A 125,993-nucleotide genomic window follows, 5' to 3' on the forward strand; every position below is an offset into this window, starting at 1 on the left:
TTTTGAACCAAACGTTGTAGTTGTTGGATGCCGTTTTATATTTGCTGAGCATTAAACCTGTGGATTGATTCGTTTCTTATGACTGTGCCGTGTACAGTATCTCTCTTGAGCAAGGCAGCATAGATTATACTGGCTGTGCCAGGTGATTATTAAGAACAGTAATGGCGGCCATTAACCAATATTTTCCTACTGTGCCTGAGTCTGCCTCATGGCAGGGTAGAAAGAAAACAAGTGTTTACATTAATTGTAGGACTTCGTGAGAGTATTTAAGGCACGTAGCTCTATATTTGACCAAACTTTCAAACTGGCACTCATTCGGGCTGTTACCCTTGGACTATTTCTGGATGACCTCTGACCTTTCAGAACACAACTTTGATAAATGGCATGCTAGCTAGGAAGTTCGCAACCCAATAGTGAACTGGCATGACAATATTGCAAAGTTGTACATATTTTTGTCACATTCCGCAATCTTCTTCTGTTAAAGCTTCTATTTTTACCTTTTCACATGTTGTTCTATTTGCACATGAGGATGTTGTGCACTTCTAATCTGTATACAAGCAGGAGTAGATCAACATTCATTCTCGCTGTCTGGGTGTTACTTCATTCTAAGCCCTGCTAATATGAAAACATTTTAAGAACATGATAAGACCATTAGCCAACAAAAAGAACATGCTAATTCCACTAAAACAGGCTATGAAGTGAGTCTCTAACCTCTAGCTGTGCTTCACCACCTTCCTTGATACGCAACATATTTCAAAAGAGTTCCAATAACCAATATAATCGCACAGCCTGATTTCAGACAAAATCAGGCTCGTTTCCGCTTCTGAAAAACCTCATTTTCAAACACATAAACGCTGTCCAACATGGTTACCGTGCGATTGACCTTTAAAGGGAACGGGAGATGGCATTTTGATTGGTTCATTACATGTTAAGTAAGAGATTCCATCCACCCAGATGGACGATCATTAACGAACTTGACCTGGACGTGTCCTCTGTGGATCTCACACTGTTGACTATCAAAACAGGCGTGCACTTTCCGCTAATATGATACAGAAGGGAGCTTATCAGTACAGGAAAAGCACACACATCCTTTTTAAAGAAAAGCAAAACCAGTGAGTTATTTACCCACCTTCCTCCTGATGCCCTCATTAGAGAGAGGTCAGTGTTGTCTGTTATCCACTGTGTTGCTGGGTGGGCGTCAAGCGAAGGGCAATGTTACATTTCCCCACAGGACCAGAAGGCATTTCAATAATAAAATAATATGGCAGTGTTCCTCTTCCACGTCAAGGGCTGAATGTGAAATAGGGACGTCACGCGTCTCTTAGACATCAGCGTATCCTAAAGAAAAAGAAGTAAAGCTTAGCATGCTATAGACACAAACAGGGAGGGACTTTGGCGGTGAAGGTTACGGGTTATTAAGATGATATTGAAGAGGATGACTGGGGAAGCGGATGCCCTTCATCAGTCACTATCTATTATTTCCCCGATCTCTCCCTCTGTTCTGTGAGCCACGAAGCCTATGGAGCCCTTTTGTGTGAACTCTCTAATTAGGAAGACCTTGACATCCATCGTTCCTCTTCATTTTGGTGGGAAAAATATTTCATTGATTTCCCCCTCCCTCTGCAGCAATCGAAGGCGGGCGGAGCTCCGAGGGGCTCTGCTTGGGATTAGACTCTGCGGGGGGTTTTTGGGAGGCTTGCGAGGTGCTGTGTGTGTGCATGTGAGTGGAGATAAGAGATGATGTCACTCCTCATAACCTTCTACCCCTTCTCACCCTCTGAAAGAGCTGTGCGCTGAAGGAACCCACACGGTGCTCCGGCTCCCACCGTTGACTCTGCACAGGCTCTGCAGGGGGTCCGTCTTCGCTGGTCCTCGGACAAACGTTTGTTTATGAGCACTTGTTTGCCTTATCTTCCGTGGGAGCATCGTGTTTGCCCGTTCAACCAAAACCAACTGGTTTTCTCCTCTCCACAGTACAAAACTGTTTACATTTTCAGTCATTTCCCGACAGCAGCCTGTTAGCACGTTCACTGTTCGCTGTTGTTTCCCCACAGGACTAATCACCTGTTTCTCTCCCGCCAACTTCCTCCTGTCACTCCAGACCACAGCTAAATTACGCTTTACCCCTGCAGGTGCCGACATCCCTCTGAAATGATTATTCCTACCACACAGAAGATTGCTTTTGGTAATTATATGTACCGTAATTAAATTTGATGAACTCCTCCGAGACATAAAATCTCATTTGACCCAGGTGCTGCATTTCTTTCTCTGTTCACAAAAAGAGGAAGGGGGAAAAAAAGGCAAGCTAATCTTGTGTATCTTGCAAGTTTAATCTTGCGCCAACGACTTATCAAATCAAAGCATTATTTTTGTATTTAGGGACAAAGAAGAATCAGACACGTACCAAAAAAAAGGATAATTTGCAGTTTAGTACTGTTGGGTTTTAAAGCTTGAAAGAGAAAATTATCAGCCTACCTAGCGCTTTGAGATATTCTCATCACAGGCACCAGATAAAGTAATTAAGTTTGTGTTTTGGACATTAATGTGAGCTCTGTAGAGCAAATCGTAGGAGATACGTTCTCAAACTGTAACTTGCGAACTACCCCCGCTCCAGTACAGTATTTTCAAGACTTCTACCAGATGTGGGCAACATCTTTACCATCAAGGCCCATTTGAATTTTCTGATACAAGAAATGTCCTCCAGACATTTTGAAAAAAAAAAAGCCGTGCCGAGAGCCCTTCAATCTTTCCCGCTGCGTCAATCACTGACAGTCTAAAAGAGTCTTTTCTGTCATTTATTAGTTTCTCTTGATTGAAATCAATTATTTCAAGTTCAGCAAACCAGTTCGCTTTGCTTTCCCGTTCTCCGGCAGCCTCCCGGAATGGGAACGTGTCAGAAGGATCTGGGGAAAGCAGATTACTGAGGACCGGGACTGCGACAAATACAGAACATAAACTCTGTCCGAGTGCATTTGTCCTTGCAATTCATCTGCTTTATTGTGTTTCCTCAAGACTTTACAACAGTGACACAGCGCCACAAATTCTCCACAATGACTACACACTCACACACACACTTTTTTTCCCTCGCTCTCATGGCCGTGGCAGTCAGCATTTATTACTTTGGTTGGTCGTGCTTGGCGGGAATACAGTTTAACATCCAAAGTTGCAAATCCACAATCAAATTATGAGGAGAGGAGGTAAGGAAATGTTGAGGGCTCACTGATCCAGTGCCGTTTCTGCGCCTCCATCTTTGTCCCGTGACCCAAGTTCACTGCTCTCCTCTCCTGTCTTTCACTTGGTATTCAATGCAAGTTTTCCACACCCACACTCTGATCTGTACTGCTGGATGGATTGCTATCCCCCCCACTCCTCCTCCGAATCTCCCCGGCTCTCTGCTGGAGTTCCCTGCTGCGCACCAATCCCTTTTCTCGCAGGTGATTGCACAGGGAATATTGATTAAGGTGAAGATTTGCTGCTGAGAAGTCACTTTTCAAACTTCCTGTGACTTCAAATGTGAAATAAAGTGAGCCGACTTTCCCGTCAGCGATAAACACCCTGTTACGGATGAGGGATACTTTAAAGAGAGCGCGCTCTGTTCTGATCCGTCGCGTCACCATCTCTTTGGAATTTCGTCAGCCCGGATGGGTCTGTCTGATTCGGCTCCTCTCACAAACACGTTGGCTTTTACATCTGATGGGTTTGGGAATGAAGGCTGGAGTCTTCTGCCTCTCAAACGGCTCTGATTGAAGTGATAAACGGGTCTAATTGGGAAAATCGTGTGAGAGCGAGAACCAGTCCTGATGGCCATTACATCTCTTTGGCCGTCTGAGGCGCTCTAAAGGGACGGCCTTCTCTTAGATCGCATCGATGGATCGGGATCGCTGCCAGAGTTTCAGACAGAGCCCGAGTGGCGGCGGCCTTACACGTGCAAAAACCCTGGCTGCGACACTTTGAGAGTACAGAAGGAATTCATGACTGGGCGTTCAAGTTTCGTTGTAGTCACCAGAGGGTCTGGAAGGATTCTTAGTAGCTCCGTTTGTCAGCTAAGCTAAAGTAGAGTCTTATGCAAAACAAAGAAGATTGGGAAATTTAAAGTGATAGTTGGTGGAAATGGTGGGAATGTATACATCGAATAATGGCCTCTGCACAAATCAGTTTGTAGGCAATGCTTGATCACTTAGTTCACATCGGTGCACATATTCGAATATGGAGGATCCGACCACTGAGGCTTTTTCTTCGTGGGGGAAAATATTGTCTTATCAACTGATGTGAGGCTGGATATTACTGTTTTAATGATTTAGACCGACGCTACGCTCAGACTCATCCTTCTATCGCCGAGTCACCTCATTAACTACGTCATTACGGTGAAACATAGCTTTCGCTGAGCTGCGAACATCGAATCTGTGAAACTCTTGCTTGTTTATTTTCCTGTTTGTAGGAGTCTAGAGGGAGGGGTAGAGTCGGCCAGGGTGTCAGAACGTCGACAGTGTTGCTGTGGATGCCTTTCTTGGCACTTTTTTGGGTACTTTAAGTCAGGGTTTATTAGCGGCTGATGGTTTATAACACCCAGCTAGCCAGCTTGTGAATAAAGACACTGATTATTCCATTAGCTGTTCTGAAAATGCACGAGATATCACAACTAGCTTCGCCCTTTTTCCTGATGCATCTTTAATGGAAACGGAATTAGCGTCCACTGAATCGCAGACCGTGAAGTGACCGACTTTCCCAAGGCGTTTATTGAGTGCATTTTAGTACAATAGTTCTCAGAAAGTTACAGTTTACAAACTCTTGACACGTACATCACAATTTACAAGTGATAGCTATACAGAACTGAAAGAAAACAGGCGGGAGTAATTACACTGCTCAGCGACGTACCTGTGTGCATGGAAATGTCTCTACGCACAACTGTGTTGACAAACACACCTTCTCTCTCTCTCTCACACACACACACGCACACTCACACACACCAACGAAGTATGACGTGCACTCATTGGTTGGAAGGCTGCAAAGGTCCCGTTTCACCTCATCGTCCCTCCTCCTGGCCGTGCCTGACGCCACATTAAGAACCGTGTGAATGCTAAACGTGCACAGGAGCCCGTGCCTGAAAAAAAGGAGAAACAGAAGCGAGTCAGGCCATCGCCGGGTGAACAAGGCTTCCGACATCCGTGCGCGCCGGTCCCGAGGACCGTTGGTCACTTCGCTCGACAGTTACGGCACCGTGAAACATTTCATGAGCTCGGTTCTGGAGTTCTGGAGTGCTTTAAAAGGCTCCCATACGAGAGCGGTGAGATGATTCTCCATTCGTCATTAGACAGTGTCATTACAGTCAGATATTTGGGAAGACAAACAGCGTAAATGGAATAAAAAATGTACACTGTAGCATAATGAATATTTTCCATTATCTCATTCACAGGCTCTCAGTTTGAAAAGCAAATACATGCAAGCGAGCTGAATGGACGACTAATGCATTTAAATTGAATCACTGGCTTCAGTGAAAAGGATTATATTCAGGAATACTTGGTAAATCAATGACCTGAAGAATTGAAAAGAAAATTGATTCTGTCCGTGATGCAAACCCGCCGCACGCGAGTTGATGGCGCCTGATTCATTTCCCTGCGCTAACTTTCTGTCCATCCTATAAGCAGCTCTTCCTATGTGACTATACCTCGGGGGGCGTAATATGTCTTTTGTTCTTCTTTTAACTGCAGGCCTCATTTTCAAATGTGTTTTTTTCCACACACCCCCTCCACCCCCCCGTGGCTGAACAGATGCCTGTCTGGTGGGGGAACCAGCAGGTGGGCACCTCTGTTTGGGTCAACTGGAGCAGGGAGCCAACCATCTCTCGGTCTGGCTGCGGTCTGGACCGGCGTGTCCCCCCGCCAGTCCCTGCCCAGAACAGCCTGGTTTCACCAGCGATAAACGAGCTGGAGGCCTTCCAGTTGGGAGGGGGGCGGAGGAGGGGCAAGGAAAAGTGAGACAGAGGATGAGCTGAAGGGGTGAGTCCACTTAATAATCTGCTAATGGGCCTGCCATCAATTTCTAATTTTGGACGCGAGGTGCTTAAAGCCGTCGTCACTCATGTCTCCTCAAAGACAGCCAAAAGGGATCTGAGCGGGGTCACATCTACCGCACCGAACCGCTACAACAATAGCTCGCGCTAATTGACTGTGAACTAAGAGAGTCCGTCGGGGGAACAGCACCACCGGAAAGTTGAATTCTGCTAGCGTTTAGTTTTAGAGGCCACAGTAGTAAATATGGGGTGACCAGACAGAAGAAAACAATCACAACCAACGTTGGGCCGTTTCCACAGCAACGCTCAAAACACTTACAATCCTAATAAATAGAAATAAATGTTAGAATGTGTGAAATCTTATACAAAAAAAAGTCTCTTGCAGTTTTCTCACAGATGCAGATAGATTAATGCAAATGAATGTTAGCTTGTGCGCACGTTTTCAAATGTGACCTTGTGAAAAAAAAAAGGATTTTCCTGTATTAAAATGAAACCGATATCGTATACTGCAAGCGTGTCCTTGGACGTTCATCCTTTCTGGGTGGGTGAAATGCGCTGGTTCTTACCGCGCATGTGAGCCAGCCGAGGCGCGGGCTTTCTCTCCCCTCTGGATGGCGCTGATGACTCCCGGCAATTTACCAACAAAAACAAAATAATGATAAAAAAAACAACACGCAAACAAAAAATAAAGTAAAAAAAACAAACATGTCTGTACAAGTTAAGTGCTCACCAGCAATGACAGCATGTGTACACCCACATTAAACATTAGTATTTCATCATTAACTCCTACTTATTTAACAATATGGGCTCTTTGTCCAGAAGGTCTCGGACTGCTGTCCAAAGCTAACCGGGGCACAACGCAAATCTACATTTTGTGTCCATCACAATTAGTTCGACAAACAGGTCGTTGCCAAAAATGCAAGCAGAGAGCGCTGTACATACATCATACATGATCACCTTCAATATGAAGGTTTAGTAGAGATATAATCATAGTTAGCAAGAGATAAACATATTTCAATTCTCTGAATCTGAGTGGGGCTGGGTACCACGTCCTTTGGCAAGGCCTTGCACCCGAGGTTCCACAGGTAGCGGCAAAGTTCAAATACTGGAGGGCGGAATCTCGCAGTGGTGATCGGACAAACGCGCACACTGAATGTTTACAGACAAAAATAGAACTAGCTCTGAAGTTTGACCTGTCCCGGTGCAACTCGCTCTAAAAGAACAACCGTGACATGTGACGTAAAAGGTAAAGATGGTGCTCTTCTGTACATCCCTGTATGGTTCACGCTCTTGGGTACTCCTACTGGTAAGCTGCTTTTTTTTTTCTCTCTCTCCTCATGAGACTTATTTCTGGCCGGGTCAAGGCATCTTCAGCGAACACAATGACGACGGTAAAATCACAGGTCACACGTTGTTTTCTAAAAGTTGTTTTCACAAAGTTGTTTTCACACCTTCGTTTGAAGTTTCTAGCTCAGGTAATACATAGGTACAGTGGATGGCGGGAGATTCCCTGTATTGCCGCCTGCCGCTTTGGCTCAAAAGAGATTGAAGCAGGCCGACGGCGGCGGTGAGATTTTCGTCTGAAACAGTATCAAAGTCCTGGACCCTGAACTCCTGATGTGGGATGGCATGAGGTGTGAAAGCTGATAGCTACGCGGTGGTGTAGACCCTGGTCTCCTGGTGTCATGTCAGTGGATCAGATTAAGACGATAGTCTCGATTCTGGCGCGTTCCGTCGAATCGGGGGTCATTCGAAGGCTCCCGTTGTTGTTGATGGTCCTGCGAATGCTGCCCGTTCCGTGGCACAGCGCCCCCTGCAGTCATGCCATGGTCGTGGGCGACTGGCTCATCTGCACCCTCATGGACTGGATGTTGCTTAGGATCTTCTTCTGGTGGCCTGCGAGGGTCACTCCTATTCTCAGCAAGTCTCTGGGGGAGGCGGAATTGAATTAGGATTAGATATTTTGGAAACAAAAGCTTTCCGTCGTACTAATGAAACGGATCGTTTCGGTTGGGAGCCGTTACACCCGGGCAAACATCCATCATGTCATCATTTCGTAGCTAACATCACATGAAAGCCCAATTTCAGACTGGAGTACTGTCAGTGGTCCGCAGAACACAAAAATTCATGAAATTAATTTCTCTCACTTGAGAGAAGACTTATTGCGCACGCTGCTTCGCCTTGCAAAGAGACTGCATTAATGCCACCTAGCCCCGAGCATACATTTTTAATAAAAAGTTATTTGATATTTTCCCATAAATTCGTACACCGAGCAGCATTGTAAACGAAAATAAATGAAGTGCAATATGTGTGACTACTCGTGCTACAAGTGCTGTCATGGCCTGTGTGCTTAACGGTTCCAGATTAGCAATAGCAGTGGAGGGAAAAAGAGAGCATTTTCAAACATTTTACACAGCAGTTTTAAATTATACTACATATGTTTTTGTGCTTGAAGAGCAGCGATAGGGGGAGAAAAAGTATATAAAGAACGGGGGACATTTTCGAGGGGCACACACACGAGTTTAGATTTGACTTGATTCATTGGGGCCACTTGGGCTAAAAATACCTACACCTGATATTAAGTCACTTTATATAGCACGCAAGTACCCATCAAGTGCTGCATGGTTTAGGAGCCTTTTATTTCTGACAAGCAGGAGAACTCACTCTGAGGTCATCTGAGCCACCAGCTGCAGGGAGGTGAAGCCTGAGTTGAGGAAGTTGTCTCGGTACTGGCTCATCTTGATGGCGCCGAGCCAGTCCTCGACAGAGCTGAAGGTGTTGAAGTCAGGTATGGATCTGTCCAACAGTGGCTGCGAAGGCCTGGAGGGGGGAGCGGAGCGGAGGGTCAGGAGCTGTATGTGTGTGTTGGGGGAAGGGGGGTGGGATTTGATGCAATGTTAAGCAAGGAACACTGAAGCAGCAGGGGAGAAGGAAGCTACGTGTTGGCGTGGGTGTGTGAAACGCTGCGAAGTGGAGAAGGAGAGAATTTAGGAAAAGATTTGAAGGTGCGCGTGTTTACGTGGTATGAATACCAGCTTTTAAAGGGCTGTGGCTATGCTAGTAAAGCACGCTTTCTAATTAGAGAAACTGACGTCAGGAAAGACCTTGCAGAAAATGTTTGTCGGGCTGCACAACCAACTCCCCCCCCAAAAAAAATAAAAAACAAGTTCACCTTTCTGGATGGCAGCAAGTCAGAGCACTCAGCCAAACCCAGTGGCCTTCAGGACAAACGAGCCCCAGCTACTGAGCCAAAGCTCTGAAATTGGAATCGAAAAAATCACCGGACGAATCCGAACCTCCCGTTTCTCCATCCGTCCTCTCTGAATTTGGCCGCACTTGAGAGGATCTTTGAGGGTCAGCGGGATGGGGGGGGGGGGGGATCCTAAACGGAGGTGTGCAATGCTGGCGACCCGCCAAGGTTCAAAGATAATGATGGCCAATGTTGCCTCTAATCAAAAGTGTAGTGTGCAAATATTATGAATATATATGTAAATGAGATGTTTGCAAAGGGTGAATGGGAAAGTCATACGCAGGGGAAACACACCCGGGGTAGAAAGTTCAGGTTTGATGCAATCAACTGTAATAAATTCATGTTTATTTATTGAGGATAAAGTAAGAATGCACATTAGGATTCTGTGTATAAACGTTGGAATGTGTATGTTCATGTACTCATTGGTGAATTTACTCACACTGATGGGATGTTGGCTACGGCTTTGAGGCTGGTAGGGTTCCGGATCATCTTGTCCAGGGTGCTAACGATGTCGGCAAAGCGGGGTCGCACATTGCGGTCCTTCTGCCAGCAATCCAGCATTAACTGGTGTAGAGTACTGGGGCAATCCATGGGTGGAGGCAGACGGTAGTCCTGCTCGATTGCGTTTATCACCTAGAAATGAAGTAGAGGAAGCACCTTTTTTATAAGTGGGACGAAGAAGTGTGGTTGATGATCTCATTAACCACCGATCCTTAAACGGCTGACACTCTTGTCTCGTCCATCCAGCTCAGTGTCGGGGAGAAAAAACACGCGCAGAGTCACTCAAAAGACGTTAGCATTCAGGCTCTCGCGCCCGACGTGTCGATTTTATCCGGCCACATGTCACTCACCGAGGACAGGGCGAGGGAAGCAGACGGACTGCAGAGAGAATCCGCCGGGGGATGGATGGATCTCATATAATCAGCGGTGTGATGTACAGCCACTTGACATATGGCTACACAAACCCTGCCAGCGGTGCTTAGAGAGGAGCTTTGACATTTCGGACTTGTTACACAGACTAGACAGAAGTTTGGACAGAAAGTACGATGTTGTAATAACAATCGAGACTGGAGATTACCCGCCCTACAAAGATTTCACCTGCACAGTATCGCAACATCTTACTTCTCCCAGGATGTATGTAATCTCCCCTTCCAAACACAACCTTGTGAGATAAGGATTCTATACGGGCCGCAAACGATGCTATTACTGGAAAGTTCGTACTTGGACTCCCTCCACGTATGGAGAGCTGAAACTCAGCAAAAAATTGAGAAGCAGTGCATATGGAGGGGCGCTTGTGTGTTTGTGGACTGAACAGCCAGACGCGTCGAGCGGTGCCAGTGCTCTTCTGCGCATTTGTCCCACCAGGGAGTGTTTGCTGCTGGCCCGCTGAGGCAACATCTGCTGGGTTGGACGGTCCTCATGGAGAGCGGTCCACAGAGGCCTGATGGTTGGCTAGTTGGTCCACAAAGAAAAAGAGCTTGGGGAGAGAGACCTCACGGTGCGGGATGACATCCAAAGGTTGTCTGTGCCTGTGTTGCTGCTTGTGTGATTGCGCTCGAATCCGTGGACCTCGTCCAATCGGACACGGGGAACAAAGCGCAGCTCTCGGCAATCATTCCCTGCTCTCAAAAGCCAGCCAGGAAGGAAAAAGGGGACGTGCGAGTCTGTTTCCATTATAAGTCTGCTTTCAAAGTCAGAGTCAAGGACATCTTTAGTAATGATGGTGTGAGATGAAAACTGATAAAAATATGATTTATTACAGCGTCACCTCTTATGGGATAGGTGAGTCCAGATTGCCTATCTACGGGGTGAAAAGACAGGTTAACGGTGTCTGGCAGAAATGGCCACCCGACTGCAGCGGAGATCAAAACATTGCCTTTTTAATGACATGCCAGATGAAAAGGTTCCCGTTTCGATCTTCCTTATACAGCCCAAAAAAATCCTGCTCGAATAAGTGGAAAAAAAGTTCATCTCGGGGGTAAAAGCACCCTGATCTACCCATCAGTCACACTTTTGTTATCTGATCCTTATTCCCAGTCAGGGTCATGGGGGCCCCGGAGTCTTTCCCAGCAGGAAAACACACGAGACAGGCCACTAGTCCATCACAGGACACACACACCCGTCATTCACACCTAATAAGAGTCTCTGGACAACCTAATGTTCATATTTTTAGACAAGGGAATCCCAAGACGTGAAGGAAAAACATGCAAACTCAACATAAAAAGACACTGAGAGGGAATTATACCCAGAGGATTGCTGACCACTGCATAACTGGGCAGCGAACCAACACCTACACACTCAATGGTTTTCATATACACTTACGTCCTGGTTGGACATGTCCCAGTAAGGCCGTTCTCCAAACGACATCACTTCCCACATGACAATGCCGTAGCTCCACACATCGCTGGCCGAGGTGAACTTCCTGTAAGCGATGGCCTCAGGCGCCGTCCACCTCACTGGAATCTTCCCACCCTGAGGGAGGCAGAAAAAGACAAATGAGTCAAAAAGAAATACGTGTCCAGGTGTCGTGTTTAGTTCAGTTTAATGTGACCATCCCCGATTCATCCCTCTCTGCTTTCATTTTCCAAATAAATCTAATGGCGACCGGTTTAAACGATGGGAACGGGCTTTATTCACATCTCTGTTTTGCAAAATCTCGAGTCTTTTTCTGTCTGTCAGACACGATAACCCTCTATTCCACCAAGTGTATCAATCCAGCAGGGGGGCACGTTCGTCCGACGCTGCCCGTGTCACAGCGGTACCTCCCAACACCGTCTGCCCTTCACACGTCCACCAATATCACATTTACCGTCTCCCTTCCCCTCGGCTTTGTTTGAATAAAGTAAGATGGAGTCGAGGCTTGTGCTTGTAGGTGAACATGTCTACCTGTAATTGGGCTAGCTGGGCCTCAGGCATGCGGTGCAAATTGACAGCTGTTTGTTCCAGATTCCAAACGCGGCCACACAGAGACACAGCTGCGAGCACGTGAAGACGCTAATGCGTGGAGGATCTGTCTTACATATCAATGAGGTGAGTTAGGAACTGCGTTTAAATGCAAAAAAGCTAAGCCCGAGGGGACGTTCGGGTGGCGATCTTTAATATCCGACCCCAAATGGACGCAAACCAAGACGACGGACATCGAAGCAATTAGGCATAAACTATTAGTGTGTTTGCGCGTGACAGAGAAGATGAAGACCCAGAGAAGATGGGATCAATGGATAAAAGGAGTCTTTTGAAGCCCCAGCGATGTCTGTGAGCGGCTAGCATCAGAGGCTTGTTCGTAAGCAGATCGCTCTCACTCCTCAACTCAGACTCTGACTTCATCTTTTTGCCCTTTCCTTTGTCTGAAAGCCAGAAGATCCGTGCAGTTAAATCGTCACGCAAACTGCGAGCACAACGTCCTTATTTTGTTTGCATTGACACGCAGTCAGTGGAAAATATCTTCTTTACTGTGACGTCAGACCCATTGAACGTGTTCGGAGACATCCTCAGCAGCGCTAGAAAAGCACCTCGAATATTTCTGTAATAACGTTTCCAAGGCGGGTGACACAGCTATGCATTCCCTTAGTAATTACTGCTGTGGGCCAGGAACGGCTCTGCCAAAATCCCACTCTAATAACGTGAGAGGCCGCTCACGCATATCAGGAAGAAAGAAACACATAATAGGAACAGTCCTTTTTTTATTTGAGGTGAAAGATTGTAAACAAGGGGACATGATTTGAGCGTAGCAGACATGCTGACAGGAATTAAAACAGCCTGAGCGTCGGCACACGAGAGCAGAGAAAGGAGTTTGTTGAAAGAAAATTGAAAAAAAAATTGCCTTAAAGTGACATTTTGCCTCCTGAGAACACAATTTCTACCATTTGACAGTATATTTGTGAACGAGCCGTGTTGTTGGACAGATGCAGGCCTTAACTAGCAAACGCTAATGATATCAAGTGACGCATCGGGAAAGTCCTTTGATAGATTAAAGCAAAAGCCAAGCATAAAAAGGCAGTTTTGTCCCTTCTGCTGTTCCTCTCTGTGATGGATAACTGCTGGTTTGATGAAAAAAAAGACCCCAGAAGTTGACATAAAGGTACTGAAAGGACCTGTAATACACATTAAAAAGACCATATGTTGTTCATACCCTAGCATCGGGCAGATAAAGAACACATCCAACCGTGGTTCTTCTACAGAATTCCCATTGCTTTGAAAATTACAGCGTGACTGCTTCCACCTGGCTGCGTGCGTCCGTGACAGGTTGTGACCAGTTGTGACAGTTAAAGCAAAGATGAAGGGTACCACCAGGGAGGGACGTTGGTGTCTTCCTGTGACAGACAACTCTAAAGGATGACGGATAAACACGTAGGAGCCATCTAACGCGCGTCGGACTGGTCTCCGCTACGGTGTCTGGGCCCAGTAATGCGCTTACATCGAGACAAAGCACACACCGGTGATATGAAACACCTGTCACGTTTTCACCCAGGCGCGAACTTTGGATCTACCAGTGATCCGACTACTTTCAAGCAGGCTGTCACAGAAAAAAATGAGTCATATCTAAAGCAAATGTACCTGTCAGACACTGCTAACATGCCGCTAAGTCCCCAGAAACCCTTTCTAATTGAATAAAACCATTTCATGTTGTTTTTACTTGGCTTTGTTCGCCACTCAGAAGCTTTTTAGAGATACCAAATAACTGTTCTCCTCTGCCTGAATGACAAATATGCAGATCTCCCTGTCCCTCACCACCCCCCACCCTTTTTCTCTCCTTGAGTCCTCCAACTTCAGTAATCCGTTTCCAAACAATGCGCAGTCAAATGGACTTGAGCACATTTACTTAGGCTGGAAAAGAGTGCTCCATCAACATCCTTCTAATGAAATCCTGAGAGCAGCGATCTGCCCTGGATGTCTGCCCAAACAGAAGGAGAAAGGGAGGAATGGAGAGATGGGAGGAGACGTTGGGGGGGGTGGGTGGTGACAGAGAGGTTTGTTTCTCAGGCACCCATGGGAATGTCAAGGGAAGAGAAAGACATAAGACTTTCAAAAGTAAGGGTCAAATCTCCTGGCAGAGGAATTCTGGGAATTTGGTTCGGAGCAGGGAACTTTTTGCAGACATCTAGAATTCCTAATAGCTTCGTGATCGCTTCTGAAATGATTTGTTTCACAACAGAAGCATGTGTTTGAGTGTGAGCAAAATTAACTATCCAGCAAGCCGGAGCTGAAATATTCAGCTAAAGAACAAAACTCTTGCCTTTCTCCACCCCTGGATGAGTCGCCCGTTCATCACAAGGCCCTATATGAGCGATTATGCATATTATGTACTCGGTACCTTGCACAAGGGTACCTCGGCAGTACTCTTAAGGTGTTCTGGCACCTTACCCTACTAGCAGAACACCTTTCATGTTTTGTCTGCTCGAGGGCTTGAACCAAGAACCCTTTGCATCTGAGGCCAGTTCCTAACAGAGTGAGCTACCACCGCAAAATAGAGCTTTAAAACGACTCCTAATCCTACGCTCAACACCTAGCTTCATCAGTCAGGAACGGCAATGATGTTTAAATAGCCTGAAAAGTGAAGCCTTTAGAGGCTGTTTTGCTAAATTTGTCACTGTGTTCCTTGTAATTCCATTTGTTCTTCCATCATTTTAGTCCTGGAGTGTCTGTTTTCTTTAAAAAAAAAAAAGACAAACCGAGTGTCAGTAGGTGAAGGACAAAATCAATTAAATGCAGTAGTTAAAAATAAAATGAGTCTGGTCGAGGCTGTTCAACATGGTAGTGAGGTTGTTTTTTGTAAATTAGGGCAACATAAATAACACTGATTTTCCTCTCAATCTTTGCCATTAGAGGCAGGATTTAAAAGTCAATCGTTCCCTAATTAAAATTTAGAGAACGTGAATTAGGCCTCCGCTCACAGAGATCATCACTGTGGCACAAAAATGCTGATTTTTCTTTACCCACACAGAAACACTTGGAAAGATATTTGCTAAAATCTCAACATGAAAACATTCTTTTATCTTTTCATCTTGGCTGGCCACCGAAGCTTTCAGGTGAGTTTAAAAGAAATTCTCTCTTTTGATGGATGAAATTAAACCCAGAAATAACAAAACACTTAAGGATAATCATAAACTCTGCTGCTCTATTCTAAATCAGTTTTCTTTAAAAGTAGCAAGAATTGAATTTCTTCTGGTGCGGTGAATGTTGGGGCATCTTAGGACACAAACACATTCCCCTTGTTTGCTTTAGTTGATTCTTTATAAAGCACCACTTATGGTTCGCTCAGAGTCTCTGTCGCTTTTTGGAGATTGTAAATATTTTAGGACAAGCTGAATAGACAAGTCCCCCCTTCCAAAAAGAGGTGCATGGGCCTGCGTCCAGCGGGAGAAAAAGGGAGATGCAAATATAAACCCGGCAAACAGAAACAGCTGCAAAGTCCACAGAGCGCGAGCAGCGGCGCGGAGCCGAGAGCGCCTCTCCGAGGTCGCAGCCATTTGATGGATGGGCTTTGTTGCCGGCTCTGTGTGACCTCGCCTTTCAACCCCTCTCAGCCTCAATGACACAAACATGCAAGTGCACGGAAAAGGCCACGGAGTGGGGAACGTGCGTGCGTATAAACGGCCACGCGGCACAAACGCACACCTGACAACATATGGCACAAACACCGTGATGTATGAGGTAACCGTCACTCGGCTTGCAGAGATGTGACAGCTTTTTCGTATCGTTGGACAGCAAAAACCTGGACACCCCCCACCGCCCAAACTACTGCCCCCGTTGGCAGAACCCTCGCAAAAGGGCGAGGCTGACAGGTGACGCTGTTCTACTCTATGTCTTTTACTTTGACTGGACCAGAGTTCTTCACTTTTAGCTAACCTACAGCTCACCTGAGTGTGGTTTGAGCCATCATTCATGGCAGGTCGCTGATCATGAGCTTCTCCTCACATGTGACCACACCAATCAATACGAATCTGCTAAAGCTCTGCCTCCGCTGATGCCCAAACCCTCTCTGGGGTCTTTAAAATAATTAGCGAACGTCACCTCAGTGTGACCAATGGAGTTTTAACATTGTCTGTTAATCTGTCTAATTAATCACGGCTTTGGTGAACGGCGAGCGGCGAGGGACGACAGCCCCCGTCTGTGTCAGACCTCCTCGACACGGGTCCAAAGTGAACCCACATCCAGGGGTTAACGCAATTATCAGCAGGTCTTCCCGACCATACATTCGGCATCACACCGCCGGCGCAGTAATTGGTGTGCCTGGAACTGCGGGGAAAAATTAGAAAAGCAGTCGAGGAAAAAGAGGTGATTAATTTGCTCGAGGAGGAGGTCGATGGCAATGTAAATCACCGCACGTCAGCACAATTTAATTTCCCTGATTCCCTCGACCTCGTCTGCCACGCCAGCCTTGCTCGCTGATTGGGTAACGCCAGGTCGTAGCTAACAAAAAAAAGCCACGAAGGGAAGGTCGCGGCGCAGAGCTTAATTAGAGCAGAGAACCCCGCGTGGGTCCTGTGGACGTCCAGCTCCCAGCTGAGGTCCCCTAAATGGATGTCCCCTAAATGCAGTGGGGTTAAAAATCAGATGATGTAGCTACGTCACCTGGGTGGCGAGAGGCAGCGTCAATTACCGTATTTTCACGACTATAAGGCGCACCTAAAACACTGAGATTTTCTCAAAAATCGATGGTGCGCCTTATAACATGGTTCGCCTTGTGTGTGGACTGAGTTCCAAAATCTGCTGTGCGCCTTTGGTGGGTGCACTACGGTAAACGCTCCGCCAATCGATTAGCGGCACACCTACGCGTAAAGACCCCCTAAAATGGCGCCGGTCAAGCGAGACGCGTATGAATGAGGCTTACTTTAAACTGCAGGCCATCGAATATGCGGCTGAAAATGGCAATCGAGCGATCTGTTTTCGCTTTATGAGGAGGCGGCATCTCTCCATAGGCACGAGGACAACTGTTGCGCAGTGGCTGCCCGCGGATTACCAGGAGAGAGCGGCCATCTTCCCTAACCCTAACCAGGAGAGGGCGGCCATCTTCCCTAACCCTAACCAGGAGAGGGAGGCCGTCTTCCGCGACAAGATAACCGCGCCCAGCCACATCACCAACATGGATGAGATCCCTCCGACTTTTAACATCCCTTTGATCCACAAAGTGGAGAAAAGGGGACCAGCACGGTGGCGATACGCACAACAGGGCACGAGAAGTCGGCATTCACCGTGGTTTTTGGCTGCCACTGAAACGGACAGAGCGCTGGATGACAGAAGGCGAACACTCCTTCACAAAGACTATGAGGCAGCGGCGGGCAAGTTATGCCACCATATGCGGGTGGATTGTAGACGCATGGGCTATGATACCGTCTTCATGTATTGGAAGAGCTTTCACAAAAGTCGGCATCAACGCTGAACCGGAACCGGTCGGTGAGTCTGATTCAGATGATTAAGAAGAGGAATTCGGGATGTTGGACATTGAAATAGCGCAGCTGTTTAATTCAGATACAGAAGATGTAAACTTTGATGGTTTTGTGGTGGAAGAATGAATATTTTGTTCAATAAATGTGTCGAAACTCACCGTTTTACTTCCGTTGTAATTTTTTACTGTATGTTTCAGCATGCGCCTAATAATACAGTGCGCCTTAGTATGTTTTAAATACAGAAATAGCACCCATAACTGCACCTTTTAATACAGTGCGCCTTATGGTCGTGAAAATACGGTATCTCGTAAAAGAACCTCCTTGGGTTGAGGCTTGGAGCACGGCGCTCCATCGACACCCCCTCAGATAAAGCCCTCAAGGATCCTTTGTTTGCATTAAACAGCATCAAAATACTGAGCTCAATCTATAACCTAATCCCCGCGCACACAACAAAGGTGCTGCTCCACTTTGTACAGTAAACTCTAATCAGCCAGGTCCGACCACAGAGGTCAAACGTGCAAAGCAAAGCCGCGGCGCTCCCGGGGGCGCCATCTTCCTACCGTCGCTTTCCAGCGGCAGATTTCTGCATGTTTTGTTTCTTCGGCCATATTTAGATCAAAACGTGTTTATTTTAAGAAGTGTCTCTTCATACCTGAGGAGCAGTCGGCCCATTTCAAAGCACGCCTTTGATCTTTTCTATTGAAATACCGCCCGTGCCCATTCCAAAATAAGACGCCTTATACGGTGCACACTTTTTTTTTTTACAGTGTAATATATTTGCCTTATGTTTGCAGTGCAAATACAGGGACAAAAGTGAAAAGTTGGGATATTTCGTGATCAGTTCCTATCCAGTTTCCTAAATGTAACAAATTAAAACCATCTAAATGCGTGACACAGAGCCTGAAGGCAACATTACTCATTACACATCAGCGTCGACAAGCTAATTAACACAGAAGTCTCGAAGTGGAGTCAATGATGTGATACTAGACACGTACACGGGCCTGGACGCAGCCGCCCACGCTGACCTTAAAACACGAGCGTGCATGCTTCTGCATTTACGAGTCAACGCTTAAGGCTTTGACACAGATGCAACAAAGAAAAAAAAAGACGCGCCAGGAGTCGTAATAACCAACGTGAGTGTTTGTAGGAGTGTGAAGAGTGTGTTTTGAATTAGCGAGCGGATAGGCAGGAGATGAACTAACGGCGGCTGCTAATAATTACAGATCTGTAGTGTGGAGGAGTTAATGAGGAGCCAAAGCCTCCCATGATGCCCCGGCTATAATGAATGAGGAGTGACTGAGAAGCGGGAAAGGGAGCGAGGACGGGGGTGGAGGGGCTGGTGGCGCGGATGGTGGAAGCTGTCAGCGCGAGAGGCTGCGGTGCCCTTTGGTTCGCTCTGCACTCCGGGCTTGTCAGCGAGAGAGAGGAGCCTTCCCAGAGGAGGCACGTCTTCACGCTAATGAAGCCGTGACAGACCTCCGGCCCGTGACACGCCGAGCGGAGGAACAGAGGACAAACGAGGAAGGGAGGAGACGAGAAAGGGCGAAATTCTGGAGAGGGCCAAAGGTCCTTCAGAGGGATCGAGGCAGAACCGGACCGGCACGGGCCTAATGCTGATGGCAACGGTTCTGAACGGACAAACGGCGGACGCCAACAGGGAACGCGTCTGGAATAGTTGCGGTACTCACCAGAGAGCTGGTGTAGCTGGGATCAGACGTGTCCTCCTGCAGGTAGCGGGACAGACCAAAGTCAGACACTTTGCACACCAAGTTGCTGTTGACCAGGATGTTCCGGGCCGCCAGGTCGCGGTGGACGTAGTTCATTTCAGAGAGGTATTTCATCCCGGCCGAGATGCCGCGCATCATCCCCACCAACTGGATCACCGTGAACTGGCCGTCATTTTGCTGGGGGGGGGGGAGAAATTCTTTGTCAGAGCTCACGGCTGAAGGACACAGAGGGTGCTGATGTTGCTTTTATACCAAACAGAAATCTCTAAATAATCCAATGTTTGTTTTATTTAGTGTTTACTTTTCTGATAATCTGTGTATTACAAACACACAGGGATTCTGAAAGGTCCTGACCCTTTTTCTGGGTAATTTCGGTGGAAACGCAGTTTTTCCAAAATACCAGGTAAATGAAAAAATCCTGTTTGTCTGGCTCCAAATTGATATGCATGTGCTCCTTTCTGACATAAACCTACTGGTCGAGCATTAAAAGAAGAAGAGTTTTGTCATCATTTAAATGTCTTTCCTGTCGAGCTGACCAGAGGATCTCCTGATTTCCGCGTGACTAAAATAGACCAAAGGATGTTGTCCTTCCTTCTTTGTTACAAGCCTGAAGCCCCTGAAACAGATAAGACCACCGGAATACTTTCATCAGGCTGTAAAACCTGCTGGCTCCACCGCCACGTTCCACTGTTTAACCATCTCTGAAGTTTCTGTCTGTCTGAAGAACAATCAGGCACGATTCACATGTTGTCTCCTCCGTCTCTGTCTCCTCTGTCTCTGTCCCCTGCTTCAAAGACCTTTAGTATACCGGTAGTCTTATTGACAGTAGATCCCAACACAACTGCTGAGTGGGACAAAACTGTGCTCTTTGGTTTATTTCTATTAAAGAAAGTATGAAGTCTGTACATCAGGGAGGCTTTAAGTTCTGACTAGATTATGACCTTTATTTATCATCAATCGCTTACAAAGCCTCTCCTCTCCTCTCCCCCTCATCTCCCTCTCCCCTCCTTCTCCTCTCCTCTCCTCCCCCTCCTCCACCTCCCCCCTCCCCCTCCCTTCCTCTCCTCTCCTCCCCTCCTCCCCTCTCCTCTTCTCCCTTCCTCTCCTCTTCTCCCCTCCTCTCCTCTTTTCCCCTCCTCCCCTCTCCTCTTCTCCCCTCCTCTCCCCTCCTCTCCCCTCCTCCACCTCCCCCTTCCACCTCCCCTCCCTCCCCTCCCTCTCCTCTTCTCCCCTCCTCTCCTCTCCCCTCCTCCCCACTCTTCTCCCCTCCTCTCCCCCTCATCTCCTCTCCTCTCCCCTCCCCTCCCCCCCTCCCCTCCTCCCCCTCTCTCTTCTCCCCTCCTCTCCTCCTCTCCCCTCCTCCCCCTACCCCTCCCTTCCTCTCCTCTCCTCCCCCCCTCCCCCTCCACCTCCTTCCTCTCCTCCTCTCCTCCTCTCCCCCTCCTCCTCTCCTCCCCCTCTCTCTCCCCTCCTCTCCTCTCCTCTCTCCCCCCCTCTCTTCTCTTCTCGCTTTCTCTCCTCCTCTCTCCTCCTCCCCTCTCCTCTCCTCTCCTCTCCCCTCCCCTCCCCTCCTCCCCTCTCTTCTTCCACTCCTCTCCTCTCCCCTTCTCCCCCCTCCACCCTCCTCCTCCCTTCCTCTCCTCTCTCCTCTCCTCTCCTCCCCCTCCCTTCCTCTCCTCTTCTCCCCTCCTCCCCCTCTCTCTCTCCCCCTCCCCTCCTCTCCTCTCCCTCCATCTCCTCTCCTCTCCTCCTCCCTCCCCTCCCCTCCTCTTTCTCTCTCTCTTCCCTCCTCTTCTCGCTTCCTCTTCCTCTCCTCCTCTCCCCTTCCTCTCTCTCCTCTCCTCTCCCCTCCCCCGTCCTCTCCTCCCGCTCCTCCCCTCATCCTCCTTCCTCTCCCCTCCTCCTCCCTCCCCTCCCTCGGTCCTCCTCTCCTCTTCTCTCCTCTCCTCTCCTCCCTCCCCTCCCCTCCTCTCCTCCCTCCTCCTCTCCTCTCCTCTCCTCTCTCCTCTCCTCTCCTCTCCCCTCCTACGCTCCCCTCCTCCCTCCCCCCTCCTCTCCTCCCATCCTCTCCTCTCCTCTCCTCTCCTCTCCTCTCCTCTCCTCTCTCTCTCCTCTCCTCCCCTACTTCCTCTCCCCTCCCCTTCATTTTCCATCCACAGTAGCATCAGTGACACGCGGGATTACTTTTCCTTTCCTTACAGGGAATGTCCAAAGGGAAAGCATGGCCGTATTAGATGAGTGAAATGGATTCCCAAAGACAATCCTTTTCATTGTTAGCTACACTGTTCCATTTGGACATACAGGCATCCGTCTCTTTAACTTTCATACATTATGGCCCCCCACCCGATGTGAATGCTCTGCAGAAAGCGCTTTGAACCCCTGGAACACACTAACAAATAACAGGGTGAGGGAGATCGATGGAAACACAAGTCGGATGTGGCGGTTAGCAAAGCCCTCTTCAAAGAGGGCCTTTAAACCCACCCTAGATCAAAGTGGAATAGAATACCAATCCCTGAGACTGAAAGGAGAAATAAAGCGAGTTGAATATTGATTAAGCTGTATGTCTGCTCAATCCTCTCCATAAAAGAGGGAGTGAAAAGTCCATTATTAGCTCCAGGCATAAATAGAGAAATTAACGGCTTATATGGTCGGCTAATGGGAAATTTCAAATTAAGAACCGTGTTCACTGTCATGAAACATATTCTCTGTTGGTACAGGATAGGTTAAGGAGTCTCCTTCTAATTTGCAACTGCACTTGATAGCCTGGATTCTTTCTGAAGTTATTCCACAATTAATTCTTGAATTAGCTTCACATTTCCATAACGTATGCTTTCTATTTTTTCCTACTTTCTACTGCTCACTGCAACCTTTTTGGGTTCACTCACCCTGAGGAAGGAATCCAGGGCGCCATTCTCCATGAACTCCGTCACAATCATGACCGGACGGCTCTTGGTGACCACGCCCTCCAGACGGATGATGTTCGGGTGGTCGAACTGGCCCATGATAGATGCCTCGGACAGGAAGTCCCTCCTCTGCTTCTCCACGTAGCCCGACTTAAGGGTTTTGATGGCGACGTATATCTCTCTCTTGCCGGGCAGCTTTAGGCGGCCCTTGTACACCTCCCCGAACTCACCTTGAAGTAGACGGAGCAGCAAAAACAGTCAGAAACGATATTTCTGTGGCTGAAAATGGCCAAAAAAGCTCGTCCGACCTGCTGTATGTGTTATATTCCAAGAAAGCAAATCTCTTGACATTTGCTGGAGCTTTGCCTCCTTTGCCAGGATTTACTCAACCCCGCTAATGCACAATGGTACGTCCCAGTGTCATTTAGCCTAACGCGCTTGAACCAGTTATTATACTGTAATGGGAAGAGTGGTTCCTGCTTCATTTTTGCCATTTTTAACAATGGCTACCCACCAGTTTACCTGTTTCCCATGTAAACTAAAAGGGACGACGGCGAGCAGGAAGAAGGGTTTCAGTAATGGGATCCAAAAACAGAAGAAGCACTGGGAATATGCCGTGAAGCTCGAGCTATTTCTAATGCCATTGTGTCCCAGGGTAGCTGGCCTATATGCTGCTGAAGCACTTGACATGGGCCCCTGACGCGTTCCCATCGAGTGCAGCTGCCAAGGAGGTCGCGTTACGACCTTGAACACTTTCAGTAGGACGTTGTTAGCATGCGAACACATCCAAACAATGAATTGAAAGTGTGAAAATTGGGAAAAACAGTGTCAGACTTTTCGATACCTGCGCCGATGACCTCCTCGATCTTTACAGTTGAGACGTCGATCTCCTTGGCGAACTCTCGCACAGCCTCGTTGGGATCCTCGTAGGTAAAGGGATCTATGTAGATCTTCATCCCCGGGGAGCCTGAGAAGTGGGTCGGGCAGCCCAGTGGGGAGGAGCAGTTAGACATGTCGGCTCTCAGAGAGAGTTCTAGAACAACCAGAGTGCTAAATGAGCTTTCCAGTAAAAGAGTTCTACCTCTTGCCTAAACTTCTCCCGCTCACGACGGACGGATGCAATCGTGATCGAGTAGGAACCTAAATCACAGTGTGACGCGGCATTACTCACAATCAGCACAGGCTCCTAACAATGGGTAACGATGATGCCGCCGTTTGCCTTACGGCGCGCCTCGGAGATGAGCAAACGCGCTACGGTATGTAAACGGGGGTTAGCGAATGTTTGATGTGCACAAGCGGATGACTAAAGCAAAAGAGAAGGCGAATAAGGCAACAAAATTCTGGTGTGATTCAATTCTTATGTGGCAGGAAGGCCCACAAAGAGAGAAAAGAAGCGATAGGGCGATGGCATTTGGAAAGAGAGCATTCAGATTTATCTCTTTTTTTTCACTTATACCGGCAGTTTCTGCTCCCTGATAATGGCGGAAACAATTTCCCTGCAGCCTCTTCCTATACGCGCTCACAAAGAGATAAAAACCGCAGCACCATCACCCGGCTTTTCATGTTGTTCTGAAATAGGTGAACTCAGTCGCCCCCAAAACTGATGACAGACTTTCTGTTCCTACAGGCTGCGTGGAGACGGAAATACCTAGCTGGCGCCCAAACCGCCATCTGCAGTGACGGAGGAGGGCCACCTTTGGTAACGGCGCTGTTCAGCCGAAACCTTGGCGGCCATGATTTGAATAAACCCGTCTCCATCAAGTCAATTTGTGCACGCGCATTTGCATAAGCCACAATTAGAGAGAGAAGGTTCTCCAGAGACGGGGGAAAGATAAGGTCTGGTTTTGGACGGATCAAAGAGCCTCACCTCATTCTTGACTAGAAGCTGAGTCTAGTTACCGCACTAATTGCCTTGAACTCTGCCTGCAAGGCTATAATTGCTCATGAGAGATTCTATACAGATTGCAAGTTAATCCATCAGAGGGTTTACGGCTCTGCATTCCACAGAGTCATCCTGTTTACAAGCGTCACCAGGCCGCTCGCGGCTGGAGGATAAACCTTTGCGGGAAGCCTAAAAAACCATAAATGATGAGCACATACCGAGGTCCAGTCTGTGGCCTACTTACTGATTCACAGGCCATAATTATCTTTCATGAATGATTAAAAATGAATATAGCTTGTCTCTCTCCAACAGTTAGCCTCAACTAAATGTAAGCATCTTTTTTAAACACTTAGCAGACACAACCCAACAGTATGGCAGCTACAGTCGCACCCAGGCGTCTATCATTCAATTATCATACGGTCCCTGGAGCAGGACTTGGTTGCTGTGATAACTAAGACAGTTAGGGCAGCAGAGTGATAAAGTACAGTTCAAAATGTTGCACTTACAACAATGTCTAGCATTTAGCCTGATGTCTGTCTCCCGAATGGCCCTAATGCATCCACAAATTAATTGCGCAGCAATAATGGCTTCACTAACATGCTACTAGCTTCAGCTGGTCAATGTATATAGAATTTACGGCGTGTCCAAAGACCAACCCTCAGTGTCAGAAGAATACCTTCAACTTCAGCAAATGATGTCGGATATAATTAAAACATTATGTTTTTATTTCTTGTCATTATTATTATTATCCACAAAATAGTGCCATGTGGCTTATTAGCATATCAAAGCTATGAATTAAAGAATTCAGTCAATCTACTGAACTTCACTGTTGACCCAATGCTAGCAGCATACAGAGCTAACAGGCTGTTATGCTTATGGAAACATGGACTTCAAGGTTTAGCGCTATCACAGCAGTTGGATTTCCAGTCGAATCAACCCTCAGTTCCGCTGACGTACAGGCAACGTGCCTCTTGACATCTGTCACGTCAGGTGGGCCTAAAATGTAGAGACGTCCCCGATGTGTGTGGCAACAGCTGGAGCAGTTGGCAGCTAGCTGTGGGCAATGCCAGCATTACATATTTGGGAATTGTGCAAAAACAATTGGCACAGCGGCGCTGTTTAATTGTCATGTTGAATATTGTAATTAGAAAAGTGTCACTCAAATTTGGAGAGAAAAGGAGACAACAATGAACCACAAGGTGGGGGGGGGGGTTCTTTTGAAGAGTCTTGCTAACAGCTGAGGAAATAAACCTGAAGAGCAATCAATTGGGCTTTGATTGTTTGTGTGTTTTCTCCACTCATCTTTATTCTGTTTGCTTTTTCCTGCTGTGACAAAATAGATTCCTCTGCCCACAGAAGTGCTAATTTAGTCCATTTATCAGATTTATTTCGAATCATATATGCGTGTGGCGGCACAAAATACGAGCTTTTTTTTTATAAACATCTGCTCGTGTCTCGTTGAGGTTTTGATTCAATTTGACAGAATATTTCGCTGCACTTCACTCCAAAAGTGGCTCATTGTCGACTTTCCGCAGCTATCTCACAGGGTTGTTGTCTTTTGTTGTTGTTGCCCCCCCCCCACAACCGGTCAGATTTTAAAAGAAGAAAATAAATCAGAGAATGGGTATACGTGCACCGACGCATGCACAGGTGCTGGGGAGAAACAATGGTGCGTTCCTTCTCATATCTCACACATATTCCGTTTCACTTGAACAATCTGACAATGATCGGAATTTTGGGGGAAACGGAACGTGATCTGAAGGCAAAAACAATTTACGACGTTGCACATATGAAGAAATCCGATGTCCTGGTGGGCAGTCGCAAAAACCCTCTTTCATTTTTTATTTTTTTATAAAAGACATTCAGATGTTTGTACCCCTGCAAATTGCACGTTATATCCTTCAAAATAAGACAAGGCGAGAAATAGGCAGTTTTTCAATTAAATAAACCTTCAGTGCTGAAAAATAAAGCTTAAAAACAATCCGAATGCAAAGGTAAGCAGCCGAAAAGGTGCAGGTGTGTGCAGCAGAGACTCACCTCTTCCTGTGCTGTAATGCTGCAGCTTGTCGCTGTACACTGCCTCTTTGCTGTACGCTCTTTTCCTGAGGGAGGCATGAATATTGAGAGAAGACAGGATGAAAGGGAGCGTAAACGAGGCCTTATTACCGCGCTTCTCTGTATGGTCGGTAAAAGTGACGCGGCTGAAATTGAATCAGTTGCACAGGGTTAGCGGTGGCAAATGAAGTTTATGAAAATGAGCTGATTTTTAATTAGACCTTGATAGGATCTCGCTGCTTTTCATCTGTCTCCTCTGCCGCGGCATCAAAAGAGCGCCAACGGTTTGATGAGCACTTTACTTGCTCAAAGTTGCGCACAACACCGCATGAAGGGGGGCAAAAAAATATCTGACTTTCATACATCTGAAGCCGGGCGAGGCCGGAACGTGACAGCACGACAAACTGATGCAGAAGTAAATTGGTTTTACTTAAGCGAGCTGGGAGGGCGAGGAAGGAACTGGAGGAAGTGTGTGCGGGGTTTGATATTCCAGATTAAAAATAATAACTTTCCTTATCAGAACTGACAAAATTCTTCGGAAGAGATTACGCCACGGAGCGGATTTGTGACCGGCGTGTTTCGATGTCGGCACAATCTTTTCTTTGAAATCTGCCGAAAGAGAAGATGGGAAATGAGGTGGTTACCTGCTGCAGATGATGGAGATGGCGACGAGGGAGACGATGAAGACGACCCCCGCTGCCGCCGAGCCCGCGATCAGGGGCAGCTGCTCCCTCAGCTCGGACTTGAAATCGTCTGCGGGTGAGAAGAACGAAAGATGGGCAGATCAGGAAGGGCTCGGGCCGACCCCGAGGTGCAGGCGTGGAGATAGAAGAGCGGGAGGAGATGTCCCGACGGAAAAAAAGGATCTGCTGTCCCGTGACTGACTGACAGGCTGAGTTTGATAAACCAGAGGACAGAAACATCTCTGCGGTGCCTGTCAGGAACAAATGGATCCTGTGTTTTCCATATGGGGCTGAGGTAGTTGCTAGCTCACAGGGAAAGCCTAAATGTGGGGGAAGGAATGCAGCATCACTCATCTCCCTCTGCGCCCGTCTCCACCCGACTCGCCATCCTCCGAGCGGTGCGGGATTTAGCGTGCTGCAGTCAAATCAGCATCTTCCAAATCCAGTCCCCCCCCGACATAGAACGGGCCTTTAGGATTAGCGCGATAACGAGCGAAGGGATGCATCTTCTGCGCGGCGGCGGAGTGTCGATACAGCGAGAAGTTCAGAGCGGCAGGACGCCGCCCAAACTTTAGCCTCGACGGAATACGCTTGAAGGAAACGGAGGGAAGGATGCTCCGGATTTTCAGGCTCGCAGGAAGTTCTGTTCTCCGATGACGCGAATTAGCTTTGAGACATCCGCAGAGGTGCTCGTCTTCACCCAAAAGCCAGAAATCAGTGTACTTCCTGTGTTAAACGGGGGTGGGGGGGGGGGGGGGGGGGGTTATTACAATCAGTTTGTTCTGTGGGCCCGGCCTGAGGCATCGCACCCGCTCCTCTGATGAGCCAATCACCCTTCATCACTCCCTCTGGGTGTGGAGGTGACGGAAGGACATATCGTGGAGGTTTATTAAAATATGCTGACAAGAGGATAAATGGGATCACTTGCATTGAAGCCCAACAGGAAGTGGGGGGGGGGGGGGGGGGGGGGGGGGGGGGGGTGGAGTTGGGAAACAGGTAGAGGCGCAGGGGACCGGACGCTGGCGTCGCTGTCAGCAGTTCTCCGGCGTCTGCTGCTAATTGTCTTGACCGATGTCCCTCTGTGGCGCCCAGCCAACGGACGGCCCGCTAACAGCCGCGGCGACCGCGGAGAGCGGGCCCGCGTCTGACACCGGGTTCATTTGGCATTGTGAAGGGAAGCATGGGGGAAGGCGGCGGGGGAGGGGACGACGGCGCCGCTACATCTGTTCTGCCCAGGTAAACAGGCGCCGCCGTCGCCTTCGTCTTCATTAATATCCTCCCCGGCTTCCCTCCCTCCAGATCATCGCCGCCTCATTCATCGTTATCATCTTCATTAACGCGATACGTTGCGGAAATGTCACCGCTGTCTTTGCTACGTGAAGAACAAAGAGCGCCCAGCTCTCGCGAACCTCCTCCGACAGGAAATAGTCCCTTTAAAGGAGAATTTCCGGTCCTGATCAATTCCTTCAGACCCGCACGTGAGGAATGACACGTTTTACAATCTCAGCTAAAGATGGATGATGTTTTACCACCTCTTCCCGCCTGTTTCAGAGATGGACCTCGACAAACCACCCGGATCTACTTTTCCTCAGGGTAGAGGTGTGCTGCAGGATATATGTCCTTGTTGGAGTCCAGGTAAGTATTTATTCCCACTGGAATTCCAAGATGTGTTGCACAAAAGCGGCTGATGCCCATCAGTGAGGGAACAATGAGGAGTGATCAATATTCCATTTCGGACTCAGTGGAAGAGCACTAAACTATTATCACCACCTGCAAAGACAGTAAATACGTGCAGCGTGGAGAAGTGACATGGCCGCTCTCGAGAGCATGGCTTAGCGCTTTCATGCTAATAAACAGTAATTCCACAGCCTCGCTGGAGAAACAGGTGTCGCAGCTGCTCTTCAACCCCCTCCACCATGGCAGAAGGGAAGAAGAACATTTTTTTCCCCATCTACTACTAATCACAGCTATGAATTCTGGGATAGCGCTCCAGCAACAGAAGGGCTGGGTGAAAAAAAAACAACAGAAACAATTAGCTTAGCATTCTGGTTCATTATTCGGGCAAAAAAAAAAAGATGCTTGGCTTTTGATATACGTTCAAAGCCCCCCCCCCCCCCTTCTCACGCACCCACTCAGAGCTGTGAAATGAATTTAACTGTGGAAATACAGCAGAAGTGCGATCAAATGTCATTGTCCCTTCATTCACTCACCACCTCGAAATAATGCAATGACAACAAGCAACAGTGTGTGTGTTTGTGTGTGTGTGTGTGTGTGCGCGCGTCTGTGGGAGCGAGAGAGACAGAGTGCCTTCTCTCCTGGCTCGGCCATCCTTACCATCTGTGAGAGTTTGGAAGCACATCTTGCTGCTGTATTTGCCAAAGCCGGCGACGGTCCGTGCCCGCACCTGCACCACGTACACGGTCCCCGGCCGGAGGCCCTCCACGCGCGCCGTGTTGGTCTGGCTTCGCAGGACGGTGGAGTTAATCTCCTCGTGGTCCTGGACGAAACAGCGAGCACAGGGAGTCGTTTCGATGTGAATATCATTAAATATGTCTGTTAACATCCCACTAAAACGTTGTTGTTTCCTCAATCTTGCATGGACACACGCAGACATTATATGACAGCATAACTAGATGCACAGTTCTGTCTAAAGGAACCGGCCTCGGAATCCTGCTGGGTCTGTTGGGGAAACGGCTCCAGTGAAGTTTGGGGGCATCGCTGGTGGTATCGGCGCGGGTGATCAGTAATTATTTAGGCCTGTCACTTTTCCATAAATCAGACCGAAAAATGACAGCCAGAAAAGAAAACTGCACCTACACTCCACCCACCACTGCAAGCTGCTGATAGCCAGAGACAGACATGCTGGGGAGCGAGAGAGAGAGAGAGAGAGAGAGAGTGGAGAGGAGAGAGTGGAGGGAGAGAGGAATGAGAGAGTGGAGAGGAGAGAGAGGAGGAGAGGGAGAGAGAGAGAGAGAGATGGAGAGAGTGGAGAGAGGAGAGAGAGAGTGGAGAGGAGAGAGAGAGAGGAGGCAGAGGGAGAGAGAGAGGGGGAGAGAGAGAGAGTGGAGAGGAGAGAGGAATGAGAGAGTGGAGAGGAGAGAGAGAGGAGGCAGAGGGAGAGAGAGAGGGGAGAGAGAGAGAGGAGGAGAGAGAGAGAGAGTGGAGGGAGAGAGAGAGGAGAGAGTGGAGGGAGAGAGAGAGAAGAGAGAGAGGAGAGAGAGAGAGTGGAGGAGAGAGAGAGTGGAGGGAGAGAGAGAGTGGAGAGAGAGAGAGAGAGTGGAGGGAGAGAGAGGGCAAATGGGCAACTTTTTCAACCTGGAATGCATCCATATTTGACTGGGAAAATATGGACAGAAAGTCTTGAAATCCAGGCAGCAGCCAGGAAAAAAGAACTGAGACAAAGAGGAAGAAGGCGAGGGGGAAAGGAGGGAGGAGAAAGATGGCAGGAAGCGATAAGAAACTGGAGGCAGAAGCAGCCCACGTTGAAATCATTACCCGGGCTGATTGGCGTAATTGAATCATTCCGGCTGCTCTGTCACTGAGCAGACGCAGTAAACACGGCTATGGAATCGGCCCTCACCCCCACCCCCCCAAAACCCACACATAATGATGTGTGCAGTCGCATTAGCCCTTATTGGACAGTCCGGACTTGATGAAGACAAATGTTTGGGCTCGGAACGAGAGAGACAAACCTTTCGCTCCATCTCTGACGGGAGAGAGATGCAGATTAACGGATGGCCGGATGGAACCGCTTTAAATTTGGTCGTGGCTCAGACGTTTGGATGTTAGCTTATATTATCTGGCATCAACGGCAGCGCGCTGCACAAAATGACCGAGTAAAGATAAACCGGCAGGCAGACGCCGGGGTTGTGGCGGCATGGAAACCACGTGATGAGGGTCTTCTCGGAGACACGCCTCCATCTGTTGAGCCTGCACGAGGGACAGGTGAGCCTACAGATGGTCAACCACCTGAGGGGGGAGCGTCCTCTTGAGGCGCGCCAGCTCGAAATGCTCCTTTCCCCGCTGCCAGTCAAATGGGGATTATGGCACGTAGACCTGCGCTCGCGCGCGGACGTGCACGCACACATCTGCCACGCGGCGTTTGGCGCTTGAGTCAGCCACCAGCCAGTAAAGGACCCTGCCAGGAGGGACTTTCAGCCACGAGAGGTCCTTCCCTGCTGCCAGTCAAATGGGGATTAGGAGGACCCCACCCCAGCTCTCTAAATAAAGACAGCGTCGCAGGAGGGGTGGCAGATGGCGTGGCAGCCAATCAAATGTGCTGCCAGGGGTGACATACAGGCAGCACTGCCGAGGGGGGGGGACATTGTCCAATAAACTGACACCATTGATTCTTACTGACTGTTATACTAAAATCTTAAAATGCTTTTTATTTGATTGCGCATGGATGTGTGTGTGTGTGTGTGTGTGTGTGTGTGGTGTGTGTGTGGCTGGAGTTTTGATTAACTGTCTGTTTTTCCACCCGACCTGGACAGCATGTTCACCTGGCATAAGGACAGATACTCTGACTTACCATGTGTACACACACACACACACACACACACACACACACGCGCACGCACAGACACAAACACATGCATGTTGCTAACATACATCCTTGTACTTTCCTAGACATGATACCATATCCAGGTCCTTAGCTAGACCCAGTTCTAACCTGAACCTTAAAACCAGGTCTTAATCCTTAAATAGTCCCTTGAAGTTGTGGGGACCAGCCAAAATAAACGCACTTCACAAAAATCTCGCTTTGCGAGTAGAATGACTATTTTAGCACTCAATTTGTGGCAAGAACAAGAACACACATGCGGATATCTGAGGCGGGGGTGTTTAAGAGCAGAAGCAGTCCAATATTGTGTTTGAAAAGTGAAAATGAAAGGAAGAAATCTCTCCCATTAATTCAAAATTAATGTACTGCCTAAAGAAAAGGAAAAAAAGGAGACGAAAAACAAGCACCAGAGAAAAATGATAATGATATGGTTAAAAAAAGGAGACGATTATTTATTATTAAGTACAAACAGGAACTTTTATCATGAGTGAAATTAGTGTCTTGTTAATGCAAAGCATTGGAGGAGCGATGCAAATAAAAGATGATGCCATCGCTCCCTATCAACAACAGGAACACCAGGAAGAGGAATTCTTTTCTGAATCTACAAAGCTACCTGCTGTGCAGACAGCAGTGGGGAGAAAATCGACAGAAACTTGGAAAAGTGCGATGTTTTTTGGGTGGGTAGTTCATTGCAGGCAGCTCTTTTTTTTGTGTTCGCACAAACTCTTTGAAAGCATTCTATTAACAGCCAGACTAGCGAGGCGGCTGTGGGGGAGCCGAGGGAGCGCCGCGCCGCGGTTCCCGCTCTTCTCGGCTCCTGTTAAAATCCCAAACTGGTCTGTGCGACACCTGCGGGTGTCTGGAGCAGGTAGACGAGCAATTGTTAATTGTGTGGAAACTACAGAGGGACAAAAGTGCAGATGGCGGCGAGTGCGGGTCGCTAACATTCACTGTTGTGTTTGTTTCAATAACTGGCGGAGTCATTGGCATGCTGCTGCAGCAACCCTGAGCTGCTGCTGACACCCCCCCCCCCCCCCCCCCCCCACACGCACCCTCACACACCAGAGAGAGCTGCTGGCTGCTGGGCTTGGGCCCTAATGGAAAGCTGAGCTCTCATTCCGCCCTCCCAAAAACTTCAGGCAACCAAGGGGGTGTGAAAAGTCGAAGTGAAATCGAGGGAGCGGGAGCATGAGATTCACCTTTTTCCCCCTCTGCCAAACCTTTAATTTATTTCATCTCTCCCACCAATTTGCAGAGTCCCGAGACCACTTACTCCGTAATGAGAAAGTGGGCTGTGGGGGTGGGGGGAGAGGGGGGTGAGGCCTGTTGAGAAAACAGCCTTCAGCAACCTGTCAAGCTTTGCTCTTTGTCAGCCATTACTGCCCCACTTCTGCCTGGCATTTGATTTTTAGGAATCTGGAGAAACATTCTTAATGATGCCATCCACTTGGTCCGCTCTCTTGTTAGCGGTCGTTTAGCGGAAGTGGAAGGTCAGAGGTCATGCCTCCCCTTTCTCCACTTCAGTCAACCAGTACTGTGTGAAATATAGCTTTGGAGATACACTAAGGCCCATATCTTAAATGCACTCCCGTGGATTAGGGGGAGATTTTTTCCTGAGCCTCTCGAAATAACACTCAGTGTGGAGGGTGATGGGGGGGATGCTGAAGAAGGACCAACCGGCCGTCCCCCACGTGCGGAGACAATGAACTCCGGAGCCGTCACAGGGCGACACCGAAGATTAATGCAGGTGTAAAAACCATAGTGAGGCTTTTTTTATGATAGTATTATGAAGCCCACAGTGAGCGGTACCCAGAAGTGTGCCGAGCACGGTGTGTGGCTGAGAGTGTGTGTGACGCTGATCCATCTATAAGTGCCTATAGGTCTAGAAAGCCATCATTTAAAATCATGGCTGATTGGAACTTCCCGATTTCCTGAACTTCTGAGGTGTTCAGGGACTCAGGCGTTCAGGGACTCAGAGGAGAGCCTGGCAGCACTGACAACTGAGCAACGGAATTTCAGTCACTAAATGTTTGCTACGGGGTACAAGTGGCACAATTTCAGCTCATTGCCTCTTCCTTTTGGGTAGTTAGATTTTTGCCAGCAGAGAAATGAGCAATTTAATGTAATTACAAACACACACACACACACACACACACACACACATTAAAGCGCGGCAATGCTTGGACATGAGAGAAATCCTCTTATGCGGATCTTTTTCTGCAGAGGTTGGTGCAAGAAAACAGTAAATATCCTTCTTGGGTTTAAAATATGGAGTGCCAAAGGAAGACCACCAGTTTGGAAACCTCATCTCTGCAGCCCAGTGTGTCACAAAGCAATTACTCTGACTCACCTTTTGTGTCTCACACACACACACACACACACACACACACACACACACACATTAAAGCGCGGCAATGCTTGGACATGAGAGAAATCCTCTTATGCGGATCTTTTTCTGCAGAGGTTGGTGCAAGAAAACAGTAAATATCCTTCTTGGGTTTAAAATATGGAGTGCCAAAGGAAGACCACCAGTTTGGAAACCTCATCTCTGCAGCCCAGTGTGTCACAAAGCAATTACTCTGACTCACCTTTTGTGTCTCACACACACACACACACACACACACACTAAAACGGAGCCACATTTTCCAGGAAAACAAGAACCGTTTGGAGGGCTATGAAGGGACATTAAAAACGGAGCTTAACGGCGCCTAAATTGCGCTGATGCAATTAGCAATGTTGTCTTAAATCGCTAATTTGCGATTATGTTGTGCAGTGCTCATCTGTTCGCACGAGGACACGCTACATAAACATCAAAAGGATTCGCTTTCATTGATATTCATGAGCTATTATTAATGTTACTTACACAACACTAAGCTGTCTGGCAGATGAGATTTCTCAGGCCTGGCAACAAATTTAATTTTATGACCTATGGGATGCCAGGAGGGGAAACAGCCACTGAGTAGCTAACTCCAAACATCATTTCAGAGCTGCAGTTTTTTGGGGTTTTGTTTTTTCATCCCGGGAAGAAGATATTGCAGGTGTATTTTCAGGGTAGAGCAGCTCCATTTATATCTGATTTGCCAAAACAAAATTGTTGCTGCAGCGTTTTGGGAATGAAATTAAACTCTTCCAAGGGTGATCACGGCCGACTAAGACCTAACACACATATTAAGGAAAAGTTAGTTTTTTTTAAAGTAACTATTCAGGGATTTCAAGCCAGAAATGCTAAATGCTAAACTGACAAACAGTTATTGAGCGTCAATTGGTGATTTTTCCACGAAGCGAGAGCTGGGCAGAAAAACCCTCAATGGATTAAAACAGGAAAATGAGAAGGGAAAAATGGACAGGAGCATTATAGATTTTCTTTTGTTTTGGTTGGAAGGCGCAACATGGATGAAGGTGGGCCTGGCAAAAGTCTTAGAGGACGAGCATGACCAACAATGCCATACTTATCGATCACCTTTAAGAGGACAAACAAAAAGATAGAATCGAGGTATCATTATGTCCCAGGCCTTGGAAGGAAAAAAAAAAAGGGAAAAGCTTGCGGGTCAATACTGGAGCAGCGCAAGTGCCGTGGGGTAGAGCTGGCAACTTAATAAAGCAGATGTATTGTGTGTGAGGAGACAGGTCGATGTGACTCCCCCCAGATGCAATGCATTTTCACAGCGGGATGGGCTGCAGCACTGTGCAGAGCGAGCTCAGACCAGAGGTCAGCCTATTCATTTCATCAGCAGCAGAAGCCAAAGAACAGTGGGAGAGAGGGAGTGAACACAGTGGAGAACAAATTATCATCCCAGGGGACTCTGCCCACAAGATATCCAGGAAAGCTTAGATGTTTTTAAGGGCAGGGGGGCCTCTAAATATCATTTGGTCGCAACAGAATACACCTATTATCCTGAAAACGTGGATGCTGCCGCATGTAGGCGTGGAGAACCTGCCACTGCCGTGGCATTATTAGACGATGCAGATGTTGCTGGTCTTACCTTCTCGTAGTAGCGCAGCTCGTAGTCGAGGATGATGCCGTTGGGCTGCTCTGGCTGCGGCCATGATAGGGTGAAGCTGTTCATGGTGGAACTGATCTGGTGCATGATGGGAACGATGGAGGGAGCTGTAGAGCAGATAAGAAACGATGCAACTGTGTCAGAGGCGAACGATGAAAGAGGTTGTTTTCAAACTCAGAATGGTGCAGCGACGGCAACTAACTAACAGGCTAACGCCCATTAGCTGCCACTTGATAAAAGGGAACAAAAATCTACAGTGTCGTCCGAGCTGGTGCGCTCAGTCACTAGGTCACCTGACCAGGAGAGCGACCAATCACTGCTGCACACAGCCAAAATTTGCTCCTGCAGGACCAACATTCTGCACATGCTGGATCCAGAAATTTGCTTCCGTGCTGCACAGTTCCAAGATTTGCGAGCATGGACTTCACGTCAGCATAGCTAGGACCAGGACACCACAACTCTATGTCGTTTTCATCAGCGTAGTTCCTAACACAAGGTGCAACAGTCAACCCTTTATCCAGTTCTCCAACCTAGTAGTAAGTCACTACTGATTAAGCTGGTGGTTAAAAGAGTGTGTGCTGCATCCGTCCAGAAGCAACTTGACGGAAAAAGAAAAACCGACTGTGATAAGATGTGGTCTCGCAATACGCAGCAACATGAGCAATATTTGCATGGGCTCATTTACATCACTGCCCCCGGCAACATCCACAGCACATGATGTCATGGTGAGCAATTACTAAACTGTGGTGGATGAAATCTAATAAAACTGCCAATATCCGATGTCAAAAACATGTCAGCGGGGAGAGTAAAAGTACCTCCAGAGTGGTCGTCTTCCTCTTCAAACACCGGGACAGTAAACCAAGTGCAATCTGAATACTAATATCTGTCTTCTCGTATGACTGTACCAGAGCAGATTTGCTCCACCCGGAAAAGGGGGTTCTTATATTCACGTCACACACTGCAGAATTTCTTTAACTTCCCATCCGAACTGCAGTTTCTGCTGCCCTGTTTGTTGTAAACGAATTACTGTTGCAGGCAGAGATTAGAAAAATGAAGGAGCCGCCGTGTTGGACTGGAACGGCGCTCTGCCAAAAACTGTTAGAGCAGGAAATACGAAAACTCCAGTGGAAGAGGCTCACAGATGCAGAGCGCACCTTTGCTCGTCTCAGAGCTTCCCGAGTCTGTTTTTCATCTCATCTCTGCCTTACTGATTCTGAAGGCGGGGGAGTTAGCAATACACTTAGATTAGCAGCAGATTAGTTTAAAGGGATGGTGTTAATGTCATAAATGGATTGAATCCAGAAGCATTCATTACAAACCGTAGGCAGACTTTTCCCGCCAAAAATAGCGATTTCAGAGCTTTTATGTGCAAGTGAAGCACATTGATGCCGCGTGAATGTGCGCCGCCCGCTGTGTGGTCACAAACTCCTCTGAAATGCTCAGATGAGCCCAGTTTCAGAACGGCCCGGACGACCTTAATCTTCAGACAAATTTGTGAACATACAAGTGAGTCTGATTGAGAAGCTAATTTCACTTGAAAAGCTTGCTGCTTGTATCCAGCTCCATCCCCACGCCTGGGGGCACAAGTGGTGCCCCTGAAAGAGCCTGTCATCTACATTTCCATCCTCTTGGCGCTCCCGCCGTCAGGGTTCGGGCACCGCTCCCCCGGCTTCACCAATGGCTCCTTTAAAAGGCGGTAAAAGACATCCCCTCTCAACTTAATGACCCTTCCCTCTGACCTCTGAAAGGTTGTTCCATTTCTCGACCTCCTCTCCACAGAACAGGGAGGACTCACTCTGGTCACTTTAAAGTGGATGAAATATCTTCCACGAAGCACCCGGTGCCGGCTCACCAGAAAAATTCCAGCCAATGAATGAGTTGTGTTGACACTGTTGGTGTGAATGGATTCTCTTCCCTCTGTCTCCCTCCCCACCGTTCCCATACTCCTTCCAGAGCGTGAGCGCTAAGCTTCACCTCGCTGCACTTCAGCCTCTTTGCCTCTCAGGCTGGTTCACGCTCCACTGACCAGGGGGGCTGCCTGGCCTGCATTATCAATTACTGGCCACAGGCACACGCTGTTCCTGACAGACCCGGGGGAGAGGCACTCTGCAGAGAAATTCCACCACTGGAAAAGAAAAAAGGAGAGGCGCGAGAAGGAGCTGCGGTTTTACATCCTCCACCTCAGAATCCATCGCAGCGTCTTGATGGATTCCTCCGATTATTCATATTGCAGGTGTTGGATCGCAAACTTCCGTAGGAATTCTCGCTACTTTCCCTGGAGGGGAACTTTTCCCACCGGAGGGTGCGTTCGCCGCTCTCCGGTGTGTCTGGGTGGATCCTCTGAGCCCACATGTGAAGGGCTTGTCAGAGACAATGTGCCGCGCCTGCACGAGGGTTAAGTTCAGCCCAATGAAGCGCCGCTGTCCCCTCCAACCACGTCCCCCCTGCTGTCACCCTGGGACGGCGATGCTGACAGTGATTGGTGAGTCTGTCCTGTGCTCCTCTCTCCTCCCTCCATCCCTTGTCTCCTGTGCTCCACTTTTATCTGGGCCCTCCACTTGCTGCCCCTGGCTTTTAATGCAGAGCTCAGCTCACCATTAATCAAAGTCAAAGCCTCCCAGTGTCTGGATGACACGGTGGGACGGAGGGAGGGACGGAGGCGGGGGGGAGGGGGAGTTGGAGCGGGTGAGAAAACCCAAGAGATTGTTCGGAATGAGCCAGTGAAAGAATGAAAAGCTTCTTTACCTTTGGGTGATTAATCTGCTGTGGAATACAGATGAGCCGGAGCGTCGTCTTTACACATCAGCCACACATGTGAGGCTCTGTGTTGATTTTTGCTACTCCACCGAGTCCGGAATTTTCACTGAGCACATCCAACAGGCTTGGGCCGCATCTTGAAACAGCTGTAATTTATTACTCCGCTTCCATAAAGTTGGGGAACATTATCGGCCTGTAGGGAAATATTTTAATTTTGATTTTCCTGCAGCTGAGATCCTGTAGCCGCCCAGTGAATACCAAAGTGTGGTAAAAACCCCTCTAAATGCTCCGTTTTTTATTCAAGTTTTGTGCATTTTTTGGCATAAAGCAAAGTAACAGTTCTTTACTTTAGAGGTCATCACCAGGACAATAGTAGCTAAAGCTTAAAAAGCTAGCTGCAAACTTTGTTTGGGTGTTTTAGTGAAAGTCCAGTTCCAGAAAATCTTGAGGATGGAAAAGATCCAAGCATGATCTGGTTCTCTCATGGGTTGTCCTCCCAGATGCTGGTGCTCCAGTGGACCGTGCCGGCTCCTAATGGGGGATCTCAGTGTCTCAGATGAGGGCAGCAGCCCCCAGTCACGAGTCGTGAGCTGTCAAAGGCGTAGGTTTAACCGGAACCCCCCCCATTATCAGCGGCTCACATTGCCGAGCTAGCCACGAACATATGGTAATTGGCCCTCTCTTAAAGATCATACAGAGGATCAGTTCGGCACCGTGGATCTCAGTCAAGGAACCGCGATGGGCTTTGTAATATAAATGGAGGTTTTCTGAACCAAAGTTCTGCTCCACAGAGGAGCCACTTCACATCCAGGAAAACAGCAGAACTCATAAGCCAACTCTCAAATTCTCAAGTGCGATGTTTTATTTGTTCTCATCCTGAGTGCAAGGAATGAAAAAGCAAGGCAGCGTCTAAAATGATGAGAGTGTTGGACACTCATGCGCAGAGCCGGCGGTGCAAGCCAAGAATGGAAACCCCCCCGACACCAAACAGCGAGGCAAACTGAAGAAGACATAATGAGCAGTGTCTTGAATTCCCTCCACAGGCATATTTACCTAACGTTCTAATCTGATTCTAGAACCCTGCAGAGCACACATCTCTTTGATTCATCCGGTTGTTTGGATGCGGCTCCGGCACATTTGCGTCTTAGCGTGCCGAGTGTATCCTGCTTGGACGGACGTGCCCATAGAAGGCTGGGAATGGCGGTGTTTGCATTTCTGTGGGAACGGTTCTCCAAACAGAACGTCTGAGGAGAGGAGACTGGTTTGTAGATACGCTCGGCAGTCTGTGATCACAGGGACTGCTGGCACACATCAGGGTCAAGAGGGCTGACGTTGGCCAACATTAGGTGAGGCGGACTTTACGTGCACGGGTGACCTAAGTTTGTGTTTGTGGCTGTTAATTCGGTTGATGCATCGAGTCGTCTCTTGCACTTAAACGGCCACATGTCACAAGAAGGGTGACAAAATGGAGGTTTTACAAGCTCATCGGGACTCAATCCAGGTCAGAGTTGAAGGAGTGCGTGAGAGAAGACAGTATATCATATGTACATGTGCACGTGTCTCCAATGAATGAACTACTAAATCACAGTATTGATCAGGGCTTCCTCCCAGACACACGCCGGGGAGGGTGAGTAAATGGCCTCATCTCCCCGGGAGTCCACCCATTCTAGCGGCCTCTTTGTGCAGTAAGCCTCCGGCCCCCTGCTGGCTTATTTCTTTACTATTAGGGCCTCTTAGTTTTCATAATCTCAGAAGAGTCAGCAGTGAAGCAATTTCAGCTTGAAAGGGATCCTGGTGAACAAGTACCGGCCTTTTCTTTCCCATGTAATCTTACTTGGAGGACTTCCACTTTCATATACTTATAGTTGCTGATGGGTAATAACAGAGTTTAAACTCCAGGGGGAAGCTTCTATTTACCTTCTCAATTCTACAGCAAAGTGGAAGCCCAAAAGGCCCAACCTGTAATTATTAAAGTGACAAAAACCATCAGCCATTAACTTCCATTTGGAGTCTGACAATGGGAACACTGCAGTGCGTCTGAGGCCGAGGCTGTTTGTGACAGGAGCCGCTGTAACGGAGGACTGGGGTTGCAATTTGCTTTTCCTACGAAGCCGAGACATTCAGCCATGTTATTCCAAGGGAGGAGGGGGCTTAAAGGACTGGCGATGTGGAAAATAAATAGGAGCGTATTTTGATTAATTGCTATTTGCCGAGCAATCACATCACTCATTTCCTCCATCGTCCTTAACAGCAGGGCTAAGCGCAGCGGCAGAATGACTCACCTTGAAGGCGGAGCTCAGAGGGGGTTTAGAGGAGACTGTGAGCATTTAACATCCATACCACGGCCCCACTCTTCTGGGAATATCGGAATCCACTTAAACACTTGTTCACCCGCACACTTGACTTTGCACATTAACAACGAAATGCAACTGCTAGCGTCATATCCGACGTAGCCGGCGCAGCGGAGCCGTGCAATATTCATCTGTTTGAATCAAACGTTGGCATCCTCACTTTTGTTTCAGTCTGCTGAAACTGTCCTCTTTTCGAGGCCAAAGCACGGAAGCTAGCCAAGTTTCAACAGGTGCTCCTATATTCATTCATTTTCCCCCACAGTTGTGACGGCAGTGGGTATGACAGAGTCATGCCGCCTGGTTTGCAGCGGGCCTTCAATTGGAAATTTATACGGTCCTCCAGGCTATTAATTGAAATTAATTTACTCTTTGCATTCTGTTACACTAGCTCGTTTCATCAGAAACAAGTAAACAGTCGCAATAAACCCATAACAAAGGGTTTTTTCCCTATTATTCTGTGTGTTTTCTTTAGTAATCATTCCGTGATTCCAGCCTCTTTCAGCAGTCAGTCCAATGAAACCTCCTGATGAAAGTAGGACCTGCGCAATTACTGGACTACAAAGGTACACGCCGGGATGGACAGAGGCCTGGCAGATTACTGGCAGACACCTCATTACTGCCGCAGACCTCAACAATGGGGCCGGGCATTGCTTCTTCTACATCTATCTGTCAGGAGTGCTATTAGCCTGTCAAATGGGGACAGTCAGCACCATTAGGCCACCCTGATAATCAGGCCTATTTACTCCCTCGTTTTCCTTTCCGTCACTGTCACAGCCTTGTAGGCTTGTTATAAAAATAATAAAACAAGCTTACATTTACACTTTCCCCATTTTATCGATTGTTACTCAATACAAAAAAAAGTTTAATGAATTTTTAGTTTAATGAAGTTTAATTTTTTGAAGTTTTCATTGATTTTAACACTTGGAAGGTTTACACAATATCTAAAATACAGACAACTGTGTTTGTCTAGCTTGAACCTCACTCTAGAAATTATACATCGACTTGTTAGTTGGCCTGAAATCCAAGTTGTAAAAGGTTTTCTAGCAGTTCAAGACAGTGCATTTTTAAAAAGGCGGGACGAGAAGCTCTGCAGATGTCAACAGCTAAACGGAGGAGCGTTAGCAGAAGAAGCCAGCTCACCGTGCCGCAAATATCTCATCCAGGCAGAGTGAAAAGCGTGACAATGTTTGCAACATTTGCGACATTCGCAACATCCTATCCCTCGAGGATGCTAACTTGCTAGCTGCACGGACTATTGTTCTGTTCTGTGATGTCATCGGTCAGCCATGAATGGTCCCAGCTAACAAGCTGAAAGAGTGCATGATGCCACCTATGGTATTGGAGGCTACATAGGTTTCTTAATTCAACTATGCAAGCTGGGACAATGACAAAAGACCATTTTAATGGTTTTGTCCAGAGACGTCCAAGTAAACAACATCCAGCGGCTGATACTTCCCAGCTCAGGCATGTCTGTCTCCTCAGGCTCCGTCCAGAGCAGCAAATAATCTAAATGATGTCACAAATTGACAACGGCATCAGAGATCCGACCCAGACGGGTCTTAAAACCTACGTCAGCTTTACTGTGATGCAAAACAGACGTCGGCAGAAAATGAAAAACATTTTCCGTTGTAACATTTTTGGTTTCATTTATTCTGTTTGACATCATTTACTACTTTTGCCTGGTGATGCACAGAATCCCAACTGCCAACAGGCGCCGCAGCTGAGGAACGAGCAACTGTACCATAACTCAGCTAACAATCTTTTGTCCTTCACCACGCCGCAGCTCCACTTTTATGACTGTTATTAGGTCCCACAAGCTGCAACTATGATTTTCACGGTCCAGCTCGTTCACAGAAACACAGAAAAATGAAGAGAGTGCCTCATTTAAATGTTTCACTTGGTCAATGCTTGTCCCCTGATAGGTGCTTCTGTGTACGCCGGATCTACAAAAGAATGAAAATGTTGCAGAATAAAAACAGAAATGCCAGAAAAGGCAAAAAAAAAAACCCGACTTCTCATTTCCACTGGCTGGGTTTGCGTCTTATCATGGACGAGCCCGCAGGGATGCGAGCAGGAAATGAGAAAGAAAGGAGGACAGCTTTCCAACGTGGGTGAGGTCAGGGGCCGCAACCGGGTGCACGCAAACTGAGGGGGGGGGGGTCAGGCAGGTGGGAGGAAGCTGTCAGCTTTAGGGACAGAAAAATGACTTTAATCAAATTTGCCCAGGTTTCCTTTATAAAAAAAAGGAAGAACCAAAGTGTAAGATGAGGTGATCTGGATCTTTGGACATGAGCTAACACTGATATTAGATCAGAACCGCCGGCCTCCACTTACCAGCCTGGTTGGTGGTGATGTCGATAGAGACATGCTGCGCCGGATATGGGCTCTTGTTGCTGACGCCGTTGACAGCCTGGATCTCAAAGCTGTAGAGGGTATGCGCCAACAGGTTGCTGATGAACACCCTCGTTTCGGTCAAGCCCAGCTGTCGAGGGACGAAGTCTACATTGTCGTCGCAGTGGGAGCAGGCCCGTCTGTCAGCGCGGCACTTCTTGCAGACGATGTTGTACACGACATCACCGCGGCCGCCGGTCTCCCTGGGAGGGTGCCACTCGAGGATCACCGAGGTCTCGTTGACGATGGAGATGACGTTCCTCGGGCTGGAGGGGACGCCTGCAGACAGAAAGGAAGACGCGACAGTCCACGTGCAGCAGGGAAAAGCTGTCATCATGACACTCCCGCCTGTCACAATAAATAAGAAGCGGGTTTGCAAATCTGCCTGCAGTTAGGGTCAATTAAATCACTTTGCAGCCCTGTAATAAATCTAAGCACTATCATCAGAGAGCAGCTCGCATTTTTTCCCGTTTTTTCGGCCCCATTGCAATGCTAATTTATTCCATTCACACCCAGAGAAATCACACAGTGAAACATTTGTGTCTATCAAACATTGGTTATTTAGCAAAATGCAGTGTTCCATAGAGTATTCTTATCCAAGTGGCTCTGGAGATTCACGCTCCCGTTCCCTCCCTCATAGCCTGCCACCAGAGCAGAGCCTCAAAGACGTTATTCAGAATGAAATCAAGGAATAATAAAAAGACTGTTTTGCTTGAGTGGCGGATTAATACTGGGGGGCAGAAAAGTGGCTCGCTCAGCCTCCTACAATTGAAGCGCAATTATTGTAGATTCCAATCTGTTCAAACGGCAGATTCTTAAGAGTCGGGCTTCCCCCGGAGTGTCTGCGTTAGCCTGTCTGAGGCGGTTATTCCCTTCAGACACCCAAGAGATAAAATAGACCCTTCCCGACAGTTAAGCTATAGGAGGCTGCCATTCAGGACAGGTGAGGGACAAACACGTCCTCCCCTAACCTTGACGTGATTCTACAGACATGAAAACATAACAAAAAAACTGTTAATTGTTATGTGTTTTGCTTTGTGTGGACAGATGGTTACTTTAGTGGACACAGACAGGATTCATCACCGCTCCTCGGAACAGACATGTGGGAGAGCCCTGGGGAACCGCTGAGTGCTTATGGAACCACAGCGGCCTTTCTGCAGGGAACGCAGCTCAGGGTCACAAAAACAGTAAGGTCAGGAACGGGGAAGGGCACGTCCTCTACACCGTAATTATTATGGTCTGGATATGAAGACAGACAGCCCTTGGTGCTGAAATTAGAGTGAAAAGTGATGGATTTGCAGGATAGCAGTGATGGCCAGGACCACTTCATACCCTCCTTGTAGCATTTACATCCTCTGCACTCTGCATTTTTCTGCCCAGACGCACAAGAACGAGCAATTTTCTGTTCTAGCGTCTGCACAGTCTGTATTCACCAATTCCTGCTGTCAACGAGCCACAACGCTCTTTCTTCCCAATTACAAGTGAGCGCCACATATGCAGGGAATCGGATGTGACTGCCACTTAACCAGTGATTTGCAGACCATTACTGCTGCTCGTGGCTGTTTTAATTTGCCATAGGATTTAATTTGTTGTGAACATCCGCGCAGGCTCTCGGCCGGTGTTCCTTTAGCTATGCCAGTCAGATTTGGTTGCGCGCATATGTGTGTTAATTTAAACTACAAGGGCGAAGCACCCTCTCTAAGCTGGACTGTGAGCCGCACCACGGCACAGTACGAGCCCGGCTTTATTGTTTTTTGTTTTTTTTTATGGTGCAATTGCAGCTAGCGTTGCGGAGTGCTAACCCCGTTTGCACAAGGACAATGAGGATGAGTCAGGCATTGCTTTTGTTCGGATTCAGCTCCGGCATCACGAGTCTGCATCAAGGGTCTGTTGAAGGGGGGATATGAAAGAGGGCTCCATGCAGAGATGAAACACATCTCCTCTCAACCAGACCCGTTATTCCATTTGTCCCGTAATAGTTGTGGCAATCACCAGATCATATCGCTGTTCTTCGGAGACAAACTGACAGGGAAATTCAGACCATTCTGTTTCTCCTCGGTGCAGAAGAAAATGTGTTTCTGGAAGGAATCAAGGGAAGGTACCACCGGGGCTGCAAACGCGCCCACAGCCGCGTTCTCCACCGGCTCCTAATATGCCGATGGCCCCAGTGCCCACATAAACAGCTCGCGCTGTTTACTCCTTCACCTTTAAACAGTCTGAATCTGCCATTTCTCTCCTTTCACGGTGTTTGTTTTCATGATGTGAAACAGGCCTTGAGGGACTGGTGGAAGGTCCCTGCCTGTGATCAGTGGAGATACTGATCACAGCCAGAGGAGCTGTGGTGGGGGGGGTCACAGAGGAGTGATGTGGACTGGTGGACAGAGAAGCACACAGGCTGCTCACTGTCCACAAAAAAATGTTAGGAAATTCCATCTGATTGAAACTTCCCAACAAGTTGTTGCAAGGAAAGCTGTGGACTTGTTTGTTGCATGGGATCATTCTAAAAATCGAAGTATCTTTGGCGTCATGTTGGGGACAGGAAGGTCAAAGCTCTGATGTCCTTTTTTCACAACACTAGCGGGGTGCAGTGGACAGCTGGGTTGTTTACTGTGACTTTCCAATAATTCATCAAAGGCTTAAAGGTTGGTTTAAAACGAGGAGCAGATGTAGAGGAAAACCGTCAAATTTGTGGGATTTTGGATGGATCAGTCAAAAAAACGAGCCAAATTACTGATCTCACAGGGGGATTTGAGTTGTGAAATGTGGATTTAAGAAGGGCCAGCCAAGTGGGGGATCAGGAACATTAAGGAACACATCGGAGCCGCTAACTTTTCCGACCCCAACCCTATATTTACAACCCTATATTTATGTTCATCAAGGACTGAACATTCCATGGGTTACTTTCGTGGACTGGTGTGCAGTGGGCAGCTTCTTTAGCCCCCAATTATCCCAAACATTTAAATGATCATACTCTCGGACAGATGCAACCCTCTGATAGGTTGATTCTCCTCCTCCTGCCACTGGTGCTGTTTTTTAATGAACAAATTACTCATTTCCACTCATGTCCACCCACGGGAAGCTTGAAGGACATCATCCTGGGACCAGGAGGCGAATGCAGTGAGGAGGGAGGTGCAGTGAGATGCAAACCGGCGTCCCTCAGCGCAGTCTGAGCTGAGAGAAGTGGGCTTCACACCGCGAGACGGAGGACTTGCTGTTATCTTGCCTCGGGCGAGATTGGACTGAGTACAAGACACAGAGAAAACTGAGATGGGGGGTTGGTCCATCCCAGAGGTTGGGAAAAAAATGGGGGCGGGCAGAATGAAGCTCCCCGCTGACAGAGCCAGGCAACGGACAATCCATCAGCGAGCTAATCAGACTGATCTGGAGCACAAAGAGATCGGCGCCTCTGACGCCGGCAGAAAGCACTCCGGCTAAGGCTTCTGGTCTGATTTGAGCTGCGGTTGTGCTCCTCTTATCTGGACCAGCAGCATTAAAGAGATTCTTACTGGGATGATCTCACCAAAATCCACCTCGGCCCCTGCTGAGATCTGGGGCTCTGTGAGCTACAGTACGACCGAACCTAAAGAGCAAACCGGGAAGGTGATGGTACAAAATTCAACACAATCAACATTCTTTAAATTCTTTAATCTTATTTTTCCTACTTCCAAACTGGTGGGTAGTCTCTTCGCTTTTTTAGCAGCTGTTTAAATGGTTCTAGCCATTGGACGCCATCACGGGTGTTATAACATCAGCCGCGGTGCCAGTTCAAGGTGAAAATTGTGTGGCATCAGTTGAGAATGTCCAGAGCTGGATGGTGTGGACAGATACACCATGTTGACGCGGTCAGACACAAAGCCACACTGGGGGACCCTCTACAACTTTAGGATGTTCGTTTAGGGTTATAAAAAGGAACCATTGCAACAGAGGTGCGCTTAATTCACACCGGGGCCGTTAGGGCTGCCTAAAGTACGACTAAGCGATGTGGAATGTGTGTTCCTCGGCCTGTTCCTAGGGCCAATTAGCTCAGCCTGTACGCATAAATCAAGATTAAATGAATACTTAACCACAACAGTGATGCTTCAATGTCTGTAATATTGAGGAGAGTAAACCATTAAGACCGTCTCCCAGCGGCAGCAAAGTGAGAGAGCTAAACAAACTTTTGAGGGTTTAGGAGTTCCTTCCTACTGTGTTCGTTATACATCACATTAAGATGCAGCGATGCTGCGAGAGGCACCGCCGGATCTCCAGCGGGTAACGGCGGGACGGTGTCAAAGCTTAGCAGCGCCGCGCCGAGTAATTAGGACTTCGGGGGTTGATCGCCAACAGAGGGGAAGAATAACAGCGAGGAGGAGAGGCAGAAGCAGGTACGATGGAGAGAACCAGCAAAGAAGAGACAACCGATGCTGGCAATGCGTGTGGAACTCACTGGTGCAGGGCTCGTCCGGCTGGTCGGCGTCGCCGCGATAGTAACCGTTGCGGCACACGCAGACGGTGGCGGCCTCGGCTGTCGAGCGGCTGTTGGGGGGGCACTGTAAACACAGACCTGGACCCTGGGTTGATTTGAATGTACCTGGAGGGCATGCTGTGAAAACAATAAGACAACGACAGGCGGTGAGTGAGGAAGACAAAATACACACATCAGGCAGCGTCAACAAGTAAACAACCTTCCAAACATTGCCTCCTCCTCTTCCTGTCTCCTGTACATTAGTGAGCTGATTAGGTTACTTGTGTCCTGAAGAGGTTGGTGTCGCAGCAGCTATCATTAAAAAGAGGATTTTTACCACCTAGCAAGTGTTGACATTGTCGGTTCGAGGAGGCTGGCTTGTTTTGGATTTGGGCCCTAAATTTTAAAGGCCGTTGCGGAGGACAAAGATTATTGCGGCTGATATCAGTGCGCCCGCGTCCGGGCAATAACCCTAATCTCACATCCCATAAGGATACAAAGCTTAGAAGTTTCCGCGCCGTGCGGAAGGATTTACTGGCCGTAATAACCGTGATAAATGTCTGGTGTTTTAGCAGGGTTACAGATGCAGGAGGTGGGGGGGGACTTTAGTGCTGCCGCACTCCAGAGACGGGAGGGGGCAATAAATTTAATGGATCAACCATCTTACACGTTATCCAGCTGTGTCTGTTCTGTAAAAGGTGTCAAAAGAGACAAGAACCAGTGGGTAAAAGGAGAAACTAAAGTAGGGCCGTTAAGATCAATTATGATAAACCTACACGGGGCTCTACTGTGCCAGAAAATGCTTTTTTCCATCCAACTTGGTACATGGAGTAAATAACTGTAATAATGGAGAAGGAGGCCCCTTTAACCTTTATCGGTTAGGAAAATGGTGAAAATGTAGCATAATGCAATGCAGAGGGGGAAAAAAAACCTTTGCCAACCAGCTTTTAAGATTTCATTTGAAAGATTTTTTGCATCATTAAAACACGCGTAGCGTACCGCCGGGTTTGAAACGTGGAACCTATTCAAGTGTGGAAAAGGCCAAGTGCTTTTCTGACTCCTCCATTCGCACTGTTCAACCTTGCTCTCTGACGGCCTGTTAATAAAAGATGGAGAGGCAGGGAAGGGAAACACGGCGAGGAGAAAGGCGTTGTTGTCCACACAGAACGCGAGCCGCGGCTCCCAACAGGTCGGCCGAACATCTCTTTTAGCACGGTTGACAGACTTGCCAGAAGCTAACAGACTGATCTCATGTCTAGTCACACAGTGCTGCTCAGCTGTCCCGCAGCGGCGTTGATGACCACGGCGACCCCGAGCAGCTTATAAATCCGGAGGTGGAGGGAAGAACATGGAACAACTTTCCAGGAATGTGATCATACAGGGAAGCTAATGTACTAGCTTAATGTAAGGAAAAACAACTCATAATAGAAATATGGAGCCAGCTGCAGATAGGTTTTCTAAAAAGTAATAACTTCCAAAGCTATCAAAGATTACAGGACAATAAAACACAGATCGAATTTTCATTTTCGGCTAGAGGCAGAGACAACGTATGCGTCATCGTCTTTGGGAAAATTCACATCAGCCCAAGAACGGAGCCACACAGAGGCGAAGCAAACACGTACCTGCACAAATCTGCCACCCCGACTCTTGAAAGGGGATCGCGGTAAGTTGTACTGGGCCTGTTTAATGGGCTGTGAACACAATGCCTGCGTCGGGTTTCTGCCCTTGGGTTATTTACAGAGTGGCTACTGATAGCGTGGACACTTGTGAATGGGTAGAAGTTAAGATTAAAGGTAAGATACACGCTGAATCAGCCGTCTGAAATAGCAAAGGGACGTCACAATGCACAGGAGCGGGCACGCTCCTTCGAGGCAAATGCGGCAACAAACAATCCCAGTCTCGCCCCCAGGATACATTCCCCGAACTGATTTACACGGTGACACGTGTAACTACCGCTGACCCCATTAAGCTAAATGGCGCGCTCACATTTTTCCACCACTTGACTAGCATATGATCCGCACGAGCCGGGGTAAATTACGATCTCTCTTTGGACAATTGAAGACACTGTGGTCAGCACTGATGGCAGGTGGGGGGTGGGTGGGTTTTTGAACTGGGGCCTGGTTTTGTGATGGACACGTTATGTGCACATCAATCACACAGTTATATTTCAAATCAATTAGTGACCGAGTTGCACCGCGGAGCACCAGGGAGGAAGGGAGGCGAGAATGAGAAAGCCATGCAAACAATTTGTACACCTACAGAGGAAGCGATCCGAGGGCGTGCACACGCGACACGGACTTGGAAGGGAGCCCAAAGACCTTTCCCCCATTTTGTGTATATTTAGGCAGGACGGAGGGTTCTCGTCGATCACAGGTGGACCAGGACGGTTTTCAGGGACGGGATTAGAACATTAGAACGACCAATTAGTCTCCCCCAATGAGAGAATAACCCCCAACTGAACCGACTCAAAGCAAAGCAACAAAATAATCCTCCCTTTCAAGTGCTCTCGGCAGGATTCTCCCTGCGGTGTTCTCTTTTTGGTCTGTCCCACCGGTAATCATTCATTCTTTCTTCTCCCACCTTTCCTCCCCTTGTTGCTCCTCAACTTTGATTGGCAGGTTTGATTTCTCGTTACGGTTGACTGTCCTTCAATCCTCCTCTCCTCCTCTCTCTGTTTCATTCTGTAATGAGCAGACTGGGTTTTTCTTTTCAGCTATGGATCCCTCCTCGCACCCCTGACCGAGAGGCGATGATCTCCCCGCTGTTTCGTTCCGCTCTCGTCCGTCTGAGACGACCATCAAATGTCACTCTGACCAGAAACGAAGCTCTAACATTAAATTATAAAGTCATTCTTTGTTCTTTTATTTCTAGTTTGTATTGATTGGAGGCTCTAAACCGTGCGTGTGTGTGTGAAAAGTGTGTGTTTCAATGGACTGGCGACCTTGGCGAGAGTCTTGGGAGAGGCTCCAGCGCCCCCTGTGACCCTGATTAGGAATAAGAGTCGGATTAGAGAAAACGGATGGATGGATTGATGGATGGATGGCTAAAGGAGTGAGGACCAGGGGAGGAGGCAGGTCTCAGGGCAGCCATTAAAGGATTCTGTCTGTACTCTGACAGCCAACTCCTTTAGAAAGACAAGTGTATTCGTTTGGCTCCATTTGAAGTGTGAATTACTGAATTTTTCATTGTCACAAAAGCATCTGGACCATAAAGTGAGGCGCAAGAAAATGGCCTTCAAACACAAACCAGTCAGGTAACAGATATTAACTTTAGGTTTCTCCTAAAGTCTTCCTCTAGAAAAACAATGCTTATATTCTTCAATATGATATATTTGTTAGACTCTGGTGATGAAGATGTGAAAAATTAGGCCATAACTAATCTCAGGGATCTCCCACGCCAAGCTCTCACAACTTTTAGTAACTGTGAGATGCTGAACTGAAAATGTCTGAGCAGACAGAGTGTGTGTGACCCGCTGGAGTCGCTAGTTAACCCCAGTGACCCTTAAGTAAAGCCCTCAGCCCCTCCCCGACACATCCTTAACCCCTGGTCTTCATCTATCACGTTGGAAGGATCCCAGTCTCGACAGGCTCTGGACCCCTGCACCACTTCAACCCCACCATCCCCCCTCCCCCCACACACACAGACTAAGTTACTTAAGATTGGGTAAAGACCTAATTTGACCCCAGTTTCTGAGCTTTGAGTGCAGGAGGCTGCGTGTTTTTTATTGATTTCCACATGCGATTAATCAGCCGGGCGCCAAAACGAACGCTCCGGCGGATGTGGACACGAAACACAGCAGGACACCCAACAACTTGAAACAAACGGGCAATCTGCGCCGCGGCCTATCGGAATTCTGTTTGTCATCGTTCATTTTGCAGCCACCGTGCACCTAATGAGCCTGCAGGTATTCCAGGTTTCACCACCGAAATCCGTCGGGACAAAGGCACGGCTGGGAGCAAAAGGCCGACTTTTCCAATTGAAAACACCTGTCAGTGAAGTATCCTGACAGCCATCGCTGTGGAACTGTGTGTAATTTGACACAGTCGTACCGACTCGGAGAACTCTGCGGTGCAGAGCGGTGACATCACTCGCCATCCCTGGTCAATGTCCACCTCCACTGCTCCCTGTCATCACCCCTTAATCTCAGACAAAGGAGAGAATGCGAGCTGCTATGACGAAGGGCCGGGGATGTGTTCTTAGGAATAAAGGCACGGTTGAGAGAGTGCAGGGCTCGAAGCATAACTTGTCTGCTTGTGTTAAGAGCGTGCTGCTGAAGAGTTCCTCCCACAGAACACTCCCCCTGATCATTAATCATCTGTCCATTCTCGCCCTGTCAGGGCCTTACTTTGGAGATAAAACCGTACAAAGCCACCCATGAGTGCCCAAACTCCAGCCCGGCTAAAATCATTCCGGGATCAACAAATCTCTGCCTGCCAGTCTGGTCTTCCTTACACTTTAAACCTACTGTACTTCAGATTAAAACCCCCTCAGGCCATTCAGAACTCAACCGCTGATGTGGCTTCTGAGCAGCTAGCGCGTTGAGAAGATAGCACATAATTAACAAAAATCCATATCGACTTCCAAGAAACCCTGTAGAGCTGACTCTTAACTTTGGATGTTGAGTTGAGCTGTGTGATAATGACTGTGTTTGCTTCAATATAGTATAATTACATAAACAATATTCCAACTGTGTACCTGTAAATAAAGAAGATGCCTAGAAAATAGTAGTGACTTGGTTACAACATGAGCGAAAGAGAAAAGACAAATAAAAGCTCGTAGACAGTATAAATGAAAGGCAGGAGCCTATTCTGCAGTTCTATTAGCTACCACAGTAGGACTGCTAATGCTAAGACTGTGGCAAGAAGTTACGTAACTATGGACTATAATTACATACTCGGCAATGATAAATGGGTAAAATGATGGATGTAAACCTCCCTTTTCAATGCTCAATTCCTGAGGTGCACGTTAATGCATCACTGTCACAATAATCCGATAACCTATCACCCCACCGCTAACCCTGACGGGCCGAGTCATTCCTGATGAGTTTGATCGGCTGATTGGATCAGGCTGTTGTGAATGAAAGCAGGAATGTGTGTGATGGGGATGCGCGACTGAACCAAAGTCCAGACTTTCTTTCACACCTTTGCCTCTTCCTTGTACACATCTTGTCTTGACACTGCAGTATTCTGTCCTCTCCGCTGCTCCACCAGCATCGCCGGATGCTGCCAAAATCCCAGTCAGCTGTACTAATACCCCTTGAGAAAGCTCCGACATCCTTCAATTAGGCTAACTTTGAAGCTCAGCACAGTGCGTTATTACTGGGCAGCCCGGGAATATAGAACTGCATGGAAAAAGGATGAGAACCAGCTAAATGTGATCAATTTTTGACACCACAAATGTGAGATATAGCAGTGCCAGGGCTGTGTTTGTACTCGCGATTATGGGCAAGAAAAACATTTCATGCTGGATTCAAAAGAGGGTGGCCACACAATGAATACTGCTGGAAGATGAAAGCGTCCGTCTAGTGAAAATAAATAGGTCTGTGTCTGATATCTTCAAAACAGCCCATTTACTGCAAAACAAAAAACAAAAAAATCATAAAAAAAAACATGAAATCCCACAACCTGCATGCTAATGCTGACGCGCAGGTGTCTGCTGCTTTCATATAGGTGTTTAAAACACGCAGGTGTGTTTATTGTATGCTCGAGACTCCCGGCGCATGTTTTAGCAGGCAGCCAATGTCCCTGGGCGGGCCGTTACTATGGTAACCTCACAGCTAGTCATTCTTTTCTTTGGCCTGCGATTTCCCTTTGAACAGCCGGCCCACAGCAGACCAGCCGACTGGGAAATCTGGCTCACCGAGCACGCGCGCACGGGTGGCGTGTCTGTGCGTTGGCCCATGTTTTGCGTGAGCTGCGTAATCTTTGAGTTGTCTCCACTGAGAAGGACGCTCTGTTCTGCACATGGCATGGTTGCTGAGGTCAAATCCGTTGCCAGGAAGATGCGGGAAATTGCCAAAATACCGGACAGCGAGGGACGGTCGGAGAGGTAAGACGCGGAGAATAAGAATATGGGGAATACGTGCGGCTGTGCCAACTCCATCCCTGGCTGGCGGGGCAACAGAGCAAAGCCTCCCTCGCTGCTCTGCAGGCTGCGACATGTGCTCGCTCTCCAATCTCCGCTGTAATCGGAATCTAACGGGGCCACTGAGCAGGCACTGCCAACCAGCAGGGATAAAAAAGGAAAGACAGATGTAGATTGTGAGTTAGTTGATGAGGGGTGAAATGCTTTCTGCGAGCAATGAGGATTTTATTGCCCCCATTTGATTGCGACCGTGGCGCCGAGTCAGCCTCACGCGTGCGCGTTTCCACCGGCAGACGCGGCGCCGTGATGATATTCAGTTTTCCGTCAAATTAAATCTGTCAAGGCTCTTGTAGGAAGTGACACAGCTATCCGGAGTTCATAAAATTAGTTGCTGTGCCGTCTGTTTGGGTGTCAGAATCGCACAAAGAGGGATCATCCAAACGGGCCCGATCAAATGAGCAGTTACAGGCCCTGCCAATTACCTCGCCGCTGTGTAGCACAAAGGATAAAATGTATGCTCCGAGATAAATAGCATTCCCGCTCTTTTGGCTCCAAGTTGTGAGAGACCATTAGCTTCTTCTTTCTCAGCACTTGTCCCCTTTAAAAGGGATCTAGCTCGTTAACTTTACGGATGGATCAATTAATCCATAGCAGTTAGCCAAAGTTGCTCACTCTTGCTCTTTTGCTCCTTTGCTTGTGTCATTCTCAACACTGTTTATTACATTAGAAAAACCCTTTTTCTTTTGTCAGCTCACCTGTAAAGGCAGCACTTTGATTGACAAGCAGTTGTTGACCGCCGATTACATAAAACAACTTCCATCTGTGGAGAAGATAGTAGTTTTTTCAATTGCAACCATCTAAACCTCAGCTGTTAGCACAAGCACCTCATTCCTTCTCACTCTTGATACCTGGTTCAGATGTCTCTAAATGGAGTATGCAGGGTCTCCCTCTTTGATTTCCTTTAATTTCCTCTGATTTTCCTCTGAAAATCAGACCCCCCCCGTGACGTCCACGGTGGAGCATTTTCTCTCAATCTTGAGTTCTGTGCAAAAATACACCCCTCCGAGTCAACATTCGCAAACAAGGTCCCTAGTTTATTTTTTCTTCCAACTCTTGGACAGGGAATAAAGAGCTAACAAGACTGGCATCATCTAACTGTGAAACAATAATCTCAAAAACATACAAGTCCTTATCAGCTCATTTGAAGCTAAAAAGCTATGGGAATAGTTGTAGCGAGGCTTAACAACGGCTTCTAATATGCACGTCTCCTAAAATACGCAGCCCCCTGGCTCCAGGTTGAGGCCTTTGCTTAATGAGGGTAAAGGCCTAAGAAGGAGGATGAGTAATTATGTCCATTCGAAGGTAGTGGAGGAGTAGAATAATACAACAACTGGAAAATGAGGGTCCCCACACTGCTCACCATCCCCCTAATTTGATTCCTAATTGAGCGTACACAACACAATGTTTACACCTAAATATTCTGCCAGAGACAAGCAACCGGGGCAGAATAACAAGTCTGAGGCTGCCAGCACCTCCCTCCCTCTGAGCTCCGAGGAATCGCAGGAGGCCTCTCTGTGCCCAGACTGATGCTGCATAAGGGTGGAGCGCGGCATCGGGCGCCGACCTTTCACCCTCCATTAAGTGTCCTCAGCATGTCACACTGAGGCTGACATTTTCACATGTGGCAGAGAGGCTGCCAGACACAGCGAGAGACCACAGGTCGCTCACAGAGTGGATTTGGATGTGGATGAGAAGGTGAAGGGGGGGGATAGTGTGCTTAGAGCCAACTCTGTCAGAAATTAGCGATGATGGTGAGCTGGTAGATAAACAGATGATGGCAAAGAAGCCCTGAAAAGGCGTAAGTTGCTGATGTCATGGACCTACGGCGATGTTTCGCCGACGTTTTACCCCGGCTAACCCCCGCAGGCTGTTGTCACGGGGGTTAGCCACGACAACGCTCGTTATTGAAGAAAAATGAAAGAAAAAGTGACTGGGATTAGTCAAGTGGAGCGCAACAAGGGGAGAAACAAATAAATGGGAAAGTCAAAACAGTAAGAATGGAGGTAAATGGATGGGAACCATTTCGATTCACATAGCAACTGAGTGCAAAGCTGGAATCCCTAAAGCCAAAAGAGGTGGTTTTATCATTCTTGTGCTTCTTCTGCAGGCACTGCTAGCAGCAGATTAATGAGCGTGAAGGTCAACATGCATTGTTTTCTCACCTAGTCAACACCGGAAATGTTTCATCGCTTATTGGAAACAGGCTCCATTTGCACCCCTGCCATTTTTGTCCGGCACCTTTCATGTCCACCGTTGCCTTTGTTAGCTTCGCTGATTTCTTTGTGCTGTGTTTACCTCCAACAGAGTCAAACTCTGCTTGTCTCCGACGGTGGGCGTCGATGGCTGCGTCGACGCCATGACAGTGCATATATCTGCCCTGTATTATAGCACCTAAAAGTCAGCTTCTCGTTGTGATTGATCCGACCTGACCCAGCACTGACATTGCTTTATCATCCAGCCAGAGTTTCTGTAAAACGGACGAACGGGCGCATCAATACTCATGTCATATTTACAGCGGCGCGACCTCCAGACAACCTCATGCCTCCCAGACAAACAGAAAGGCACTATCGCACGGCCACAGCGGGAGTGAACGGCAGACCCTCCCCTCGCCCCCCCAACAAATCTGGACAGCGCTGACCTTTCCCAGGTACCCTTGGTCAGGTATGAAAGTTCCAAAAAAAAAGAAAAGCAACCATGTAGTGTGTTGGGCTCATCCTGGATGTCTTTGTACAAAAGCACATTGATGGAGTCGCTCGTCTGAACGAAGAGCCAGTGACATTCAAAAGAAAAGGCAGATCAAAACAGCTGAAGGAGGGGAGAGGGAGGTGGGCAACACTGACTAGATGCATTAGAAGTGGCAGAAGTAGCTGTAAAAGCACAGTGTCGGAGTGAAAAGTGCTTCACACAGATAGAGTGTGATAATTATAACCTTCTAAATTGCAGAAACGTGTCATCATAATGCCTCTCTGGATTCGCACTAGACGCAGAACTGACAACGGGAAAGAAAAATACCACAGGCAGGTAAATTTAATCCATGAGTGGTAGCAGGAAGACATGAAAGAACCACTCAGAGCATGAACGTGAAAGCATGAAGTCCTTTTTGGAAGTCTTTTCCATGTCTGTACGGGACAGCTTGTGTTTAGCCAAAAAGGCACGTAGCAAAAAGATTCACCGGAGCACCGGTCTGGATCCAACTGGGAGAAATAAAGCAATGCTGGTATGTTTTCACTGCTGACTTTGTGTGCGTGACTCTTCCTCATCAGGTCCAGGTGGAATTGTGAATGTTAGGAAAGACAGCTGCATTGTTTCCAGAGGAGAATTGAAGTGGGAAACACAACACAGCCAACTGGGAAACTGGATTAACAGCATAAATGGCAGAGAGCCATGGACACGAGGCGGATCTACGGGCAAGCCAGGCCGCCTTCGTGCATGTGTCCGTTGCATCAAAGGAAAAGAAATTTAAAAAGATGGTGGCACCGGTGCAGTTTGGACTGGTCCAACCACAGCGGGGAGAGACCTCCGCACACCCTCCCCCGCTGGAGGACGGCTGAGAATCCTGGGAAAAATGACTGCACCTTCAGGGTGGCTCATTTCCGGTGCAAAACCATCTCCATTTCAAACAAAGGTGTGCACGTGGCTGCGGACGGCCGCATAAACAAGGTCAAGTAAATGTAACGCGCAATTACATTACATATGCATGAATGCAAACGCCGCCGCCAGGATCGCTATATGTCACACGGCATTTCCTGAACGCCACGTGCGGGTCGTTGGCGCCGCACGTTCAAGGGCCCTAGAAAATATAACACAAAGGCCGCGTGGAGCCCCAAAGCTGCGAGTAACAAACTAGAAAAAGTTTGCAAACAACACATATTAGATAAGATGTGCGCTTTCTTTTCCCCGTGATGGGGCGGGCTCGGGTGGCGCGAGATTAAATGTCATTTCCACTTTAGCACAGGTGGCTCAAATAATAACCCATGCATTTTATATACAGCAACTGCACGTAATGAAATCCTCCTCGCGCGCGCTAACCTCCGCGGACGGACACACACGTGCACCGACAGACATGGGGGAGATATATAACATATTGGCGCTGCCTTAAACTAAAAAACACGCACGGTCTGATGCCTCTGCTTTTTGTATTTCAATCACTGCATCTGCGGTTCTAAATTGATTGTAGCTGAACAGGGGCCAGAGATGCACCCCCTGCCTCACTGGCCCGCACCTTTATTGATTAAATCTGAGAGAGCCAATTGCTTTCACACTGGATTACTGCGTTCCAGAGCTGCGAGCAGGGTGAGCCAAACAGAACGGGAGAGAGGGAGGAAGGAAGGAGGAGAGAGCGGGTTGCAGCCATGAGAGCCACACAAACAAAACCTTCCAATCAGATTAGCAACGCTGCTAATTAGCCGCATCTATGAGGAAAAGGTCATTTAGGCTGTTTCTCTTTCCATCTCTCTATCGCTGATACACACAACCAACCAACGCAACACACCCAAAATACAATACGTTGCATGAATCTAATTTGCCCAGCAACTACCCCGGGCAAACCAGGGAAAAGCACACTCTCAGGTGGTGTGATTTAATATTTGTTGTTAAGAGAACAATCTGTTTGACTTTATTTGCTTGAGCTAGTTGTGCATACTTGTGAAACCAGTGTCAGCACAAACAAACAACATACGGAAATCATCTTGCATCTGGATGGATCTACACACACACACACACACACACACCTACACACACACACAAACCCCTCTATGCTGAGATCCTACAGATCAGCCCGTGCTATCGCAGATCAAGGGTGTAATCTCATTCACCCCTGGAGCTAAGTAGCCCAGGGCAACAGTATTACACTTCAAAGCTTTACTCCGAGTTCGTTACACGTCCCAGCTCTACATTAACTGAGAGGAATCCAACCAAACTTTGCGACCAGCCGGCACCAGGGGATTCATCCAGAGCTGGAGGATTTTTCTAACTATGGGGTGTGGCCACCACTAGGGGCAGTGTTGAGTGGACCAGCCTCTCAGCACTCATCACTCTCCACACAACAATTAGCCACTCCTGCCTGGGGTCCTCTGTATGGGAGAATGAGAGGGGAGGGGCAGGGATCAGGGGGCCCCGGCCTCAGACCAAATACGAGCCTTTTTGTCTGGCTCGAGGTCCATCTCTCAGGCCATTCCCACAGTAGAGGCTTCTAATCCAGATTAAGCGCTTATGAAAATGAAGAGCCGCTTGCTCTGAGATGGAGACGGAAGAGGCAATGCGCACCCCTCGGGTCACAAAGACCCCCTCGCTCTGAGTGCTGACAGAGGCGTTTCTTGGGCAGTGGCAGTCCTATTCAAATGGCATTGGGGGCGTAAAAGCATCACATTAACTCCGCAAGTCAGGCAGGCTCAATATACATTTGGTTAATGCCTCTATTGTGGCACTTCCTCCATGGCTGCTCGCCTAGCGCCGCACCCGAGGAGGACTACTGGTAGAGTGGGAATAAAAGAGCCAGAGAAGACGAGGGTAGGGGCATTTGTTGGCCCATTCATGCCTGTGAAGCCAGCCAACCACACCTGTGAATGTAAGTGTGCAAGAATGTTCCTCTCTGAGAACAAAGTTTTCCAAAAAACCAATAACCAACCTGTAAGGGTGAATAATTGCAGGTCTCTTTTGTCAGGCTGTAATAATCAAGCAGGATGTCACAGAAAGATACACAGACTAGGAAAAAAGAGCAAAAGAGAAGCAGGCAAATTATGGAATGGACACGCTCTACAAGCATGTGTGTCTTTGTGTCCCTATCGCGCCGTATTTGGTTCATTCCCCAAAGGGTCTTATTATTCTTGGTGCTGGCTCGAACACAAAGGCAGCATCACTGTATCTCTGCCCATCCAGCTTCCCCTAGAGAACGTTCGAGACGCAGCAGATCTATTTGTTTGTCAGCTTCTGCCCGTACTCGGACCAATCAGATATCACTCTGTTTGAGATGTATACCAGCGTTGGTGCAGCGCTACCGTAACCTCTCCGAGCAAACTTCTCTGCTCTTTAAAGGGGAGGGCCTTTCGCAGTTCCACATATCAGACATCAGAAAAACATGTTAGAAGGTCGTTTGGAGGCATGTGTACATAAAAGCGACATGTTTACGGTGGTGTGTTCCATACAAAGTTTGGCTTTGATAACAGCTGAAAGCACAACAGGTGAAACGCGGACCACTGCTGCACCTTTAGCGGAATGCTAATATCATTTTCATGCGCTCATTTGTTATTCAGCGAATCCGCACACACTTAAAGGGATTCATTAGACCCCCAAATGTCCCAACTGTGACAGTAAACTGTCCTCTCATCAAAACTGCAGCACATAACGCCCAGGACGGGGCCACATGCCCCCTCCAGTCAAAGAGAGCCCTGCACACAAATGAAGAACAAAGTACACAAAAAGAGGATTACCGAGTTGCCCCCCCCTTCTTCTCACAAAGCCTGAAACATAAAACATTTGTGTTATTTCTCTGATTTCCCACCGTGCTTCAACGCAGCAGTGACTCTACATTCCACCGTCCACAACAATTTCTTGACAACGACAATGCATAAAGCATCATATTCTTCGTTCAGCCCTTCCCGTCTCTTCAGCTCGAACGGACACCCGCCGATGCTGAGAGGACGGTTTTGTCCCAACCCCCGATTGATTAACTGGTCATTGTGTTCGGGCTTGAATAATGGATTCCCGCCCCTGAAATAAGGCTGCGGGAAAAGAAAATGGTTTAGTTTTTCATTTCCTTCTCTGTCACCGTTGCAGCAAAAATAGATTTTTAAACTGAAATAAATAAATAAATAAATGCATAAACACTCTGACCTCTTTTTTCAGAAATGTGATTCGTTTAATTGGCTGAAAAAGCCCTTGTTCATCCAGTAAAAACTGGAAACATTTGTGCATCGGGCCTTAAAACCAATATGGACACTCAACAGAAAAGACGAGTCACTTCTTTCAGCGCCATTTTAATGCAGTGTCTTCCATAGGTTTGGAAATCTGACACAGTAGAGGAGGGAGAGTTAGTCTGACGGGGGACAACAGAGCCAAGATCGATCGTCAAGCTTCCCTCATCCAATCTTAAAGGAAAGACTGCGGCTCCCTTCATTTATGCAGCATGTACCTAACTGTACCTAATCGTAAATGTTTTAAACAAGCCTAATTCTGTACATAAGCTCAATCAGCAACACTTAAGACACCGTTTAAGTGTCACACCGAAAGTGGGTGACAATTTATGGCCAACATGATTCACTAATGACTGGAAATGTGTGGGTGTGTGTGTGTGTGGTGTGTGTGTGTGGGTGTATGTGTATTTAGCTCTCTCATCCTGTCACCAAACTGCACAACGGTTTTACAAGCGTTCAACCAAATCGCAGCCTTTTTAATGATTTTTTTGACTCACCCACCTGATGGGAAAGTGATGCAGCTCGGCTGGTAAAAGAAAGACTGATTGAATATCGAGCAGGTTCAATGAGGTCAATAACTGGTCTCAGAGGACTAGTGAAGCTGCAAACACTTTTACACTTAATCGAGTGAAATAATCGCACACACATTTCTGCGAGGCGCGTCCCAAATCTGTAAGAAGGTAATTCTTGCGGCTAAACGCACCATTTTTGCTTTTCGATACGGAAGGAAAGCGACACACTCAGACGTATTCCAGTCCGTCACACGGCCACGTTGTCCTTGTTTGGCTGATTCACATGTGTGATGGACTACAGTGTCATATAGTGGCCTTAGCATAATTGCAATTCTACGCTAATTACATTCACCGCCTGCAACGTCCTGCCACACGTTCTTTTATTCCTCGCCTCTGATAACCCACGGGAAGGCACGAGACAACTTCCTAGAAATGAATGTTTCCTTTGGCCATCAAGCTAAACAGGGCCGGCTGTATTATTAGCAGACGGGTGAATATTGATGGACAGTGATGAGGGAGAGGGGGAATCGATAAATGAGGGCCTGTGGAGGGGAGGAGGAGCTTTATACATTCTAAAATAGGGGGGAGGCTCAGCACGTCTCCTCATTACCATCTGCTGGAGCGCTCTCCGGCGAGGGAGATAGAGAAGGTGGCAAAAGGGTGAGGCGTTGGAGGTAAGGGGGGGGGCGGACAATGAAGCCCAGGCAATCTTTAACATGCTGCCCAGAATGATTTCTTAAACAGACACTTTTCGGCAGAATTATTGATGTGGTTTTCTCTGCACCTTTAAGACTGCAATCATAATTCAAAAGCAGAAGATAATGGATTTGATTGATTGGGGTCACAGGAGTGTGTGTGTGTGTGTGTGTGTGTGTGTGGGGGGGGGGGGTTAAAGTGGAGCCCCTGATATTGCTGGGCTTTTGTGTTTTTTGCCGGCGAGGGTGACACGGGCAAATTGCGCCGAGCCCCTGCCATCTGCTGAATGTTAAAGGCTCTTTGTCTCTGTGGCCTGGTGTCCATCAGTGACCGGGCAGGGGAGCCAGACACTGGGGAATTCAACTCACCACTGAAGTGGATTGAAAAGAGCGGCAAACAAAACTATGGTTAAAATGGGGCCTGTGGGGAAACGATGGGAAAGATTGCAACTGGGGAAAAAAAAGCCTGGTGACCAAAGATGCAGGCCTGAAAGAGACCGGAGGTCAGAGAACCGGACAGACAAAAAAAAAAGGTCTGAAAGGACAGAGTGGAAAATAATAGGAGCTGGAGTGTGTGTTCCTGTTTGGAGGCTCTGTGTGTGGTGGGTAAATCCTTTATGCCTGGATGTAGTCTCTGAATTCCCCTCGCATTATTAGGGCCTGACTCTTGTCGCTGGATAGAGAGCAGCGCATCTGTGTTTGGGGTCACCGCAAACACTCTGTTTGGCCCTACAACTCAAAGAGTCTTTGTCTGGGTCACACTCTTTCACCGGTGCTCTCTGGCACCCATCTATTCAGGCCATTGAGAGCCATGGAAACAAGAAGCCTTTCATTTTCTGCTCCTCCTTAAAGCGCTCGTGTCTCTTCCTCGCACTGCTCCTTCTCTTTCTCCCCCCGTCTTCATTATGGCCCTGCACGGCTAATAGAAACAGGAAGAGTCGGGCTGTTAATTGGGCTTCAAGGTGACTTAGAAGGTTTTTGGTGTGTGAGTGCATTGGCGCGAACATGTGCGACACACACGGATGAACAGAAGTGGACAAGACCAAATGGTCTGGAATTGTCTAATGGTGTGCCGAGGCCCCCGTTGCTCCTGTCTGCCAGCTTACACACAAACAAGACAAATAGAGAAGCAATCAAAGCCTAAATGGAGCTGAAAACTCTAAATTCAAAAGTTTTTTGAGTTAAATAGTCCATCCGGCGATAAACTTTACAACCACACAAATTAGCACGGATGGGTTGGCAATCGGCCGGCCTCGCTCGCGATGAAGCGCGAATCAGCTGTCTGACGTCTGTGACGGTGAAATCAGCACGTTAATAATGTGATAAATGTACCCTGGACGTCACATTTCACATTTTCAAAACGCACACTTAGAAGAATCGTCCCCCTCCTCGTCTGCTCTCTCTAAACATATGCACAACGTACGTGATGTCAGCCATTAGACGCCAGTGAGGCAGCCATGATGAATCGGCACTTAGCCCGGGGAAGCGCACTTTGCTCAATGGGCTGTGAATCTCCCGCTGCCACTGTCAGCCTGCAGAATGTTAAATAAAGTTATTTGAATATTTGTAATATTAATGTGCCTGCGTGTCAAAGCCCAGCAGAGCCTACCGGTGAGGGAACACACAAGAACATGTGACTCTTCTGGTGAATAGCCACAATAAATACCTGGCTAAATGAATGCAAATCAGGGACGCCGCATCGGTTTATATTGAACACAGAGGAGAGGACGTCCCCGGTATAAATAACTACAAATATTATGATTGACCACACTTTCTTGCTATCACACTTCATGGCTAATTCACAGGCCGGACGTGAGCTCAGCAGCTGGATTTAGCAATACATTTAATCAGTTTGGGAATTAAAGCGAAGTGAGAAGACGCGCAGTAATGTGCTTTGCATGAAAATAGTTAAAGGCTTCAGCTAATTACAAAACATGACAGCATGTAGCTGTGTCTCTCCAGGAAGGTGCCGATTGGCCCGACCAAAAAAAAAAGGAAGGAAGGAAGGAAGGCAGAAGGCGAAAAACCAAAACCAACAAAATTAAAAAGGCAGAAGTTTTCCCTAACAGCCCCATGTCTCCACTGACATCACTGTGTTTAGAGCTTAAAGACGGGGATGATTAGCCACCCAAGAAGGTGAAATCAGTGCGTGCATGGAAACACGCGCACTGCTAAAATGATCAATGATGGCATTAGACGAAAGACAATAGAAGTAAAAAGCCATCAAGATGATCTTATTAATCACTCAGCAGGAGGCCGCAGCGAAGGCTGCAAAGAAGATCCAGTAGAACCAGCGTTGACACACATGGCCACCAGGTGAGCACCGCGCCGTTGACAGGAAAGTGATTAAAAATATTTATCACATTGCTAACATGGTTAGAAGGAAGGGTTTTTTTAGGGGGTTGGGGTGGATGGATGGAGGGGGGTATCTAAATGGCTCGTGTGAGAGCTGGTAATGAAGATGGCCTGCTGGCATACAGGGCACAGCAACACTACGTGATCTCTCTGCCCAACTGACAACACACACACACACGGAATCCAATGCTGAAACTAATAAAAATGTTAAACTAAACAGTCTGTGGAGGCATCTGAATTCTATGCAACTGAATTTTGGGTTTCAATGCGTTCCTCCAGCTGGATTGATTGTTTCGTTCCATCAGCTGAATTTATTGCTACTTTTTATCCTGCGCCCATTCGAAAGGAACAGTGAGTAAACATTGGCATGTACTCCCGCACGTCCCAGTTGGACAAATAATCCAAGATCAAATCAGCAAATTAAAATACAAACAGAACTGTTTTGATTCTCTGGTTTGCTACAAAGCTTTAAAAATGAAAGCATTTCTGCATGAAGTGGCGTGATCACATATTCATTCTTTTGCTGTTCATGTTCATTCATCCTAAACGGCCACTTTTCATCTACTGAAACAATATTGGCTCAACTCCCGTTTTATCGTAGATTATAATCCCCTGACATGACTCTGGATCTCTTATTTCCTTCATAGCTGTTTCTTAATTTCTTTGAAGGCAAATGTTGAAAAGAACAGCATAAACAACATCTCACTTTTTTCACTAACACCGTTCTTCCTGCGCACAAAGTCTTTAATCCACCCACTAATACAGAGTTTCCCACACACACACAAACACACACACGTGCGCACGTGCCAAGCACAGCAGGAAGTCCACTTGCGGCGCTTACTAACATGAGAAAGTCAAGGGGATTGTGGGAATTAGTGAAAATATAGGTTATCGTCGCAGTTCAAAGTCTGCAGAAAAGGGTGTCATGGTCCATAAACATACTCACACACAGGGATTCTGTGTGTGAGTATGTTTATGTGTGTGAGTGTGTTTATGGTGTTTAAATCAGTGCCACACTAACATAAACCACACCAGTGTGGGGGAGATATCTGGAACTGTAATAATTGTGAGGGAATAAACTTGGTTACATAAACGGGAGATTTTGGAAATAAGCAGATCATCATTGAGTGCATTTATCGGAACTTCTAATGCAGCGATGCACAAATGCAACCCAGTTTTCCAGCTTTAAACAGTGTTTGATAAGTTTAAACTGAGCTGGAAGTCGCACCCTGTGGAGCCACTTCTAAATGTTTGTGACTGTGCTTTAAAATGATGAATTATTTGTGTAGGGGAAGACACTGCTGACAGGATAGCGTGATCGTGGGTTTCCAGGAAAAATCAGCACATTTTGAGTAAATCCATATTCAGGAAAGGACAATGTAACAAATGGAGGTGTTTATATAAACGGGGGATTCTCCAATATTATCTACTAACCTGCTCTGCAATTTACTATTAGCACTCATGCTCATTATCTCACACAGGAAATGGACATGAGTCTCTATAAAAAGCCATACGTGTTGAAAAAGGAGCAAATTTGTAGGAAAATTAGGAAAAATTGTGTTTACATTCAAAGATCAATGATAAATGCTTTAATCCATCAGATTTCACTTAAAACGTGGACTATTAACTTCAGAAAATGTATAAAGACTGAAAAGAAACACATAACATCTGCTATGGAAGATGTAGCTATGTTGTTGTTCAAATAAAACAACCTCATTTTAAAAATGTTAACTCAATAAACCAGAATTGATTGGCTTATTGTCAAATGTCTGGCCCCAAAAGTAGCTATCCTACAGGATTATGCTACTTCTGTCAATATCATATCACTATCAGTCTGCCCATTGCACTGTGCACGTACAGAAACAAACTCTAATCAATAACAAAAATGACAGGAAATGAAAACACATGAAGATCCGGTACCTGCAGATCCAGCACGGTACCTGAGTGCGTGTGTGGGAGTGTGTGGGAGTGTGTGGGAGACAGATGTTTTTGAGTGGATTGTTTAGAGAGCGGTTGGGAGAGGAGAGACATCGCACATTGAGCTTTGGAGATAGGTGCCACTCTCCTATCTATTTTCTTGATCACAGCAGATGTGTGTCAGTCAGTCTTATCTTCGCCTCACACGTTCCCGGGCTAACTGCCGGAGGCAGCCCAAGCAGCGCTGCGCCACATGGACCGCCCCGAGCACCGAGCATTATCAGCAGACACCTTGACTAAATTATTCTTTAAATGTGCTCAAATGTGAGAAAAATCAGGGTGTAGAGCATAAATGAGCATCAGAAGGCCTCAGGAAGTTAAGAGCGTTAGCTTGAAAACTTCAGCTTAGCCTCCGATTTCATGTTTGTGCTTTTCCTCTGTTCCTCAGAAGTTGCCCTACATTAAATTTCATAAAAATCAAACCGTTTTTCACAATAAAGGAGGCTGTACAGAAGGATGGCGTTAGTGACAAATTAAGAATCGATGCTAATCTGTTACTATGGCAGCATGTGGATGTGATCAAGGAAGAGGTTCGACAAGCCGTGTTCGGAAAAAAAGCATGAAACACAATCAACTCTGCTGTTCCAGGGTACAAGCGCACTTATATGCGAGCTAAAAACAGAACAATTTCATGTTAGCCAGTCTCTCTGATGTGATTTGGTACATCAAACACCGTCCATCACTTTAAAAGTGCCTGAATCTAAAAGCGAGCTTAGGAAGAACGTGTTACAGGTCACCCAAAAAACGAGGTTTGAGAAGGTTTAGGACGCTTACCTCGACACACGTTGCCGTTGTCATGTTCAAACCCAGCTTTGCACGTGCAGCTCCCGATAGGAACCATCCACTCCCCGTCTCCATTGCAGTAAAGCTTTATGGGGACGTCGACCTCCTCTGAGTTGGGGATGCAGATTCCTCGGGCAATGACCAGGGAGGTGCTCTCAGCCCCCGTCATTGTTTCTGGGAAGATGGCAAAATTCTGCACCACACTGGGGCACTTTTTGTAGAAGACCCTGACAGAGAGCAGCGACATGCAGGCGCCGTAGTCCTGAAAAGCCAGGTAGAAGCCGTTCTTGGACAATGGGCCAAAGCTCCGCACCTCCGTGTTGACCTTCATCAGGCGTCCGTCGAAGTCCACCTGGGAGAAGCTCTCATCCGCCGCGATGGTGTCCACTTTGAGATAAGGGGCCTCCATCCAGAAGGCGGTGCTTTTGGTGGCGATTACGGCGTCTGTCTCGTAGTAGTAGAAGTTGAAGGTCTCCTTGCATGAGCCGGGCACGTTGGGGATGGAGCTGCAGTCGCGCACGGTGAATCGGATCTCCACGTAGATGCGCTGCGCCCCGCGCCGATCGATGAAGGTGGTGAGGAGCCAGTTGTTCTGACTGGGCTCGAAGACGTTACACACCTGGTACGTCCTGATGGTGTTGAGGTTTTCGTCGTAGCTGCTCACCTCCTCCCACTGCGGATGGAGAAAACCAGAAAACACACACACACACACACACTGCTGATTAGTCACCATTAAAAAATCAAACATTTCCTGTGTTTTGATGAAGAAGGTTCATGGCTGAGCCGCGGAGAACTTGGGCGCATCTCCGTAATCTCCCCAAAGCACTAAATTTGATTCTTCTTCCTGGATTAGCAGAGATCAGCCCATCAGGCTGTGAGGGCTTATTTATCCACAGACGGCGCACAAATATTCTTCCTTTCCGAATTATAGCGGACGTCTAAAGTGCAGCAACACTAAAACTCTCTTCAAACACGCGCAGCAGCTGTGATACGTGCACCGCAGGAAGCTAGGCAGTGCATTATATCCAAACTAAAGAGCTCTACATAAAGAAAATCAACATTATGCGCCGCTGAATTACAATTAGACAGATGCAGGTTATTACTGGCGTGTTGAAACCGTGCACGAGGCGTGATGTGAGGCCAGTTCTCACAGGTGTGACCTAGAAAGGGATGTTGAATGAGGCGCGGCTTCAGGATCGCCTCAGGTGATCAGCACAATGCGCCAGAATATGCTTTTTTATGGGGAATTTTTCAAAAGGAGGAGAGGGATTTTCAGGAAAAGAATGTGTTGAGATTCCAAACAATATTCTCAAAAACTGATTTGCTAAAGGTATTAGAATAATACAGAATTGCTAAATTAATATAACACAACTAAGTCACAATGAGCCAGTTAATCTTATGTGGATTTTTGTTGGAAATGCGTCAAGAAATAGCAGACATGGGGAAAAAAAAACATAATTAACGTCGTGATTTATACTATAATACAAGAGGTTTTGTTTTTGGTCATGCACTCTTTCATATTTTTAATTGATTTGCTTTCGTAAAATTACTCTGTTCCTCTATTTTCTACCTTTAATGTGGCCTTCCCAGCAATTATTTTAGCAAGGCAGCCTGAGTAGTTTAACTGTTTACACGCTCATTAAAATACTTTTCCAGTTCCGAATTCAACTAAATTTCAACCCGCTGCCCCTTTCATTTTTTTTCAAAATGTTTTAACGGCTTGAGAAACTCGGTGCCAGAGCCGAAGCGTTGGAGATCATTAAGTATCAATGTGGGATGCAGGCTGACCTGTGATTGGTTGGGAGAGCTCTTGTGGTTCAGGTGAACAGAGGTTACTGGATACGACCGCTTGCCCAATACAGAGTAAAAATTGTTTTCTCTCACATCAACACCACTAATAATGATTTTATTCCTTTATTTTTTGCTTGGCTAAAACAGTTATTTCTACACCAATGTTCCAAACATTCCTCGGCGAGTGGGAGTTAATCGAATCCATGTTGCCGATGAGTGGCCCTCTGATTGGTTCTAGCTTCTCGTACGCACAACTGTCCCGGGGCGTCCTCCTCCACCTGACCTTTGAACTCAGTTGCTCCATCAGAGGTCGAGTCTTTACGCGCAGCCTCCGTCCGTGTTGGAATGCAATCCGGAATCTTTGAAAATTTTGCAAAATTCCCCGCTAAAGCGACATGAACGGACCCTTTTTGACCTGAGAAAGAGACGTCGGCGTGTGGACGAGAAAGATGGGGCAAGGGAGGTGGAGGGGAGAGTGGCGACACCGCCGACATGACAAATGAGTTTACAGAAATCCGAGGTGCAAATTAAACCTTTTCTTCATGGCTGCCCCCCCCCCCCCCCCCCATGCTCTCCTCCCCTCCTTCTCCCCCGTCTCCTCTGTAATGACCATTCATCAGCATTACAGGAACCTGTCCCTTTCAGCGCCGCCTGTTCATTAATACAGCCGGGCCCCGGGCTCCTCCGCAGCTGACTGCCCTGGTCGAGGAGGGGGTCCTCGCTGCCCCACGTCTGGGCAAATGACCACCATCTTTCACGCCGCAGCAATGCCCGAGGCGTTTCAGATAATGCCTGTTTGAAATCTGTCCAGAAATTTATTGGCTCGTAAAGTAATGAGCTGTACTTCGTTTCATTTCCTCCTCGGCTGACATTTAGTGTCTGTGGTGACAGCAAACAAAACTTAAACGATATTTCATGTGTGTCTCCTTGTACGTGCTACATATTGAAAACCAAAGTGCTTGAGAACATTTCTACAAATGGGGGGGTCATTTGGCCGTTTCCCACAAATCAAAAGAACTGTGTTGAGGTATAACACATGGTTCTGAGGTTGAGGGTTGAACTGGGACGAGGGAGTTTATTGAGGGCTTAGAAGTTTGTTGGGAGGGTTAGGGTAGGAAACTCGAAAGTCCCCAAAAAGATAGAAATTCGGGGATGTGTGTGCGCATGTGTCCGTGGCCACATATTGATTTGCTAGCTGCTGTTGTGCAGCGACAACTCAAGGCTGCGAGTGACATCTCTGCTTCCACAGGTCAGAGAGATCTGATCATCCCCATTAAACACGTTTCTTTTCATCCTTGTTTTCTTTAACATTAAAATTCACTCAGCGCATGAATCTCAAGCACCTTGTAAAATAAACAATGAAAAAAGAAACCCGAGGCATGCCCCAGAGTGCCATCAGTATGCTGCAGTTTCCCTTTTTCAATTCCACGGCTCTTCCATAGACCTTTTACATCATTTAAGTCAAATCTATCTCCCGCGCTACTCCGCGGCATCTGTTTGACCTTGCCGGAGAACCGAGAAAAGGGGAGGCATCATCACCTGTCACCTCGCTGATAATGGAGTTCCCTGGTCCTTCCATCTATTTCCTTTCAAGGATTTTTGTATATAAAAACAACAGCTGATGCTGCTCGCTGAATAGTTGGTCATGCTCGCGGGCCTGAGCACAAATCTATGCTCTCAACATGTATCATTCATATCGCAATGAGGTGGAAACCGGAGTGTTATTATTTCCATGTTCCTTTTTCGTTGCAGCTCGCCACATGGTTGCTATATAGGCCCCGTACATTCCCATGATTACAGAAAATGCTCCCACAGAAGCTATAAGCTAGGAGAATCACTTTGGAGATAGCTAACACGTCCTTACTGAGCGTCACTGCATTTCTACTCAAAGCTAACTTTCTTGCTGATGAAGTGCCAGCCAAATACGGCAAACATCTTCATACAACACCTATCAGCGCTAAGCAACACCCCTTGGCTCGCCGGTAATAGGTTTGCTTTTTCCAGTAATCGAGCAGACTCTCTCCTCCTGGCCGCGATTGCGAAGTGGGGCCATTTGGTGTGTCATTATGGCTGCTTCGCTTTATGGAAATCAGCAAGAAGACGGAGGAGATATGGATTCACGGGGCGCTTAATGTTTTCGTTAATGACCAGTCACAGCTAGCTGAACCGGAGAAGAGAGGGTAGCGTAAAGAAGGAGCCAGACTGATGGGTAAAAAAATGACTCAAAAGTAGGGGGGAAGGGGCAGTAATGTATCTGGCCTGAAGTTTCCGTTTTTCACAGCCTCGCCTGCCTGTCTTTCAGCTATCGATACTCCGCTCTCGTAAAGGCCATTTATCACATTGATCACCAGCCATTAGCTTCAAAGGCTAAAACAACCCGCAGCAGCTCGGTGACCACAGTCCTGCTCGGTGCAAAAACCAACAATGTGCTGGAGCCCCAATCATCCACTCGAATGACCTATCAGGAAATGGTTATAAAGCTTGTGGAGAACAATGGGGGAAATAGACTGTACTAATGAGTCGTTTAAAGAAGGTATTATGGGCCGTTTGTGTTAGCTACCACACGCATGCTCTAAAACGTGTCAAGACTGCTGCTCCGACAATGAGTGCGATGATAATACAGATGTGAGGATAAAATAAAAAGGCAATAAAGGCCCTTTCTGCTGTAGGAACCTTTCCAGAACATCCACAGTTCTTAGGTCTAGTCACACCCCCGCCAAAAGCACATTTTGCCATTGTTGGTTGTTTGTCTTTAATGTGAATTGCAAATCTGCCTAAAACTTTCCTTCTCCTTCTATAGGATAGTAGAACCTCTTCTTTTAAAAGGCATCTTGTGCAACACAGGACCCTTTTTCTGGAGCAGTCTTAAGGTGTTGGCTCGACTCCTATAAATATTTTATGACCAAAGAGCTTTTTGACCTTTACATTATAGTGGGAGTTGTGAGTGTATGGCTATGTTTCAAAGGTCAAGCGGCAAACACATTCAGTGTGTTTATATGCACAATTTAAACGAGCTGTTGCTCAAAATTTGACTTCGGTGTCTCGTATTGTCAGAATCCATTCCTTGTCACAGTTTACATGCATCGGAGGAATTTGGCTAACTGACGGGAAGACGTTCTCTTCCTCCAGACTAGAGGCGTCAGGTGTCAGACCGGCATTTCAAAGAGCATAATCATACGACTTTGTTCATCTCGTACATAATGTACGCTTCTTGTGCAGCTAAGATGTACGCTCTCCCTCACGGTCTCATGGTCATGTTGATGTCGAGAGGTTAGCGTCAGCGGTCAGCTAACATTGCGGAACATGTGTTGTCTGGATTAATGCCGACTAAAGTTTATACACGCCTAACGATTTTCTATCGCAGTGTGTGGCTTGGTCGGACAATTACTTCTGTATTTGAGCATCATGTAAACATACTGGGTGTAAAAAATCTGTTTCTCTTACCGTTTTTTAGACTGGCCATTTAAGAGTGCCATATGAACCAGTATACACGGTAACCCTACCATCCGCATGCGTAGTGTAACGCCTGGTTGCGACTGTTTTAAATCAACAACACTATTTGATACATGCTCAAAAGTTTAACCCCTCCCCAAAACATTTGTTTCTTAGGTTGTAATCTAAACTCCCATTACCCAGACAACACAGGACCAACGGAAAGAGATGTGCTAATATTCCAGCGCTCATTTCAGACGAGACCTCCAGTTTCCCCGTCTAAATAAACTATCTGGAAGAGGTGTTACTTTATATGTTCCCCAAAGGATTCTGGGACTAGACTGTGTTTATATAGTGTGTGCAGCGTGCCGAGTGTGTTGTGTTTACATCTCTAATCCCAGGAGGAACGGATGGCACGTTTACGAGCACTTCCTACCCCACACTCCTCTGCTCATTTATCACCACGGCTCTCCAACATGTGGGCGCAGGCGTGCAGGAGATTGGTTCACGCGCTACAAGCTAAGGATGGACATTTCGATAATGAGATGATTTGTTATTCATGACAACGCAACATCGTAGAGGAGCAGGAGAAGGAACGCCTTTAGAGAACCAGTTGTGTGTGGGTGGGTGGTAGCGAGTTTTAATAATTATGTGCGAAAAAAATAAAATCAATGCAGGTGAGATTTGGTGGCAATGTGAGACGTTGGACCGGGACGCTGTCTCAAGACGACCCTCGATCTGCGGATCTGCTGACAGTAATCGCGATCCAGACGCGCTCTCTCTCCAAAGGCTGGTTCAAACCCCTCTGACTTAATGAGGAGATTTGCATTTCAACCTTGGGATGCGTTCCCTGAAGTCAGTGGAATGACCATCAAATAGGAGCAACAGGTTCGCGTCCAGGCGGAGCCGCAGCTGCATTCGGCCACGTGATTCTGAATATTAATGCTCGCATTTCCGAATTTTCTTATTTATTTAGTTAGTTTTTTTTCTTCCAATTGCCTGACCTGTTTGTATTTTGTCCTGGAGCCTGTGTGGGCTGCCCTCCAGTTTCCACCCACAGTCCAAAATATGCACATTAGGTTGATTGGAGACTCTAAATTGCCCCCAGGTGTGTGTGTGTGTGTGTGTGTGAGAGAGAGAGAAAGAGAGAGAGAGCAAGAGTGAATAGTGTGTGCAATGCAGAATGACCCCCCATGACAACTGGGATGGGTTCCAGCAGGCCAACCCCCCCCCACACACACACACAGACACACACACACATATACACACACACCACACACACACACACACACTTTCAGCACCGTTAAGTGACTGCTAAGTGCGGGCGAGCAGGATTGAATGAATGAATAATAAAACAAGTTCGAAAAATGCAAACCAAACTCCCAGCAGTCATCTGTAAGGTATGATGTAACGCACGAGAGGCACATGCTCACACTCTCTGGCATACTGACATATTCTGAGAGCCATTCCTCATCTCCCACCGACACACACACACACACACACACACACACACACACACACACACACACACACACACACACACACACACACAGAGTCACGCCTGGGCCTGTAAAATATGCAGCGCCATGATTGCTATTATCATTTCTGATCAGCTATGTTATTGAATGAGGGTTGCTGTCGGGCTTGTTGCATGGGAGCGATTATTTTCCAGGGCATCCGTGGTCCAGTTCCGCCTGGCTGAATGTGATGGATGGGGAGGAAATGGTGATGTCTGAAACAGTCCCAAGTCCTGCCAGATCCAAGCCACTCAATAATTACAGTCGCATAGTTTGACTGAACCTAAATAAATCTGGGGACTCGCTGAAGTTGGGCTCCCTGACCCTCCTACGGCCCTGATCAATACATTTGGATTTAGGTGGGAATAATTTCATGGATTTTGTGAGAACTTGTGACCGCTGGGGTCTGGACTTGTCTGAGCATAGCTTCGTATTATCCATTCCTTCATTTATCTGTAAAGCACCACTTGATCCCCCTGTAACGCTGCTGGAATAACCCTGCACAGGCCACCAGTCTATCACACACACACTCACACACACTTTTCTGGACACTCCCGGTCACCTTACAACATTAATCAATCAACAATAAATAGATACTTTAAAAAGCATTTGAGCTGAATAATTTAGGCAAAGTTTTAAGCATGTTTAATTATGCTCCCCTCAAAAATGACCAGGATTTTCCACAGGTTTTAAATGTGATGCAGGTAATGTTCCATCCAGATCCCTGCTCTTTAACTCCCTCCAGATTTTAGAATACCACATATTAGCGGGAGTCTTTTCAGTTATTGTGCAGGCTTCGACCGAGCGGCAGGTCTTTTGATATTAAACACAAAAGGTTCCTCTTGGTTTAAAGGTTTTGTTTTGATTCTTTTTCATAATCTACATATTTCAGATTAGAGGAGGGTAAATTGGAATCATTTTTAAATTCTGCTGTTTATCAGATTACTCCTGTAAAGATCAAGACTTTGAAATGAATGGAAATTATGCCACGGGCCTCAACAAGGTCATATAATTAAAAGAACAATTGACATTATATTCATTAACAGAAGGAAGCTGAACCATCCTCTGCTGGGGCTCTCGGCACAGGCCGCTGAAGACAGACTGAATCTGACCTTTCAATATGCCGGAGGAAAGAAAAACTGTGGAAAGACAAAAAAGTCTTTGCAAGGCAAATGAGAAAGAATAGAAGGATTCCTGGCTAATTTTGTCTGCTTTGCAAAGCTGATAAAACCACACACAGGTTTGTCCTCATGCAGGGAAGCGTTGGTGTCTCAACTTGGTGCGTTTAACACTAGAAGTCCCAGAGAGGGGCCATTTGGCCTTTTTACCTAGAAAACCCACAAGAGGGCCAATTGGCCCCAAGTCCCCCCTGTGGACACTCATTTTGTTATGGAAATGTGGCTGTTAGTGGCACACGGCCGGAACCACTTGAACCTGTGTGGGGGAGGGGACATACCTTACAGCTCAGGAGGTTCTTTTGAGAGCAAGCTTTAGTTGTGAGATGGATAAAACCTCAGTGAACATAGCCATAAAGACCTAAACTGGACTATGAGCTGTATGTAGTGGAAAGGATTAACAGGAAGGAAGGGATCAACACACTGACATTTATTGTTAAAAAAACAAAACATATTTACAAAGAATGAAAAAGCAACTTTTTCCCAGTTTTGGTGTGGAGAGTTGTTGCAGAAGTAATTGTTATTTTTTTGCTAAAAATAGTAAAAAAAAAAAAAAAAGAAACCCAAGCATATTTACAAAGAATGAAAAACCATGCATTATGAGTGAAATACATTTGAGCAGTCACTCACAATCCTGGCACTGCCATTGCTCCTTTGGGCATTTCCCACATGTATATCGGTAGCAGTCAACACAGCGCACAGTTGCGTGATTGTCCTTACATTTAATTTTAGCCTGACACTTGGCTCTTTTTCCTAGTTGTGGTGTGGAGGTTGTTGCCGAAATAATTGTTGCTTTTGGGCCTTTTGCATACCCACGTGGGTTTGAGCCAACTCTCTTGCAAGCTCCAGCAGGAAATCCACCCGTCTCTCCTGCCTCCCGGTGCATAACTGATAGAGCACGTGTGCATTCAGTGCTGCCATATCTATCATGTTATAGAACACTGCTACTGGCCAGCACCGTGTTCCTGCGCGGACAGTGTACTCTCGCACCATCTGGTCCATGACATCGACGCCGCACTTTGTTGTGTTGTAGAGTGTGATGGTGTTTGGCTTCTTTTTGGTGGTATCCTGTGTCTGAATCATGCTGTGCATGCTGCTGACATTCACACAGAAGTAGCCAACATGACTTCACCACTGTAAGGTGTGACCCCCTCACCCCACACACTGCCACTAACAGCCTCATTACCATAACAAAATGAGTGATTAGTGTATTCGGAAAAAGTGGTCGGGCCAATGGCCCCTATGTGGGTCTTCTACGTAGACAGAAAAATGCTGGGACTTCTAGTGAGACCTGGACTTGGTAAAACCGTGGACTATGTGTTGGAACAGGACACAGCAGTGATGACTTCTGGGCTAAAGTTATCAGGATGAACTATCAAGATTGCCATTAGCATTTATAGAACTCACTTTCCCAAATTTCACCATCTAAAAGAAGTCTGACTCGGTTGTCAAACACAGTAACACACTTTAATACCAAATGAGGTATAAATTCTTTTCTTTTTCTTTTGCTCCAGTTTCTTTAACTTTGTTATTTTATTTAATCTTTGCGGTAAGAAAATAATATTCTTGGGTTCTTCACACATCAGAATAAGCGGCGGGGGGGGGGGGGGGGGGGGGGGGGGGCTTCACACTCGGTAAGGGAGGAAATCAATAATTGAAGTTATTTTATGTTATTTTATTTCCAGGAGGGAAACCGAAATAAAGGAGAACTTGCCTGATTTGGTGGCTATGCTATCTCTGTGGCGCGCCCTGTTCTGTCTGAGACATCTGAAGTGTTCAGGCGGTGAGCGCGATACAGATCGCAGATGTGGACCTCCCGGCAACATCTTGCAAACGAGTTTTCACGAAAGTTTAGCGGGGAAACGATATTCTCGGCTGATATATTATAGGTGTGGCAGAAGGCCGCAGATCCATCGTCATGCCGGTGATTTGTTGCCGTACGGTTCGGGTGTTCACACTGAGAAGAGATAGTTGCGCTTGAGCCTGGAGGAAATTTAACTGCACGGCTATGTGGCGAAATTACTCTCAATAACAATGCAGGGAAAATGAGACGAGCCTCCCACTGTTAGGAAGGTGCTAACCGCGCCCGCTGTCTACGCGCGCCTCCGAACACTTTCGACGTTTCCAATCGCCAGGCTAAGTTCGCCGCTTCCATTTGCCTCTGCGTGAACGTTTGAGCACATGCACCCGTGTAATGGAGGTGCTCCTTTCACCTAAAGCACAGCCGGCATGACTCACTGTCATTTTCACTCTTCATTCTATTTCAGCTCCAGCTCCTGGGGGGGGGGGGGGGGGTCAGAGTTCGTGTCCCTGCCTCCTTTTTTCCAAGCCTTCTGACTCCTCTTCCATCTTTATTTTCCATCCCACATCTCTAACTTTTTTCTCATCTGCATTCAATCAATCTCCGCTTACCTCCTTGCCATTTTTCCATCAGTTCCACTTTATTTTCTTCCATCCCTCCCTCCCTCCCTCCCAAACTCCTTCCCATGAGCCGGTTGAGCCACTGCTGCTCTGTCTGTCAGGATATGAATAATTGAGGTGTATTAAGTCTGGTCAGCAGATGGTGAGATGGCCGTTATGGATCCATCCGCTCTTTAGGAATCACCAAGTGTGCGCCGACACCTGTCTGGTTAAAGCTCACGGGGCGCCGCTAAAGCTCAGGACGCAGCGAGAGAGCTGGGCGAGGCACGTCCCCCCCCCAAAAAACAAGATGGCTCGGGTCTGACTGCACCTGTGCCAGTGCACACTCACGGACGCAGGTGCACACACGCTACGGTGACACTTAGAAGCCTGTAAAATGTGTCTGAGGGCACACATGTAAAATTAGGAGTGTAGATACAAACAAACAAGTCAGGGTTGAATGTATTCTGTTTTTTGTCACGCACCTGCTGCATCTGAACAGAAGGATTTCACGTGCCTTTGTCTTACTTCCTCACCCCCTTCCCACACCCCTCTCTGTGCTCACTTGGCCAGCATTTATCCCTTAGTTGCAAAGACCTGGGCTTTTTCTCCACGCTTCACAGCCCCCACAGCCCTTGTCAGCACAGCCGCTCTTTCCCCACTGGCCATCTAGCCCAACCCCAACCCCCAAGCCTCCCCCCTCAAAGCCTGGACTCTTAGAGTCACATGAGTTAACCTAAGCTCCCTTCAACACGCACACCTACAACTGAAACCTGGCTGCTTTTTCTTCTCTCTCCCCACTTTCAACACAATTGATTTCTTCTAATCCCCTATTCGAACCCCCACAACCTCCCAGACCCCCTTCGTCCCATACCCTTATTTCCCCCTCCACTTTGGTTTCCAATTCATGTGAATTATTCAGAAGTAAAGAATACATAAATAAAGACAAGGGAAATCTGTTAGCTTATCTTGGTAAAATGGTAAAAATGTATGACATATTAACATCTCCCCACATCTCCAGATTTGTCTTTGATACTTTACGGCTGCAGAATTTAAAAGTGACATGTGGCATATGAGATAAGCAAATGGACTTCTTTATCTATATCAAATGTAAAGCAATAAGCTGAGAGGGAAAAACCATTAAAATAACTATTTAGGAGATACTGCCTAATGGCAAAGCACAAGAAAATGATCCAAATGAACACAAAGCCGGGTTTAGGAATTGTAACAACTCATTCTCAAAACGTATTCTAGGCAGGACTAGTTCCTGGTCTGGTGTCACAGAACTATCACATGATTGGTCAGATACACTATGTGGGCGTGGTTGTTGTCAACGTAGTTGCAATGGGTAGTTTTGAGTTAGCTGAGCTGATAAATGCACAATGTGTGTACAACACAGTGTGTGCCGCGTAACTAGACACATAAATGGGTAATGAAACATGAATGGAAAAAAGGGGTCTCGCACAAAAAAAAAACTGCCACAAATACATATGTGACAATTAGAACAGTGGGAGGCAGAAAGTCTGCTCTCTTGTTAAAGCAGTTTATTTGGCCTAGAGTTTGCAGTCAGTCAGTATTTCTTGCACATTGTCTTTATTTAAAAAAAAAAAAAAACAGCAACAACTGAATCACCTTTATTGACAGCTGCTTTTCATTTCCGGGTTTGAAAGTTTCTTGCCTCACCTCATCAAAAAATCCCAGAGACCATCGCCCCCGCTTATCTCCCCCTGTGCAGGATATCTGCGTATGTACCATCCACACGCAAAGACGATTGTAAAAGATTGAGATAGTGTGTTTATGTGCACAACAAACAAAAGAAAAGAAAATCATAGGATCGGTGATCCAAACAATGTGCGTGACCTACCAGTAATCTTGAATCTCGTAAATATTGTTCTGTTTAAAGTCAATATCTACAGAGGCAGCATTTGGAATGCTAACACTGTCTACCATAAATATCAGTGCTCTGCAGTGTCTGTGCATGTGTGTGTGTGTGTGTGTGTGTGTGTGTGCATTCTGCCTTATAGGTATACAAATAAAACAAAGAAACGTATCTATATTTCTTAAAGGATACCAAAATAATGGTTTCTGTAACAAGAGTCTTCGACCTTTGTCAAAGGAACCAGCAGGACCACGAAACTATTATATTCCTCAGCTAAAAGCAACTTTTTAAACAGATTTTCTTATCAGTGACATGGTGCTCCAGAAAAGCTGTTGAAAGCTGAGAAAAATTAATTTGTATGAAAACAAACAAGAAACAGGAAGATACGGGAAGGATGAAATGTTACATTTTCAAGTGAAATCAAACAATAAGAAAAAAAAAGATGGAACCCATTACGGGGGGATGTTGTAATAATGTTTCCTGCACACATCTGTTTTCCCCCCTCTCATCTTTGATGCAACCGCAAGTGTGCATTCGCATACAACCTCGCCATTATATGGTCATGTTTCCAGGTCCCGATAGGTCCCCGTGCTTACTGCACTGGAACTAATGGTGCTGCTCCTGCAATACCTCAGAATTAACTCTTCAGGTCAGCCAAACACACTCTCTCTGACAAACACGTCTACACTTCTTCAATGAACTCCTCAAGGAGAGGTCACTAAAGGAACTTAATGAGATGTATCAAATAGCAGCTTGGATGACAACAGTGTGTGCTTTTCTCTTGTGGCGAGTATGAAAGTGGCTGGTTTTATGGAGGAATACACAATAAAATGAAAGTTTGGGACACACCCTGGCTCAACTCCGCCACGCCTTGGATATAAAAGATAAGTCACAATGGCAAAATGTTAGCTGTTAGCTTACAGCTCTAGAGTGTGGCATAATGTTTTAAATATCGAAGCTGATGGGTCTCGAGGCCGCACTTGTCTCAAAGCAGGTAGCAACTCCAACCGTTGCCTGAACGGTGCTGGAGGGCAATAAAAACTTGCTTTACACGCGTGTAAAACGCTTCGTAAAAGCCCGCAGAACCAGAAAATGTGTGAAACAATTACTCTGTGCTTGATGGCTCTTGCAAGATTGATTCCAGCGGCAGTGGTCTCTACAGCGTTTCAATAAATTATTAAGTATCACAGAAAACAAGTCCTTGAAATCCTTGAAAAGTGTAATGGAACAATCATACCTGCGATACCGTGATTATCCAACAGTTTCCATTCCAATGACTTGGAGCTTCTTACTACTTTCATGCATTTGTATGTGCATGGAATCTTCTTTAAGATAAAAAGAGCTCTGGTAAAAACTGAAAACTGTCTCTTTCTGTTATGCCGTACTGCCTCTACTTCCTTGAATAACTGTATCATTACAGTATTATTTAGGATATGGTATCCTTTAGCCTCCATTTACAGGGACTTAGGTTCTGTGTTCTGGGGCTAAGGTGGACCCATTATGTCATTAAGTCATTATGAGCTGGGACATAGGGACAATAATACCTGTAATAGGAGCTACAGTGGGCACTACTTAAGGCTATATCTTGTCTGACTTCCTGTCTATTTATCTGTGGAGTAGAGATTCTAATTAACTTTGTCTTGTCTTTCATGTCACCGTTTTTTTCAGCCAGCCCAAGTTGTGGCAAGGAGAGACTCACCCCGGAATTCGGATATGCCGTCCATCCCAGCTCAGCTGTGGCCACCCGAGTGTCCATGATGGTCTCTGAGAACAGACAGAAAGACAGTGCAGAATCGTGGTTAGTCTACAAAGAAACTACTATTAGCATCATTCCGAACTGCATTCGAGGCCCAGTGAACACTGTCACTATCTTCAGTGAACAGAGAAGGAAAGGAATCCTTCAGAGTGGTTTCATCCGTCTCCGCTAGGCTTCTGTATAAACACAAGAGATGGTGGAAAGGGGCGCCACTTAGCTGAAAAGGATGTCTCAAGGCCTCTGTAACACTGCTAAATTCTCAGCCTTTGCGACATTCTCCCTTGGTTAACAGAAAGCTACAGTACATACTTCTTTTCTCTGCAAGTACGACTAATGTATAATCATTTTGACTATATCGGGATTTTTTTTTCCAGATATAAATGAACACATGGAATTTTCTTGCCCAGAATGAATCCCCCTGCACAGGTGTGCTGGTGAGATGTTAGAGATGTGTATTTGGAACGTGCACATCTCTGCCAGAACATCCGTACTATCTGAACATCTGATGTGATGATTACCAACAATGTTTGCGGCACGCCCGCACGGGGGGATTCAGAGGAAGTCCAGGTCTGGTTATCCAGAGATCTCTGCGATTGCACATTTGAAAAAAGGACTTTTGTTTAGCCAAATAACAGGCTTTGGCAAAGGACTCTGGAACAGTAGTCTGTTCCCTCCTGAACGGGACAACCGAGATGGTCCGATAGCGGTAACAAATGCTGTGTTTCTGATGTTTCGCTACAAAATAGGGCCATGTTTGCCTTTGTGCAGGGAAAAAAATGGGTAAGAAAACAACAATAGAGCAAAATATCAAGATTTTCTTTCGGGGTGTTGGTAGGGTATTTTACTGTCAATCAAGCGGGCGTTTTTCTGTGGGCTGCCGCATTGAATACATCACAAACAGGATTCACAAATTTCTTTTTAAGCTTAAACTGTCTACCTGAGAGAGCACAAAAAAAGCAGAACTATTGTAGAGTCCTTGCGCGAACTGTAAAAAATGTTTGATCTCTGTACTAAAAATTCTGTGTCACCTTGTTTTCACACCAAAAGCACAAGGATCAAGAACGATAATATATCTGTTTGAATCACAATGAACTTTGACCCCTGGTCATCAGGACCTAAATGACTTATTATCAGATTTACCGAAACCGGACAAACCAAAAACATAAAAATGACTGATGCCCTGAAATCTTAACGTCCAGGAAAAAAAGAGGCCTTACAACAGGTCTCTCTGGATTTCCCCTCTCACTCACACAGATTTACAGCACTGATGAACAGGCTGACACCTCAGCCTTGCCAGAGCGATGACGGATCCATAATTTTCCCTGTAACAGACTGTTGGTCTGACTGTTCCATACTTGTGCGAGCGAACAGGGCATAATTCACCTTTTCTCAATGTCCCCGGCCTCGACAAGCCCTCACTCACTTCTGTTGTGGCCAAACAGATAAAGAAAATGGGCCCCCATGAGAGTGAATGGCACGTCTGGGTGATGTATGGCGGATGGAACGACATGGAGTGGTAGCGTCCGGGCAAACGGCTGCCCGGTGACACTCGTGTCTTTTAATGTGGGAAAGAAAAACCTCTCCCCGGTTGAGCGCAAAAGCAAAACACGCAGACGCCATAACAGGTTCCCAGGCCACTCCTTCGCCGGGAGCACAACACCAGTATTTCTTGCTTATCTGAAGCCTTGTCGAATTTCCAACTATTCAGACATCATTCCAAATGACGGCGTGCTAAAAGCTTGTCAAGTAAAAAAAAAAATCCTGCATCTGAGTGACGTGCCGAGGCTGAGGAGGAAAAAAGGGTCGCGCATTCCAGATGTTAACGAAGTGTAAGAACCTGCCTTCAGACATAAAATCAATTAGCCCAGGTATAATTCAGCGACTCACATATTTGCACGTGCACACCTGGATGCACACACACACGCGCCCGCATTCATCAGCCGCCTCGGAGAGCAATTTTCTGTGTACACCTTCAGAGACAGCCTCGTTCACGCCCAACTTCCAACCGAGTCTTTCAATTTCCCCGAAAATCAAGCTTGTCTGCAGCCAGTCGGTTCCGGCCTGCCTGGCTGCCTGTACGATTTGCTGTCAGCCGGGGGAAGATGGGAACGCGCAACAGTCGGCAGGAACCAGCCAGCACTGCAGGGACTGCCAACCCTTTCTCAGGGGAAATCACACGAGCTTTAGTCAAATCACAGAGGCGCTCGATGGGCCGTTTCCAGCTTCCTCAGGAAATGAAAAGATGAAGGGGGGGGAGACAAGGTGGTGAAAGCGAGAGACAAAAAGGGTCAAAAGCTTAAGCGAGAGGTGGCCAAGCCCCGTCATGTGACCTATACCATTAGCGGCATATCAGAATAGAGGATGAGTAAATGGAGTGTGCTAAGTGGCTATTAGAAGCAGGGGGGGGGGCCGGGCAGCCATCACGCCACCGCTTCTGCACCTGTCCACCAGCACTTGGGACACAGACAATGTCCCATGTGTGCATGTGTGTGTTTTCAAGATTAGCTCTTATGTAGACCGCCGCATTTAATCATGAGTGGATTTGAAAAGCTTCATTTGGAACACAGCTACCTTTTGAAATTCCAGCTCTTCAGAAACATTAAAAGAGGAACATGGTTGGTGTGGTACACAAATTGGGGGTCCTCCTATGACAAAAAGCTCCCAAAGAACTGATCTTCTGCATCTAATGGTGGCTGGAATGAATATGTCTGGATTTTCTAATAGTTTTGGCCTCGTTTAAATTCATTCAAACCCTTGAGATTTATGCACACATCAATATTTGCCAAAACCAATAATAAAAGCAGGGACTGAGCTCTTCTTGCTGTCTTTGCTATTTAAAGCTGTTAACTGTCCAGGTCAGATCATAAAACCCTCATAAAAGCAACCAGCCTGCGGCTCCCTAATTGCACCCGCACCTGAGCACGCAACCCTTTACACTCTCCTTTAAGTCTTTTGCATAGCCCCAGTAGGTGATCCCATTCTACCAGAAAAAGCCTGTGTGAGGATCCATTTAGACTGGTCAGACAACAGGAGGTGTTCGTTCTATGGGAATCCATTGTTGCTGACTTAAGCTCGACCGGTAAAGGCAGCATCATGAGCGCAAAGCTTGTGGTCACTTACTAAGGTGCTGTATCTGTGAGTTCATTTATGAGGACGTGTGTGTGGGTAGTGGTGGTGTGTGTGTGTGTGGTGGGGGGGCTCTTTTCCTAGATTCATATTTTGCTGTGTCAACTCTACCTGTGAGATTCAATAAATTCAACACCGTCAGGCTTGCTAGCTGCCTAAGCTGGATGAAAAAGATCATAAAGAGCTTAGCATTGAAGTCGTGGCTTATAGAGTTCCCAGCATTGCTGGATTGTGACACATAATATTCTTATTTACTGCCACTCCGCTCAAGCGACAGTAACTGGGTTCCACTGCGCTCACATTCACTAGACATCTTCGCCTAAATATCTCCTCAAAACATCAACGTTCAGTTTAATTAACAACCCTAATATTAAATATACGCACTCGACTATGATACTAAATTTCTTAAAGCCTGGAGTGAAGAGCTCATAGTGTAAGATTTGTCTTTCTTTTTCTATTTAAGGACCTATTTTAAGGACCCAGGAGAATGTTTCCTACATCAGCTAAGCAATAGATGAATTGTAGCAGTGCCTATTTTTATCAGTTACATGTCTGTAACGGACCTTTTTTCAACCTCACCTTGTCTTTGATCTATATATTTGGTGTAGCCGTAAAATATCTGCATTTCCAAACACTCTTTAAGCAAGAACTGTGATGGACTAGATCACTATGCATAAAAAAATCCAGAACCCAGAAGCCCGATGTTTCTAATCCCAGAAAGCAAAGCTCCATCTAATTAGCAGCAAGTGGTGGATCAATACCAAATGGCAGGCTGCTTCCATAGATAGAGCGAGGGGGACGGAGTGGAGAAGGGGGACAAATGAAAAAGCGAGAGAGACTGCATTAAACATTGATGGGGCCTCGTGTTACCGATCGATATGGTAGCCCCGTTCACACAATTACACATCAGCAAGCAATCTTATGATACATTGTATGAACACACATGATTACATAGCGTGAGTGCCTGGGTCAAAGAACAGCTATAGAAAGACATTCAGGGGAATAAAGGTAAAAAGAAATAATCCGTCCAATCTGATCAGGCTCTTTAAGCCTTTATGTTCGACTCTAATTCTGCCGCCTGAGAGTCACGGCGGCAGCACCTTTGTGTGTTTCCTCCCACATCTGCATGATTGTATGGCTGCTGGTCGATAGAACATATGCTGAGGCACCGCTCTCAATCTCCCTGCCGCCTTGGTGAATCGAATTGAACAATCCTCGGTGGGTTTCCCTTACCATCACATTACACATCTTTTCCACTGGTCTATGCTATAGCGCCCCCCCCCCCCCCCAACCACTCTCACACACATCCCATCATGACCACGTCCTCCTGTTCAAGAAATGCACTTTGTAATTCAATGAGACAATCATGTCCAGATTCTGAGAGGGATTTCTCTTTGTGATTGCAGCAACAAACTCAAATAAGATCCGAGGGGGTCTCGAGTGACGTTATTTTAGAGACTTTTATCTGTTCTCAGATGGGAAATCAAGTTGCAATGATACAGATGGGGGGGAAGGAGGGAAGGCAGAGATGAAAATCCAAGAGGAGAAATCAGCAAGACTGAATTGAGCACTTAACAATGATGAACCCACCCCCCACCCCTCCCCACAGCCTGCTGAGGCTGGCATCTTAATACGAGGCTGCAAACAAAGTGACAAATAAACAAGAGCGAAAGCTGCAGCCTCTTCCAATATAATCAGCCATCCACTCTGGGGATTTGTGAAAAAGACAGGACGCTCACGAATAGACAAACAACTGGGTCTAGACCCTGGCTGGGGTTCGAGGCGTGGCGCTGCTTCAGGTGGGGAGGCGGGGGGGGGGTGTCCCAAAGAGGGGACGTCTGATGGAGTTCTGTTTAACAGAAGAAACAGGCTCCTTCTAATCTGCGCCACACCAAATGCCGTGTCACTCGCGCAGAAGGCGTCCCGCTCCCCAACAGTCGACTGAACAACTTCAAGAGCAATGTGTTGCGTCTGTGTCTCCCCGAGGACAGAAATGACAATGTGGCTGATTTGAAAATGAAAGAGGAAATAATCTGCCGTCCTCGGAGATGGTAGCGGAGAGAGATGGGAGTCACGAACCAAAGCCACAACGAGATGATGGATCGCAGGTGGCGCGCGCACCTAAGCGTGCGCAGTGTGTAAACAGCGCACAGGCACGCTGTCACTCATTGGAACGCAGCATAAAAGGAAGTCCGGGTCAGCAGCAGAGATAAGAGGAGACACAAGCCAAATGAGATCAGCAGCAGATGCTGGAACGCCTCGCGCGATAGCAACGCTAATACACGTGCAGATTCTGCCGAAGCTGATGAAATTATCCCAAGGTGACACTCTCCTGGCTTTATACATCTGGGCTGCCGTGTCGAATAAGTCTGGAGTTTCAACCTTGCAGCACTCACGTTATCCCCATGGTTACTGCTATTGCAGCGAGGGCTCGGGGAGAACACGACGGCTCTAACAGGTGCTGGCGGCTAACGCAGGGCAGGAAAGCCTCTTGGGTAGCGGCGGCGCGTGCATTTATATCGCGGTGGTCAGTCACGAATCAGGGACGGTAGAACACAGAATCAGACTATTAATACATAATCCATCCGCGACTCCGCCCTTCTCCCTCTCTTTCTCCCTTCTTCCCTACCCTGGTCAGGGGAGAGAGGTTAGACACATCATTTGCATTCATTAACATTACATTAGCAGACAGAGTGATCTTTAGAACCAGGCTGCTGGAGAGTGTCATCTTTAATTCATCATAACCCTGCCACACATCTCACCCGCCCATCTCATCTCTCCTTTCCCCCAATGCCTTCTCATTCCTCCTTCCTCCAACCACTCTCACACGGCCCCTCTTCCCCTCCCGATGCTTTCTTTTGGCCTCCGTTTCTTGTTTCTTTGTTCTTTATTCTTTAAGACTTTCTCCCGCTTTAATTCACTTTTCATCCTTCCCTCTACTGCTCTTCCTTTGACTTTGACTCCTTTTTCTGCATAATGTCTTTTCTCAGAAGCAAAGGTGATGGACATGCCCCCAAAACACTCCCCCATACATATGTCTTAGCATAAATCCAGAAGGTGGAGCTTTTTCCTTTTTAAAAGACGCAAGGGACCGATCAAAGCACTTATCTTGAATACACTTGCTCTCAAAGCCCTCAATCATATACGCCTTTACTTGCGACATTTTCTGACACAGCTTGAAATGTAATTTCCTAGATTTCCAGCTGCAGCGAACTCACACGCGAGATGTCATGTGCGGCTTTGTGAATGTGTGCTTTGATCTGTGACAAAGTGCTGGAACTATAACTGTGCTTATTACACCAGTGCAGGAAGGAAACACCGACTAGCAGCAAAGGAGGGAAGAAGAGGTGCTCTTTTACATTTTTACCTCTGGCAAAGACAAAGAATCTTACCAAAAATTAGTCCCGTCTCATGGGTCATAAAAACAAACAGCCTAATTAGAGCAAAAAACTCCCAACGAGTCCCCCGGTTTTCAACAAAGCAGGCTGTGAAAAGGCAAACGCGGATAATCGTTAACCCGCAGGAAGAAGCGCTGAGCCATACACAATCGTGATATTTCTATATCATACTGAAATGATCAGTTGCATCCCGACATGGGGGGATATTAACATTTCCGTGAAGAGGTTAAACCATATCAACAAACTCGACTGAAACACGGTGTTCGTCATGGGGGCAATGGCTCTGCAATTTCAAATGGCTTCTCCCTCCCCCCTTTTTTCTGGCACACACAGCAGAAATATGATCACGGAGATGTTCAAAGTGAGTCTAATAGTGATGACAACGCTCGGGGAATTCTGCAATTACTTGCCTGGATGTTGGTTCACAAATTCCCACGTGCAGCTCCGGGAATTCTGCAGGTAATTTCATAGATGGTCATGTTATTGGTTCTTTTTTTTATTGTTTTATTATTTCAGGGGTGGCACGTGTGTGAGCTGCACTGATCTTTACGCCCGTATGTGCTCTCTTTTCAACTGAAAGTCATGAGCTCGGGGTCTTCTAAGGTTTGCAGTAGCAGCAGACCGAGATGGAAGCCAAGCTAGCTTCCCTACAACCATCACAATGCTCATTAGTGGTAACATTACCTCAAACCAGCCTGTCCGCTTTCAAGAATGCAGCAATTTGCTGCAGTCAAAAAAGGGTAATTACAACTCTTATCAGCCTCCTCACCTCACAAAACAGTATTTAAAGAGTGGAAGCCCCCTCCCCTCCCCTCCCCCTTACCTACAATGGAACAAGACATTGGCCCCCTGTCATTTATTCTCCCTGAGAGCTCTGCACCACCCACTCTCCGCTCTTTCCAGGACAAACATTAAATGCGGAAACCTGATCGTTTTAATGACACGGCTGAAATAATTCCTCAAACAAAGCCCGCAAATTGATAGCGGAGAGTAGCTGCTGGGATATCAGGTTGCCTCGGAACAACTGCCGGACCAAACTCCTGTTTATGTAGGAGATCTGGAATAGCAAAAACAGCCATGTAATTTAACCTTTTCCCATGAGGAGCAGGGGGGCTTTACAATGAAAGACATTATGGAATTTTTCAGCCTCGCATGTAAAAGTTAGGAGTTTGCCAGCGAGAGTACTCACATCGCTTCTGGTGGCCACAGAAAATGCTAGTCTGATGAAACAGACCTTGTTCTGGTCACGCTTGTGCACGGCTGACCTTTAGAGGTTTAATCTATAGCTAATGGGATATACGGGGTTAGTTACAGCAACCTTGATTTTCGAGCAGTCCAGGAAATAGTGCTGAACAAACAAAAACCACGCCACTCAATTAGCTTCAACGGCAGTTCTTCACGTTAATGAAGACATAAAGGGCTTTTATTGACACGTGCACGCGTTTGCGTGGACATGACTGATGAGGTGAGAGAAATCTCTCCAGGAAATGTTCCTGTGGAGAGAAAATATTGTCGTGATGGAGAGATGAAGGAAAGATGGAGTTCAAACTGAAGAAAGGATGCACTTTATAGCAACAGTGATGCTGTCGCCGTGAGCTAAGAGACACTGGGCACCGTGTGACAGAATGAATTCAGTGATGAAGAAAAGACTCCGACTTCTTTTGACTTTGACTTCCGTTCCAGCATAATTTCATTTTACAGCAGCAGAATTGCTGGAAACGACCTAAAATACTCACCATACACTCCTTAGCACAGAGCCAGGAGGTGAGTCTTTTCTTGTATAAAAGCTGTAAGGGGCCAATCAAAGCACGTCTCCTGAACACGCTTGATCTCAAAGGCCTCATTCATGCACACCTTGACTTGCTATACTTTCAAACAGAGCTTTAATTTTCTAGATTTCCAATTGCAGCTAATTCATGGGCAAGATGTCATGTGTGACTTTGTGGATGTGTACTTGGGCCACAGAGAAAGACGGCGCCAGTGCTGGAAGGAAACACTGACGAACAGCAAAGCAGGGGAGAAGAAGTCCTCGGCACCAGGAGCACCTAGGCAAAGCAAGAATGACCCCTTCAACAAAATACCTTGCACATATTCAATTTTCAGTCAATCCAATACACAAAGTTCAATCAATCAAGACAAACTAGACAAAAACATCCTTATCATTGGTATAAAATAATAATATAATCCTCTCCCCAGGCAGGTCCAACATTGCACCCTGGCTGTCCCTCACCTGTACATGGGTCCAGTTACTCAACCATGACATCAACTGTGATTCCTAAACAGAGCTCAGGCATGAATGTCTTGACTTTACTATTCCTTAAAGTTCTTAAAGAATGGACATTACCTTGACACTATATAACCGTATCTGTGGTTTTAACTGTGTTCAAATGTAATAAAGTATTAATCTCAGTCGGTAAAAGTTTCTTGGGAGAGAGAGCCAGAGAGATGTCCCCCTCTCTCTCACTCCGACTCAACAGTGGCAGTAAAAAGGCGACCTTCAACCACCTTGAACCCACTGGAGCTGAATTTCAATAAACGACAAATTATCAGCCCTCCTCTCTGGGGCATGGGAAAGGCACTAAGCCTGAACCAACCGCACATATAAGACGATCTAGCTGTCACAGAGGTGCGAGTGAGTCAATCATAAGACGCACTTGCATTCTAAGCCCATCGGGAATGCGCACCACTGGGGTGGACGACTGATTGTTTTAGCCGTGTATGTGTGTGTGGTCTACCGTCGCCTCGGATCCATAGTGCCAAGACGGCAACAGCGACGTGTTATTCAATTTAACTGTGTTTTCCCCTGACTGACATAGTGAGAGTCCAGTAATTGATGCCACGGTTTGGTACTCCCCAGCTGCGTGCTCTCCACCGCAGAGACGGCGCTACTTAAGCTGGTACGAAGGAGGAAAAAACGGACAATGTGATCTCACCCTTAGCCGCCGCCGAGGTACCCTTTGGGGATCTCGTTAGTGCGTGTGGCTTTACACACACACACACACACACGCAGACACACACACGCCTCAGCAGCAACGTGCTTTACAGTACTGAGATCACCTTTCATTTCCCTTTTATTCCTCTATGCAGGCCCTGTTCGTTGCCTCGGAAAAAAACCACTAAAGCTCCCTTCTTTGAAGACAGACTTTGTTTTGTTCTTTTTTAGGAGGTGGGGAGTTTGGCAGGGCGGGGTGGGGGGGGTGCGTTTTGTTTGTTTCTCCTCTGGGGCTTCTCCAGATACTACAGCATTCAGCAGTAGGGGAATCACAGATAGAAAATAGTCCTGAGGCGGAGGGAGAAACTTTGAGCGGAGGATCGGGAGCTTGACCTTCGAGCATCAGTCAGGCGGAGGTGAGGGAGACTCTCCAGTAAGAATCTTTAACCGGAGAGAAAAAAAGGAGGGAGGGATCATTTTTACCTGTGGCGAGTAACAGTCAGACAGATCTTTTTGAGCAGGCTTCCCAAAGTCTCCGAGAGCAGAAAAATTGCTCCGCAACCCCTCAACAATGGCTTTTCAGCACTTTTTTCAAGCTCGGGGAATGAGGGCCATTTAAAAAAGGAGGCTATAAGTTTCCAGCAGGAATCTGTGTTCAGTGCTGCATTTCATGCCCCTGTTTTATTTCCAACATCAAGCTCCCCCGTCTTTTTTTTGTTTTTGTTTACCTTTTATAATTTGCTGTTTGTTCTTTTTATCTCTGCTACTGTCTCATCAAACTTCTCCTCTCCAGGCCACAGTGAAATAAATGTTGTAGCTGAAGAAAAGTCTTCTGGGACAGTAAAATTACTTCAACTTCAGTCTGTTTTTTTGCCAAAAGGGAGGTTGTGGGACACGCATATTGTGTTTGACCTCACCCAATTTGGCATCCACGATACACGATGCGGCTCTGAATGTCGCAACTATTCGGTGACAGCGGAAAGCAACGCGGCGCGTCGCTTCCAACATGGCTCTTTTTTCCCTTTCCTTTCAAGATCGCAACACATTGTCTCAGTAAAACTTCAAGTTGACTGTGACAAAGGCGGATCAGAGTGCACGATTCACACAACAGCCTGCAGCTAGCTTTAACTTCAAACCAGAGCTTCCAGTTTTGGAGCCCCCGCTGGATGAATCTGCTCACAGCTGCTGAAGTCAAAGGGCAACGTTACGCTAGCGTGTAACGCGACTGTGTGGCTGGAAAAAGCCGAGCCTCATTAAATATGTAGCTCCGCCATCCTACATTAGGATGTCGCTTTTACTGCGTGCTACAGGAAGAGCAACAGTGGCTTTGAAATACATGCATTCGGGCGGCAAACGCGGCTCTAAAAGCCGTTCCGAGCTGTTAGATTGTTTCGCCACTTGTATGTCAGAAGGTTAGAACAGATGCAGGTGTCTGTCCAGCGTGGGTGTGAGACTAAAGCTGTGATGGGAGACACAAGTGCTTTTCAGGTGTTTGGAGAGAACGGCACTCCATCAGGACCTGCTGGATTTTAGATGAACTGGCAGCTATGTTGTGTCGGTGGGAATAAGTCCACCTCCAGTGGAGGTGCGTGTGAATAAAACTGCTGCGAGCTGCTTCCATCCAGTGATTATTTATCTGTACAGTGCTGGCGCAAATTCGGCTTTTCTTTCCCCGAGAATGCTTTAGATTATTTATGGGGTGCGGATGTTAAAGCCAACTTAAGGCAGATTTATTGCTGACATTTGGAATGAATTTGGGAGGGAAAAGAATGCTAAAATACTGTAGATGGAAGCGAAGAAGGCTTGAAAAACAACAGGTGTTCATGGCCTCGGTGCCAACAGCGTCCCGTTGAATGAGAGGAACCAGAGACGGGCAGATACAGAAGAGAACCCCGGGGGGGTTCATTACAAATGTTAAGTAGAGCAGAAAGGCTCCGTCAAATCCCGGGGAAAATTAACGCTCAACCCATGGGGTTCTCCATTTCTGCACAGCCAAGTGAGACACTTCAAATATGAGTACCAAGAGGGCGGTTCAGTGCTGTTATTTTAGAATTGGATGTGTTTTTTTTCCCTCTTTCTGGTTAAAACTAGAAATCCAATGTTAAATTCAATAATCTATTGGATTAATGTTCGGAGCTTTGCTGCTGCTCCACAGCAGCTCCACATTTTATCCCGTGATTTTTTACTGTGAATCCTTAATGCTACCATGAACATATCCCTTCCTTAGATGGTTTGGCAGCATACAGTACTTATTAATTAATTAGAGCTAAATTTGTTCTAATTACATAAACAAGGAGAAATTTTGGCATTTAAGAACAAGTTCCTAAAACTGTTTTCTTGCCTGATTCCCCAGATTCTAGCTGGAATTTCAGGGAAAAAAAGAACGTAAAATGGAAAGAAGAAATAAAACAGACCTCAAAATAAATGTTGGAACGATTTTAGGGAGTGAGGGTAATGTGTTGCTCCTTAGCAAAGGAATTCTAATAAGATGAAGAACAAATGTTTGGCCGGAACAGAATTTTTTGAGCCGATAAAGATGTTTTTCAAATGTTTCACATTTGTTGAATTTACGCTCAGCAAATAAATTTGATAAAAAAGTGCCTCTCCCATTCCAGGAGGTCTTTGTTATCTTAGACTGCGTCGTCATTAAAATTGGAATGTCTTGGAATGACTTCCAGAGTTTTTGCCCGGCAGTGTTGCTCATCTCTCCTCCTCAGGGTGGTTGTTATCCGGCGCGTGTCCCCCTGACAGCTCCTCATAATGAGCCTGACGAACCAAAGCAGAAGGTATGTGATACAGGAGAACACCGGCAGAAACAGAATCGGATGCCGAGTGAACAGGGTAGGAAAATTTATCTGTGGCGAGGCTGTGAGCGGCACCACTGGCATTCTTCCCGTTTTGCTGCCCGGCTGTGCAGAGATGCCGTTGCCATGGCCTCGGTAAAGGCAAAGGGTGATAACTGATGGTGAGATAATGCACCGTGCAATCTCCTCTCCTACACGCGCTCCCTCTCCAGGTGTGCCGAAGGCTGGGGCTAAGTGACGAGCCAAGCCGCAGTGTCTGCTGCCTTTAATGGTGACATTATGCAGGAGGATGGGAGCAGCGTTCACACCAGGCTCGTAAATCAAACACTCCTGTAGAGAAACTATGTGAGGACTCGCCGCTCCACTAACCCTGCAAGGGCTTTACGTATAGAAATGGGGAGAAAAAACACAATCACACACTGAGTGTTTGCAAAGGGAGCCACACAATTTAGCACCTGCGTTCAAATGGCCCCGTTCATGTGATCCGAGGATGCAACTTCCTGTGAAGCCTGGACCATTAAAGAGCACCATTTAGTGTCTGTGTTCAAGCACCCAGCAGCTGTCTGTGCGTCTTGACTCTTGCAATGCCCACAATGCAATGACATAAATTGTGTTTTTGTGGCAAAACTACCCAGTGACATTGGTATCAAGCATGTACATGCACCGTGGCCTTGTCTTGCATCACATTTGCCAGGAAGATAAGGTCCTTGAAGGTTCCCGTGGGCCGCTGAAGCTGCCATTCTTATTTTAAAAATGTCCTCACACATTCTTGTCTTTGTGTTATGTTGACATCATGAATATGGAACTTTCTTTTGCCTTGCCAAGGACAGATATGGCATTATTCTACATCGCTAGGTTGAGACAAAAGCCACTTGTGTCCGTGCGGTGACAGCACTTCTGCCGACAGGACAGCATGTTGTACAGGAACATGCGCCAGCGTGACTGAGGTTTGACAGAGCCGTTAAAGCATTATTAGTGCCTCCTGTCACAGCCCGGCAGACACGGAGGCCTGTCGGTGGCACAGGTGAGGTAAACACAGGTCCCTTTTAGCATATTACCCATCAGTCAACACGACAGGTGCAGGAGATAAAGAAATGCACGCCTACTGCGTGCGGGAAAACAAGCGCGTTTGTTTGAGCCCTCTCACAAGGAGGCCCCGTACGAAGAGATTTTGGCAGGTCTGCGCGAGTTCACACCCACATGCTGAAGGAAACAACCTGGTGACAGAGAAGGCAATACCTCACATAGCGAGCCCGTTGCTTACCCCCCTCCTTTCTTATTTATCCCTCCATTTCCACTGCCCCCGTAGAAAGATAATCTGAAGAAATCCTCAAAACTGGGTATTTTGTTCTGTGTGATTCATGAGCCACAAATCCTTGAAAATGTGCCCGAATGCTGATGCTCGGCATTTTTTTTCTTCCTGCTAATACGCAATTCTCGCAAAAGCCGAGGTGAGGAATTTGATTTGTCATCTGCCTCAAAGCAGATATCGCTTCGCAATAATACACTCCATTTGACACCTGCGATGATGGAAATGAAAGGAAATGTCAACTTCTTCTTCCGAGGCTATTTAGAAGGGAGGAAAACCACCACCGTTTATCTACAGGGAAGGTAATAGTCACAGTATTTAACAATGGAAAGCCTTAAAAAGTAAGCATGGTGCCAAAAAGGCGGAGGGTCATGATGTGGCAACAGAGGTTTCGCCAATAAAAGTGTTTGGACTGGAAACATGCAGCTGGCAGGAGATGCAGGAGGCGGCGGTTAAGCGCTCTCTCTCTCTCCACGGGGCGCCATTTACCAAGTTCACCTTTGTCCGTCAGAATATGAACTAAGAAAAACACGATAGGCTTAAACCAACACGGGCCTGGAACTCTAAACTTGTGGGTTCCACAAGCTGTTTGATTTATTGCCCTTTTCAATTCGACAACGGAAGAAGAATGCGAAACAAAAGTTAAAAGCAGGTTGGAAAAAAAGGGCAAATGGGGGCGCTGACAGACGAAGAGACACAGAAGGAAGACAGCGCACGCATGGTCTCGCTGTAGTGTTTCCAAGGTCTGCTGGTATTTGTCTTACATCTCTGCAATGGCATGAAGGAACCTTTATCCGGCGCGATTCCTTCACTAAGATAATGGATTGCGAACACACAACCTCCACTACAGACCTCATCATCTGCCCCTTCCCCAATTCCCATCACCGACACGCAGCTCGCCACGCGCACACACGCACACACACACCTCTGTCAACACTCTGAGCCGGGCGTGTTAATTCCTCCCAGCCTATTCTCAGTCACACACGGCCGCGGAGCCAGTCGCCAACGGAGCCTCGCTGCTAGATTAACCTTTGCTCTTGCCGCAGATCTGTTTTTCAGTGGGACCGCCACTCGGACAGGGGCCACGGCTGGCAGGGAATGATTCATTGTCGGAACAGTGTCAACGCAACGCTGGTGCCTGCATTAGAGGCTTTTGAAGAGAGGCCCTGTTGACGTGGGCCGAGTGCCAAGCCAGAGGAAAAACAGGCCTACTGCCCCACATGACTCTTAACCCGACCTCTCCCCTCAGGATGGAAGGATGGGTTTAGGAGTGTGTGCGTGTGGGAGGGGTGTTGGGAGAGAACGGCTGGTGTGTTCGGGGGTTCATAATATGGCTGCAGTTAATTCCCAGAGAAAGAGAAAGAAAAACAATTGTCATCTCTGTTATTTTCTCACAAATGTCTGAGCCTGTTTTGCCTGATCCTCCCCTGCGGTCTGTGTTACATTTACGAGAGGAAAAGGTCACTTGTCATCGTAAGTGTAACAAGCACGTCTCAGAAAAAACAACTACTGCCACTCTAGCGGCGGAGTCGGAGCCACTAGCTATTAGCTTTAAATGTGAAAAATACACAGAACGGTGAACATGACATAATTTGTCATTTCTTTCACAAGTGTGTTTAAGTTGGTTGGTGCAGCTCGGGGGAGAGGGGGAGCGTGAACGTCGTAAAACGTATGAAAAAGTAAAAGGCTGGGTGAAAATGTGCCACAAAAGTGAGAACATGACAGAACTGATGAACAGCAGCGCTGCAAATTACATATTGGCCTTTATGTGGCGCTGAATTCTCCCGAGCTCTTGGAGGGGGAAGCACGACGGACAACTAATTTCCTGAGAACGGAGCAGGAGCGGGGAGCAGGAGCGGGGACCTGTGAGCATCGCACGTCCACTAGCCCCTGCTCTGCCATGACAAAATAGCATTTAAATGACCTATAATGGGGCGGCGTGAAGGGAAAGGATGACGAGAGGAGGGGGTGATGGAGCAAGGCCAGCAGCTCATTGCTTCTCCATTGGTTTGTGGCGAACGGCGGTTTCACACTAAACAAAAGCCAAATGAAGAAGAAGCCAAAGGAGTGCCCATGCCCCGCCCAATCCTCTCTCAATTCATATTCTTCTCCCGAATGAAAAGATATACCTGCCAATGTGAGCAATGCATTGATTAAAGTGCTTCAGAGAAAGGTTTGGAAAGTCCTGGAACCAAACCACACCTCAAGCAGAAGTGTATCAGGGACCGTCAACATACAAGACTTGTCAGGCTGGAAGAGAGAATGCTGGAAGTGAAAAGGTGATTCGATTTTTAATGAAGCACTGACAAATGGGTCTTAAACCCTGGCAGCCATAACTCAAGGTCTGGGTCCAGACATGCCTGGCAGGTACAAGAAGGGCAGAGTGCTGCCTCACAACAGGTTCCTGGTACTGCTGGCACATTTTCTTTAGCCACAGATGGATGTGGATGGATGGCTGTATCTTGCAGATTAATGTTTTCTTTGTGAAACAGCCAAATTATCCTGGACGTTGCCATTTAAAAATACATATTTTTTTTGTCAGTACGACAGACTACTGTATAGGCCTGAGCACATATGTCTCCACGTGTACTGCACACGCATGTGAAATCCAGCCAGGAGGGCGAGAAGGACATTAAATCTTCAGATTGATATGCCGAAGGCAGTGAACGGGAGCATATAACATCGTGGGCCAAGTCCAAGCCATACCTCAGGCGTGTTCTACATTACTTAGAATACAGGAAGGGGGGGGGGGGGGGGGGGGGGGGTGGCGTCAAAGCGCATTATGTTTATTGTGCCTCTTGAGTTACGGCGTCCCTCATAGTCCTCCCAATAAAAACGTCACAACGTTGCTCTTAGTATTCCGCGGCATTGGATGGAGTGTTTTCCATTTTATTATGAGCTCTAAGTAAACACGGAGGAAATGGATTTCACCTCCATAGCTTTAGTTCCAAAGGAGGGAACTAAAGGCAACTGGACTGCTGAATCCTTGCCCACTGGTTTGGTCAAGCTTCTCTTTACAGTTCCAGTTCCACTTTTAAGGCTTAATTATCGTCATCTGCATAATCTCACTGGCATTAATTTGAATAACTAAAGAACACCAGGGACACCAGTTCACACGTGTTCTCAAAGGGAGTCACCTGGCTCAAACGGAGCTCTAGAGTAATTGGATCAAAGCTCAATTCCATTCAAAGCCCTTGCCATATTGTGGAGCTCTGGTCATAAATTATATGAAGATTAGCAGGCAGAAATCATTTCTTTTTTTATTATTTTAATAAGAAAATGGTAGCCGAGCCTCCCACGCAGCAGTGGGGGAATTGCTCCGACTGAATTTGTCAGTCAAATTGACGGACACCTGCGCTTCTGCAGAGGTTCTGACGGAACAAATTAGAATACGAGTAAGTCATTAAGTGCCTGCAGTCACGCCGACATGTACTCGCTCGCAAACTTTACCACTTTTAATCATAAGCTGCCATATGTCTGCTTTCAGAGGATACCCCGTGGGCTTGCTACAGGAATTAGAGATCGGGGGAAGTCCACCTGTTATGAACAACACAAACCATTCCCTTCCGCCAGTCCTGAGGGGACAGCTCAGTTTCCAGTAAAAGCCGCTGAAGGGTAAACATAATTAGACTCTTTCGGGTCGCTCGACTCTGTTTTCCCCCCTTTCGTCGTTTCCTTTTGGCCTGTTCACCTCTTTCACGGAACACTTGCTTGCCGTCCTCTGAAGGACAGAGGAAGCTAGCAGGCGGAGACAGATTGCGCCAGAGTTATCGGGCATTGCAAGACAGATTTGGACACCTATGCTGTGAAGCACCTGTGCCAGCAGCAATACACATCTGCTATGCATCTGCTCATCACAGGTGATTACTGGAATTATACAGCGTCTTTTCAACCTTCCAAATGCTTCGTAGATGTGACTGATGTGTCTCAGCATCATTAACAGCACTTATTAGGAGTGCCACAGACACAGATTTTCTTCCTTTCCTGCTGATTAATAAAAAGCCAGTAAACCTTCCTGATTACGTGTTTTCTTTGTCCTGGCCCTGATATTTGAACTCCTGGTTGGGTTTAAAAATAATCCGTCAGACAACACACCTACATTGCAGCAGAGGTGACCCAAAGAAGCAACAAACAGCCTACGTACAGTTAGATGACACACCAGGATACAGCAGATCGCTTCAGTGTCAGAAACACAAGATGGAGCAGCACAGAAAACATCTGAAAGAAAGTCGAACCAGAAAATCGCATTCCAAACTAGGAACAGGGCAAAGAAAAAGCTAACACTATTAAGGTAACTCTAGCCTGCGGCTTTATATTTCTTATCTGAACGTTTGCTTCTGTTGGAAAAAGAAAACTCCACAGCTTCAATCCCTAACCCTAACCATCACAACTAAAGACCTAACCTTTCATCTAACCTCATTCCTACCTCAGCCTTTAAAAAAAAAAGTCTTATCCTTCAAACAGCTAGTTGTCTGGACCAGCCGAAATAAATGAATGGCGCATATTGTCCTGACTATGTGGCACATAGTAGAAAACACACAAATGCACACAATGTGTCCATTAAACAGACCATTATAACCATTATACACAGGCGGTCTCCAACACACAGCAGCTTCACCTCACCACTCTGTGCTTGGAGCTAAAAATGTGTGTGTTCTTAATACAGTCTTACAACCACCATCCCAGACATGTTAGAAAGGCTTAGACTCACTTTCCTAAACGGTGTGTTCAATGATCAGCAGCACTGCTAACACCAATCATTTGGAGCATAAGCAAGCCCAGATAAAAGGTACTGATGGACTAAAATGACCAGCATACAGGTGATGCGCTCTCACACCCTACTGTTTTTAAGGATAATCTGTATAATGGACACATTGTCACAATCACGAAAAAATTGGATGTTTCCCAAACTAAAAAGTGAAACTTTAGGGACGCTAACACCAGTGTGCTCCTGATGTTTGCAGCCATTATACATCAACTTCCATATCAGAGGAGCTCCAGACAATACCCTATTTACTCTCTCCACCAGATGGTGGTCTCCTCGCTTCTCTGGTAACACTTTTTTTGGGCCGGCGTTATTTTTATGCCTCGGGCTACCAGCCGATAAATGAGGCCTCGGAGACAAAGCGGAAATAAAGTGTCTGTCCTTCTATTGTCCACGGTGGCGGCTCAGATGTGTACAGTGCACATCGCAGCCTTACACGCTGTGGAGACAATCTCTGCCAAGTCTTCACACACACACACACACACACACACACACACACACACACACACACACACACACACACAGCGGACAGTGTGGTTATCCAATGCCAAACAACATAATTTAAAATAGAAATGTGATTTGAACGGGCTTAAGATGTGTGTACATACAGTATTTCCGTGACAGTTGGCTTTCTAAAAATAGTTGGCAGACTTTAATGGTGTTGGATACATTTTTTTTCAGTCTTTTTAAATATGGAGAGTGACAGACGTGTAGAAAATGTACAGTTCTCTTTGGGGTATTTTTATCTTTCCTGGCAGGTTTTGATTATCAAATTTTTTAAATTATTATTTTTTTTAAATTTAAAGGCTGTCAAGGTTTATATATATATATATATATATAAATCTCTTTCTCGCCCCTCCTGGGCGGTGCCTCCTTCCTTCAGACTCGGGTCCTCTACCAGAGGCCTGGGAGTCTGAGGGTTCTGTGCAGGATCTGAGCTGTTCCTAGGACTGTGCTTTTCTGGACAGAGATCTCTGATGTGGTTCCTGGTATCTGTTGGAGCCATCTACTCAGCTTGGGTGTTACTGCCCCTAGTGTCCCAATTACTACTGGGACCACTGTTGCCTTCATGGCCCACAATCTCTCTATCTCCTTTTTCAGCCTCCAGCTTCTCGTGTTCCTATTAGAACACTGAGCTAAGAGCTGCTTCTTAGTCAGTGAGGATGTGGGAGAAATGGGTGCTTCGAAACCCCACATCCTCTGTGTGTACCCTCTCTTGCTGGGGTTACCCCCGTAGTAACACTCCATCAGTACCACGTTCTCTGCCCTGCCTCACAAATGCCTTATTCCAGTAGTCAATTTGAAATCAGGTAGCCCAGGTGTGTGTGTGTGTGTGTGTGTGTGTGTGTGTGTGTGTGTGTGTGTGTGTGTGTGTGTGTGTATAAAGATGCAAGTGCTGAAGACCAGCAAATGCTACTGACTGGACTGAATGTCTTCATATAGCCCCACCCGTACATTCCATATATATGTTTCTTGCTGCAATTTGCTCAAGTTGCTAGACTTACTTTATACATTTCTCATAAATTACAGGTGCTGCAGTGGCAGGTGCGTGTCTGCAGGGCGTGGAGCAGGACCTCTGCATGGGGCGACTAATGACGGCGCGGGAACGTGGTAGCCTGACTTGGCCGGAACTCTCTCAGGATTTATCACATTCTGCTGATGAGCCGCTCCGGGGGGGGGGGGGGATTGGGGGACTTCAGGGACATTGTACATTTCCTCATTTTCTCCGGTTGCATGCTTTCCATGCTGGGATGTGTATTTTGCACTCATTATGGTGGGGACGCTCATTGGTTTTTGGAAGGAATACATTCCTGTCCTGTCTCCTCCGTTGATTTCTGGTAACTCGGTGCACTATTGCAAATCCTGGATATGCCACACCCTGAAAGGGAAAACCAGAGCACATTTGTAGCACAGAGCTGCCAGGCTGAATTTCTATTGCATCTCTGGACAATTTCCCGATCCATCCCTTACCAGACAAAAGACATTATGCCTGTGTAATTTTGGAACTTAAATAAGCACCGAGGCAGCACCTAATCTCCTGATCAATAAGGGGATTTAACTTTATACAAAAGACTCCGCATCTGCATGCGCCACGGCCGCCACAGGAAAATCCTGCAGAGGTTCCTGCAATAACGTGTCTCCTCACCCAGTGTTCCTTCCCAGCCCTCATTTTTTTTGTTCCATGTTCACCTTTTGTCTTTTAATCCCTGTCTTTCTTGCCGACAGGACCGGGTGGATTAGAGCGAGGCGGAAGCGCAAACCCTGTTGCATTGAAGCAAGGCATCTCCTCTCCAACCCACACTTGCTTCAGGAGTCATTTGAGCGTGACGTCTCTGCGTGGAGATGCTTGCAACGCATGCTAACCACAGCGGGGTTTCCGTGTAGGTGTGGGCCGCACGTGGGTGGTGCAGTACTTTACAACATGGTATAATTTGCTGGAATCGGCACATCGCTACCTCCTCTAATCCTGTTTAAACTGTCTTCTGGAGAGAAGTGCACTGCACACAGTCTCATCCTTTGTCTTTTTTGCCCTCGTCCTCCTCTTCAACTCTCCCTATTTCACACAAACACGCACCCACATGCACACTCCACTTCAGCTGGGTCTTTGCAGCACCGTATAAATATGCTTGTTTGGATCCCACCATGGAGGCAGTGTAAATAGAGTTACCGTCTAATCCTTTTCATTCTCCCTTGTCATTTTTGGATTTCCACACACACACACTCTGGATTCTTACTTAAGATGATCCTTTGTGGGGCTGAAACAGCAAAGCAAGCAGTCTTTCACAGCTGACAGACGAGGACTGGCAGAATCGAGTGAAATGGTATTAGTCAGTCCAATCTGTGTGGGGCATTTACACTCGGTGGATGTGCATTTCTTCTCCTCGCAGGCGGTTTGAGATATGGATTCATTTCCAGCCCTCTTGCAGAGGCACAAACAGTGTGAGTCTCGCTCACCTTCACATCGGATCAACCACAGATGAGCGCATGTGCTAGCGCACCTTATCGGAGGGCTAGAAGTCCTCCCAATCGCTGTCAAGTCAGCATCAAGGCTTACTGCATGAGTAGAAAATTGGTCATTTTCAGACTGTACCACGATAAAAACTTTTAACACAAAAGTTCCTCACAATCACAAACCCCCTACTGGGCTAGAACCCAGAACCTTCAGAAGATAATCATTTCTACTGACCATTCCTCAGCTTTGCAGACATCTATAAGTCTTCATTCCTGCCCCCTTGAGCGATTGTTTATTTATCTTATTGTGTCAGTGTTACAACTGCCGTGTGGTACAGGGTGCGGCTTTAGTGTTCCTAAATGGCCACCTCACATCAGAAAACCACAATGTTTTCAGCAGCGAAGTGATCGATCATTGCTTTTAAGGCCCTTCATCCCTGCTGCCAGGAGACCCTGACCTAAACAACAAATACCACTGCACATGTTCATGCCCACACCAGCCTCTCAGCCTTCAGTGCGTCAGCCACACAGCAGCAGCCAAATCAATAACCCAGGCTCTGATATTCATAAAAACATAAAAAATGAAAAGGTCCTCTCATAACAGCACCAGGCATTTAGGTAAAAAGAGCAAAGTGGCATTGGTAAAACACACCCAAGCCCATTCCTGAAAAGAGCAAATACAGCAGGACAGGTAATACCAGCAGGTCATGATAGGGGGCAGTAGTGTTAGATGGCCACTCAAGCTCCATATTCACAGACCACAACATACGCATTTAAGCTCATACATTTGTGCTAAAAAATCTCAGTAAAGAATCAGGAAGCAGAGAATCACGGGGAGCGCAGCGGACAGAGCAAACACACATTTTTGCTCGACACACTCAAACCATATTACCCTGGCTCAGTGAGCTCACTTGACTCCTCCGGTATAGCTATAAAAGTCACCCACCCTGTCATATTTTCTTCCATCTACAATCCTTTCCTGACTTCTCCTTCTCTATTCATCATCAAGCCAATTCCAACACCTCAAGCGGAATACGAAGCCCACTGGCGGGAGTTGCTGTTCTTCTCCTGCTTAGAAGGCACCAGGTTTGTGTGGCATTGTCCAAAAATCACACGTTGCGTGTTACTTTTTCTTCTGCCTAGGAGCAGATTCAGCTAAACCTGGCTCGCATCGTGTTGTCCCGAAACAAATGAGGGAAACAGTGCAGCCATTGTTTTACCGTGAAAAAATAGCCTGCAACGTAACAAAGCATTCATTAGCGTGCAGCGCCGCACAACCATTTACAATGGCAGTCCAGCCGAGAAGATGGAATTTGCAGAGCAAAGATAACAGAGGGAAGATAGCGGAGACAAACCTGCTAACACAGAGCCAGACAACCACCCAGAGATCTGAAAGTCATTAACTCCGGCGCTGGCTGGAAGGGATGGGGTCTGTGATGGCCTATTTCTGTGGGCTCTATATCTCATCAGAGGTTCTCACCCCCAACTCCACTCGGTGTGATTTATTTGGCACCAAAAATCCTCCCTTTTAAAATCCAGTTGCAAGTTCAAGAGTGCCTCTATCTATGCTTTCCATCACATGTGGGCCAAAAGGGCAGTTGTCATGGAGATGGGACACAGGTGCTCCAGTGGTTCTCCATTGTGATGTTATCAAGGAACATGGAAAAGGAAATATTTGTTCACCAGAACCCCCATCACATAGAGGACTACTTAATCCCAACCGCAACATTGTCATGACTCAAAACTTTACTTGGGCAAAATTTCAGGGTCACCGATCTGTGTCACGGCACTGAAAAGCTCTCACAATGGTCCATTCACTGTGCACTGCAGACCAGCTGGTAGAGAACCTGCACAATATAACAAACTAATGACTCTATAATGAGAACTAGATCAGTTTCTGGCAGGTAAATGCTCCACTGACAGACCAGCGCAGACGCTGGTGCACAACACATGTTGTACAAAATGTAAACGGCAGCCTGCAAATGAAAATTTCATCTTGTATCTTGTTTATTTTTTTTTTAACCTGTCGGCATCTCACCTCAGAAGGTGGGGAGATTTAGCAGAGAGAGGTTGCCGATGCCGTGCCAACCCTCATTAATTTCCCCGTCTGTATTTCCAGGACAGCCTTATTTTGGTAAAAGTAGCATTTTCCAAGCTAACTCGTTGGGAAACCACAGAGGCATTGATGAGACATCAGACTTGGACTGAACAACGAGTGTAGAAGCCAATGGACATCTTGCATATGTATATATATATACACTGTATATATGAAATCCTCTGATATACTTGGATCTGGTTTACAGCAACAGTAAAAGTCTTCTTTTTTTTCCGCAAAGATATAAGGATCTCAGCTGCAAATTCCCAGAAAACCTTTAATATGTCTTCCACACACTCCTCAAGTTCCACCGTGAGGTCAAAGCCAAATCAGTAATAGACGTCTACATGAGAGCGGCAACATGTTGGGGGCTCCATTCAGAGCCAGCAGACAGGCGCTGAGCCAACACACTTGTTTAATTTGCAATAATGTCTCCCTTTTAACAAAATATCTGTCGGCCGAGGCCGTTAATGTCCGTGTCTGGCTGCCGGGGAAATTTATACACGTCAACATTAGTAGCCATAATTTGTGCCTAAATGTCTCTTAACTGGCTCATCATAGATCTGTGATTGATTGTTTTTATTGCTGCACCATGCTAACCTTTACAATACATCTTCTGCTTCGCCTCGGTAACCAGACAGGGCCCTTTCTAGATTGCGAGGCGCCGTAAATCAGAGTTGATTTGGCTTCCTTCCACCGATACGTCGGCTCGCCCTGCCCGAGCAGGTTCCAACACAGAGCATTTCACATCACTCAAGTCGAACTCCACAGATTCCAGATGGAATGGTGCTACCTCCTTTTGGTGGCAGCGGGGGGAAGCAGTCCCCTTCAGAATGCCATTAATACCCCCAGCACGTCAGTCCTGTGGATTTGCCAGAGTATAATGTCATCTCTCTTCCCTCGGCTCTTCATATAAGGCCGTCAGAACAGATCTGCTGGATCTGCTGGTTACAGTAACGGGGAATGAGAGGAAAGGCCTTCGCTGTGAGGGAATCAGATGACACGGAACACGCTGGGGTCAAAATCTCACAGTGCTGCCAGACCGCCATCACAACGCTGCTGTAAGGAGGAAAGGGTTGTTTTAAAAATGAAATCATTTCCAAAATTACCTCCTCTGTTCTTTTAAAAATGAGGGGCACTAGTCATGTTTCTGTGTTATTCATAGTGTCTCGCAGCCAGGAAAGCGGTTCATCCATGACTTGACTAACATAAAAAATAGTGGCTTCAAGATGATGTCAATTGGCTCTTTGTTGTCAGAGAATAGTTGAACATCAAAGATTCCAATATTCATACATGAAAGGCAAATTAACTGAGATGCACACGCAATCCTGGATGAAAATCCAGCTAGCAGGGAGGGATAGGAATTTTTTTTTTGGCATTCACAAAAGAAAACCTGAAATGAAAATGATTGCTGTAGATATAAGAGCTCAATATTTCCCTTCCTACGTTTGTACTGGCTCACTCCTTTTAATTTGCTCACAATGGCAAGGCCGCACATTGAGTACATGAATGCAGCTTAAGCAAAAGCTTGTGTGAGGGGGATACGAGAGAGGCTGGAAGGAGAGAGGATGGAGTTAAGAATAGATGGGGAGAAGAGGAAAAATGAGAGGCAGACAGGGGAACTCATTAACTTCTCTTTAATAAAGCCTGATTCACAAGGGACCGCTTTCATTTCTTCATCTATCCAGGTCCAAACACACACGAATTAGGACACGATTGGCTCCAATGCCACACGGATCAACTCCAAATCACCGCACGCAAAGTGATCAAAAGCACAGCGATCAAACTAACGCAATAAAACCTGAACCCATTAAGAAAACCTGTAGCGCTTCATTAGTGGCAGGATGTCCGCGATGAAGCTTTTTTGAGCCGAACGCCGCCGTGGATCCTTTCTATGCTGACAGCAGCCTCTTCGCTACTTTATTCCGTGAATAAATCTCTGGAGTGCTGACAGCGTAGACACTGAATGTAAATATTTTGTAGACTCAACGGAACTCAATACTGCCGAGGAGCTCGATATCTTAAAGCAACAGCGCACACACGATGAGAAAATATGAAAACAATAGAGGCAAAACATCCCCTCCGTTCCGATTTTGCGAATCATCTTCGGAGATTTTAAAGCATTGAAACTGGAGTGGGGAACAAATCTGGTTTTCCTTTGGTGGTTATCGTTTGTGGGGGATGTGGGGCCATTAGAGCGGATGGTTGGATGGTATAGGAAGGCGGCAAGTGTGACGATAAAGTTGCTTCTACAGTATAGAGAGCATCCGCGCTTTCCCCATGGACCAGACAGCAAGGCTAATTTCAGCAGCGTGGGCTTTGTCAGCTGTCATTAGCATGCGCAGACCCACAGGAACACACAAACAGGCACATCCCCTCCCCCCCGAAACACATGAACGCAGCAGCGCGCTCACTTCACTGAGCTGACTCTGGCAACTGTCAAACATCACGACCCAACTGGACGAAGCCCGGTGAAGATATTGTACACTTTGGTGCTAATAGATGGAGGGATGAGAGGAAGCGACAGCAGTAGGGAGGACAAAGTAATGCAGGCCAAGGGAAAAAGGAGACACAGCACACCGACAACGCCTGTTCCTAATCAGTCCGGAGGCCTCGGTAGTTCATAGATAGCAACGTGGCCCCTCCAACGCAAAAGGTCACACCATCACATCCGCTTTCATCCTATCTGCATCACACGCTGGCGACACCACCGAGTGGGAAGCTTTCATCATTTCAGAGTCAATCTGAACTCTGGGTTTGTTCATGCTCACAGTCCAACGGGCTCCATCTCCAGCATCATGGCGGCTTCGCTGAGTCATATGGAGGTGTCAGCCGCAGTCAAGTGGAAGCAGTCAATTTTCTTCTCCGAGGATCAACAAACACAACAGCCGAGTGGAGGAAACAGCGGAGTTTGTTTTCATTCATGGTTCTCGTGCTCAAATAATCACATCTGGCTCTTCGCTGACCCGGCAAAGTTCAAAGCGTGGACATGCAGGAGGACGGGTTTCCTGCCTGCATCAGCGGGCTGTCTGCCATTGTCTCCCACATCCTGCACAGGTCAAAGGGATGATTGCGCCAAGGTGAAATTGTCGCAACACACATGCAACATTTGTTACAAAGTCTACAATTAGAAAAATAGAATAAATACGTACTTAAATTAATTCATATGACACGATATTAGAGTTTGGCACTGAAACATATCAGCATGTTAGAAGACAGCAAATCCAACAGGAGCTGAGATAACAGTAATTACGGGAAGCCACATGCATTTTGCCACAAACATAAACACACACTCACACCCACACACACACACACTCACACCACAGTGAAGCAGCCTGACCCCCTTCTGTGAAGCAGGTGTTGTGATACGGCTCTCCCTCCCTGTGTATTCATACACACACCTGCGTGTGTTCTCTCCCCATCCCAACATCTCACACACACAGACACACACACACTGGGGTGCGCACGTCTTCAAAGGCCAGGCTGTGAAGCTGAGGTGACATGTCTCTGGTCCCAAGCCATCCTCAGCAAATGTAGTGCTAATTGCGATTCCCCCACTGTTATAGAGCAGTGAGGCCCCAACCGGGTCCATATGGACCCCAAGATGGAACCATCGCCTGCTCACTAGAACAAAATATTCAAGCGTAAAAAGTTCCTGCGCACAGTCTGAAGACGGGCCCATGTAGACAGCCGATTAGCGAGACTTCAGCGCGACACCTTTAATGATCTCTTTATCTGATTGACAGGCCAAGCATGGCTCAATTCACACACCCAAGCATCGTCTGCATGTAAAACAAACAGGGTTATCATGTCACGCACACACACACACCACACGCTGACACACAAATGTGCTACACACCCACCCGCTGAATGCTCGGAGGAAAAAAAAGGGGGTTTCCTTCCAAAATCCTCTTGTGACTTCCACAATATTCTGTTATTATACTGCTTCTAAGAGAGCTATTTCCTCCTGTAGTTATTCTGTCATCAGGGCATTGTGCTATACCGGCTCCTACCGGGCCTAAATGAGGCCCTTTCATGGGTATTTTCGGGTGCTTCAGGATGTTCGGATCACATTTCAGTCCTGCTGCAGCCAGTCAAACGCCATTTTGGACAATACATACCTGCGCCAACACACACAAAACGCACAGAGGCGTTTCCTTTACTGACCCCAACCAGTGAACTCCAGCTTCCAGTGATTTCCTCCATCTTCAAGATGCTTTTACCTGTGTCTGTCTTTTATCTGTTACAGGAGGAGCAAATATCGTAAAGGAAACACACCGCTTCTCGGATGGAATTGCTGCGAATGAAATCTAGATATACTTCGCAGAACTGATCTGCTCTCCTGAAGGTCAGCCTGATCAAGAGCAAGGACAAACGGATCAGTTCAGAGTTCTTAAAGGCGACACTGACACGCCACAGTGGGGCTCTTTTAATTGCAACTTAACAGATCCATCTCATGATAATGGCAATTACCTGTCAATTAGCAACGTGCTGATGTCACTATGATGGGAAAGACAAAGCAATAAGGAGCTGTTGGCGTAGAAATGGTTGTCCATACTAATTATCTGATCTATTGTCCGGCTGGGTTTGGTGTGTGTGCGTGTGTGTGTGTGTGTGTGTGTTTGTCTGGATGGAGGAGCCGAGTGTGAATGTTTTAATCGGCCTGCCAGCATCGTTTCACATCAGCTGAAAGACTCTCAGGTGCACATCTGAAGACCTCTGACACACTTCATCTCCCCGGCAGTCCATCCGTTTTATGTTAGCCGAGTAAATCTGGGAATATTCCTGAAAACCCCTGCAGGTTTCCGCTTTTTCCACTTTGTCTGTCGAATTAAATGCTTCTAAGAACACGAAAAAGGCGCACAAGATGAAAAATCAGGGCTTTATCCACCACCCACAACCAATCCATCAGACACAAACCCGTCTCCTCAACTAAGCACAGGACGCGCACGACATCTGTCACTGCTTCCAAGCTGTGATCCATGATATGATTGCGACGCCGCTACGTCCTGGACGATTTTCCAATTGATCTCCAGAGCCGAGGCGAGCTACGGTTAAAGAAAAGGACGGAGGCTTCGTATTTGCTTTTTGTCTGGTTGCATTTCTTTTTTTCCAAAGCATCCATCATCCCTTTTCTCCCTCTCTCTGTCTCTGAGGAGCTGCCGCATGATGTTTATCAAAAGGAAGTCAATTTTCAAAACGTTACCTTCGCCTCAAATTGATTGAGAACACATGCGGAAATGCGAGGCGCTATCCATTCAGCCAATTACCGCGCGGCGTCTGGGTCGGCCTTCAAGAGCAGATGAGTGTAAGCCTGTGTTGTTTGTTTCACCTTCTAGAGAGAGGTTGTGCACTCCTATGTCCTGTTTCTTCCTTCAGCTGTCCAAATCAATAAGTCCAAATCCTTGTTATTCGAAAGTTGAAAGGGTTGTGCCTTTTAAATTGTCTTTAAATTGCAGTTAAAACACAGTTATGAAAACTCAGCTAATCGTGATGGAGGTCAAGCAAATGTTAGTGAATAAATACTGATACTAACTGTCAGCAATATAAAGGAATTTTTTATTTCTTTTCCGTTAAGTAAATACAGCTGGCCTAACACACGTGCGCGCAGAAAGACAGCCTTAATGTGCTCTGTGGAAGGAAAGTCGAAAGCCTGATGAACAAAAGGGCTGAGAGATGATCCGCGCTGCAACAAATCCCTGCCTGACTCTGTTTGGCCAGCTGCTTTTCTCCACTGCAGTATTCTGATGTGGCATTACACAGAAAGTATTGACATTACTGCAGGCTTCGACACGATACATCACACTTGGGGAGCTAAAAAAAACACATGATTGAAATTTAAATGAGTTTAAACCGACTGAAGTCCTTTTAAAATATCCATAGAGGCGCACATGCTGCAAATTTAAGCCTTTAAAATCGTCGATGAGTTACAGGGTGCTTGTTTAACAGTAATAAGCGCGCCCCTTCTGCATTAAGGACGTGTGATTTGATGTGTTACTGAATCCTTTTCTCAAATCAATGCGCTTGCTGTCATTGGGGAAAACCACCAGGCTGAAACGTTCGGCTCAACACGGTGGGACATGTCGATATTCAACATCTTGACCATGAACATCTGTTCATTTACAACCAAATTCAGCTCTGCTTAACCTAAACTCCACTGTGCCATAAAAATGAACTGTACTGTTTGTGGCCAGTTCGTTCGCCCGGCTCATAGAAGTGACCCTGTTCTTCCCAGGCATCATCGTCAGTCGGATGAACAGATGTGAAACACCTCATGGACCCGCTGCTTTCGCTACACATGGGAGAGAACACTGTACACGAATAAGAGATGAGAAAAGAAACAACCGAAGTGGGAAATACATTTGTAATAGAGCAAGTTTAAAAGTTTAAGAAAGGTGTTTGTGTGAGAAACTGACTTCTCATAAAGTCAAGACACTGTTAATACCACACAACAAATACACCACCGCACAAAATAGCCTTCCCGTTATTACTCACAATGGCTAAGACTTATATAAAAACTGCAAATCACACCCTGCAGCCGTCGAAGGAGACGTACACTCTCTGATCCCCGTGCACACACGCTGCAAGGGGCTGGAGGTGTTAGTAGCCGAACCCACCAGCCTCCTCATTAGTGCAAATAAGGCAGATGCAGGCCTGCCCCCCTCTCTGCTGTTGCACAAATTAGTCCGCCAGTTTCCCCTTCAACTAAAAGAATCAGGCACACAGAGGAACGAGACAAGAATGTACAGTTCTTACCCACAGAATGTCCTTCCATCAAAATAAGTCGTTTGGCCCTGGGTGACATAACTGTTTATGTAGGAGAGAGAAGTCAGAGGGCAAGTATGGCCTGAGAAAACTCAGGTTTATTATTATGAATACTAAAAATGGACTCAAACTAGAGGAATACATAACAGGTATTCAATATTTGAGATGACAGTATGAAATTCTAATCAACGCTTCTAGAGTTGAGGTCCATCTTTGGTTTGCTAGTGTAGAGACTGGGGCCAAAATTTGGGCTCCTTGAGGGAAATGCCTCCCTTGGTCCTAGTACTATTGCTGCAGTGTATCCAGGCTATTGCTAGTAGATCCAGACGGTGTCCACTGGTTTCATGTTAACCTCCGGGCTTCCAATCAATAGCTAATTACCACCAAAATGCTCTCTTATCTGGCTACTGAGGTAGATAGGGAGGGGCAGGCTAGAAATGTGCATGGCCGAGGAATTCAGAGTTACCTAGTCTGGAAACTTCCCTCCCACCGCTGCTACTAACTGGCCCATCAGTGTCCCACTCAGAAACCGGCATTCCATTTTGCACCGGGCGGACACCTCATTTCATCTCCGCCGTGCAATTTTCATTCCTCACGCTGAGGCAAAGACACACAGCGAGGAGCGAACGTTCATGCACAATTTCTCTCTATCTGCCCTTCACTTCCCAGCGCTTAATAAGAGATTACATTTATGGCGAGGAGAAGGGCAAGTGAACGGTGAAATATGTCTATATGTCCTGAACCTGAGAGAGATGCTGGCTCTTCTTCATTAATAATGGGACAGGCCCCAGGCCTAGGCCCTTAGCACTCCGTCTTCCCTGATTTCCCTTCCGCACATCAAAAGCAACACGGGTATGGCTGTGCGAGTGTGCCAGGGCTCTTGCTTGTCCTCATCTGAGTGTGTATACACGTCATTCCCTATGAGAAACAGCCTGTGGAGAAGCCGGCTTTTATTTAATCAGAAGTGGAGCAGCTTCCACTTCCATCCTATTAATGTTCTGACTCTAATTCATCTGAGCACTGGAGACACAGCATCTTTTGTCCTGCTGATTGGTTCAGAATGCAAAAAAGAAGAAGAAAAAAAATCAGTTTGCTTTTCCACTTGGCAATTAATCTGTAGCGCCTAAATTAGTACAAAACTAGGTAAAGTGGAAAGTTTAGGGGTTTGGTTGACTTATGTTCCGCCCGCACTAAAAGCCAGTTGAAAAACAAGCGTATCCTGCTTTCTTCTGCCCCCACAACTTTCCAGCTCATAACCCTTAAGCTTGAGCCACCAGGCTTGAAAATCAAATGAAATCACCCTGGCCTTGACTCAAAAAGTTGATATGATTTGGGGAAACATGAAGCGAGCTCTTTGTTCACTCAAGCCAACGATTCCGGCAGTCTTCACCCTCTTCCGGACGGTCCCGATGCTTTCACATCTTTTTCAGGACAGGATCGAGTTCCCTTTCAGTAAACACCAGAACGTTTCACGACTGCATCTGTTTTCAACTAAGAAGGAGAAGGTAAGGAATGGAATATGGGGGATTAAAGCTGGGGGAAAACGAGTTGACTTAAGGTGGGTTAGCTAAAATAAACACGTTAATAAGCAAAAATATTTAAAGTTGACAATTAAACAGAAAAAAAAAATTCGATATCAGGTTTTGTGGAGCTGGCTCAGCTAGCCAGGCTTTAAAGATGGCAACGAGGTTGGATATGAGGCTGAAGGCTTGGAGGCCGCAGGAGTCAGGGTGCGTGAACAGTGGGGGAAAAAGATTGGATAATCAATGCCTTCTCTTCCAGCCTCCCGACCCGGCAAATATCGAAAAGGCTCCCATTTCCTGCTGACTGAACAACTGTCACCCAATCTCTAGGACAGGTGATAATGGAGGGGGAAAAAACCTGAAAGACTGAAACATAATGAGAAAAAGCACATTTTCACACTGCTGTCCAAGACCTGAGGGGGGAGCAGGTCACTGCTCCCAATCAATTCAGAGGCATTGGCTGTGACTTGGGGAGTTTTATCTAAGTTTGCGCGCGTGGAGTTGGGGTGAGTGTGCCTGCGGTTGTGTTCGTCGACAGCCGTGGTGAGTTCTACACTTGTGGCAGAGCTGTAAATGTTTCCAGAAAACACAGGACTAGCAAAGTTTGAAGTTCAACTGTGTCAGGGCAGTAGCTCCTGCTCTCCTGTGTTCTAATGCCTTTCGCATGTTGCCGGGAGTGGTGGCTCCACTTTCCCACAGTCTGGACCAATAAGGCCTTAGCCGTACGCCTCACTGTGGGCCACTAGCTCTAATAGGCAAGAGCAAAGCCGGCAGAAACCAATAGCAATGATAGCTTCTCTGAGGTTGCCAAAACGACGAAGTTGGAAGGACATAAAACAAGAGGGAGGACTGGAACGGGATCCCGAGTCGGGGAACAAGACATGCAGCAACATACAGTCATCGCCTTCTGCTCACTCCACGCTCTCTGGTGATGTTGCCGGTTCTCAATCTGTAACGTACAGGGACGAGCTCGCATACCAGCCCCCAACCTGCATCCACCATCTGGCCTTCCCGAGGCTCGGGTGTCTCTGGGGTAAGGTGAGCCATGAGGGGCACCGTGTTTGTGTGTGCATCATAGGTACAAGTGCGGGTTTGAGAGAGACACAGAGGACACACAGCCAAGAGTTTTACAATTAAAAAGAGAGAGACTCAAACCCAGAATATTGGAGATATGAAAAAGAAAATAACAGCGTGTCGTCGAAGGAAAAAACCTCAGCGTGGCAGAGTTCGACCACACTGCCAGCACAACAGATTTACTGCACTGCAGGTACACGAGCTTCAGGCAGAGCTTTGCACTGGGGGTCGTCATAGCTGACTAGGCTGCATAAGCACACCTTAACACTCTCACATGCTGTAGACTCCTCACTGCGGGCAAAATAAAGCCTCCATTCTGCGACAAGGTCACGGAAATGAGCGGAAAATTGAAATTCCACTTTATTAAGATGTGGTCCTAGGTCAGCCGTGCTGCCCACCGCCGGACACCAGCGCACACCTGCGCACACCTGCGAGTATTCACCGCCTCGGTCCAGCAGGGTGTGTTGGACCTCCAGTTCCAGTCTTCTGTTTCCAAACCGTTTGAAACAAGAGAACGGCGGAGAGAAGCGATCCTGAATTCCCATCCATTAGGGACTCAACAGGAGTCCTTTCACAGGCTGTCTCCTCCGCGCAGCTGGTGCACTCGCATGCATCTCCAGCGGTAGAAATCTTAACTCAATACTACACCAGTCTCGCAGAGCCAGTCTGAAGCACTACAAGCTGTTTTTTCACCACTGGATCGAAGTGTGCGAAACATGGAAATTCCTTTCAAGGTCAACGTATCGGACCTACAGTATGTGCAGAATGTTCAGGTGTCAAGCTGACATTGATTTATATTTTTCCTACTATATCAGACAAAACTGTAAAATGTTCCAACTATTCAAACGTTCAATAGCTTAGTGTTGTGGTTTGAGTTCAGGCAGCTCTTGTTCATGAACTTTACGCCAAAATATTTAAGCTAGTGCCTCTGAAGACGTGCAGAAACCGGGAACTGCAGAAACATGCCACCCCTCTTTAAAGAAGCCATGCAGTTGTGATGACAGATTGGGCCTACATTGCTCAAGACTAGTAATTTCTGGAGTTTAACAAACACACGTACAGTCAGCGTGATTGGTGGTTTAATAAATTCACCGCAGTTTCCGTCATTTTTCTGACCCACTTGTAAAGACCTAAAAAGCATCTTGAGACTTGTTCTCCTCTCTAATCATTGAAGCTCTCTCATATCAAGTGCCAGGCAGCACAAACTGGTCCAAATTCACAATCACAGGATTAAGACCAGACCTAGACAATATTCAAGTGCATTTTTTTAGCACGTGTAAAGCAGTACAGTGGGACCTCTACTTACGAACATCTCAAATTTTCATGTTACGAAACGTCTCAATGGGAAAATATTTCCTCTTGTTACGAAAGAAATTTCAGGATACGAAAGGCAAAAATACGCTACCGCTGCTACTCGCAGCTCGCGGAGTTTAGCGAACGCAAACATGCTCTGCCATTGGCTATCGCCTAGCATCTTCTTGTAATCCCATTGGCTAGGAGGGACGTCAATATGTACAAGTTTGTGTGTATCCCAGCGTCTTCTTCGTCGTCTTCGGGATTTATTGTGGGTGTTCGTATGTTTGTCCATTAGATGGCAGTGTTACCACAAGCGTTAACGTTCGTTGCTAGTAATGATGGCTAATGTAAGATTAGCCTGTAATAAAGTTCATTTTGTTCCTGGGGAAGCCTTGCACTGAATTCCTACATTTATTTTGCGGTAATTGTAAGATGTATTTGTTACATGTTTTGATGCATTTTTATGATTTATTAAAAAAAATTATGTCCGAATTTTTGGGGGCTTGGAACGGATTAGGGCATTTACATGGAAAATGCGTCTCTACTTACGTAATTTTCAGGTTACGAAACAACTTCCGGAACCAATTAATTTCGTAAGTAGAGGTCCCACTGTACATCTAATAAGGAGCAGCCATTTAACTGGACAGTTTAAGGCTACAGGTAATTATAATGACTCTAGATAAGGTTCCACTACTAACGTGGAGTATGGTGTGATTTACTTTGGTGCAGAACTTTGAGGATCTTGTGTCCTCTGCATTGACGTTGTGGATTAATATGAGACATCTGCTTGCCTGCACCAGCAAACATGGAAGAGACTCAACAATTTACACAGGTACATAGGCACATGGAAATAACCCGATTCTATAGGAGAGAAGGGCTGAGTTAAGGGAAGATTTGTAGTTATGCTAATTGCTGCATTCCCAGAGGCGTAGACTCAGAGATTCTGAGCAGAAACTTTTACCATAACTGTGTATCTTTATCGTTAATAATGCCTCCACTTGGTCCTTGAATCTCCAACAGGATCTTTAGGGGCTGCTAACAGCACATTGCTAATGTTCTGGTATCAAACCCATGCTGCACGCTTCCCAGTGTAGCACAGCCAGCTAACACACACTGCCCGCTGCTCATTTACCACCTCACTCAATTGCAGCTCCCTCAGTTGTAAAATAGTCATATTGCATCTTTTCTCATGTTCCCTGACCCCCCGCCTACTGTAGCTACCATCTTTGTTGTCTTCCTCAGTCTAACTTTGCAATCTCGACTCCACTGCCGCCAACTTCTATCCAGCTAAATGAGCGGGCTTATCAAGGCCTAATTGGTTTAGGCGTAAACAGAAATAAGCAACAGCTCCGTGAGCGAGGAAGAATTACCGCGGCTGTTGGCAAGAACCATCCGCACACCGGAGAGTGAGGGCGCAGCAGAGGGAGACAGGAACTGTGAGATTGGTGAGATTTATGGGGGGGAAAAAGATGAGGGGCGTAGTAGGAAAGTTGGAGCTGAAATGATGGGAGGAATGAGGGGAGAAAACAAATGAGGGGAGAGACCGCGTTCTGTATCTCGTGGAATTCCTCCCCCTTCAAAATAGGCTGCCATTGGTGGGACTGAGGGCCTGGACTCGTGCTTTAGCCTTCTCAATTTAACTTGTATTCAGGTGATTTCAACCTGTGAAACTGTCCATATTATGCGGTTAAAGGCATTATTTAAGATTTTCGGGGCGGGCTCACCAGTCCATCTGATGCTAATGTGAGATCAGTTCATTCGTTCTTCATCAGCATATGTACTGGACCATATGTTCGCAGCTGCCTGTTCCTCTAAAGTTTCAAACGCACCCAGACACACACACATCACTGATCTCTTTGTGATGAGCGGCCGATTTGGACTCGTAATCAGATTAAAGGGGGCACCCAGAAAGGCAGGGATAATGTGGTCAATAGCTTCTCTCTCTCTCTCTCTCATGCACACATTAAAGAGCAACAGATTGGAGTTCAAATCAGTGAAGATTTTAACCTTCCCATGGGGAAAACACTCCTTTTAATTAACAATTCAAACAAGAAAACCACTTTTTTTTCCCTTGAGGTAGCCGTCTGACTCGGGGACCATCTTTATGTCCACCTGTTTCTCTTCTTATCTCATCTCTTAAAAGGTGAGATCCCACTTTTTTTTCCCCCTCTCAGGGAAATCTGACGACTCCCACCCGCCCTCGTGAATCGGCATTCATATTTTCTATTGCTGTCACATCACACCGGGCGCACGTCTGACCCTCAAAACATCCCTCCCTGCAAAGGCCGCAGGGCTGCATGGTTTCCATAACTGCACCAAAATGACAAAAACAACCACACAAGCTGAGGCACAAATGTTCCATTAAGGGCGTCAGAAGGGGCATTATTGTATATCACCGAGGTATGAAGATACAGAGAGCCATGGGGAGCCGCTGTTCGGTTTTATTGAGGAGGGGGTCCGCTGCTGGGACAGCTCAGGTCTATGGCCACAGCGCTGCGCACCGTCCCTCCAGGGTCCCACAGCGGAAATGAAAAACATGTTTAATCGAGGAGATATGAGCTACTTGTGGCGCTGCTGCGCGTCCACGTCCGTGTGAGAGGAAAAACGACGCAGAAAGCCACGGGGGGACGACAGAGAGAGTGGAGCGCGAGCACAATTTAAACAAACCAAAGAATAAGCAGCTTTTTAAAATGAAACAGGAACTTGCACACTGATTTCCACCCATTTTTTAGCAGAACTACTCCTGAAGGAAAGTACGAGATATGTTTTTGTTAATGGACTGAAAAGAATCAGCAGGAGTGACGAAAGTAAATCTGAGCGCACCTGATAAAGTACTTCACGCTGTTAGTGTTTAAATAAAGTACAGTGCAAGTAACGCACAGGGTGACAGGACCAGGGGACGGGGGGACGATCTGCTGCGATCCACGTGTGTGAGATCCCTCATCTGCCCCCGACGCAGCGCTACCCGACAGAGGCGAGCATCCCCGGACGCAGGAGGAACCGTTTCCACCTCCACAAACAAGTCCGATCCGTGCGTCTTATTTACCTTCCATTGCAGAGGACACGGCGACCAGTGCGCACAGCAGCGCAAACAAATCCACTGCCATGGCAGATGGGTTGGACAGTCTCCGCGGCCGGTCCCCGAATAGCCAAGACGCACGGGCGCGCGTCAAAAAGAATCCCTCGGTTGTCAGCGCGGTACTCCAGCAGGCAGCCAGGGCGGTGAGTCACATCTCCAGCCGTAGTAAACAGTGTGTGACAATCGGCACAGGGGGAAGAACGGAGCGGAGGGGCTCCTCGGGTGCGAGAAAGGGGTGGGGGTGAGCTGGAGGAGGCGGCGGCCGTGGTGGAGGGGGGGACCCGACATCGCCTGCTCTCAGCCCCATTAGAGTGCACGGGCCAATCGCCGTGCGCGGAGCTGAAACTCACCAGCCAATCACCGGAACGCCGCTCCACCCACCAAGAGGTGTCAAAACACAAAACTTTTTCTTGACCTATTTGAAGGGACGCCCGCTGCACGGAAGAGAAATAGCGACCCCACATGGGTGACAGTGGCCACTGCGACCGAAAGGTTAAAGGACTCCCACGTGAATATAAACGCTCGCACAGAACGCCGACAGATTCTGCAGGATTAGAGAATTGTGTCGGCCTTCGTCGTGATGACTCTGAATATTAAAATATGCTGATCTGGTAAAACTGTGGAATGAAAACTCAATTTGAGGCTTCTGTCTGTGTTTCCTGGCTCTGTAGGCCTCATAATTCACCATCTATTTGTTATTTCAAGTGATTGAAACAATTGCTCTCCTGGTATTGTCTGAAAAGTGGAAAGAAACTATTTCTTAATGGGTTTACCACATTCAACCGCGCCTCCTAATGATGTTAAACAGGCACCACACTCCGCATGGCACTGTTACCCCCTTTTGTGCGAGCGTGTGCTCCGACAGATGGTGCACACAATAGGCTAACGGGGGTCTCAGAGGACTGGGGGCCACCTCTGCTGAGGGAGGGACAGTTGCTGCCCTGTGGGACCCAGACTGGCACCCGTCTTTGGCTGGGATGTCCCCACGTTTCCGGGGTTGAAAAACTGGAATAGAGATATTAATCCCAAAGCAGGAGGAAACCGGGTTGTACCGAGGCCTGTGGATGACCTCATACTTCACTGCTGCTTTAACACTGGCCCAGATTTTTGGAATTCCACCCCAGTTAGAATTAGACAGAAGATTGTTTTGGTGAAAGAGCAGATTTGTAACCCTTCATTTTACATCAAAACCAAACCAAAGGGCTTCTAACGCTTCCTTAATGGATGTCCCAGTGCAGCAAAGGCCAGCAGATGAACTGGGTCAGGCGCGCCTCTTGATGAGCATCCACCAACTTGGGAAAGCTGGTGATGAGATCATTTGTCCGTTTTAACGGGCTTCGCAACGAGCGGCGTCGTGATGCAGCGCAGCGCGGGACCCGGCACCGGCCCCCCACACGGGCCCCGCGATGGCCTTTATTTTTTTCCATCAAGTCACTCATCATCACCTCTGACTCCACAGATCGCCTCCAAATACGGGAGCAATATGTCCTTGTTTGCTGTCCGCACCCCAGGGGAGGGGAAGGGAGGGGGAGGATATGAGGGGAAGGCAGGAACAATAGCGCTGCCGCCGTGGCACATCCTCTCCCACAACACACCGACAAAACGGCAGGATATAATAGCGCGGAGTGTGTGCGAGTGTGTGTGCAGCCGCTCGCCCACCCGGCACTCTGATAATGATCCACACAAAGCCACACAAGCACTCGCCTCCTCCAGCTCGAGTGCCTCGGCCCAATACCAATAGTGAGCCCAAACACATGGCAGAGAGCCTCTCAGCCTCCTCCCTCTGAAGCCCCTCAGGTTTCTTTTCCATGGCTCCATCGATGATCGGATTCCAACCAGAATCAAAGAGCGGGAGGCCCCTCTGGGCGGCCGTACCCTTTGGGCTTGTGTTTGATTTAATGTTCTCCATCTTCTGACCCTTGCATGTCATGTTTGCATGTTTGACCTGTCTCCACCCTCCTTCAGACGCATGACCATGTGCTCTGACATTTACTTTTCTCCTCTCCGTTTCCTGTCTCCCGAGTCTGGTTGTTGGGAGAGAAAAAAAGGCGCAGGCGGCTGCTCCGCACCGGGTTCAGACGTGTTCTGCGCGCCGACAACAGAGGAGCGCCTCGCCGTAAACAATGCGGGCCTTTTAAGGATGAAAAGGAAAAGTGGATTTTACGGCGAGAGCGCTGTTTGCTCAGTCGTGCGCTCATTATTTAGATTTGTGATGTAGGTGTGTGTAACCGAGGAGTCGCTGATGAGACAAACACACACATGCAAAAAGAGCCAGATGATGATAATGGGTGAAAGTGAGCGAAGCAGGGCCAGACAAAAGGAAAGAGAGTTATTTTTACCCCGGACTACAAGAGCTGGAATAGTTGGCCCAGTGATGAATAAGGATGCATGAAAATGAAATGCCTGAGTCAATACAGAGACAGTGCAGGGACACGGGTGACAGAGGAGTGCAGCGTTGCACCTACCCGGGGGGGATAGACTGGTTATTAGGCTGAGCTTTAGCTTCATCCATCTTCAGGAGCCTGGGCGCCAGCCGCTGACAACCCGAGCGCCTAGCCAAGGCTGAATACAGATGTGTTCCGGACCCTGCGTTTTCCAAAAAGAGGGCCATCCCAGCCATGGTCACACATTCTGGGGCACGGCCCGAGAGACGCGACAGGAAATGGGCTCGTCGCGCGTCGGGGTTTTGCGGGGCGTGCGCCAAACCTGCGCCAGCTAGCAGCGTTGGCTAATGGGTTTGGCTTTCAGCGGTTCACCCCAGTTTCAGATTTCCCAGCACCGGATCACAGCCATCTGGGACTATCCCAAAATAAACCGAATAACACTCGCTGATGCTATCCTTTTTAGTACCTTAGTGTAAGCCTAACGACGTTTCCTTCCGCCTGTATGCACGTACATTATAGGTTGCGTTGCTATGTATTGGAGAGCTCCAGGAATGGCGCTCCAGCGGTACCTCAGGCGACACCCGGGGCTTCGCACAGGGAAGAAAGTGGTACTCCCTTATGGAAGACCGCTGGGCTGAAGCACCGCAGGATTTAACCAGACAAGGTTTTATGCGTCTATAAGGTCTTTTAAAGAGTAGAAGCAGTCCCGGGAGTGGAACAGCTCTCCGACAGTGGGTCAGACGGGGAAGCGGGCCACGAGCTAAATACGGCACCCTCATTAATCTGCCAGCCAGGCCGAGACTGATGGTACCTGTCTCCTTCTATCAGCACACGGACACTTCAGAGACATCCACTGCCCTTCTGTGACGGAGAGCCGCTCGCACCGAGACAAATCTCCAAAAACAGCAGAGGGAACCGGGGCGCAGATGTGACAATACCTGAACGCAAACACGGGCCATTTATTAAACACCTGTGTGTTTTCCAAGCAGGATATTCAGAGGAAAAGAGGGATTAGGCTGTCTTCCCGGCGTCTTCGCTGCGGCCGGGGCGGTATTTGTTTCTAGTGCCGCTGTTTGATTAATAAGTCGTTAGTTCACATTCATCCCTTTCGAGATCTGAGAACCCTTGTTGTCGTTAATCAAGGCAGCACAATGAGGAGCTTCTGCTCGGCGCTGAATGAATAAGAGCATCATTACAGCCTTCTTCATCAAGTGCGCGCGAGAGCAGACGGGGGGGGGGGGGGGAGGGGGGCTGACTGGGAGTGTGTGCGTGAGGGGCTGCGCTCCTACTCGTCTCTGCTGCTTAGCATATCCTCCGCGCGTGGGTGCGCTATCCTGGCGCCTGCTCTCAAACCCGCTCGAGTGCGCCGTGGAAGGGCGGATGACAGATCGCCGCACCTCCTCCTCGGTCCGTCCGCGCTCTGTCAGCCGCCACGGCCGGCCTGCTAGCGGCGGGTAGCTAATCCGCGTCTGACCGAATCGCGCCTGAAGATCGGGACGAGGCCTTTTTGGGGACTCTAATCACAAACAGGGTTAATGGGGATCCGCAGGGTTCACCTGTTTACCAAGTCGAGCAGCTCCCCATCATCAGTTTGGCCTCCAGCCCCCCCCCCCCCCCCTCCATCTATTCATTTATGCGTCGACCTTTTCCGCAAGAGGTGCCTTGACAACAACAACATTTGACACATGGTAAATTGTTTTTTGGTTTTTTTCCACATCCTTGTATAAGCTATTATGGGTAAATTAACTGAAGAGGCTCACGGAGAAGTTTCCCGCCTACGGAAGCGGCATTCGAGGGTGGACTCGTTAATGAGGAAAAACAAAACCGTCCTGACAGCTCATCACTTCACGTCAGCTCGCAGTGACGGCCAATCCCACTCGTTTCCCGCGCGGTTGTTTGTTTTCGCGGGGACACCATCAAAATGCCCCCTCTCCCCCTTCCTCGACGGCCCCTGACAGACAGTCCAGCATAATCTATCAACCTCGGCCAGGGCCCCGGTGAGGGACGACGTCTCACACACGCACACACACACACCCCGACATCTCTGAGTCTGTCATGCTAAATGGGATAAACTTCAGATGTTGCAGGGAGAAAAAACGGAGGTCAAATCAATCGACGCTCAGTCTGCGACACACTGATCTCCTGTCAGGGGCCGACCTCCGACGCTCCACAGATGCCTCTGAATACAAAGATGGCAGCATTTTCCTCGGGCTTGATCAGGCTGGAGAGAGAGAGAGTGGAAGAATGCGAGCCCCCCCTCTGACTGATGAACTCACTAATGGACTGAAATGTTTAATCACATAATCATTCCAACAGGGAGGAGGCTGAAACTGATGAGAAAATCAGAGCATGAATCATATTAAACCGTGAAAGGACGCAACTTTGTTAATGGCGTGATATTACATTCGATCATGTATTAAGCATTAAAGTGTGTAATATTTCACACAGAATGGATTTTCTCCAGGACTGGCGTCGAATTCTGTCAGGGCCAGAGGTTTGTTGTTGATGACCGCTAATTCGTAAATTAAAATTCTGGCCCGTGTGCAGTCATTTCGGCAGCTAACAGATGATGTCATCAACAATTAATTCATCCGCTGGGCGGCCCAGTGGTCCAAACTGCCGGGTCGCAGCAGGAAGCTCTTAAAATCATAAGGGTGACTGGAGACTCTAAATTGCCCTTAAGTGTGAGTGAATGGTGCATGTGTGTGTGTGTGTGTGCGTGTTTGTGCGTTCTGTGGTGGACCGGTGACCTGTCCAGACCTCTCTCCCAATGAGTGCTGGGACAGACTCCAGCCTACTGTTTTATCCCAGCCCAGTCTAGACTGGAATCTGGGCAGGAAACTGGAACCTCTGGCACAGGTGGACCCACCTCCACTGTTGTGAACGTTAGCTTCGAATCTTTTTTTACAATCTTTTAAAGTTTTTACAGCTTTTGGCGAATTGATTTTGGCATGCGCTCTGCGTTTATCTTGTTGCCATTTCTTTCACAGACGTGGTCATTTCAGAAATGGATCCTGGCTCAAGCCGTCCATCCACATCTCATAACTTCTCTTTTTTTTAAAAAATTCAATTTTCCAAAGGTCAAACCCAATATGAAGTCGGTAGAAAGGAAATCAAAGCCGTTAGTGTGTTCCACCAATCAGCATTCTTCAGCTCACAGCTCCGCCCCCTTAAGAATTCCAGGGAAATCTGAAAAGTCCTAGTGGGTACTTTTTTTCGGGAAAGATTTTCCCCAGCTGCTTCCGGAGGCCTGAGAGCATGAAATCATGTGCTGACGTGCAATAAGGATGCGCATTGACACGCCACGCGCGCGTACAAACAAACAAATAGCGCCGGGTTAACACACCGACCTCCTGATATTAACACTGACCTTTGAGAGCTGTCTGTTCTCCCGGCGTGCGTCGGCGTGCATCTTCAGATCAATAAACAGCGCTGCCAGGTGATGCTCGGAGCATTATCGGCCTGTTGCAGGCTCAGTGATACACACATGCGCACACACAGACACACACGGAAACAACAAAGCCTAAATGTCAAAAGCTTGTCATGCACACAGAATGCCAGGCTCTGTGATTGCCACGCTCGTACACAGTCCCACAGGCGGCGCCTCATTGACCGTTAAACGGTTAATCGGAATTTTGTGTCATGTGGTTAGCGGCGGCGAGCGCAAGCAAGAAAAGCAATTAACGGTTCCAGTCGCTCCCATCTCGCCGCTTTACTCCACAGCTACGTTTCTCCCCACTTTGCTTTTCTTTCTTTTTTTTAAAACTCATTTTCAGTTTAAATCCCGTGCTGGTGGATGCTGGGAATTCCACCATCTCTGTTGTTGTGGTTCAATCTCCTTATCCAATCAGGAGCAGAGCCCATTACCACACACTTTTCTAGTCAATGGCTTCTCATTTGGACCAAAATCCCCAGATCATCAACTCATTGAAGGCTTGATGGATGGTCTGTCAAATGTGTGTGTGTGTTCCTGTACTTGCTACATATTGAGCACCAAAACACTCATTCTACTAGCAAAGTGAGGACATTTCGGTTGGTCCACACTACTTAAACGGACTGTAGGTTCAGATCTGTTTGAAGTTTGAGGTTAGGATTGGGTCTAGGTCAGAGATGGGGTTGGTCGGGGTTGTAACTGGGGAATTTATCATGCCCATAAATGTCCTCCCAAAGATAGAAGGACAAGGATATACTACATTTCCTCAACAGTCATACATAGACATACAAAAACCCCCAACAACTAAAAAGTACATTTCCCATCAAGCATTGACAGAAAATGGCTGAAGAAAAACGACTAAATTGCACCATTATTGGTATCGACTCAGTTTCAGCAACTCGTGGAAAAAGAAGGATTATTCCATCCGTTTTGCTGCGCGTGTTTTACATCAAAAGCTCAGTGCGCAGATTCCGCTGACAGTGATGAATTAGCATAATTCAACTTAGTGATTACTAAAGACAGAATGATGCAGCGTGAAAGAAACGCAGGCATAAAGGGCTCGTTTCAGCAGCACAAAGGCGCCGTCACTCATATTGATCATGAAAATCAGTAGTAAATCATAAGTCATAAAGAAATGTATTAGAGAAACAACAATCTGCAGCCAATCAGACTTAATTTGAGGATGCATTAAAGCTTTAATTGGCCTCGATTCATTTTTGAGGATTTACATCATTTTCACAAGAATACAATTTAACTTTGGGCTTCTTACCTGACGAAGCATCGTGAGATAAGTTGCCGCTAATTAAAAAAGGTACTGCTGGGTAAATGTATAAATTACATCCTGAGGAGGATAAAAGCAGACAGTCAGATAGGAAGAAATGAGTTGCTGGCTCAGAATGAGCTCACAGCATTCCATATTAGTTTTGAATTGGAACTATTAATCCTAATGGTGAGAAATGCAGCAGTATTGATTTAAGTCAGCTTAGAAAAGCCTATGAAGAGGATAAGAGAAAAAAAGTCCTGTGTTCTTATCGAGCATGTTGTGCTTTTTGTTGTTGTTGTTGTTTTAACTAGACAGAGAAGACCAATTCCCTGTCAGCAGAACTCACCGACTATGACAGCTCATAAGATCAGGGGTCGAAGGTCATGAAGGATCGTTACTGGACATGGAAGATGGCGCGCATCCCATGGGCTGCTCAAATGTCAGCCACATTCATGGTGCAGCATTCACAAGTGTAGCACAGTGGGAAAAGTGTGTTGGTTTCTTGTGTTTATTATATATCCGTGTTTTGGTTTCCGCCTCGTGTGCGCGTCGTGCACCGCCCCCTCCTTCCCGACAGTGACTGAAAACATGTCTGTGGTGACAAACAACAGCCCTAATTTCCTGCCGCGTTTAAGCTCGGAGCTGGCGTCACAGCACCCCCCTGTGTCTGTTATCGGCCACTACAACAGTGTGGCTGTTTTATTACATATGAAAATTTAAAGTCTGTTACAACACGAGTGGCTTTAAAAACAATAACATTTGTCATGGATTTAGTGACTTTCATTATTGTCGTTATTCTTCTGTCACCTCTAAAATACAACCTCTCACAACACGCATTTCTGCCTGTTGTCAGGTCTGAGTGGGTCGCCTGAACTGAAAACATTAACCACTAGAGGCCGCCAGAGACATGATTTGTAGACTGTGATTAAACTGATGGAGGAAGTACTTAAGCCCGTCACTCAAGAGATGATTTTAATAACATTAACGGTTCGAAAACGGAAGATTAAGGCTTCCATTAGTGTAAAGGCTAAATTATTCAAGCACGTGGCCCAGATTCTGTGATGT

At 47.1% G+C, this 125,993-nt stretch overlaps 1 protein-coding gene across 3 annotated transcripts; it reads right to left on the reverse strand.

The window, feature by feature from the left end:
- Positions 1 to 4,718: 4,718 nt before the first annotated feature.
- On the reverse strand, positions 4,719 to 118,103 carry LOC130538603 (ephrin type-B receptor 1-B). 3 transcript variants are annotated; one of them, XM_057056355.1, is made up of 17 exons: positions 117,815 to 118,102; positions 80,673 to 80,737; positions 66,771 to 67,452; positions 47,385 to 47,540; positions 42,902 to 43,237; positions 35,442 to 35,566; positions 29,232 to 29,394; positions 26,859 to 26,967; positions 26,197 to 26,261; positions 23,122 to 23,244; positions 22,260 to 22,507; positions 19,336 to 19,551; positions 11,583 to 11,732; positions 9,700 to 9,893; positions 8,675 to 8,830; positions 6,577 to 7,938; positions 4,719 to 5,101 (listed from the first exon to the last, which is right to left on the reverse strand). In XM_057056355.1, exons 1-16 carry the CDS (start codon positions 117,873 to 117,875, stop codon positions 7,830 to 7,832), a joined length of 2,958 nt encoding a protein of 985 aa, XP_056912335.1. In that variant the 5' UTR covers positions 117,876 to 118,102; the 3' UTR covers positions 4,719 to 5,101; positions 6,577 to 7,829. The 3 variants fall into 3 exon arrangements, with proteins under 3 accessions (XP_056912335.1, XP_056912333.1, XP_056912336.1); XM_057056353.1 differs by having other exon boundaries at positions 23,122 to 23,310; XM_057056356.1 differs by lacking the exons at positions 4,719 to 5,101; positions 6,577 to 7,938 and adding an exon at positions 9,183 to 9,266 and having other exon boundaries at positions 8,692 to 8,830; positions 23,122 to 23,310; positions 117,815 to 118,103.
- Positions 118,104 to 125,993: the final 7,890 nt, after the last annotated feature.

This window comes from Takifugu flavidus, chromosome 15 (genome assembly GCF_003711565.1).
Source record: "Takifugu flavidus isolate HTHZ2018 chromosome 15, ASM371156v2, whole genome shotgun sequence".
In the NCBI taxonomy this organism is placed as follows: Eukaryota; Metazoa; Chordata; class Actinopteri; order Tetraodontiformes; family Tetraodontidae; genus Takifugu; species Takifugu flavidus.

What these genes read in the sequence shown, in the direction of transcription:
- LOC130538603 (XM_057056353.1), bottom strand. Translation starts at nt 117,875, where the DNA reads ATGGCAGTGGATTTGTTTGCGCTGCTGTGCGCACTGGTCGCCGTGTCC. An exon ending in CTTCCAAACTCTCACAGATG is followed by an intron (nt 26,968 to 29,231) that starts GTAAGGATGGCC and finishes TCTCACCCGCAG; the next exon opens with ACGATTTCAAGTCCGAGCTG. An exon ending in GGGACATGTCCAACCAGGAC is followed by an intron (nt 9,894 to 11,582) that starts GTAAGTGTATAT and finishes CTTCATTTCTAG; the next exon opens with GTGATAAACGCAATCGAGCA.